The sequence below is a fragment of the Salvelinus fontinalis genome, chromosome 5 (assembly GCF_029448725.1).
Source record: "Salvelinus fontinalis isolate EN_2023a chromosome 5, ASM2944872v1, whole genome shotgun sequence".
In the NCBI taxonomy this organism is placed as follows: Eukaryota; Metazoa; Chordata; class Actinopteri; order Salmoniformes; family Salmonidae; genus Salvelinus; species Salvelinus fontinalis.
The window spans coordinates 46,104,965-46,218,067 of NC_074669.1; the positions used below are offsets into that span (position 1 = coordinate 46,104,965).

The window sequence follows — 113,103 nt, forward strand, 5'->3', positions numbered from 1 at the left end:
AAAAATCATCTGTCCTAGGTTGCAACACTCACTACCGAGTTACAAACTGCCTCTGGAAGCAACGTCTGCACAATAACTTATCTCACCACACCAGGGTCGGTTGAAGCCAATGATTTTTAACATAATTGGTTGAGGCTAGGAAAAATTCAACTATGTACTTTGACTATTTGCCAATGAAAGGACTTTGTTTTCCTATCTTTTCAGTATTCAGTCTCTGGTATCAGCAGAAATGGTATCAGTTTCATTGTTGGTCGATTTCCAACCGAGATGGTGTTGTAATAAGTCATGTGAGTAAGGGGCGGAAGTTGGATACAATTTCAACATGGCTGCGCCGCGATAAAGAAAGAAGAACCTAGCTGCGCCTCACAAAAACATAACGGTTTACCTTCGTCCGACCAGTTTTTCAGAGAGCATCAAGACATGTTGACGCTAGTGTTTAAGCTAATGGCATAAAGTCCAAGAGCAGATCTGACATCAACGCAGGACCCGAGACAGATAGAACCTCGCCAATCTCGACTCATCACTGAGTTGACCAGCTACCAGGTAACCACCGTTACCCAATAACAAAAAGTAGCTTTGAGACTCACAGCTATTATGGACATCTGTTTTCAAAGTATACGAGAGTTGGTAAGATTATACTGCTGGGCTGCTAGCTATGGGATACATTTGTTATAGAGTATTAGCAACGTACTGACATTGAATGACCAAATATGTTAGGTAGCTTTAACAAGGTGATTGGTAATTGTTTACGGTGTCACACTGGTTGCTAGCAACAAGTTAACCAACCAAGGTCCCATAATGATAGGGTAGGATTTGCTAATTAGCTACATAATTTGGTGTCCAGCAAACCGAGGTAAAGACAGTTTCAGGTTGGATATTCGCCTGTAGTTTTCCTTACATCCACCAACAGCAGTTAGGGACCGTCAACATAGTGACAAATAAAAATGTTCAAATGGTTCTAGCTAACCCGATGCCATAGACACACATTGTACACTTTTTTTTGTCGATTTACATCTCGTACTATTTTCAATTATTTATTTACATTTTTGAATTTCAATAGCTCTTTGGTCATGTGACCTACTGACTTCAAACAAAGTTCAGAATGTGCACTCAGTGGGCCTACACATTGCACACCCTTTAGTTAGTCCATTTTCATCTCATGCAATTATACATGAACTTTAAATGTTTTTTGATGTTTCTAATTTCAATAGCTCCTTGATCATGTGACCTACTGACCTCAAACAAGGTTCATAATGTCCACTGACTACACTTCTATATTGCACACCCCTTAGTTTGTCCATTTTCATCTCACACGTTTTTACATTACATTTTTTATTGTTTTAATTTCAATATTGTATTATTGACTGTATGTTTGTTTATTCCATGTGTAACTCTGTTGTGTCGCTTTGCTTTATCTTGGCTAGGTCGCAGTTGTAAATGAGAACTTGTTCTCGACTAGCCTACCTGGTGAAATAAAAATAAATAAAAAATTGCTCCTTGGTGATGTGACCTACTGACTTCAAACAAGGTTTGGAATGTACAGTCAGTGAGCCTACTGATTGCACACCCTTTAGTTTGTCCATTTTCATCTCACATGTTTTTACATTAATTTTTCAAACTTTCAATTATCAATAGCTCCTTGGTCATGTGACCTACTGACTTCAAACAATGGTCTGAATGTACACTCAGTGGGCCTACACATTGCACACCGTTTAGGTTAGTCCATTTTCAACTCACACGATTTTACATTAATTTGCCTGCTCTGCCCCACTGAAGGACAGTGTCACTCACACACCTATTCACTTCAGCCTTCTCTCTGGGGCCTCCTGACCTCCAGGCAGGCCCCCATTGACCTGGTTACTTCTGACTCCTGGCCTCTAGGTCTACACTCCCTGCCCGCCTTCTCCCTGGGCCTGAGAGTGTATAGCTTACTCCCTGGAACTACAGACCTCCAGGCCTCCACACCTACTCGATCAACACCCCTCTCCCTTGGCCTTAGAGTATCGCTTACTCTCTGGAATTACTAAAATGTCTATAGTCACGCTGTCAGGAACCACGTTCACCTGGTAACCCGTATAACAGGCTCTGTGCTCCTGGTGACCTGCCTGCTTTTTTTCTGCTCACAGACTAAGCTCCCACTCCAACCTCCATGGCCTGAATGCTGCCCCCAGCCCCCGAGCCCGACCACCCCTGCTTGGACTCGGAGTGTCCCCTGCCTTGATGGAGGCCTCCTTGTGCACCTAGTAACCTGAAACAAGCTCTGTGCACCTGGTGACCTGCCTGCTTTTATCAGCTAAGAGACTAAGTCCCCAACTTCCACAGACTGAGTGCTGCCCCCAGCCCCTGAGTAACGCCCGGTGGTATCATCAGAGGCTTTTCTGTCTTACAAACTGGACATCAGTTGCCGCTACTAACCTTCTATGGACTTTAACTGTTTTTTTTTTTACACCCAATCGACATCAAGTGCCAGTGCAATACTTATAGGCTTGAGAACCAGACACCCCTCGCAGTACCTAGCGGCACCATCAACTGGGTGTCGGAATAAGCAACCTTTGAATTTCATCCTTGACATTCAGTGATCTGTGCTTAGTGGGAACCCAGGCTTCTTCTGTCCGTTTTATGGTTCCGCAGGAAATCAATGGCTGTGGATGGTACTACCCACATCAGATGCAGTCCTCCCTCCCCAGACAAGCTTGAGATACCGCTCCCCACTTCATAGGGCATGAGCCAGATCCATGCAATGCCCTATCACTGCGGGGCCAATGGGTTTAGTCTCCACCTCAAGTCCAGTGAGCGTAGAGGAGACCTCCCCACCTACAATATGTGGGGCCGGCGAGCGCCGTAGCTGGGGAGATCCGCGAAAATGGCCTGGCGTGCGTCCAGAGTTGCCGCAGCCAACCACCGGATCTACCCCCCCCCCCCCCCCCACCCGCCTGACCGTTCTGACTACCAGCATGCCTATCGCCTGGTACTGTTTGGACTCTGACCTGTTTTATGAACTCTCGCCTGTCCCCGACCTGCCTTTACCTACTCCTTTTGTTATAATAAAAATCGGAGCTCAACCATCTGCCTCCTGTGTCTGCATTTGGGTCTCGCCTTGTGCCTTTATACCATGGACATTCTGAAATTTGTTTGAGGTCAGTAGGTCACATTACCAAGGAGCTATTGAAATTTGAAAGTTTGAAAAATGAATGTAAACTCATGTGAGATGAAAATGGACAAACTAAAGGGTGTGCAATATAGAAGCGTAGTCAGTAGACATTCTGAACCTTGTTTGAGTCAAGTAGGTCACATGACCAAGGAGCTTGGTTGAAATTTGAATGTAAAAAAAGTTTGTACTTTGATTACGCTCCCTAACTAATTAAACTAGGAATACAAAATGCTGCTCACATTTCCACATGTTTATTAGCTTTGGAAAGCGAAATAATCTCCAAATCGTGAAAATAAGACCTGCGCAATTTTTCCAACATCATGACACTTATTTGGAGTCTGTGGCTCAAGTGGTCTGAAAGCTATTGAGGTTTGAAAGCGCGAATATCCAACTGTCCAACTGTCTTTACCTCGGTGTCCAGCAATCACGTAACGGTAGCCAGCTAACGGGTAACTACATAATGTCTACTTCTGCAAGCTTACAAAGACGTCAATGGGACCCTGCTCAAGCTAGATAACTTGCTAAGTTCAAGTATCGATCAGAATCACATTGGTATTTTATGTAGCTATCTGTAAACAGATGAAGCATTTTAACCCTCTACTCTAGACAGTTTGGTGGTTAATTATGAACAGTTTAGCTTTTTTTTTGAAGAGGATGTTTGTGTATTCGCCTGCCTGTCAGCACAAATTGACCCTTGTCTGGTGACCACCTAGAGTTAGCCTTTGTGTGACGTTGAAAAACACTTCAGGAAATTGGAAACCATACTCAAGCCCCAACTTGTCGTTCTCTCTCTGGTATTTTTCATTACCTGAGTTTCCTCACATACTCTTTCTAACAGCCTCTGTTCTTGCTGATACAAATGCACACACACTGTCTTAACACTGCACACACGTATTCAGACATGTGCTGTCCATGCTCACATGACAGTAAGCTAGTTTCGTTAGCATACATCACAAGACTGCATTGCTATACTTCCCCTATACTGACCCCTTCTCCCACATATATCTTGACTGTATTGTTCCCCTGGCTCTAAATTACATTGCTTTCTCTTCAGCTGAATAACACAACCAAACCACTCAAATTTGCTTTGGTTTTACAATGACACACTTTTGAAATGCATTTGGACCTTCGTGTGTCTCTGCCATTCATTTAGGTATTTTGACTTTTGACTTTTTATTTTCCCTCCATTGTTTCTGCCTGAGAACTCTTTGCACGTGAGTTCAATTTAACTCAAGGTGCCTACTGTGTTGACCCAAAAATGGCCTTCTCATCATTCAGTTTTCTTTCCTTGCAGCTGTGATGTCTCTAGCTGACCCCACCTCTGACACCACGCCCTTCTTCTCTGATGACAGCGAGGCGGAAGGCTCAGAAGAGCCTGGTGCGGGGCCTAACCAGCGCCGGGAAGTGGAAGAGCCAGCCAGCGGCGTGTCCAGCATGAGATCGGTGTTCACTGTTATCGTCCTGTGTTTCATCAACCTGCTCAACTACATGGACAGGTTCACCGTGGCTGGTATGGACGATCTAACGTTACACCAACATTTACCAAACCCAATGCTCACCTAACATTTCTTTAAAGGCGAACTACATATCATAAGTGTTTAGATATTGATCCTCACCTTTTAAAGGTCCCGAATGTACCATGTAAAATAGCCTTATGCGTGACTTAAACATCACCCATTATATTTTTTCCCGATTTTAGATTTAAAAAAATAAATAATAATAATGTCAAACTACCAGGAAGTCTGAAAAGATTGATTGGGCGGGGAGCTCACCTTGACTGGCGGTTATTTTGAAAACACCTATGTCAAGCAGTCTTGCAGTGAGATTATCTCAAACAAATTTGCTGATACACAAAGCAACTCAGACAACATTGAAATTGCATACAACATCATACATCATGGATTCAAATTGGATGTAGTCTATCACAGTGCCATCCGTTTTGTCACCAAAGCCCCATATACTACCCACCACTGCATCCTGTATGCTCTCGTTGGCTGGCCCTCGCTACATATTTGTCGCCAAACCCACTGGCTCCAGGTCATCTATAAGTCTTTGCTCGGTAAAGCCCCGCCTTATCTCAGCTCACTGGTCACCATAGCAACACCCACGCGTAGCATGCGCTCCAGCAGGTATATTTCACTGGTCATCCCCAAAGCCAACACCTGCTTTGGCCGCCTTTCCTTCCAGTTCTCTGCTGCCAATGACTGGAACGAATTGCAAAAATCTCTGAAGCTGGAGACTTATATCTCCCTCACTAACTTTAAGCATCAGCTGTCAGAGCAGCTTACCGATCACTGCACCTGTACACAGCCCATCTGTAAATAGTTGACTGTGCTTTAAACAGCTTGGAAAATTCCAGAAAATGATTTCATGGCTTTAGAAGCTTCTGATAGACTAATTGACATCATTTGAGTCAATTGGAGGTGTACCTGTGGATTTATTTCAAGGCCTACCTTCAAACTCAGTGCCTCTTTGCTTGACATCATGGGAAAATCAAAAGAAATCAGCCAAGACCTCAGAAAATAAATTGTAGACCTCCACAAGTCTGGTTCATCTTGGGAGCAATTTCCAAATGCCTGAAGGTACCACGTTCATCTGTAGAAACAATAGTACGCAAGTATAAACACCATGGGACCATGCAGCCGTCATACCGCTCAGGAAGGAGATGTACGTTAATCTCTGGGAGACAGAATACTTTGGTGCATGCTCTTTTGTTCCATGCTGGCTGAAGACTTAGCTAGCCTCTAATTATATTTGCTGACACACTGAAGTCAAATTTTGGTGCTAGTTTACTTGTACCAATCTAAACCACGCACCTCTGCCAACACGCCTTCTGCGATGACAGTTACAAGGCTGTACGTATTTAAAATGGGTAAGATAATAAGATGTTACCATGGTGTATTGAAATGAGGCTTATGTGATTAACTTTCTGATCAAACTTTATCAATGTAAAAGCAACAGTAATTTTGCATAATTTGGTCATCCTACTTTGTTCTGGTTTCATCCAAATATCATCAAATTTGATGAAAAACATGATTTGGACTGTGCAGGACCTTTTTAAGAGTTATATATTATGATAATTTCACACAGAGAACAATCATCGATCTGTTTGCTACGGAAGAATAGGCAACTCCTAAAAAGCATGTTGGATTAGACTATCATAACCCCAATAAGTAATTTTCCATATAACAGGTCTGTCTGTCTCTGTCTTGTTTAGGTGTTCTGCCCGACATTGAGCAGTACTTTGGGATCAATGATGGGAAGTCGGGACTGCTCCAAACAGTCTTCATCTGCAGCTACATGTTCCTGGCTCCTGTCTTTGGTTACCTGGGTGACCGGTACAACAGGAAGATGATCATGAGTGTGGGCATCGGCTTCTGGTCCGTGGTGACGCTTGCCAGCTCCTACATGCCCAGAGAAGTGAGTGACACTTCCTTACTATCGTTTTCAGCAGGGGTTGGAACCGAAATTATTAGTTCTGAACAGAACCATTCTTTTTTGGGTTCCGATTCACTGTTCTGACCAGCAAAATAAAACCGTTTTGAATCCCCAAAAAGTTACGGTTTATATCGTTCCTTTCTGTTGCTTTAAAAAATTTTTTTTTTGCAGAGCAGCTCCAGAATTTAAATTAAAAACACTTCTCTTTTTTTGTAGTTAAAAAATCCAATGTGAAACGTGATAACTATAGTATCCTTAACTAGTGTTGAAAAGGTTACTCCATTCTTCTATAATTAAAAATCTCTCCCTAATTTCTGACGACTATTGTTTTAGGAACTATAAAGTTGGGAATATGCTCCACATCGAAACAACATGTTTTTTTTTGTTATTTGTTATAGGCAGTTTAAGTGGACTGTGGATAATTTGGCCAATATCGCTTGTTTATTGGTGCTGTCAGCGCCCAGCTGGTTTCTTTCTCTCGGATCTTAACGGGTCTCTTGGATCCGAACCAGCACAGGTCTGTTCGAGTCTGCTTACCACAGTACTTTTCAGAATTGGTCCCGCTGACCTTGGAACGGTCTCCGTTTTTTTGAAAATAATTGTGTGCTTGTCGGGTGGGAGAGCCACGGATCCATTTCGGAAAGGATCCAACTTTTTGGACATGTGAAGACCTCTAGGTCCATGCCCTGGTTCTCAGACAGTGTATATGAATTGACAACGGACTGTAAATATGTGTGTGACAACTCCTAAACTTTCTGTGTCTGCCTGCCTGCTTGTCTGTCTGTCTCCGTGTGTGAAGAGACTTGAGCTGCGGGTCTCCACTGAATTGGGTAAATTTTCCTTCAGTTTTAATGCCGCTCATTTTTTAAAATAACCTGCAGAACTCCCTGCATCTTGATTCCCTGGTGGCAGTTTAGGAGTCTGTGTTGAATTTGTTAAGTCAAAGAGTATTTTTTTGTTTTTTATTATTAACTGTAAAAAGGTGGGCCTCCAGAGTGGCGCAGCGGTCTAAGACACTGCATTGCAGTGGTTAAGGCGTCACTACAGACCCGGGTTCGATCCCAAGCTGTGTCACAACCGGCCGTGACCGTGAGTAATCTGGTAGTCAGTTGAATGGTGTTTCCTGTGACACATTGGTGCGGCTGGCTTCCGGGTTAAGCGGGTGGGTGTTAAGGAGCGCGGTTTGGCAGGTCATGTTTTGGAGGACGCAATACTCGACCTTCGCCTCTCCCGAGCCTGTTGGGGAGTTGCAGCAATGAGACAAGATCGTAATTGGATATCAAGAAATTGGGGAGAAAAGTGAAGAGAAAAGAGTTCAAATTGTATTTTTATTTTTTATTAACCTGCAGTTTTTCATTATTTAAACAAATATATATATATATATATATATATATATACTCAGCAAAAAAAGAAACGTCCTCTCACTGTTAACTGCGTGTGTAAATATTTGTATGAACATAACAAGATTCAACAACTGAGACATAAACTGAACAAGTTCCACAGACATGTGACTAACAGATGGATTAATGTGTCCGTGAACAAAGGGGGGTCAAAATAAGCTGCAGTAAGTACTGCAGTGCATCTCCTCCTCATGGACTGCACCAGATTTGCCAGTTCTTGCTGTGAGATGTTACCCCACTCTTCCACCAAGGCACATGCAAGTTCCCGGACATTTCTGGGGGGAATGACCCTAGCCCTCACCCTCCGATTCAACAGGTCCCAGACGTGCTCAAGAGGATTGAGATCCGGGCTCTTCGCTGGCAATGGCAGAACACTGACTTTTCTGTCTTGGAACTCACGCACAGAACGAGCAGTATGGCTGGTGGCATAGTCATGCTGGAGGGTCATGTCAGGATGAGCCTGCAGGAAGGGTACCACATGAGGGAGGAGGATGTCTTCCCTGTAATGCACAGTGTTGAGATTGACTGCAATGACAACAAGCTCAGTCCGATGATGCTGTGAATATATATATATTTTTTAAATGTTTGTGTTGAATTTGTTGTCCTCAGGGCACCATTGAAAATGAGAACCTGGTCTCAATGGGCTCCCCTGATTTTAAATGAAAGTTAAATCTTAACCTGAAGACATGTTTTTTTTTCTTCCCCCTCTCTCCACGCATCTCTCCACCATTCATCCTGTCAGTATTTCTGGCTCCTGTTGTTGACGCGTGGCCTCGTGGGGGTAGGGGAGGCCAGTTACTCCACTATCGCCCCAACCATCATCGCTGACCTGTACGTCAAGGAGAGGAGGACGCAGATGCTCTCTTTATTCTATTTTGCCATTCCAGTGGGCAGGTGGGGTCATAGAACATACACACCTAATAATGTATACATCTGTCCATCTTTGTTATCTGTCTTGGATTATGTGTTAAGAGTAGGAGCCAATTGACCCTGTGGTGAATGTTTGTTCCATTGTCCTTCCTTCCTCAGTGGTCTGGGCTACATCGTGGGGTCAAAGGTTGATGACTTGGCAGGGGACTGGCATTGGGCCCTGCGGGTGAGTTATCAAATCCCCTGAGCTGTTGGATATTATACATACTTCTCAACACGCATGTTTCTCAAAATACATGCACTCTCAACCATAAAGGGAATAATACAAAAATGCATTAAAGCATGTCACCCAGCCAGCTGGTCAACTGACTCTGACTTAAAAATTCAATGTGTCCATGTTTTAGTTCTATCTGTCCGTATCAGAAACCTCAATTATGCCATTAAAATTGTGTTTTTTCCCCTCAGGTGACTCCTGCGTTAGGACTGGTAGCGGTGGTGTTGCTGCTGTTCGTGGTGAAAGAGCCGAAGAGGGGTGCTATCGAGGCCCGACCGGAGCACACTCTCCAAAGGACCAGCTGGCTGGGTGACATGAAGGCCCTTTGCAGAAAGTATGTCCACCATCACAAGCCCAGTGTCAAAAAATATCCCTGTGTAGAACACTACTTTTGACCAGAGCTGAGTATCATATCACATCCTATTTTCTATATTGTGCACTACTTTGACTGGAGTTGAGTCTGAAATGACACCCATGTTTCCTATAATAGTCCACTATGTTTTGCTCATATCTCTATAGCTCTGTATTCATTGCACAATTATAATGTATCTTTGGTCCTTTAGAAGAGTTATCAAACCAATATCTTTGTTTGTGTCTGTGTGTGCAGCCCCAGCTTTGTGTTGTCTACGTTTGGCTTCACAGCAGTAGCCTTTGTGACTGGCTCCTTGGCACTCTGGGCCCCGGCCTTCCTCTTCAGAGCTGCTGTCTTCAACGGAGAAAGGCCCCCCTGCGTTAAGGGGCCCTGCGACACCTCCGACAGGTAACACACAGGCTCACACAGGTAACACACAGGCTCACACCTCAAACTCACAAGGACATCCAACAGGTGACACACAAACGTCCGACAAGTAACACACACACAAGAACTAGGTGCTGAACAAAGACACTTTATAATCAGTCAGAATGTTAAGGGATCATCAGACTCCTCTGTAATCACAGGATAAGATTGAATCATCACAACATTGTTGCCACTACTACACTCGACTCCTGATAACTGCAACGGCTTGGGATGATAGTACGAGTCAGTGAATAGAGAGCAGCAGTAGAGAATAGACATCAAACTTTCGCTATCAAAGGAATCCAGTTTATCAGGAAATAGTCAATTGTCAATCAAAAACCACACAGATGAGTTAGCAAGGGTAAACAAATGTTTCCTATTGAATTCAATGTTTTATAAACGCTTCTCACTCTCCCTCCCCAGCCTGTACTTTGGCATCATCACAGTTTTTTCGGGGATCCTGGGTGTGGCCAGTGGTGCAGAGGCCAGTAGGAGACTGAGGTTGAGGACCCCAAAGGCTGACCCCCTGGTGTGTGCTCTAGGACTCCTGCTCTCAGCGCCCTTCCTCTACCTCGCCATCGTCTTCGCTCAGGCCAGCCCCATTGCCACCTACGTAAGCCAACACCCATCTCTCGTTCTGTGTGGCCGTGTCCGAATACTTGCATTCTAAATAGTAGGCATTTTGGGTATGGACAATTCCACGGTAATGGAGCTGAACTGAGACTTACATTTTTCACTTAAAATGTATACCAAACAAAAACCATGGATTTCAAAGTTTAACAAACCATACAAATCTATGCACAAGGACTACTTTAAACAATTAACACTGACATTTTTACAAAAACACATTCACTGTAAGAATGGTGCAGAGGCAGAAATCTGCCTCAGTTTTTTTTTTATGAATTCATGTTTTCCAAAAACTGTTAAATATATGCTCCGAATTAAGATTCAACAATGTCTGCGGAAAGAATGGGTTGTCAGCTATGACATAAATCTATTTTGGTTATTGAACTACTGTAAGTGAAGTGGATTTACACCCAGGAAACGGAATTTCATCATGGTTCCCTGATCTGTACTACAGAAATTCTCTTCGTGGTGATTTATCCTAAATGGGTACACAAAGGTTAAAATATGCAATGTTCTCCCTTGCATATTTGGGTATTATTCTACACACTGGATATTATTTTAATGAGCTCTGCCCCCAAACAAGACCAAATTTGGTTGGTCCAGACCACACCAAATCTGAACCAATCATAGATGTCTATGTTTCACAAGTTTGGAGAGCACAGTCCAGTAGAGCACAGTAGAGTGCAGATAGTTCAGTACATTATAGTGTACTCAACTTGTGTGCTCTACTGTATACTATACTGAACTCTACAGTACTGAACTATACTCTACTTCTTACTCTCCTGTCCTGTCCAAACTTGTGAACCCAACTGTGGTTTGTGACTACTATGATTTCCCATTGTAGCCAACTCAATTGCAGAAATTCTGTTACCAATTTGGTATAAAAGAAAATAATGTAAAAACACTAAGTGCTAGGTCTACCTTTTTTACTTGTTTCTTCTGTGAATGCAGCTAGCTAAGCCTATTCAGAGAGGGATGCTATGTTAGCTGAAGTGTTGTGCACTGAAGTCCACAAGAGAAGGGAGAAGGTGAGAGGATAATAATAGAAATAAGGCCATGCTCATTAAAAAATAATCACCCTCATCTTAAATGGCGCTGACCACCACTGATACACACTGTCTGCCATCTGCCCGGGAACAGTTGAAACTGGGATTAATCTGTGAAGAGCACACTAGCAGGGTGCCAGTGGCCATTGAAGGTGAGCATTTACCCACTGAAGCTTGTTACGACGTTGAACTGCAGTCGGGTCAAGACCTTGGTCAGGACAACGAGCACGCAGATGAGCTTCCCTGTGGTGGTTTCTGATAGTTTGTGAAGAAATTCTTCATTTGTGCAAACCCACAGTTTCATCAGCTGTCCGAGTGGTTGGTCAGATGATCCCGCAGGTGAAGAAGCTGGATGCCGAGGTCCTGGGCTGGCATGTTTACACATGGTCTGTGGTTGTGAGGCCGGTTGGACTTACTGCCAAATTCTTTAAAATTATGTTGGAGGCGGCTTATGGTAGAGAAATGAACATTTGAATTCTCTGGCAACACCTCTGGTGGACATTCCTGCAGTCAGCATGTCAATTGCATGCTCCCTCAACTTGAGACATATGTGGCATTGTGTGACAACTGCACATTTTAGTTTCATTTTATTGTCCCCAGTACAAGGTGCACCTGTGTAATGATCATGCTGTTTATTCAGCATATTCATATGCCACACCTGTCAGGTGGATTGATTATCTTGGAAAAGGAGAAATGCTCATTTAACAGGTGTGTCAACACATTTGTGTACCAAATTTGAGCGAAATAAGCATTTTGTGTGTATGGAACATTTCTGGGATCTTTCATTTCAGCTTATGAAACATGGCACTTTACATGTTGCGTTTTATATTAATTTTCAGTGTATATATGCCTTACTTTCTCAGACTAGCTTTCATTTTAACACCCAATTTGATATGCTCCTAGTGACTTCACGTTGGTCCTTTTACATGGAAATGATCGTGTGTGAAAGTACGTTACATTTTGCACAATATTGAGGAAGAGAAATGCTTGTGTTTGACAACAGCTGATACTCAGATATAGTGACACGCTGTACCAAAATAAACAAATGGCAGAAGTCAACGCAATTGCACATTAGATGACTCATTCTCAGTATGGCTGAGTCTAGTATGTTATGTTTTTATTTTATTTAACTTGTCTAGTCGTTTAAGAACAAATTCTTATTTTACAATGACTGCCTACCCCACCAAACCCTCCCCTAACCCAGATGACGCTGGGCCAATTGTGCCCCGCCCTTTGGGACTCCCGATCACAGCTGGTTGTGATACAGCCCAGGATCGAACCAGGGTCTGTAGTGATGCCTCTAGAACTGAGATGCAGTACCTTAGACCACTGTGCCACTCGGGAGCATGTGTTGCTGTCTGCATTCGATTTTACTGAACAGTACGTAAATAGTGTGTAGTATGATTAGTATGCAGTTGTAGTAGGTAAGACCGATCAGCCTCTGTCTTTCACACATACACGCTTTCCTCTCTGTTGGCTTTGTATCCCCAGTGTATGGTAATGGTAGTCTAACCAGTTTTTTGTGTGTGTGATCAGGTGTTTATATTCCTGGGAGAGACCTTCCTGTCTATGAACTGGGCCATCGTAGCGGACATCCTGCTGGTGAGTTCAGATGCATAACCATCCCCTATCTCGCACTATCAAAAAGCAAGGCGGTTGTGCCCTATTTAATCAATGTCCATATACAGATGTTTCTGGTCAAATTTGCAAACTCACCAGGTGTGCTTGTCCGGGGCTACAACAAAAATGTGTACTAACTGGATAATATGGATTCGGTTTCTGTTGAGGAATTTAGATCATGCCAAGTCAGTGGCATATATGAATAGCCACATTTTAAGTAATGTAACTCTTTAGTGCACATGTTTGACCTTCCAACCTCAAGGTTACTTTTGTATTGTGCTGATTTATAAGATATGGAAAAATCATTTGCTAATTATTTCCTACCTCCCCTCCATCTCTCCCCCCCACTCTCCCTCTCTTTCCCAGTACGTGGTGGTCCCCACGCGTCGCGCCACGGCTGAGGCCTTCCAGATCGTTCTCTCTCACCTGCTAGGAGATGCTGGGAGTCCTTATCTCATAGGCGTGGTATGTCTCATGATTGTTATTATCGTATGTATGTGTATGTATGCATAACTACACATTTGATAAACACACCTGTCTAAAGAAAGAGTATGATCCTCATTTACTGTCTGACACCCCCCTCCCCATCAGGTGTCAGACTCTCTGAAGCAGACTGACTCGTACCTGTGGCAGTTCCGCTCCCTGCAGCTCTCCCTCCTCATGTGCGCTTTTGTGGCAGTGGGGGGCGGGGCTTTCTTCCTGGCCACCGCCCTCTTCATCGAGAAGGACCGTCAACATGCCGCAAACTACACACCCTCAGGTGAGAGGCTAAACTTGGAGCTACGTTTATGCGCCTGGGCCTCAGATTAGCAACAGGTGAAGCTATGACAGCCCAACTATGAATGAATGTGAAGTGGTGAAATTCAATGAGGAGCCTTTAAAATAAAAACTAAAATCTCATACTTTACCAGGTAAGTTGACTGAGAACACATTTTCATTTCCAGCAATGACCTGGGGAATAATTATAGGGGATGAATGAACCAATTGGAAGCTGGGGATGATTTGGTGGCAATGATTGTATGAGGGCCAGATTGGGAATTTAGCCAGTATACCAGGGTTTACACCCTTACTCTTACAGTAAGTACCATGGGATCTTACTGACCACAGAGAGTCAGGACACGTATTTAATGTCCCATCCGAAAGACTGCACCCTACACAGGGCAATGTCCCAAATCACTGCCCTGGGACATTGGGATATTTTTTTTTAGACCAGAGAAAATGTGCCTCCTACTGGCCCTCCAACACCACTTCCAGCATCATCAAGGGACTGACCAGGACCAACCCTGCTTAGCTTTAGAGGCAAGACTGCAGTGGGATGCAGGGTGCTATGCTGCTGGCCCAACACTTACTCCTGCTAACTACAGTTATGTGAAAGAGAGTGTTGAGAGCAACCACAGATGAGACCGGTAGAGATGAGTTTACAGACCACAGGTGGTGTTAGCAGAGAGAGGCTAGCAACAGTTAGAAGAAACTACCAGGTCACATATTCTGCTCATCTTGATAATCAATATACAATGCTTTAATTGTACTGTCCTGCATTTTCTTTCCTTAACAGATGATGAACCAATTGTTGTACCGAAGAGAGGCAGGTCCACGAGGGTGCCAGTATCCAGCGTTTTGATTTGAGATTAAAGGGACGTTGGCTCCTGTGGAATATGCTGCACCCTGATTGGTCCCTGTTTCAAACGCACAGCAGTTTATTTTTGTAATTTTTTTTTTTTACAATTAGGGTCTTTGATTGGACAATGCCCTATACAGAGACTTTTATTTATTATTTGTAACGTTTGAGGTGATATGGTTTTTAATACCTTTATCTGCTGAGGAACATTGCAGAGTCAGAGCTGCCAAACCGCTCCACTCATCATTTTCTGGTGTTTTTGTAGTGACCAGTCAGATATTCCACTTCTGATTGGCTTCACGTGTCGGCATGACAACATGAGACAAAGTGGCTTATGAGAAATGTATGCAGAGTAGTAAACAGGAAGTCAAAGAGCCACATCAGTGGAAGCCTAACCTCTGTGGCTGGAAGAGGTGACCGGATAGAAGAAAGCACAAGAGAGAATTTCAGAAGAGAGGCAGCTACTTTACCTGAGGGAGAGAAAGAAGCAGAAAGCCTTTTTGCGTTCCGATCTGTGCACCCCCGTTATCTCCTGTTACAGCCAATGTGTCACAGGGTCACAGATAGGGGTGTCACTCTTAGACAGACGCTCATCCGTTACCCCACAGGGAATATATGTCAACGGTAGAGAACTCCGTGGAAAACCGGCAGGATATTTTTCACCCCAGTGCTCTGATTGATTTGTAACCACTACATCCCAACTACTGCTGATGTACTTCTTGCTTAGGTCTGAAACGCAGAGATCTGATTGGCCACGGAATAACTACGACCGGACCATTTTCGAAGCCATTCCAAGCAGTGCTGTCGTCCTCCCGTCAACAAACTTAAGACTGTAAATATTATGCTTGTCCGTTCAGTGTAACCACATACTACTTACTACATACAGTATCCAACCGAGAAAAAGGGAGTTGGCAGGCACAGGCCCGTGGGAGCCGCATTGTACTCCAAACCCACCGATCGGTTGTGGGCTGTTGCATTTAACAGATTAAGCCTAATCATGCTTGTTGTTTTTTAGACCTGTTTTGGTATATTATAATAATAACACTAGATTTGTCCCTCAGCTACCTAGAACGTGGTGGAGGGACAGATGTCTGTTCCAGACTGGTACAGAAGATTAAATTTTTTTTTTTTATGCAATTACTGGTGTTCTTATGGAATGATCCTGGCGGTCAGGTGTACTTTATCTAAGGTCACAAAATCCAGAGTCACTGATGTCACAACGACCAGGAGATCAAATCAGGTCTATTACAGTTTAATTGTCTAAGGAAAATGTATATCCCTTTTTTAATGAAGGCGATTGTTACATTCTTTAAAAAAAAAAAAAAAAATGTATTGGTTATTTTGGAAAGTGAAGCCTTAAAATAATTAGTTATGTTTTTAACTTGAATTTGATTTGACGTAAACTTCCGTTGAAACATTAAAGGATGAGAATGGACCGTTGACGAGATGACTCATGGAATGATTTCTCTATGTATCTGCGCATATGTCACTTAGTGCTTTGCAGTTGCAGAGGTGAGAAATGTGTGTCTTTGAAGCTTGGATCCTGTAAGCCCATAGCCACACTTTAATGAAGGGTTGTATACTCTGCTGCACAAATACACCAAGTGCAGCTGTAGCCTCTCTCATTCAGCCTTTCTATATCTTTCCCTAACTCGTCTCCTCTCCTATGACATCTCCCTCTGCTCTGCCCCTCTCTCTATTCAGGAATTCCTCCTCTACCCTTTATTTTTCTTTCAGTTGTCTACACAGTCACTCTTTGATGGAGAGTGAGAGAGGAGCTCACTGCTTCCTTCCGTTGGTGTGGTTTCCTGTTTGTTGGGGGGGGAGGGTGAGCGAGGTAAAGCAGGTCGCTTGTGCAAAGTTCACACTATTCAATCTTACCGCTGCTTCGAGAAGGTGTGTGTGCGCCCACATGAGTGTGTACGTCCAGAGCAGTTTGACATTTTGTGTTCTTCTGAGAACTAGTGTCTTCTCAGAGGCTCTGGCAGTTAAACCAGGATGGTAACACTAAATGCAACAACGCTACCACATAGGCACCCGGCAGCCATTTTACATGTGTGGGTGCCATGCCAACCAGCATATTCTGATGGCGGTCTGCTAGAGGAGCATCTATAGTGGTGGAAACATTTCCCCTAAAATGATTGTCTGAAGAGAATAATAATGAGTACACTGATGATGGGAACACACAGCTATAGAAGGCAACATGTCGTGATTTGCCATTCCATGTCTGTCGTATACTTTCGCTACATTTCTGAATTGACTTTCAGATTCTACATTCTGACTCAAAAATAAAGCATTATTACTGACAGCTCAATTAGCAGTTGACAATAACTGATTATTGACTTGCATGGACCAAATGATGGCCAACATTCAGACCCTTGGCTAATTATTTTACTGCCCACTGTTCACTCTACAACATATACATTGGTTCAAACACAGACCCTTGGGGTACCCCGGCATAGGATTTTGATTTAGAACTATAAGATGGTACATCTTTTGAACCATGAACTGAACAATTGTCATTCCCTGTATTTTAATGTGTGTTTCAGGTCTCTCTGAGAGAGGTATTGAGAGAGGAGGCGATGAGATCAGAGGTGGGGAGAGGTGATCTGAAACAACATTGTGAGGATAGAAAAAAGGCACATTGGGGGAGGTTGAGATGACGGCGGGGTAGGAGAGTTGTTGAGAAGAGTGAGGGAGGGAGAAAGGGAAGTAGGAGGCGACTGAGCAGGTCATACAGAAAGGTGCATCGAGGAAGACACCTATGTCAAGCTGCAATAGTCAAGGTTCCTTACAGTTAACTGAAGTGTTAAATAGGGAGAGTTGCATGTGGTATGACAGGGATTTGAGCAACAGAGGTATGGTATACTGTAGATCAGATGCATCCAAAATGACGCATCTCAGTGTAGCTGACGACTGAGCTGGTCTGGGGATTGGATTGGGGTCAACTCGGCCTGAACTCGACCTCCGGTTTAGAACCAGTCTCATTGACCACCTGGCAGATCATCAGCGACCTACGACCTAACGCTCTGTTGGGAATCTACACAACACTTGCCGGTAAGAGAACTCCCTCCACTCCTACTTTATGCCTAATTTCTTAACCTCTAGGTTAGTAGAGAATAAGCTAGAACTGAAGAAGTAACTTGTTGACGTATTCACCTGAGTTGAGGTCAATCCTATTTCAATTCTGAAAGTAAACCAAATTCCAATTCCACATTTTCCCCAGTGAAAAGCATTGAAGAGTATTGTACAGTGTACTTCCTGAATTGACTAGAATTGACCCCATCCCTGGTACTTACAACAGTGTTGATTAACCCAAGATGAATTCAGTATGGAGACATGTTCACAATGTTAGAAATGACTTTGACTGTATCTGAATGTTCTTCAACATCATGGCCATCGGTACAGGGCCCAGGTTTTCTGAAGGCCTCAGGTACAGCAGCTCTACTATTACCACCTTACTTGGTCTAAGCTAACCCTTCACATCAGCCATCCCTCGCTTCCTCTCTCGCTACTAAATCTAGATCAGTCTGAGTTTGGCCGAAAAGTCACCCTCCTCATGGCTCTCCAGGAGGAGTGTTGTGACACAAAATAGCCACCAATTGTCACAATTATGGGCCCTTTCGAGTTCAACTCACTACCTATTAAAAGGTTTAGAGGGAGCAAGATTCTGCAAATGAGTAAATACCAGCCTTATGGTACCACACTGTAGTGTCATTGTAGTCGTGTCTGTTATTTTGTGTGTCGTCAGTTTTGCATGGAGTTTGTTTTATGTGCCACAGCACTAGATATTATGTGAAATACAGAAAGGTTGTATGTGTGTGTGTGTGTGATTACACATACAGTGTGTGACGAGTGTGCTGGTATTTTCTTTAATTTGAAAATACAGGAAATCCGTTTCCTGGAATTAGAAAGCTGAACTCAACCTCTGAAAGTGATAGTTAGCAAGAAAGTTAGAGACAGCATGTGTGAAATGGAGAATCAAAAACCACAAGGTAGGAAAATTACATGAGGATTTAACACCGACAACCACATTTCTATTCAGAGGTGATACAAAAAATATACTTAAGTACAAAAAAATCACTTTCAATTGAGGATCTCTGTTTAATTTGCTTCTTAGTCCAAGACTAGTCTTAATCTGGGTCAGAGAAGACAGCATAATGCTTTTAATAGTGTCATGTCAAAAGTGTAACCTGACTGGATGACTTTGTGTATTGTGTTATTCCTGCAGACAGCGATGGAGGTGTCTTTGCAGCTGTATGCGTTGCTGCTGAGTGGAGCGGTCCTCCTGTCACTCATCCTGTTGACTGGCCTGTGTCTTAGCTGCAGAAGACACAACCTGCCTAGTAATACCAAGGCTTCGTTACTGTAATCAATAAAGTTGTTTTGAATTAAATTGGGCTCTATGTAGATGTTGTCGCTGTAAATGAGAATGTTCTTCTCAGTCAGCTTAACTGGTAAAATAAGGGTTAAATGTAAATAATTAGAAATAATAAAACGCTTTTACAGAACATCATTTTCTTACTCCTCAGCGTCCATTCAGCAGCGTTACAGTGAGGATTACACTCAGCAGTAAGCACTTTTTCATAAAACAACTATTCAGTGCCTGTTAATTCAAATGAAACCAAATATTCAAAAGTTTGTGTGGCACTTGTAATATATGTCTGGTGCACTGTTTAAGTGTACCAGACGAGAACACGAAGTGGGCTTGAATGTTTGCACAAATCTCCAATTGATATCCGTGCATTTACAAACCTTTACCAACGCTCTGATTTCTTCCCCACTCAGCACCCCAGGATTCGGCTTGGCCCACCCACCATGTGAGTATGTGTGATGACGGAAGTTGTACCCAAATCTTTTCATGATACTTCTTAAGAAAAATGTGTTTATGATTATGATGAACCTTCCTCCTCAGACAACCCCTCTGCTGCCACAAGCTGGGGGGCTCCCCCTTCCAGCCTCCTTTCACCCATGTGAGTTACTACACACACACACACACACACACAGACAATGACTCATATTACCGTCAAGCGAAATGTACCCGTCTTTCTATCCCACAGTTCACCACAGATCGTTCTGAGACCGAACTCTGTCACCCCAACTGAGAATGGTGAGATGTCTCGCTCTTCCTCCACTTGTTTTCCTTCTTCCGCCACTATCTCTATAACGTCACAGTTCAGTTCCTTCTTAATAGTTAGCTTTTTCTTGCAGAGAGTAACGACGGCTATGAGAGTCCAGGAGAAGGTAACGCGAGCTTTATATCCTACCATGTTCAATAACACTGATCCCCTCAAACGTGTGTACAGTAACTGCTGAAGAAGTTTAGAAAATTTGCACATTGCTCCTTAGGTGAAAAAAAAAAGTTTTATTGTCACATACAGCAATTAGGTGCAGTGAAATGTATTATTTTACATGGTCAGCCATATGGCGCCCCTGAAGCCATGGTTAAGTGCCTTGCTCAAGGGCACAACAACACATTTTTCACCTCGTTGGCTTGGGTGTTTGAACCAGGAACACTCTAACCGCTAGGCTACTTCACATTAAACCATTCATGCAGTGCCTTTGGAAAGTATTCGGACCCCTTGACTTTTTCCACATTTTGTTAGTTTACAGCCTTATTCTAAAATTTATTTAAATAGTTTTTTTCCTCATCAGTCTACACACACTACCCCATAATGACAAAGTAAAAAAAACTTAAATTTTTTGTTGTTGAAATATCACATTTACATAAGTATTCAGACGCTTTACTCAGTACTTTGTTGAAGCACCTTTTGCAGCGATTACAGCCTCGAGTCTTCTTGGGTATGACACTACAAGCTTGGCACACCTGTATTTCGGGAGCTTCTCACATTCTTCTCTGCAGATCCTCTAAAGCTTTGTCAGGTTTGATGCACAGCTATTTCTAGGTCTCTCCAGAGATGTTCGATCGTGTTCAAGTCCGGGCCACTCAAGGACATTCAGAGACTTGTCCCAAAGCCACTCCTGCGTTGTCTTGGCTGTGTGCTTAGGGTCGTTGTCTTGTTGGAAGGTGAATTTTCGCCAGTCTGAGGTTCTGAGCGCTCTGGAGCAGGTTTTCATCAAGGATCTGTCTGTACTTTTCTCCGTTCATCTTTGCCTCGATCCTACTAGTCTCCCAGTCCCTGCCGCTGAAAAACATCCCCACGGCATGATGCTGCCACCCATGCTTCACCGTATGGAATGGTGCCAGGCATCCTCCAGAATTGACGCTTGACATTCAGGCCAAAGAGTTCAATATTGGTTTCATCAGATGGTTCATCTCATGGTCTGCAATTCTTAGGTGCCTTTTGGCAAACTCCAAGCGGACTGTCATGTGGTTACTGAGGAGTGGCTTCCGTCTGGTCAATCTACCATAAAGGCCTGATTGGTGGAGTGCTGCAGAGATGTTTGTCCTTCTGGAAAGTTCTCCCATCTCCACAGAGGAACTCTGGAGCTCTGCCAGAATGACCATCAGGTTCTTGGTCACCTCCCTGACCAAGGCCCTTCTTCCCCGATTGCTCAGTTTGGCCGGGTAGTCGTATCTAGGAAGAGTCTTGGTGGTTCCAAACTTCTTCCATTTAGGAATAATGGAGGCCACTGCGTTCTTGGGGACTTTCAATGTTACTGACATGTTTTGTTACCCTTCCCCAGATCTTTCCCTTTACACAATCCTGTCTCGAAGCTCTACGGACAATTCCTTCGACCTCATGGCTTGGTTTTTGCTCTGACATGCACTGTCAACTGTGGGACCTTATATAGACAGGTGTGTGTCTTTCCAAATCATGTCCAGGTAATTGAATTTACCACAGGTGGACTCCAAGACATAAAAACATCTCAAGGTTGATCAATGGAAACAGGATGCACTTGAGCTCAATTTCGAGTCTAATAGCAAAGGGACTGAATACTTATGTAAATCAGGTATTTCTGTTTTATATTTTTAATAAATGTGCAAAAATGTGTAAACCTGTCTTCGCTGTGTCTCTCTGGGGTATTGTGTGTAGATTGGTGAGGACTTTTTTTCTATTTTATAATAAGGCTGTAACGTAACAAAATGTGGAAAAAGTGAAGGGGTCTGAATACTTTCCAAGGCACTGTATTCTGACATGATTGATTGACAGCTGTGTGTGCGCGTGTCTCTGCGGATGTGCTCTCTCTGTTCTATAGAGTATGTCAACGAGGTGATGGATGACTATGAACCAGGATCAGGCTACCTGTGAGTTCATTTAATTTTAACAAAATACACAGAGTATACCAAACATTAGGAACACCTTCATAATATTGAGTTGCACCCCCCCTTTTTCCTTGAAGATTCTCAATATGTTGGGGCATGGACTGTACAAGGTGTTGAAAGTGTTCCAGAGGGATACTGGCCCATGTTGATTCCAATGCTTCCCACAGATTGTGTCAAGTTTGCTGGATGTCCTTTGGGTAGGGTACCGTTCTTGATACACACGGGAAACTGTTGAGCGTGAAAAACCCAGCAGCGTTGCAGTTCTTGACACAAACAGGTGTGCCTAGCCCCTACTACCATACCCCGTTCAAAGTCACTTAAATCTTTTGTTTTGCCCATTCACCCTTTGAATGGCACACCTACACAATCCATGTCACAATTGTCTCAAGGCTTATTAATCCTTCTTTAACTGGTCTCCTCTCCTTCATCTACACAGATTTGAATTGGATTTATCAATTGACATCAATAAGGGATCATAGCATTCACCTGGTCAGTCTGTGTCATGGAAAGAGCAGGTGCTCTTAATGTTTTGTATACTCAGTGTATACTGCATGTCAGTGCCTCACTGTGAATGTTACACTTTGCATTTCTAGGACTTCCTGGGGGAAAAAAGTGCCATTTTTGTTGCTGTATTGGCTAAATTAAAATAATGTTACTTCTGTGGCTATAGACTACTGGGGTCTCTCGGGTTTTGTGTAACCTCTCTCTCGCTCCTCCTTATAGAATAGTGTTACCATCAGACCTTCCTGGGACTGGGTCTCTGCGTCATTCCAACCAATGTCTCATCTCCAAAAGCACAGGTAGGTAACGTAAGGGTGGGAGAGGTGACTGAATATGACTCGTTACTTTAGCCCTTTTCGGATGGGATACATTTGAATGGGGAAGCTCAGGTAATGTAATTATGCGCACGAGCACAAATCACCACATCTGTAATTTTATTCCCGTCCGAATCTGCCATGTCAGTCATTTTTACTTGGCAGGAAGGTTATTATCCCAGCCCTAAAAACCTACTGTTTTTCGAGTTTAACAGGTACAAGTACTGCACTCAGTTTGGGTAAGAACACGGGAATAAATTGATGATTAAAACAAAGTGTTATGCACATAGCCTACAGATGAATGAACCGTTTTGTCACATATTTTAAAAGATGAAGTGAACGATATTGTGCCAATGAATTGATAAATTGCCAAATAAGTCTGGTAATTAAATGTCTGCATAGGTTCTTATTAACATGCATTAATATTTAGACTTTCTCCGAACTGAAGGCCATTAAGTCAATATTAGGCTATCCCTAGATGTGAAATCTTCATGTCTAGAAGAGCCTCGACTTTTGTCATAACGGTTCATTTTAAATAAGGGGAAAAAAAGATTTACAGCGGCAGTTTGGTATAGTTTGATTCGTCCACTGGGAAAACATGCTGGGGTAATAGTTATATAACCAGTGGTGTAAAGTACTTAAGTAAAATTACTTGAAAGTACTACTTAAATCGTTTTTGGGGGTATCTGTACTCTACTATTGATATTTTTGACAACTTTTACTTTACTACATTCCTAAAGAAAATTATGTACTTTTTACTTATTAAGAGAACATCCCTGGTCATCCCTACTGCCTCTGATCTGGCGGACTCACTAAATGCTCACATGCTTCGTTTGTAAATTGTCTTGAGTGTTGGAGTGTGACCCTGGTTATCCAAAAACTAAAATAAAACAAAAATGGTGCTGGTTTGCTTATTATAAGGAATTTGGAATCATTTATACTTTTACTTTTGTACTTAAACATGTTTAAAATCAATTACTTTTAGACTTACTCATGTAGTATTTTACTGGGTGACTTTCACTTTTACTTGAGTAATTTTCTATGAAGGTATATTTACTTTTAACAATTGGGTACTTTTCCCACCACTGTACATAACTGACGTTGTATAGTAATACTAGTCCCGTGCAAATAAATCAAATCACATTTTATTAGTCACATTCGCCGAATATAACAACCTTATGCTTGCTTACTAGCCTCTAACCAACAATGCAGTTAAAAAAAAATACAAATAAGAAATAAAAATAACAAAGAGCAGCAGTAAAATAACAATAGCGAGACTATACAGGGGGGTACCGGTACAGAGTCAATGTGCAGGGGCACCGGTTAGTTGAGGTAATATGTACATGTAGGTAGAAATATATTAAAGTGACTATGCATAGATTATAACAACAGAGAGTAGCAGTGGTGTAAAAGAGGGGGGGACAATGCAAATAGTCTGGGTAGCCATTTGATTAGATGTTCAGAAGTTTTATGTCTTGGGGGTAGAAGCTGCTTAGAAGCCTCTTGGACCTAGACTTGGCATACCAAGTCTAGGTCCCAGCCAAATGTCCCGTTGGTAGTTTAATCGTCCGCGTAGGTCATCGATTTTATTCTCCAAAGACTGCACGTTTGCTAGCAGAATGGAAGGAAGAGGGGGATTATTCGATTGCCTACGAATTCTCAAAAGGCAGCCCGCCCTCTGGCCCCTTTTTCTATGCATCCTCTTCACGCAAACTCACTGGGATCTGGGCCTGTTCCTGAGAAAGCAGTATATAATTCATGTCGGGCTCATCAGACTTGTTAAAGGAAAAAAAGGATTCTGCCAGTTCGTGGTAATTGCAGTCCTGATGTCCAGAAGTTATTTTCGGTCATAAGAGACAGTAGCAGCAACATTATGTACAAAATAAGTTACAAACAATGCAAATAAACAAACAAACAAAACAATCGGTTAGGGACACATAAAACGTCAACCTTCTTCTCCGGCGCCATTTGAATAGGGCTTTAAAGACACTTAAATACATGGATATTACACAATGCATACACAATAAAAACATTTAAGTTGAAATCACAAGTGCAATGCATGACAATATGTAGATTTAGGAGACTCAAGAGTTTTGTTGATTTAAGGGCTGTATCCAAACCGTATCACAGAAGTTCAGCTTTATAGCGTGATTGTAATGTGAAGGCTATGCCCCTGCTTTGGCAAAGACTGCATTCAAGGTAAACGCTTCAAGTTACCTTAACATTTCTAGTGCACAGTCTGTAAAGCTTCAGCGATACAGCTTGAAATAGTGTGCTAATTTGCATACATATGTTTCCAGCAGCAGATTTATTTCCTTATTCATGTTTTTGTGAAGCACATGTGCAGAACGTTATACGGAGGTTTAGAAAACGCGTCTCGATGGGCCATAAAATATTATTTGATAAAATACTATCTGGAGTATTCACATCATGTTCATATGATATGTCAATGTGGAAGCAGAGGAGGACAAAGAGCAGGGCGAGTGATGCAGTAGAAATCCGTCCTGTAGGTTTATCAGTATAAACATCACAATGGTTTTCGACCGGAGTGTAAAATACAGTATATACCTCAATCCTGTGTGTGTTTTTGTGTGTTCACAGAAAACAGTGGCGCGGTTGGCAATATGAAGATCAAAGTGAATGTCGACGTGGAAAAGAGTGATGACAGTGATGAAGGCAGCAACGACTATGTCAATACTAAAGGTATGGCCCACAGAATATAACTTTTTAGTAGGGGTGTTCCTGATTAATCAGGAATCTCTGCTTTTTTGACAGTTGTAATAACCCATGGAACTCTTTACTCTTTAGTAGCTCTTTAAAATGGTTTACTTTATTACTAACCTGGATTGTCATCCAAAACAAATTTTGTTCACATACACATGGTTAGCAGATGTTATTGTGAGTGTAGTGAAATGCTTGTGCTTTTAGTGCCGACAGTGCAGTAATATCTAACAAGTAATATCTAACAATTCCACAACAGATATCTAATACACACAAATCTAAGTAAAGGAATGGAATAAGAATATATAAATCTATGGATGAGCAATGACAGAGCGACATAGGCTAAGATGCAATAGATAGTATAGAATACAGTATTATACATATGAAATATGTAAACATTTTTAAAGTGACTAGTGTTCCATTTATTAAAGTGGCCAATGATTTCAAGTCTGTATGTAGGCAGCATCCTTTCTGTGCTAGTGATGGCTGTTTAACAGTCTGATGGCCTTGAGATAAAAGCTGTTTTTCCAGTATAATGCAGTTGATTTGCGATGATGACACAAACATTATATTAAGCAGGACAATCATAGGAGGCTTAAAATCCAATTCTAATCCAAAAGTATTGTGAATTGCACTCGTAAGCAACATGTAAATAGAGCATTTTTTTGCTGGGGCTCCAGAGTGGCGCAGCGGTCTAAAGCACTGCATCTTAGTGCTAAAGGCGTCACTACAGACCCTGGTTCGATTACAGCCACTCCATTGAATAGCAGGCTAAGTTACTGGTTGCTTTGCAGTTAGTCACTGATTCCTTCCAAATTACTCATTGTTGAATTTGCGATTTCCAACTTGTAATCTCCAACGTGCAATCTTTATGGCCGATGAGCACCGATGAGTTTTATCTATAATTTCTCTACATATAAAAAGGACTTGCCAGTAGATTGTCGACTTGATTCATGATGATGACTGCTAGCTAAGACTTTGAAAGTAAGATGTTGACATGATCAGTCCAATCAAAGCTGATGATGGCAATTTGCTTATACTCCAGAATGTTATGAAGAGTGATCAGATGAATTGCAATTAATTGCAAAGTCCCTCTTTGCCATGCAAATGAGTTGAATCCCCAAAAAACATTTCCACTGCATTTCAGCCCTGCCACAAAAGGACCAGCTGACATCATGTCAGTGATTCTCTCGTTAACACAGGTGTGAGTGTGGACAAGGCTGGAGATCACTCTGTCATGCTGATTGAGTTCGAATAACAGACTGGAAGCTTCAAAAGGAGGGTGGTGCTTGGAATCATTGTTCCTCTGTCAATCATGGTTACCTGCAAGGAAACACGTGCCGTCATCGCTTTTCATCATCGCATTGCTTTGCACAAAAAGGGCTTCACAGGCAAGGATATTGCTGCCAGTAAGATTGCACCTAAATCAACCATTAATCGGATCATCAAGGAAAGCAGTTCAATTGTTGTGAAGAAGGCTTCAGAGCGCCCAAGAAAGTCCAGCAAGCGCCAGGACCGTCTCCTAAAGTTGATTCAGCTGCAGGATCGGGGCACCGGGATCGGGGCACCACCAGTACAGAGTTTGCTCAGAAATGGCAGCAGGCAGGTGTGAGTGCATCTGCACGCACAGTGAGGTGAAGACTTTTGGAGGATGGCCAAGTGTCAAGAAGGGCAGCAAAGAAGCCACTTCTCTCCAGGAAAAACATCAGGGACAGATTGATATTCTGCAAAAGGTACAGGGATTGGACTGCTGAGGACTGGGGTAAAGTCATTTTCTCTGATGAATCCCCTTTCTGATTGTTGGGGCATCCGGAAAAAAGCTTGTCCAGAGAAGACAAGGTGAGCGCTACCATCACTCCTGTGTCATGCCAACAGTAAAGCATCCTGAGACCATTCATGTATGGGGGTGCTTCTCAGCCAAGGGAGTGGGCTCACTCACAATTTTGCCTAAGAACACAGAAATGAATAAACAATGGTCCCAACACATCCTCCGAGAGCAACTTCTCTCAACCACCCAGGAACAGTTTGGTGACGAACAATGCCTTTTCCAGCATGATGGAGCACCTTGCCATAAGGCAAAAGTGATAACTAAGTGGCTTGGGGAAGAAAACATCAATATTTTGGGTCCATGGCCAGGAAACTCCCCAGACCTTAATCACATTGAGAACTTCCTCAAGAAGCGGGTGGACAAACAAAAACCCACAAATTCTGACAAACTCCAAGCATTGATTATGCAAGAATGGGCTGCGATGAGTCAGGATGTGGCCCAGAAATCAATTGACAGCATGCCAGGTCGGATTGCAGAGGTCTTGAAAAAGAAGGGTCAACACTGCAAATATTGACTCTTTGCATCAACTTCATGTAATTGTCAATAAAAACCTTCGACACTTATGAAATGCTTGTAATTATACTTCAGTATTCCATAGTAACATCTGACAAAAATATCTAAAGACACTGAAGCAGCAAACTTTGTGGAAATTAATATTTGTGTCATTCTCCAAACTTTTGGCCCCGACTGTATACCTCAATCCTGTGTGTGTTTTGTGTTCACAGAAAACAATAGCGCGGAGGTCAATATCAATGTCGACGTGGGAAAGAGTGATGACAGTGATGAAGGCAGCAACGACTATGTCAATACTAAAGGTATGGCCCACGTTGGCACATTGAATAGAATATAACTTTTTAGGGATGTTCATGATTTTAATCAGGAATCTCTGCTTTTTTGACAGTTGTAATAACCCATGTAACTCTTTTATGCCTTGGAAGGAGTGAGGGAGTAGCTCTTTATAAACTGTTCACTTTATTACTATCCCAGATTGTCATCCCTGTGTTTTGAGGAGATATTAGTTTTAACAGATGCTGCACCTAGTTTGGGTAAGAACATAAATTGAATAATAAATTGCCAAATAAGTCTGGTAATTAAACGTCTGCGTAAGTTACAGTTCATGGTTCTTATTAATATGCATTAATATTTAGACTTTCTCCGAACTGATGGCCATTAGGTCATTGTTAGGCTATCCCTAGACATTTGAGATATCTTCACGCCTAGCAGAGCCTCCAGACTTCATAAAGGGATCGATTTTGAATGAGGGAAAAAAAATAATTACAGGGGCAGTCTGTTAAAACTAATCCTCTCCAAATCGTCAACAGGAAACACTGAATTTCTGGGGTAATAATTATATAACTGACGTTCTATAGTAATACCAGTCCCTTGCGAATAGGACTTTTGTGACATCTTGTGGTTAAAATATTTTGAGTTTTTTTATTGATATTCAAATAACACTTAAATACATGGATATTACAATATAAACAATAAAAAGATAGAAATGCATGACAATACAGTGCCTTCGGAAAGTATTCAGACCCCTTGACTTTTCCCCCATTTTGTTACGATTTTTCCTCAATCTAAACACACTACCCCATAATGACAAAGCAAAAACAGTTTATTTTTATTTTTTTAACTGTCGCTTTTTTAAAAAGTATTCAGAGGCTGTACTCAGTACTTTGTTGAAGCACCTTTGGCAGCTATTATAGCATCAAGTCTTCGTGGGTATGACGCTACAAGCTTGTGTAACGGATGTGAAATGGCTAGCTAGTTAGCGGGTGCGCGCTAGTAGCATTTCAATCAGTTACGTCACTTGCTCTGAGACATTAAGTAGGGTTGCCTCTTGCTCTGCAAGGGCCGCGGCCTTTGTGGAGAGATGGGTAGCGATGCTTCGTGGGTGACTGTTGTTGATGTGTGCAGAGGGTCCCTGGTTCGCGCCCGTGTCGGGGCGAGGGGACGACGTAAAGTTATACTGTTACATTGATGCTGTTGACCCGGATCACTGGTTGCTGCGGAAAAGGAGGAGGTTGAAAGGGGGGTGAGTGTAACGGATGTGAAATGGCTAGCTAGTTAGCGGGTGCGCGCTAGTAGCATTTCAATCAGTTACGTCACTTGCTCTGAGACATTAAGTAGGGTTGCCCCTTGCTCTGCAAGGGCCGCGGCCTTTGTGGAGCGATGGGTAACGATGCTTCGTGGTTGACTGTTGTTGTGTGCAGAAGGTCCCTGGTTCGCGCCCGTGTCGGGGCGAGGGGACGACGTAAAGTTATACTGTTACACTTGGCACACATGTATTTGGGGACTTTCTCCCATTGTTCTCTACAGATACTCTGCACAGCTATTTTCAGATATCTCCAGAGATGTTAGATCAGGTTGAAGTCCGGGCTCTGTTTGGGCCACTCAAGGACATTCAAAGACTTGTCCCGAAGCCCCTCCTGTGTTGTCTTGACTGTGTGCTGTGGGTCGTTGTCCTGTTGGAAGGTAAATCTTCGCCCCAGCCTGAGGTCTTGAGTGCTCTGGAGAAGGTTTTCATCAAGGGTCTCTGTACTTTGCTCCATTCATTTTTCCCTAGATCTTGACCAATCTCCCAGTCCCTGGCGCTGAAAAATATCCCCATAGCATGATGCTTCACCCTACAGATGTTGTCCGGTTTCCTCCAGATGTGATGCTTGGCATTCAAGCCAAAGAGTTTAATCTTGGTTTCATCAGACCAGAGAATCTTTCCTGATTAATCGGGAATCCCTGCTTTTTCAACAGTCGTGATAACCCTTGGAACTCTTTATGCCTTGGGAGAGGACTAAGGTAGTAGCTCATTATAAACTGATATCTCAATCTTTAGGTGCCTTTTGGCAAACTCCAAGCAGGCTGTCGTGCCTTTTACTGAGTAGTGGCTTCCGTCGGGCCACTATACCATAAAGGCCTGATTGGTGGAGTGCTGCAGAGATGGTTGTCCTTCTGGAAGGTTCTCCCATCTCCACAGAGGAACTCTGGAGCTCTGTCAGAATGACCATCAGGTTCTTGGTCTCCTCCCTGACCAAGGCCCTTCCCCGATTGCTCAGTTTGGCCGGGCAGCCAGCTCTAGGAAGAGTCTTGGTGGTTCCAAACTTCTTCCATTTTAGGAATGATGGAGGTCACTGTGTTCCTGGGGACCTTCAATGCAGCAGAATTTTTTTGGTACCCTTCCCCAGATCTGTGCCTCGACACAATCCTGTCTCGGAGCTCTACGGACAATTCCTTCGACCTCATAGCTTAGTTTTTGCTCTGACATGCACTGTCAACTGTGGGACATTATATAAACAGGTGTGCCTTTCCAAATCATGTCCAATCAATTGAATGTACCACAGGTGGACTCCAATCAAGTTGTAGAAACACCTCAAGGATGAAAACGGGATGCACCTGACCTCAATTTTGAGTCTCATAGCAAAGGGTTTGAATACTTATGTAAATAAGGTATTTTATTTTTATTTTTTTATATATACATTTGCAAACATTTCTACAAATCTGTTTTCGCTTTGTCATTATGGGGTATTGTTTAGATTGATGAGGAATTTCTATTTTATTTCATCCATTTTTAGAATAAGGCTGTAACGTAACAATGTGAAACAAGGGAAGGGTTCTGAATTCTTCTGAATGCACTGTATATACCTCAAGCCTGTGTTTGCGTGTTCACAGAAAACAGTGGCGCAGAGGGCAATATGAATGTCGATGTGGAAAAGAGTGATGACAGTGATGACGAAGGCAACGACTATGTCAATACTAAAGGTATGGCCCACATTGACACATTGAATAGAATATAACTTTTCAGGGATGTGATTTTTCCTGATTAATCAGGAATCCCTGCTTTTTCAACAGTCGTGATAACCCTTGGAACTCTTTATGCCTTGGGAGAGGACTAAGGTAGTAGCTCATTATAAACTGATTACTTCATTACTAACCGGGAGCATGGTGTAACAGGCAGGCAGTCGCAGCTGCACTCAACGTGTGTATTGGGGTGCATTCCAATACTCTAATAATGATACCAATAGGTACTCAAGTGCTACACAACCTGGTAATGTGTATGTGTAATGAAGTTAATACCCCATTCCTCCCCTCTTAAGATTTAAATATTACATATTCACAAATAAACCCTTTTTTAACGATATCGAACATAAGACATTCCCTAAGCTCTTATTGCTAACGGAATAAAGGTCAGCATCCCGGAGTCACCTCTTCACTGTTGACGTTGAAACTGGTGTTTTGCGGGTATTATTTAATGAAGCTGCCAGTTGGGCACTTGTGAGGCATCTGTTTCTCAAACTAGACACTCTAATGTACTTGTCCTCTTGCTCAGTTGTACACCGGGGCCTCCCACTCTTTCTATTCTGGTTAGAGCCAGTTTGCGCTGTTCTGTGAAGGGAGTAGTACACAGCGTTGTACGAGATCTTCAGTTTCTTGCCAATTTCTCGCGTGGAATAGCATTCATTTCTCAGAACAAGACTAGACTGACAAGTTTCAGAAGAAAGTTATTTGTTTCTGGCCATTTTGAGCCTGTAATCGAACCCACAAATGCTGAATCTCCAGATACTCAACTAGTCTAAAGAAGGCCAGTTTTATTGCTTCTTTATTCAGAACAACAGTTTTCAGCTGTGCTAACATAATTGCAAAAGGGTTTTCTAATGATCAATTAGCCTTTTAAAATTATAAACTTGGATTAGCTAACACAACGTGCTATTGGAACACAGTAGTGATGGTTGCTGATAATGGGCCTCGGTACGCCTATGTAGATATTCCATAAAAATCTGCCATTTCCAGCTACAATAGTCATTTACAACATTAGCAATGTTTACACTGCATTTCTGATTAATTTGTTATTTTAATGGACAAAAAATTTGCTTTCCAAAAACAAGGACATTTATAAGTGAGCACAAAATTTTGAACGGTAGTGTGTGTACTCTACTTATCTAAACAAGTCTGTCAGTGTAAACAATAAACATGACATTTCACATATTCACAATTTTTTTTCACATGCTTGGGTAACTAAGTATTTAACTCTTCAGTTTATTTCACTGAGTCTTAGTTGTCTTTTAAAAACAATTCATCACTCCCCCCCCCCCCCCCCCCCCCCCCCTATTCAGAGTTCAAAGTCCTTAAAGCAGCTTGGAAACTTTGTGTGCCTCTGTGCACAACGTACACTTGGGGTAGTGTTCATTCTCAACGGTGGAAAAGCCACCAGCTGTTTCTGAGCCGGGCTCAGAGTATTTGACTCAAACTGGATTCTCCTCTTGTTGAACTGTTTCCTCTGTTATGGTCTGTGGAATGTGCACCACAGAAACACTTGGATAGTTTGACGAACAGCCTGTTCTCTGCCATCACAACTGGTAACTCACTTGTAGTTCCATCCCGTCTGTCAAGAATCTGATCGACATGTCTGCGAACCAATTTACCACCTGAGTCTATGAATCCAGGAATCCCTTTTCCCATGACTGAAATTTCCGGTAAGGACAGGGTCCCACTCTCCAAAATGTCAGCCCTTGGCATGTTTGTCATGGTTCTTTTTCTGTATTCTGTTTGCGTTCAACTTTTCTTTTCAGGTCTGGACAGACTAAGTCCAGTGTGGAGCGTAGTCTACGACCTAATAACATTCCAGCAGGAGAAAGTCCTGTTGTGGATTGATGTTATTCTGTAGCTGAACAGAACACTTGACACTTTTGTTGCTATGCTCCCTTCTGCACTTTCCTTAATTTCTTCGAGTGTCTGTACTGCGCGTTCCACCAGTACATTTGAAGACTGATGATATGGAGCAGATGTCACAGGCACAATATTGTTGTTTCTGTACTGGAAACAGGTTGCATTGTCGCTCACCACCATCTCCGGTATCCCTTGGTTACTAATGCTCTGTTGTAGTCGTGAATGAAGCAGAACTAACCGGATACACATCCATCCATTTTTAATGTGCATCAATGATTATCAGGAATATTTTCCCCATGAATGGCCCTGTGTAATCTATGTGCAATCTTCTCCAATGTTTCTCTGGAAACTCCCAAGGGTGGAGTGGCGCTGGTGCCTTTCTGTGTTCCTGACATGTTACATGTCTTGACTAGATTGTCTATCACCTGATCTAGTTTTGGCCACCACAAGTAACTCCTAACCAACGCTTTCATACGTGTGACTCTGATGTAGCTGCTGTAGGATATCCTGGCTGTGGAAAAAGAACTTGTGCTCCCCACAAAACACAACCACCCTGTACACTCAACTCTGTTTACCTGACACTGTTTGCTGTGAATTCAGTCCCTTCTATTTGTTGTGGCCATCCCCTTACTACATATTCTCTAACTCTAGACAGTACTGTATCTTTACTTGTCCAGGATCTCATTTGCTCTGCAGTCACGAGTGCTGTGTCTACGAAAATCAGCACTGTCCTCTTGAGCTGTTATGGTGGGTGTGTAAGACTGCTCAAGGCATCTGCATTCCCATGGTACTTTCCTAATAAAGCTCAAAAGCAATCACTTTTGCATGTAAAAACACAGAATCCTACGTCAATTTGTTTTGAGACAACTTCGCCGTGGGACTTGAACGGGGGCGCCTGGCTCATGCCGGGAGGCAGCCCGGTTCCAAAACGAATGCAATCAACTGGTGAAAAACACGCCTACACAAGCGCACGGGAGAGATTAATCGAACACCCTCACTGTAGCTAAATCTAACCCTTTTCCTAACCTTAGTCTCCTAACCTGCCACGTTAATTATCCTAACCTGCTATGTAAACAAATCATCTGTGTCCAGAAACCATCAGTTTCATAACACCAGAACTGACCAATTGCCGTTTCCTGATATCAGGGAACACCCACATCAAGAGCCAACCCGAGTTGCGGTCTGCAATTACACCATATTCTTTCAAATGCCGCCTCTCCTGTGAAGTAGTAATGTCCCTCTAACACCCCTGTGTGGCGTCACATAGGCCTATAGGTTATCTCCCAATGACACCTTATTCCCTATATAGTGCACTACTTTTGACAAGAGCCCTATGGACCCTAGTCAAAAGTAGATAGGGTGCCATTTGGGACACAACCTTATTCTCTGCTCATATTTGATAGAAACTGACCTATCCTCCCCATAGCCATTACTGTATGTTGTCCTGATCACATCCCTAATTTCTCAGAGTTCCGTTTGTCAAATCGGAGAGCCTGTTGTCCGGACCTCTGGCAGTCTCTATGGGGGTGCCACAGGGTTAAATTCTCGGGCCGACTCTTTTCTCTGTATATATCAACGATGTTGCTCTTCCTGCGGGTGATTCTCTGATCCACTTCTACGCAGATGACACCATTCTGTATACTTCTGGCCCTTCTTTGGACACTGTGTTAACAAACCTCCAGACAAGCTTCAATGCCATACAACACTCCTTCCGTGGCCTCCAACTGCTCTTAAATGCAAGTAAAACTAAATGCATGCTCTTCAACCGATCGCTGCCTGCACCTGCCCGCCCGTCTAGCATCACTACTCTGGACGGTTCTGACAAAAAATATGTGGACAACTACAAATACCTAGGTGTCTGGTTAGACTGTAAACTCTCCTTGCAGACTCACATTAAGCATCTCCAATTCAAAATGTAAATCTAGAATTGGCTTCCTATTTCGTAACAAAGCATCCTTCACTCATGCTGCGAACATACCCTCGTAAAACTGACTATCCTACCGCTCCTCGACTTCGGCGATGTCACTTACAAAATAGCCTCCAACACTCTACCCAGCAAATTGGAAGTTGTCTATCACAGTGCCATTAGTTTTGTCACCAAAGCCCCATATACTACCCACCACTGCGTCCTGTATGCTCTCGTTGGCAGGCCCTCGCTTCATATTCTTCGCCAAACCCACTGGCTCCAGGTCATCTATAAGTCTTTGCTCGGTAAAGCCCAGACTTCTCAGCTCACTGGTCACCATAGCAGCACACACCCGTAGCATGCGCTCCAGCAGGTATATTTCACTGGTCATCCCCCAAAGCCAACACTTCCTTTGGCCGCCTTTCCTTACAGTTCTCTGCTGCCAATGACTGGAACGAATTGGAAAAATCACTGAAACTGGAGACTCATATCTCCCTCACTAACTTTAAGCATCAGCTATCAGAGCAGCTTACAGATCATTGCACCTGTACATAGCCCATCTGTAAATACCCCACCCAACTACCTCATCCCCCATATTGTTATTTATTCATTTTTGCTTTGCATCCCAGTATTTCTACTTGCACATCTATCACTCGTGTTTTTAATTGTTAAATTGTAATTATTTCACCACTACGGCCTATTTATTTCCTTACCTCCCACATCTTCATTTGCACACACTGTATAATGACTGTACGTTTGTTTATTCCATGTGTAACTCTGTGTTTGTGTCGCACTGCTTTGCTTTATCTTGGCCAGATCGTAGTTGTAAATGAGAACTTGTTCTCAACTGGCCTACCTGGTTAAATAAAGGTGAAATAAATAAAATACAGTAAGGCATTGTTGGCAGAATAGATGCATCCATCTATTCTTGTCTATCAACAATGACAAGCCACTGGGGTCTGACAACTTGGATGGAAAATTACTGAGGATAATAGGATGTTATTGCCACCCCTATTTGCTATATTTTCAATTTAAGCCTATTAGAAAGTGTGTGCCTGGAGGGAAGCAACAGTTATCCCCCTACCTAAGGATAGTAAAGCCCCCTTTACTGGCTCAAACAGCTGACCCAATCAGCCCGTTACCAACCCTTTGTAAACTTTTGGAAAAAATTGTTTTACCAGATACAATGCTATTTCACAGTAAACAAATTGACAACAGACTTTCAGCATGCTTATAGGAAGGACATTCAAAAAGCACAGCACTTACACAAATGACTGATTGGCTGAGAGAAATTGATGATAAAAAGATTGGGGGCTGTTTTGTTTGGCTTTTGACATTATTGATCATAATCTGCTGGAAAAACATGTTATGGCTTTACACACCCCCTGCTATATTGTGGATAAAGAGTTACCTGTCTAACAGAACACAGAGGGTGTTCTTTAATGGAAGCCTCACCAAAAAAATCCAGGTAAAATCAGGAATTCCCCAGGGCAGCTGGCTAGACCCCTTACTTTACTAACGGCATGAGTAAAGCCAGTGTGTCTATGTATGAGGAAGACTCAACCGTATACACGTCAGCTACCACAGCGACTTAAATGACTGCAACACTTAACAAAGAGCTGCAGTTAATTTCAGAATGGGTGGCAAGGAAAAAGGTTGTCCTAAATATTTCAAAAACTAAAAGCATTGTATTTTGTACAAATCATTCACTAAACCTCAACTAAATCTTGTAATGAATGTGGTAATTGAGCAAGTTGAGGAGAATAAACTGCTTGGAGTAACCCTAGATTGTAAACTGTCATGGTCAAAACATATTCATACAACAGTAGCTAGGATGGGGATAAGTCTGTCCATAATAAAGCGCTGCTCTGCATTCTTAACAGCACCATCAACAAGGCAGGTCCTACAGGCCCTAGTTTTGTCACATCTGGACTACTGTTCAGTCATGTAACGGATGTGAAATGGCTAGCTAGTTAGCGGTGGTGCGCGCTAATAGCGTTTCAATCGGTTACGTCACTCGCTTTGAGACCTTGAAGTAGTGTTTCCTCTTGCTCTGCAAGGGCCGCGGATTTTGTGGAGCGATGGGTAACGATGCTTCGTGGGTGTCAGTTGTTGATGTGTGCAGAGGGTCCCTGGTTTGCGCCCGGGTATGGGCGAGGGGACGGACGTAAAGTTAAACTGTTACAGTCAGGTGCCACAGAGGGCCTTAGCAAAATTGCAATTGGCTCAGAACAAGGCAGCACAGATGGCCCTTGGATGTATACAGAGCTAACAAAAATATGCATATCAATCTCTCCTGATTCAAGGTGGAGGAGAGATTGATGTCATCACTACTATTTGTGAGAGGTGTTGACATGTAGAATACACTAAGCTGTTTGAACTACTGGCACACAGCTCGGACACCCATGCATACCCCACAAGACATGCCACCAGGTCTTTTCAGTCCCCAAGTCCAGAACAGACTATGAGAGGCGCACAGTACTACATGGAACTCTATTCCACAGTAAAATGACATTTTAAAAAACGGATACAAATACACCTTTTGGAACAGCAGGGCCTGTGAAGCAACAAACATACACATAAATAATATTCACCAATACATTTCTTGGTAGTCCAAAATATATTGCTATCAGGTTGTAAATCACAGCTGGCCAGGTACATTGTTTGCTGCCTCCACCCATTCGGGATTCATCTTCAATTACTAAATATTTGGAAAAAAAACGGACAACTGTAACTAAGGCTTGGAATGTTAATACAATCAAGCTAGCAATGATCACAAGTCAGTCATAATGTGGTTAATAGGTTTGCGCACGTGTCAAACACATGGGCCCGCAGGCCGAATAGGACTCACAAGCAAGTATAAATGAGTCAACGATTGTCATTTACTTAATGAAATTACAGTTTGATGCACTTACAACAGTGAATTCAACTTCAATTGCGCTGCTTTCATGTGCCCTGTTTACAGCGCACAGTGGAGGGAGTGTACAGACACATGCCACAAGCCAGGCTACTAAAATGTTGCAGTCTGGCTTCGGTATTTAAAGCTTTATGGTTAACTAAAAAACAAAACCTGCAATAAATGATTATGTATCCACACGTCACTTATGTTGAGAAATACAATTATTTGTTTTCATGTAGCATTTGACTTATATACAGTATGTGTAATACGTATGTGACCAGTAGTATTCATGTTACTTTAAATGCTCATTTGTGACACACAGTATTCACATTTTTATTACATATGTTCTTTGTCACAATACATTTTATGGGAGCATTATTCAGTGATACTTGTCATGGTAATAAAAAAGAACGAACAAACACAAAACACTAAACTTAATCCTATTAATCGCTTATCAATTCAGCCATTTTACCGTTAATCCGTTTCAAGCGGGAAGTGCTTCATGATAGCAACATAAGATAAAGAGCACATGGGGGTTGGGGTCATTAAATTACATAAATTAACTTTGTATAAAGCTTTTCAGATTCAGTTTAAGAAATCCTTGACCAATAATGCCCAATTTGCAATGATACAAGCATTTCGCTACATCTGCATGCAACCACCAAAATTTGAATGGTGCTGCCCATGCGTACACATACCATAATGAGACGGACAACGCTGCGATCTCTATACGATAACGAGACAGAGAATGAGGATATTCTCTTTTTTTAAATGAATATCAAATTAACAAAACCATTTTTAAAATTGAGTGTACTACAATACATTGAGTGCACCATGCTGCATTCAACCGCACTGGTGATCCATGCAGTTTTTAAAGAATGGAATTTTTGACGTTAAATACTTTTTCATTAGGGTCGCAGCGTATTATGCTCATCTGCAAGCATAGCAAAGGCAGGACACATTTCCCTGTTTTTAATAGGATGCGTATAGCATTTTAACATGTGTACGTAAGTGGGCATTATAAACGGCCCATTCAGTTGTCAAAACGTGGGTTTGGCCAAGCAGCCTACTATTCCCCATCGTTTATCAGTACGATTTTGACGGCCAACTATCTGAAAAAATTTGAGGGTTTATCTGTTCTTTCGTTAGGATTTTGGCTAATCTCACTATGGCTAGCATTAGTTGTTAAAGTGCATAGGCAACTGAGGAAGAGAGCCTACCTTTTCATGGTTGTTTCAATAGGACTGTGAAGTTCCCAAATGTAAGAGGACTCCCGTAATATTTACATAAATCCATTCAGGGGGCTTTTGGCAAATGCGTTCTAATTATCTAAAGGCACACTGTTGCTAGGGCCTGTAGTCACACAGTCGTTTAAAGAGAATGATGGCAGGTCTGTGTGGCAAATTATTTGCATATAGGCCTACTGTAGCTCTGATTGGCTTTGGTGCACCGGTCTGCATAGACTCTGGTCCTGGACAGGACAGCTGTTTAATTAAATTGTCCAAACAAGGCCGCTTTCCCACTCTATTGCTTTACAATTTTCCCAAATGCCTTACTATCATTCAAACATTTTGTGAAAATGACCGCAAGTGCTCAGAATTTTCCCAACAAAAATCAAATTCCTGGGGGTGTATACAGATTTTAATAAGATTTCGTTTCGCTAAAACAGTGTTCCATCTAACTGCTAAACCATCGAATAACCTAGCAGGTGGGTGATATTCTGAAACTCAGCTCTACATCAAAGTTGGTACTAACTTGTATTTTCTTCTCTTAGATATGTGAAGCCTCCCCATGTAGCAGATTCTGACGGGGAGGGAATTGAGTCGATCGACTACTGGATTTATCATGTGTGCAACCAAGTTTCAAAGGGAAGACTACACAGCGTAACTAACATCTACATAGGGGTTCTGCAATATGGACAAGAGCACTGTGCAACTCACTGCTGTGGCTGATGAAACATTTCAAAAGACCTTAACTTCATCCACCAGCCGCCTCTGAACTATGCAGTAATAATTAAGGCCTAGGGAGGACATGTTCTAAGTTTTATTGTATGGTGAAGGGCAAATGCCTTCGAACACATCTCTTGGTGCCCCAGCTGCTTGTGAGCTACCAGCTATAACCATAAATATTTTTAAGCTCTTTCCTGACTATTGAAGAGAAAGGATGACAGTGGGGAAAGAGGTGGTGTCGAAGGGCAGTAGCCACGGCATTATTGTTTTCAATGTATGGATTTTCTGACGACTCCTGAGAATGTTCGTTCTAGTTTACTCATTTTCTCTTAGCTGTATTTCTTTTAACTGTGGATTCAAATCTGTTTTGAAAAAAAATCACAATATAGGAAATGCTTTGCCATAATCTATAGCCCTATTCGGACAGGATGCGTTTTACTGGGGGGGCTCAGTTAATGTAATGTGCACAAGCACAAATCACCACATCCGTAATTTGTCCCGTCCAAATCTGCCATTTAGTCATTTTTTAAAATGATCCCATCCAAGGTTTTTTGGCAAACTCTCAGGTCCTCTGATAACTTATCCCGTCATCCCTGTGTTGAGGGATAGAGTAACAGGTGCTGCACCCAGTTTGGGAAAGAACATGAACAAATCGATGCTTAAAAATATGCTTTGATGAATGAACTTGTGCCATAGTTCTTTTAAAATATGAAGTGGACAATATTGTGTCAATGAATTGATAAATTGCCAATATGTTTGTTAATTGCCTTTCTATAAACTGAAATCCATTAGGTCAATATTAGGCTATCCCGAGACGGGAAATATCTTCATGCCTAGAAGAGCCTCCAGGCTTCCATCATATTTGAATGAGGAAGAAAAAATAATTAGGGGCAGTTTGGAAAAACGGACAAGCTGGAGTAATAATTACATAGCCGATGTTCTATAGTAATACTAGTCCTGTGCGAATAGGGCTTATGAACCATTGTGTGATGTTTTCTGAATGAATTGAAGCCGATATGGGTGGCATATAGTTTACTATTAAAGATTAGTGGTTCAAAATCAGTATAATGATCATTCACAAATGCTTGTTTGTTATATAAATATATATACACACACACACACACACACATCTAAATTAACAAGATTCCTTCTCAATAATTTCACCCTTGCACAGAAAATAAGAGTTCTGGCGGTATTTGAGGTTGAGTAAACTTTATTTTTATGATTTTTTTCATTTTTTGTATTTTAAGTTTATTTATTAATGGTTACCTGTAAAAGGAGAAAGGGGAGTAGGTTGGGGTTAAAAGTTAGCAAGTTTCATTGTGATAAGTCCTGTGAGACGATGCTTTCGCCATGTCAATCCTCTCAACTTAAAAATGGAACCAGCTAGTGAGGACAACAGTCTTTCTAGGCTTTCATAAAAACAAAACCTATTTTTTCTCTGTCCTTAACCAAGAAGCAGAATGGGAGCCTTTGACAAGCCCTCTTCTCTCTCGCTCTCTTTGACTTAGAACTCTGGCTTAAAAAACAGGAGGGGAAAAAAGTTGCTTATTTTGTGGGCGAGAGGAGAGTGAAGTGTGGCGGCAGTGGTTCCAGAGGGGGGGCTTCAGTTCTCAGACTAGTTTAGCCAATCAGCGAACAACTTGATTGTGTTCCTCAATGGGATTGCGTCAGTCATAAGACTCAGGGAGGGACTGGGGGCATCAGCTCCCTGTCCTCAGCTCCCCTCTTCTATCCTCTGTCTCCTGCTTCTTCTGTGGTCCTCTAGGTGTAGGTAGGGGTGTCAGTTTCCAGGGGGGTGGAAGGAGAGCTGCTGGGTGGGGTGAGCCTGCACTTGTACAGCTAGAACACAGAACAACAGTCACTGAAGAAGATCTGGAAATGTAAAGCTAATTTCTATTGGAGATGTTTAGCTCTATGACTTGAAGTTACTTACCCTGTGGATGTTGGATGTAGTAGTGTTGGTGTGCCCCCTGCTGGGGGGGAGGGCCGTGCTGCTGGGCTGAGCCTGGGCCTTGCTGTGGGGGTGGGGCATAGTGCAGCATCATCTGGGGCGGGCCGTGGCCTCCTGGGTGGTGGGGGCCAGACATACCTTGGGCAACATGGGCCTGGAGCGAGAGGGGGCAAGATGGTGTCATCCCTTTCTAACAACCATATTTAAAATTCAAGACTAGTGGTCTACAGACTTACGGAGATGGAAAGATTCAGGGCGCAAAATGGGTGGCTCTTTGTAGAACGTAGTCCTACCTTCGTTACTATGGACTTTTTGGCGCAGCTCAATCGTACTACAAAGAGTTCATTGTGGGGGCAGTGTTAAGAGCTCTGCTAACTGAAACGCCTGACTAAGATCATGACATGTCAGAAGTGCTTCAACATCAAATATAAGAAAGAATTTCACAGAATATAATGTTCCTTGAGCTGTCAGTTTAGAGTGACCAAAAGAAGCCAAATCAGCGCTCATGTCTCATCATCAAGCAGAGCAGCACCAGCTGAACCGTAGTTATCGATACCCAGACAGAGCCACCATAAGCAGAACTAGCTGTGCGCAGGGAGCGAGTGACCGGAGCAGCTAATGGAGGAAGTTATTTCGGACAGGGCCGGGACTTTAAATTAGGCAAAAGCAATTGGGCCTGGGTAGGGTAGGGCCTGAACATCATAGGCATAGGTAAGGGCTCAGGCTTAAAGTTCATGCCAGTGCAGGGCTCTACAGTGTTGTGTAGGCAATGACGCTGTTGCTTGGTTCCTTGATAAAACATTTTATTTAACTAGGCAAGTCAGTTAAGAACAAAATCTTATTTACAATGACTGTTCCTTGATCTGATCTACATAGGCTATGCAAAGTCGTATTTTGTATTGATAACCAACTAATCTCAGCGACTGTTTAAACAAAACATTGTTGCCTTATTAGAATCCCCACAAAAGTGTATTTTGTTGAGAAGTAATTCCAGGCCATTTTGAAACCGTAAAAACAGCTAGTAGCCATGTGCCTTTTCTCCTGATATGGGAGAAAATACATTAAAGCAGCATATCAAATTGAGATGTAGGTTACTGGCAAGTATAACAATATTTACCAGGGCATACTATATTTAAATATGATTATTTCACAAGGAGATGTGGTAAGCTAAAAGGCTAGCTAGTTTGCTATGTTTTTAGCCAGGTTAAAGCCAGCTAGTTACGACTAGCAAGGGAAGATTAACGTAACTCTTTTCACCACAAATGAGAAGACTTGTGAATGGGAGTCTAGGAAACACGGACTGGCAAGGGCATAATGTTACCAGGTGGTGTCCACTGCTTAAAAAAAACACCGACACATGTAGATCAACAGCGTGAAGCTTGTATTGCCCTTCGCAATTGAAACAAAAATACTGACTTGTGCTACATCCTGATATTTTCACATTGTTTGACTTAGCATCACTGTTTGCTTAAATCTGTTACTCTCTCCTCTCTCTGGAGAGTTGGATGTATGTGGGCTGTGGGTCTTGAGTAGTCTGGTGTTTACCTGTGTGAGCTGTCCCAGGCCGGGGTAGTGTTGGGCCATGGGCTGGTGGGTGGGCAGGCTGTAGCCCTGCATGGGGTAAGAGGCCTGGGGAGAGCTGTGGCCAGGGGGCATGTTAGGGGGTGTGGGCGCTGGCAGGGGCCCAGAGTGGTACATGGACTGGGGCTGGGGGCCTCCCTGGCCCGGCTGAAAAGATGAAGGGAAGTATGTTAGGAAATTACACTCGTGATACACAACAATGAGGCAAACACCATATTCACACACACACACATTATCGTAAATTAATTAAAGGTCAAATCAGTGTTTCGTAATCCTGGTCCTGTGGACCCAAAGGGGTACACATTTTTGCCCTAGCACAAGACCGCTGATTCAAATTATCGACTAATCGTCATCTTTGAATCAATACTTTTAGCTGATTCCTTACTAAGGTCAATACATTTCTGAATATTATTGAATTCTGTTTTAATGCCTGGATTCTATGAGGGCCCTAATTATATTTGGACCAGAATGAGGCTCTCCACTACCTATTGCTGCAGCGATGATTCACCATCTTCATCTAATGTTTTCATAACGTATCTGCAGATAATGGCCGAAGATCCTAGGCCTACCAGTAGCCCATGCAAATTAAGGAGCCAAATGAACCGATGCAATAGTATACACTGACTGACGAGTCAGTCACTGTCGGGCAATCCTCGACATCCTACGAAATATTTTGTTTTACTTGTCCAGATGCGATACCATGTACATATAATGTTGCATGGTTTATGAATGGCAAAGGGATAAATATCGACTTTATACAGTCAGTTCGACAACTTTTAAAAACTAGTCAACACTTACTGGTCAGTTGTCAATCAAAGCACAGTAACGTTAGGCTAAATAGCCCATGCGACGCGACGCTGCGTGGCTGGCTATGTGAAACGCTAACGAAAATAAATTAAATGTCCAAGAAAACAATTAGTCTAAGTGGATTTCGACTCATCGTTACCACTTACATTACATGGGACGAGCAAATCCACATTCATCTGGCGCTCTCCCTCCTCCGTGTAAAGACATTTAAATGCAACCAACCCCAGGCGGGACAGACTGCAGACGGTTTACCCATCAGCGCTCGCTTTGATTGACAGGCGCCTATCCTATCAATAGAGGGCTCGGTGGACTAGCGAATTGAAACTTTCACATGACAAGTAGCCTAGTTAATTAATGAGGTGGAAAAAGTAGAGAGTTGAAAATGAGTCGGACCGACTGATTAGCCGGTGCTAATGGTAAAACACTGAATTAGGGGCCTCAAGCTGGTAAAACGGCTTCCAGTAATTTAAAATAATAAATATTCCAAGTATAAATACAGTAAAGTACACATATATATATATATATACACTGCTCAAAAAAATAAAGGGAACATTTAAAACAATGTAACTCCAAGTCAATCACAGAGTGGTTCTGCAGGTGGTGACCACAAACCACTTCTCAGTTCCTATGCTTTCTGGCTGATGTTTTGGTCACTTTTGAATGCTGGCGGTGCTTTCCCTCTAGTGGTAGCATGAGACGGAGTCTACAACCCACACAAGTGGCTCAGGTAGTGCAGCTCATCCAGGATGGCACATCAATGCGAGCTGTGGCAAGAAGGCTTGCTGTGTCTGTCAGCGTAGTGTCCAGAGCATGATGTGCCATCCTGGATGAACTGCACTACCCGAGCCACTTGTGTGGGTTGTAGACTCCGTCTCATGCTACCACTAGAGGGAAAGCACCGCCAGCATTCAAAAGTGACTAAAACATAAGCCAGAAAGCATAGGAACTGAGAAGTGGTCTGTGGTCACCACCTGCAGAACCACTCCTTTATTGGGGGTGTCTTGCTAATTGCCTATAATTTCCTCCTTTTGTCTATTCCATTTGCACAACAGCATGTGAAATTTATTGTCAATTAGTGTTGCTTCCTAAGTGGACAGTTTGATTTCACAGAAGTGTGATTGACTTGGAGTTACATTGTGTTCCCTTTATTTTTTTGAGCAGTATATATATATATATATATATATACATATATATACACATACATATACATATATATATACATATATATATACATATATATATACATATATATATACATATATATATACATATATATATACATATATATATACATATATATATATACATATATATATATACATATATATATACACATATATATATACATATATATATATACATATATATATATACATATATATATACATATATATATATACATATATATACATATACATACATATACATATATATATATATATATATATATATACACAGTATATTGAGCAAAATAGTGTTTTTTTAAATGGCAAACTTCAAGGAGTTGGTCTGATAGGAATTTGTGATGTCATAGGCCTCCCACCTTGCTTGTGGAGCAATAGAGAACAAAAGCGGAAAGCACACCCTGCCACTTGGGCCATGTCATGAGCTGGATCACCTATTGAGATGTGCCTTGTGTTAAGTAAATCAGATGTTAAGAGGTGAAAAGGAGACTGGAGTGTTTGTTACTTGAAAAGTAATAAATGACATATCCATTGCATTTAATACAAGTGACATGTTACTTTACAATTTTACTGTGTGGAAAGCCACATTACTTTTCATCGGGAAAAAATTATCAGCATTTGACTGAGGGAGCAAGGCGCTTCTACCAAAAATATAAGCAACTAATTAATTTCAATAATAACATTTTCTCAAAATAATTGTCACGTGTTTAATCTAAAAGTTACAATTCAAATAATGCAAGAGCACCAGCCTCTGCCATATGGACACAGACAGATACACTGTGATCCATTGGCGGCTAAAGAATTAAAGGAATTCAGGTTGGCCTGTAGACTATAACGTTCATCTGCAACTAAGTAAAATACATAGGCCTAAAGCCGACAAATAAAAACAAGATAGACCGCACGTACATGACCCATAAAGATTTATAAAGGGCACACGTTCCACTAGATGGGAAACCCCTCTTTGGGCTTTGCTATCACAGAAGCGATCAATAGCAAAGATCAGAGGTGCGCCCTCTACACATTTCTGTGGAAAGCAGCAGTCATGACATTTTTCTAAAACAGCCTTTCTCTGCTCGCTCAAGAACTAAATGAGGGAACAAGTCAAGATCGGATCATGGACACGTGCCCGATTCTGCAAGTAACACTTTTTATTATTTTTACAAATTAACTTCAATAATATTACCTCATTTGAAAAAGTAACGTAAACAGACTACTCATAAAAGCCATCTGATTATATAACAAGTTACTTTAACGCACAACTCCCAACAATGCTGGAGTGCAACTTTTATTACAGGCTCCTCACATAAAACATGCAAAATCACTGACAAGACAGAATCGATCCTACACCAGTACGTGAATCGCTCCCCCACACACACAGCCTGGCGGTTACAGCGTTGGGCCAGTAAGCGAAAGATTGCTGGTTTGAATACCGGAGCCGACGAAGTGAAAAATCTGTCCATGTGCCCCTGAGCAAAGAAGCCGTACTACTATGGCTGAACCAGTAAAAAAAGTTTTTTTTTTACTGCACCTGTCCAGTGTTTGTGACAAAACAAACATGCATGCACACACACACACAGTTGGGCTGGTTGGTTTACCTGTCCGTGCCCAGGGCTGGGGGCAGTGTGCTGGGGAGGGGGCTGGCTCCCAGTAGGGGTGCTGGACGGCTGGGGAGGGTGCATGGAGCTAGAATGGTGGGAGAACTGCTGGGAGGCTAAGAGACAGATGGAAGACTAACTTGAACCTCAAGTATGTGGATTCAAACATCATTTACAAACCAAAGAACCATGAACAATGGCAATCTTAGAAGAAATTAAATGTATTAATGCGACTGTCTAAGCAGGACCATGTCCTGCACACAACTAAAATGAAGTCTTGCCGAGTGTACTTTTAAACTGAAACGGTGCGTTATCTTACCATACATGGCCTGTTGTGGTCCCGGGGGACCCTCTGTCTGTCCAGGGTACTGAGGGCCCAGAGCCTGGGGGTGGCCCGCCTGAGTCAGCATCCTGGCCCCACCCTGCAGCATGGAGTACACCGGCTAGCACGGGGGGAAGAGAGCAAGCAAGAAAGAGAACGAGCGAATAAAGAATGAAAGGGGAGGAAGAACGAAAGAGAAGAGGAAGAAAAAGAGTGAGAAAAGGGAATATAAGAACATCTAATGACATGAACAAAATAAAATAAAAATTTCCTGTGCAAGTCAGGCTTCTATTGAAACAAAACCTCCATCCACAACACATATTGTGGACTGGTTAGCATTAGCAACATCAGCGTGGTAGTTAACTACCTGTCCGGGGTAGTGGGGCATGCCCTGGATGACCTGACTGTACTGCAGGTAGGCCTGGGGGTAGGGGGAGGCCACCAGGGGAGGGCCTGCTGCAGACGCTGCAGCCTGGAGCATCTGGGGCTGAGAAGAGCCGTGGTGGTCCGGACGAGGTCCTACCACCTGGCCTGGGGGGGGGGGGGTTATTAACGTACTGATCATAACTTTAGTCTATAGTTCTTTACTTGTTGATTACAAATGTTCCAGAGTTGCTAAATTAAAAAGAGCGTTACATTGAATAGAGAGAGAAAGGTTATGACAGTGTTGCGACCAACCCATTGATTAGGCAACAGAATGGTGCGAGTACCTTTAGATCTGGGATACTTCCCCTGCTGGACTGTAGACATGGTGTACTGATACATCTGAGGAGCCTGGGAAACAAATCACAGTTAGACCCCGAACCTCAAATGTATACACACCATTGGTTTTTCAACACCCCAGACACACGAACGCTTATTTTTCACAGAGTCACACGCACAGCCTCAGTCCTAGTCATACCTGCACAGAGTGTCCCTGTATCTGTACGGGGGAGAGGTAGGACAGGTAGGGGGTGCTGTAGATGGCCTGTTGTCCCGGGGGGGGCTGGAGCACCACGGAGGGGCTGGGAGGAGTGGGCCGCGGGGGGGTGGGGGCTGGGGACGGCTTCACCTGGGGAGGAGAGAACTCGCACAGTTTAGGTTGGTTTGTGAGATAATGTAAGTAAGCGTGTGTTTAGCTGAACAAATCACACAGTTACATTTGGTGTATGTGTCTGAACATATAGTTTGGACCACCACCCAGGACAATGGATCTAATCCCAGAAGCCGACCCAAAACAACGGCGCCGCAGAAGGGGCAGACGGAGCGGCCTCCTGGTCAGACTCCATAGACGTGCACATCGTCCACCGCTCCAGAGCATACTACTCGCCAATGTCCAGTCTCTTGATAACAAAGGTAGACGAAATTCGAGCAAGGGTTGCCTTCCAGAGAGACAAAGAATGTAACATTCTCTGTTTCACGGAAACATGGCTCTCTCGGGCGGGATATGTTGTCGGAATCGGTCCAGCCACTGGGCTTCTCCATGCATCGAGCCTACAGAGAAACACCCCACTGGGAAGAGCGGGGGTGTATGCTTCATGATTAATAACGTCATACAGGAACTCAAGTCCTTCTGCTCACCCGACCTAGAATTCCTCAATCAATCAAATGCTGGCCATATTACTATCCAAGAGCATTCTCATCAGTTATCGTCACAGCTGTTTCCCCTCAAGCAGACACCAATATGGCCCTCAAGGAACTTCACTGGACTCTATGTAAACTGGAAACCAGATATCCTGATGCTGCATTTATTGTAGCTGGGGATTTTAACAAAGCAAATTTGAGAACAAGGCTACCTAAAATTCTATCAGCATATTGATTGCACTACACGCGGGGGTAATACACTAGACCACCGCTACTTTAACTTCCGCGATGCATACTCCCTCTCACGTCAAATCTGACAACGATGCCATCTTGCTCCTACCGTCTTACAGGCAGAAACTCAAACAGGACGTACCAGTGACAAGAACCATTCAACGCTGGTCTGACCAATCGGAATCCACGCTTCAAGATTGTTTTGATCACATGGACTGGGATATGTTCCGGTCAGCCTCAGAACAACATCGATCTATACGCTGACTCGGTGAGTGAGTTTATAAAGAAGTGCATTGGAGATGTACCCACTGACTATTTAAACAAACCCTAACCAGAAACTTTGGATGGATGGCGGCATTTGTGCAAAACTGAAAGCAATAACCACCGCATTTAACCATGGAAAGAGGTCTGGGAATATGGCTGAATATAAACAGTGTAGTTATTCCCTCCGCAAGGCAATCAAACAAGCAAAATGCCAGAACAGGGACAAAGTGGAGTCGCAATTCAACAGCTGAGACACGAGACGAATGTGGCAGGGTCTACAGGAAATCACAGAACACAAAAAGAAAACCAGCCACATCACGGACACCGACGTCACGCTTCCAGACAAACTAAACACCTTCTCTGCCCGCTTTGAGGATAAAACAGTGCCACCGTTGCGGCCCGCTAACAAGAACTGCGCCCCCCCACCCCCCTCTCCGTGGCTGACGTGAGTCAAACATTTAAAACGTGTTAACCCTCACAAGACTGGTGGCCCAGACGGCATCCCTAGCCACGTCCTCAGAACATGCGCAGACCAGATGGCTGGTGTGTTTACGGACATATTCAATCGCTCCCTATACCGGTCTGATGGCCACCCTTGTTCCTGTACCCAAGAAGGCAAAGACAACTGAAATAAATGACTACCACCCCGTAGCACTTACTTCTGTCATCATGAAGTGCTTTGAGAGACTATTCAAGGATCATATCACCTCCACCTTACCGGCCACCCTAGACCCACTTCAGTATGCATACTGCCCAAACAGGTCCACAGACGATGCAATCGCCATCACACTGCCCTATCCCATCTGGGCAAGAGGAATACCTATGTAAGAATGCTGTTCATTGACTACAGCTCAGCATTCAACACCATAGTACCCTCCAAGCTCATCATCAAGCTGGAGGCCCTGAGCCTCAACCCCGCCCTGTGCAGTTGGGTCCTGGACTTTGACGGCCCCATGTGGTGAAGGTAGGAAACAACATCTCCACTTTGCTGACCCTCAACACTGGGGCCCCACAAGGGTGCGTGCTCAGCCCTCTCCTGTACTCCTTGCTCAGCCACGCACTCCAACTCAATCATCAAATTTGCAGACGACAACAGTAGTGGGCTTGATTACCAACAACGACGAGAGCCTACAGGGAGGTGGTGAGGGCACTCTGAGTGTGGAGTCAGGAAAACAACCTCTCACTCAATGTCAACAAAACAAAGGAGATTATCGTGGACTTCAGGAAACAGCAGAGGGAGCCCCCCCCTATCCACATCGAAGGGACAGCAGTGGAGAAGGTGGAAAGTTAAGTTCCTCGGTGTACACATCACTGACAAACTGAAATGGTCCACCCACACAGACAGTGTGGTAAAGAAGGGACAACAGCACCTCTTCAATCTCGAGGACGAAGAAAATGTTGCTTGTCACCCAAAACCCTGACTAACTTTTACAGATCCACAATCGAGAGCATCCTATCGGGCTGTATCACAGCCTGGTACGGCAACTGCTCCGCCCACAACCACGAGGTTGGTGCGGTCTGCACAACGCATCACCGGGGGCAAACTACCTGCCCTCCATGACACCTATAGCACCCGATGTCAAAAGAAGGACAAAAAGATCAAGGACAACAACCACTGCCTGTTCACACCACTACCATCCATAAGACGAGGTCAGTACAGGTGCATCAAAACTGTGACCAAGAGACTGAAGAACTGCTTCAATCTCAAGGCCATCAGACTGCTAAACAGCAATCACTAACTCAGAGGCTGCTGCCTACACTGAGACCCAATCACTGGCCACTAACAAATGGATCACTAGTCACTTTAAAAATAATGTTTACATTACTCATATCATATTTATATACTGTATTTTATACCATCTATTTCACCATTCCTGTGTCACTCGGCCATCGCTCATCCATATATTTATATGTACATATTCTCATTCACCCCTTTAGATATGTGTATTAAGTAATAGTTAGATATTACTGCACTGTCGGAACCAGAAGCACAAGCAATTGACTACACTCGCATTAACATCTGCTAACCATGTGTATGTGACCAATAAAATTTCATTTGAACTCCTGGCCAAACAGGTTGTTGTGAGAGAGAACTTGTTCTCAACTACTTTCCTGTGTGTGTGTGTGTGTGTGTGTGTGTGTGTGTGTGTGTGTGTGTGTGTGTGTGTGTGTGACAGACCAGGGTCATGGGTGCCTTGAAGACGAACTCTTTGGCGTTGGGGTTCAGCGTAGACTTCTTCACCTGACTAAAAAAAAAAAAACACAGAAGGAGAACGAGATGAGATGAAATCTTCTTTCAAATCCCTTTTCCATACATCCATCCTCAACATGGCAACTACCTTGCCCACCTGAGCATGGGGCTCACTTAACTTATCACTGCATCAACATATTGTTATATACGGTATTGTAAAAATCCATACCGGTATTCATGATCTATCACCCAGACCTAGCATAATACCTACAGATGTGCCAACACATCTTATTCATACTAGGGTTGTAACGGTACACTACCTCCGTTTGATCTGCACTGTGAACCTGTATGGATACACTGGGTTGTAGCCTATGCCTCGAGTAAATCTGACCTGAAAAAACATTGTAGGCTATTCTGTTAAAACTAGCGCCAATGTGCACGTTGTAATCAAAATTTGTATCTAAAATTGACCCATTTCAAACTTTCCTTTTGTTAAACAGCCTAGTATTGGCATATATATATTACTCTTACAGAATTTCCACATGGGAGAGGATATTTGAAATTTAATCCAAGCCTACTGGATGATAACTTGTTAACTAGGACAGAAGAATTTCTAACTGACTTTTTCCTGACAGAACATGGGTACAGCAGATCCCCTTATTGTATGGGACACTTTTAACCTGATGAGGATAGAGGGCGCTATTTACACTATGGGGGAAAAACGTGCCCAATATAAACGACCTCGTACTCTATTCTTGCTCGTACAATATGCATATTATTATTGGATAGAAAACACTCTCTAGTTTCTAAAACCGTTTGAATTTTGTCTGAGTAAAACAGAACTCATTTGGCAGCACACATTCTGACCAGGAAGTGGAAAGTCTGAAAATAATGCTCTGTTCAAGGGCCTGCCTATAAATGGGCATGACACGTATGAGTATACATGCACGTCATACACCTTCCCCAGGGTGTCAAGATGCAGTGAGAGAAGAAATGGAGTGATTATCTTGGTCTGAGATGGAATACATCCTCTTGGAATGACGTGTCCCCCATTTTATGTTTTCAGGAAGACGCGAAGTTGGTTCTGGATTTGCCATCGGAATAGCTGTCGTTATAGCCGATTACTATCTCCGGCTTTGATTTGATACATGTGACCATATCATCGTAAAGTATGTTTTTTCAATATAGTTTTATTCGATTTTTGAAATTTATTCGGGACGTTAGGCGTGTTGCGTTGTGTGCCTTTGTTCAGAAAGGAGAGCTTCGAGCCACTTGGCCAGTGTGCTGGCTAATTGAAGAGGGAAAAACTATGTTCTGAATCCAAACAACGACTGTTCTGGACAAAGGACCCCTTGTCCAACATTCTGATGGAAGATCAGCAAAAGTAAGAAACATTTTATGATGCTATTTCATATATCTGTCGAACTGTATACTAGTAGTTTTGCGCCCCGGTTTTGGCCACTCTCTTGCTATAACATAAGCCTTATGTCGTAATGAAGATATTTTTAGAATTCTAACACTGCGATTGCATTAAGAACTAGTGTTACTATCATTTCCTATACAACATGTATTTTTTTGTAATGTTTATGAATTGCTATTTGGTCAGAATAGGTGAGAGTAATAGAAATATCCGCACATTCTGGGAAAAAGATGATACATTAGCATAATGGATAACCACCGATTTCAGCTCTAAAAATGCACATTTTCGAACAAAACATAAGTACATGTATAACCTGATGTTATAGGACTGTCATCTGAGGAAGGTTTATGAAGGTTAGTGAAAATTGATATCTTTTGCTGGTTTATTCGCTAACGCTAACGTGCCTATTGCTATCGCTAACGTGCCTTGATGAATGAATGCGGTAGTGTGGTAGTCTATTGTAGTAAGCTAATATAATGCTATATTGTGTTTTTGCTGTAAAACACTTAAAATCTGAAATATAGGCTGGATTCACAAGATGCTTGTCTTTCATTTCTGTACACGATGCATTTTTCAGAAATGTTTTATGATGAGTATTTAGGTATTCCACGTTGGTCTCTATATTTACTCTGGCTGCGTCGGTGCTATTTTTGACGGTAGCTGCAATGTAAAACTGATTTATACCTCAAATATGCAAATTTTTCAAACAAAACATAGATTTATTGTGTAACATGTTATAAGACTTTCATCTGATGAAGTTGTTTCTTGGTTAGTTTGGTTGGTTCTTGGTTAGATGGTTTGGCTTTGTGCATGCTACCTGTGCTGGGAAAAATGTCTGTCCTTCTTTGTATTTGGTGGTGAGCTAACATAAATATACGTGCTGTTTTCGCTGTAAAACATTATATATATTTTTTTTTAAATCGGACATGTTGACTGGATTCACAAGATGTGTATCTTTCATTTGCTGTATTGGACTTGTTAATGTGTGAAAGTTAGATATTTCGAAAAAATATTTTTTTGAATTTCGTGCTCTGCCTTTTCAGTGGAATGTGGGAGGAGTTCCGCTAGCGGAACGCCTGGGCTAGACAGGTTAATAGTGCCTTTAGAGGCCATGCAATTCAGTACTCACCTATAAAACGAAAGCAATTTAGGTCAAAAGAGTCCATATTAAACAAAGGAAATTGCCTGAGGTAGAGTACCATATGACAAGCTGTAGACCACACTATCTACCAAGAGAGTTCTCATCTATATTATTCGTAGCCATCTATTTACCACCACAGAACGAAGCTGGCACTAAGACAGCTCTCAACCAACTCTATAAGTAAAGAAGAAAAATGCTCACCCAGAAGCGGCGATCCTAGTGGCCGGGGACTTTAATGCTGACAAACTTAAATCAGTTTTACCAAATTTGTCACGTGCAACCAGAGAGAAAAAAAAAAAAGGAAATTAGAACTCTAGACCACCCTTACTCCACACACAGAGATGCATACAAAGCTCTCCCCTGACCACCTCCTGGAAAATCTGACCATAATTCCATCCTCCTGACTGCTGCTTACAAGTAAAAACTAAAGCAGGAAGTACCAGTGACTCGCTCAATACGGAAGCGGTCAGATGACGCAGATGCTACAACACAGGACTGTTTTGCTAGCACAGACTGGAATATGTTCCAGGATTCATCCAATGGCGCTGAGGAGTATACCACCTCAATCAATCTGCTTCATCAATAAGTGCATCGACGACGACGTCGTCCCGGCAGTGACTGTACGTACAGAGCCCAACCAGAAACCACGGATTACATGCAAAGTCCGCATTGAGCTAAAGGCTAGAGCTGCCGCTTTCAAGGAGCGGGAGACTAATTCGGACGGTTATAAGAAATCCCACTATGCCCTCAGAGGAACCATCAAACACGCGTCAATACAGGATTAATATTGAATCCTACTACACCGGATATGATGCTCGTCGGGAGGGCTTGAAAACTATTACGGACTACAAAGGGAAACCCAGATGCGAGCTGCCCAGTGCCGTGAGCTGCCCAGTGACAAGAGCCTACCGGATGACCTAAATACCTTATGCTTGCGTCGAGGCAAGCAACACAGAAGCATGCACGAGAGCACCACCAGTTATAGATGACTGTGCGATAATGCTCTTGGTAGCCGATGTGAACAAAACCTTTAAAACAGGTCAACATTCACAAAGCCGCGGGGCCAGACGGATTACCAGGACGTGTACTCAAAGCATGCTCTGACCAACTGTCAAGTGTCTTCACTGATATTTTCAACCTCTCCCTGACCAAGTCTGTAATACCTACATGTTTCAAGCAGGCCAACATCCTGTGCACAAGGAAGCGAAGGTAACATGCCTAAATGATTACCGCCCCATGGCACTCATGTCAGTAGCCATGAAGTGCTTTGAAAGGCTGATCATGGCTCACGTCAACAGCATCCTCCCGGACACCCTAGACCCACTCCAATTCACATACGCCCCAACAGATCCACAGATGATGCAATCGCTATTGAACTCCACACTGCCCTTTCCCACCTGGACAAAAGTAACACCTATGTGAGAATGCTGTTCAATGACTACAGCTCAGAGTTCAACACCATAGTGCCCACGAAGCTCATCACTAAGCTAAGGACCCTGGGACTAGACGGGCTGCCCCCAGGTGGTAAGGGTAGGCAACAACACGTCTGCCACACTGATCCTCAACACTGGGGCCCCTCGGGGGTGTGTACTTAGTCCCTTCCAGTATTCCCTGTTCACCCACGACCGCGTGGCCAAACACCACTCCAACATTAAGTTTGCTGACGACACAATAGTGTCCGACAATCACCGACAACGATGAGATGGCCTATAGGGAGTAGGTCAAAACTGTCAGGGTGGTGCCAGGACAACAACCTCTCCCTCAATGTGAGCAAGACAAAGGAGCTGATCGCAGACTACAGGAAAAAGGCAGGCCGAACAGGCCCCCATTAAGAACGATGGGGCTGTAGTGGAGCGGGTCGAGAGTTAAGTTCCTTGGTGTCCACATCACCAACGAACTGTCATTGTCCAAACATACCAAGACAATCATGAAGAGGGCACCCCCCCCCCCCCAGGAGACTGAAAAGATTTTGCAAGCTTCCTGCCATCCAGGACCTATATAATAGGCGGTGTCAGAGGAAAGCCCCAAAAATTGTCAGAGACTCCAGTCACCCAAGTCATAGACTGTTTTCCCTGTTTCCACACAGCACAAGTCTAGGACCAAAAGGCTCCTCAACAGCTTCTACCCCCAAGCCATAAGACTGCTGAACAACTAATAAAATTGTTTCCAGACAATTTACCTTGACTGACCCTCCTCCCTTTTGTGCACTGCTGCTACTCGCTGTTTATTATCTATTGCATAGTCACTTCACCCCCACCTACATGTACAAATTACATGTACCCCCACATGCGATCAGCTCCTTTGTCTTGCTCAGTACCGGTGCCCCCTGTATATAGCCTCGTTATTGTTATGTTACTTTTTATTTTAGCCTACTTGGAAAATATTTTCTTAACTCTTCTTGAACTGCACTGTTGGTTAAGGGCTTGTAAGTAACCATTTCACGGTAAAGTCTATACTTGTATTTGGCGCATGTGACGAATAGTTTGATTTGATATTTTTAAAGAGGAAGCAAAGTACTTTATGAATGTTTTAGTTTGTCTCCATCTCCACTGACCGAAGCTAATTGTATGGATTTCTTTCCTATTAATAAGGTATCATTTTAATATGTACATAAAGACTCATGTGAAGGCCAAATTACAGAGGAACTTCTTGATGCAATTAAAGCCTTTGAGTCCAGGAAAACTCCAGGGCTGGATGACATACCAGTGGAAGTATACCAAACTTTTTTAATATACTCAGAGGACCATTATTAGCATGTTTTAACCACTCCTATATAAACGGTTGATTATCGGACACACAAGGTCTGATTCCATTATTACTGAAACAGGATCCAAGTGGTATATATAAAGATCCAGGCCATGTAAAAAAGAAAAGAAAAAAAAAAGTGAGGCCTCTTACACTTCAGTGTTGTGACGCAAAATGCTTGGCGCATAGAATTAATAAGGTTCTGTCAGATATTATTCATCCTAATCAGACAGTTAATTTTTTACATGGACGATACATTGGAGATATAAGTACTATATATCTATATGTCTATATATAAATGGAATATTTCCATTTGAGAATCTCTTATAAATACGGGTTAAAGATATGTATAGTAACACTAGGTGTAAAATAGTAAATAATGGCTTTTTCCCTTTATTCAGATAACTGCTCACTTTCAGTTATTTGAAAATTAAATCTCCAAAATATCGCAATTTTTTAAACAAGTCTTAGAAAGTGGGATGCAATTTCAGTTTAATCCACCTGAAAGAACAAAACAAATACTACAACAAATATTGTGGTTAAACTCAAATATACTAATTGATTAACCTTAATTTAAAAACAAATTGATTCTTCAAAAATGATATCATAAATAGGACTGGTTGAGTTGTCACACACATGCAGCTAACGCAGACATATGGAAATGTCTGTTCTACCAAAAATTACACAATTGCAGCATTACCACAAAAATGGAAGAGGTGTTTCCCCAGAAGTCTGTAGAAAAGCCTCTTTTAGTGTTCTACGTTTTCATAACTGTGACCTTAAGACACTAACAGCTTAGACGGTAGACAATTAACGACCGTTCCACAGGTGCATGTTCATTAAACAAGCATGGGAAACAGTGTTTAAACCCTTTACAATAAAGATCAGTGAAGTTATTTGGATTTTTACAAATTATCTTTGAAAGACAGAGTCCTAAAAAGGTTAGTTGGGTAGAGATTTGATGTACCGATTCCAGGGAACACGAATTGACACGCAAAACGACGCCGGATTAAAAACTTCTCATTTTTCATTTTAAATTATACAAAATTCTTGAAACCAATAGAATGTTATATACAGTTGAAGTCAGAAGTTCACACACTTAGGTTGGAGTCATTAAAACTCGTTTTTCAACTACTCCAAATTTCTTGTTAGCAAACTATAGTTGTAGCAAGTTGGTTAGGACATCTACTCTGTCCATAACAAGTAATTTTCCCAACAATTGTTTACAGACAGATTATTTCACTTATAATTCACTGTGTCACAATTCCAGTGGGTCAGAAGTTTACATACACTAAGTTGACTGTACCATTAAACAGCTTGGAAAATTTCAGAAAATGATGTCATGGCTTTAGAAGCTTCTGATAGGCTAATTGACATCATTTGAGTCAATTGGAGGTGTACCTGTGGATGCATTTCAAGGTCTACCTTCAAACTCAGTGCCTCTGCTTGACATCATGGGAATATCAAAAGAAATCAGCCAAGACCTCAGAAAATAAATTGTGTACCTCCACAAGTCTTGTTCATCCTTGGGAGCAATTTTCAAACGCCTGGAGGTACCACGTTCATCTGTACAAACAATAGTACGCAAGTATAAACACCATAGGACGACGCAGAAGTCATACCGCTCAGGAAGGAGGACGCGTTCTGTCTCCTAGAGATTAACGTACTTTGGTGTGAAAAGTGCAAATCAATCCCAGAACAACAGTAAAACGAGTCCTATAGACATAACCTGAAAGGCCGCTCAGCAAGGAAGAAGCCACTGCTCCAAAACCGCCATAAAAAAGCCAGACTACGGTTCGCAACTGCACATGGGGACAAAGATCATATGTTTTGGAGAAATGTCCTCTGGTCTGATGAAACAAAAATAGAACTGTTTAGCCATAATGACCATCGTTATGTTTGGAGGAAAAAGGGGGATGCTTGCAAGCCGAAGAATACCATCCCAACCGTGAAGCACGGGGGTGGCAGCGTCATGTTGTGCTTAGCTGCAGGAGGAACTTGTGCACTTCACAAAATAGATGGCTTCATGAGGAATGAAAATTATGTGGATATGTTGAAGCAACATCTCAAGACATCAGTCAGGAAGTTAAAGCTTGGTCGCAAATGGGTCTTCCAAATGGACAATGACCCCAAGCATACTTCCAAAGTTCTGGCAAAATGGCTTATGGACAACAAAGTCAAGGTATTGGAGTGGCCATCACAAAGCCCTGACCTCAAGCCTATAGATCATTTGTGGGCAGAACTGAAAAAGCATGTGTGAGCAAGGAGGCCTACCAACCTGACTCAGTTACACCAGCTCTGTCAGGAGGAATGGGCCAAAATTCACCCAACTTATTGTGGGAAGCTTGTGGAAGGCTTCCTGAAACGTTTGACCCAAGTTAAACAATTTAAAGGCAATGCTACCAAATACTAATTGAGTGTATGTAAACTTCGGACCCACTGGGAATGTGACGAAATAAATAAAAGCTGAAATAATTCTCTCTACTATTATTCTGACATTTCACATTCTTAAAATAAAGTGGTGATCCTAACTGACCTAAGACAGGGAATTTTTACTAGGATTAAATGTCAGAAATTGTGAAAAACTGAGTTTAAATGTATTTGGCTAAGGTGACAGACACCTTAGCCAAATACATTTACACTCAGTTTTAATATATATATACTGTATATTTCAGTGTGTGTGTGTATATATTTCAGTGTGTGTATATATATATATATATATATATATATATATATATATATATATATATATATATATATATATATATATATATATATATATATATATATATACACACACACACACTGAAATATACAGTCTGGAACTAGTTCTGTATGATGGCAAGTTGTGGGGTCTATAAACCAGAATTGGAGAATCCTCAATTATCATTTAAAATCTCAAATTTCACAACATTTTGGCTTCACAGTAGACTACAACGGCAATGGACAGAGAGATGTGGATAAAACGCTAACAGTATGTCGCCACTGCTCAATGAGAATACCCTAATAAATATATTGACACATTTACAACATCACAGAATACCGGAACAAGAAAGAAAAACAGCAACACATCGTCTCCCCTATGCATTCAAACACCTGAATATGACCAGGCCAAAGAGATTACAAGAGCAATAGGTAGGCTATGTTAATATTTTTTACAGTCTGAGTTATAGCTGCAGATATGCGCCCATTCTCAGTGGTTGAGAGAAGGGGGTTTCAGTAGTGGTTTAAGCACCCCGTAAAAGTGCTCGAGCCACGTTACCACTTCCCTCTTGCACCCATTTCAGCAAACAGGTTACTTGCCCTATATACGCAAACCAAAGCAGAAGTTTACAGTGATTTGCCCTATGCACCATGTGTTGCGCTTACTTAACAGTGAGCCTATCACATTACCCAGGAGTTGGAGATGTACCTTGGTACAGACGCTTATCTGGCACTGAGGGAGGCAGTGTCATAGCGCGTTTGTAACCAAGAGGGAAGTGGGCATTTACCATATTCGACTAGGAAAAACTCACTTGAACGGCCCTCAAGCTGGTAATTACTAGTGGGAAACATGTCTATCATCCTGAGCACCCACTTCTCACACGTTGCCCTCTGACATCACCTATTAAGGAAATGGCCTCAAACTGCATTTCCGGCAGTTAAATGCAACAGAACATTATTTATAAAAAGCACTATAATTTCTTTACAAGCACGAAAGCTGTACTTTCGGTCGACACAGCTTGTTGGCCATTAGTCAACTGGCATTTTGCAACGAGTTCAAATCACATGAATGCATCCAACTAATATTTATGACTTCACAAATGGTAAATTCCCACCTCCCACATGGTTACAAACACAGCATTGGAGTGGAAACTTGAGGCCCAACCTAACAATCCGGTCACAACAGACAATGCAAGGAACATTGTGAATGACATTACATCTTTCCTGTGACCCCACAACCGTAGTACGTACCGAACCGTAGGTTTGGTGAACGGTTACACCCTCTAATCAACACTACTACATTTAACAGATTAACTGTAGGAATTAGGTTGATTTAGGAGTAGACTATTGCACTACACTGTGGAATAATGTACCTTATTGCACTGTTCTAGGGTCACACTTACTCAGCCACACCCTCTGCTCGCTCGCTGCCCTCCTCCTCGCTGCCAGGGGACCTGGCTGGCTGGGGTGTCCCTGTAGCCTGTCTGTCTGGACCTGATGACTGAGAGGAGGTGTTGGGGGATAGAGAGGGAGTAGGGGTGGTGGGGGTCAGGGTGAAGGAGGACCCCTCTCCAGTCTGGGGGTCCTGGGAGGGGGTGTGGCCAGGGGCGGGTACGGACTCGGCTGTGGTGGCGGAGTCTGATGGGGAGGGCTGGGCGGATTCTGAAGAGGTGGGGCCAGCAGAAGGGGAGGGGCTGGGCTGGAGCTTTGGAAGAGAGCGAGACTGTCAGAATCAGATAAGATACATGGGTCACACACAGGCATGCATGGGCACGAGACACACTTACCCTGAACTCTTTGCCAAATTTCCGTAGCTCCTCCAACTGTGTTCTCTGCAGGACTGAGGGAACTGAGAGGGAGAGACAAAATATTTTTTTCAAAAGACCTAAGATAACAGAAAGGACAGGGACCAGTCAAATGGAGAGAGGAAGGGAGAGCGCTAACCTTTGCCGCTCTTGCTGTCTTGAGGGCTGGCTGGGCCTTCTGTCCTCTCCTTAGCCGCTGAGCTTAGGATCTCATTCACTGAAAGAGAGAGAAAAAGAAAGCAAGAGACAAGATGGAGAGATTAAGAGGTAGAGAAAGGAACAGAAATCATAAATTAACTTCTTATGGCTGCATGGGGCAGTATTGAGTAGCTTGGATGAAAGGTGCCCAGAGTAAACTGCCTGCTCCTCAGTCCCAGTTGCTAATATATGCATATTATTATTCGTATTGGATAGAAGACACTCTGAAGTTTCTAAAACTGTTTGAGTTATGTCTGTGAGTATAACAGAAATCATATGGCAGGCAAAAACCTGAGAAAAAATCCAAACGGGAAGTGGGAATTCTGAGGCTGGTCGATTTTCAACCAAGATCCTATTGAAATCGCAGCGAGATATTTCGCACTTCCTACGGCTTCCACTAGATGTCAACAGTCTGTAGAACCTTGTCTGATGCCTCTATTGTGAAGGGGGGCAAATGAGAGGGGAATTAGTCAGGTCTGCCATGACCTGACCATGCGCGTTCACATGAGGGAGCTCTGTTCCATCGCTCATCTGAAGTCAATGTAATTCTAAAGATTGATTCAATACATCGTTTGACATGTTTCTACTGACTGTTACGGAACTTCTGGACATTGTCAGCTTTTAGTGAACGCGCTTCTGACGTTGGATTTGTTTACCAAACACGCTAACGAAAATAGCTATTTGGACATTACCGAACCAAACGAACATTTCTTGTGGAAGTGGGAGGCCTGGGAGTGCATTCCGACGAAGATCAGCAAAGTGAAGATTTATAATGCTTTTTATGAGTTTTGTTAACTGCACAATTTGGCGGGTAACCGTATGGCTTGCTTTTGTGGCTGAACGCTGTTTTCAGATTATTGAATACAGTGATCCCTCGCCACTTCGCGGTTCACTTATCGCGGATTCGCTATTTCGCGGATTTTCATAATGCATTTTTTTTTTTTTTTGGTGCATTGTGCTCTGCATTCTGATTCGCTAAAAAGCTGAGGAATGGGACCCTTTGATGAGCCGTTCATTACAGTTCTCCAACGTAATCGATGGTGGCATGTCGGTGTACAAGGATCTTTTTGCAAAGAAGAAAAAAGAGCGACAACAGCTGCCTATCACTATGTTCTTCTCCCGAACAAACACACCTGCACCGCGGGCTTCAGAAGAAGAGAACACTGCAGAGCGCAGTCAGGATGCAGCGGCCCAGTCTGAAGAGCAGTGAAACGGCCTACACGTGAGTCACTGTATTTGTATACATGTAATAGTTGCTAATTGTAAAAAAAAAAAAAAAATTCTATTTCGCGGATTTCACTTATCGCGGGTCATTTTCGGAACGTAACCCCCGCGATAAACGAGGGATTACTGTATTGTGTTTTGCCATAAATCTTTTTGAAATCTCACAGCGGTTGCATTATGAACAAGTGTATCTTTAATTCTATTTAAAACATACATCTTTCATCAAAGTTTATGATGAGTATTTCTGTTTTTTGACGTGGCGCTCTGCAATTTCTCCAGATATTTTTGAGGCATTTCTGAACATGGCGCCAATTTAAACTGAGGTTTATGGATATAAATATGAACTTAATCGAACAAGGTTAGTGATTAATTTCATCTCTATTTGTGCTTTTTGTGACTCCTCTCTTTGGCTGGAAAAATGGCTGAATTTCTGTGAGTTGGTGGTGACCTAACATAATCGTTTGTGGTGCTTTCGCTGAAAAGCCTATTTGAAATCGGACACTTTGGTGGGACTAACAACAAGATTACCTTTAAAATGGTATAAAATAGATGTATGTTTGAGGAGTTTTGATTATGAGATTTGTTGTTTGAATTTGGCGCCCTCCACCTTCACTGGCTGTTGTCATATCATCCCGTTAACGGGATTGCAGCCCCAAGAAGTTATTAAACAAAAAGAACTTCAATAAATGACAATTCTGTAAAAAGAAAACTGTGTAGTAATCATCCTCCTCACCATCCACAGTGAACAGAGGGGTGGGGCCAGAGGACTTAGGTGTTGCCGAGGCGATCGAGGAGGAGGAAGTGTCCAGGTAGGAAGGGCCAGCCAGAGCGGGGTCGTCTGGTTTTGGAGAGCGAGAGACTGTGAGGAGAGACAAAGAGAAAGGGAGAAAGAAGAAGAGAGAAGGGAAAAGGAAAGGTGAGGGATGTGAATAGTGTAGAATTTGAGTGGCGGAAATGTGCGGTTGTGTGCACTTACAGATGAGGTGTGTGTGTCTGTGTGTGTGTGTACCTGCAGGTGAGGACTGGGAGCTTGGGTTGCGCAGAGTTCGATTGGTCTGTACGGATCTCTGGGCTTTGGGAGAGGTTCTGGACGACACTGAGCCATAGAAAGAGCCCAATTAACACTCAATATACCCCAAAACTCCCACACACTTCCTCCTTCAATATACCAAAACAGACAGAGCCCTTACCTCCGTTGACAGAAGAGCGCGAGGCATCGGCCAGAGCTTGTGGGTGAGAGATGGAGTGAGGGATCGGGTGAGAGGTAGAAGAGGGGGTAGGGCTACTGGGCTGGCCCGGGGGGCTGGCTTGGGACTGGTGGGGAGAGTAAGCACCCCTGATGGACAGCGGGCTGCACCTATCAGAACCCTGGGATGGTCTAGAGGAGCCGGGGACTCCTGTTCGATTGGGTATTGGACCAGAGCCTCCGCCCCTCAGGCTGCTGGGGGGAACACCCATCTCCCTGGCCCTTTGGGGAAGAGGAATGTATTTACCCTCCCTAGAGAGAGATAAACTGAACATAAGTATAAACGCAACATGCAACAATTTCTAAGATTTTACCGAATAACAGTTCATGTAAGGAAATCAGTCAATTTAAATCAATTCATTGGGCCCAAATCTATGGATTTTACATGACTGGGAATAGAGACATGCATCTGTTGGCCACAGATACCATAAATAAAAAGGTAGGGGAGTGCAGCGCTACATATCCTTCGCAGAGTTGATCAGGCTGCTGATTGTGGCCTGTGGAATGTTATCCCACTCCTCTTCAATGGCTGTGCGAAGTTGCTGGATATAGGCGGGAACCCGCTGTCGTACACGTCGATCCAGAGCATCACAAACATGCTCAACGGGTGACATGTCTGGTGAGTATGCAGGCCGAGAAAGAACTGGGACATTTTCAACTTCCAGGAATTGTGTTCAGATCCTTGCCGCATGGGGCCTTGCATTATCATGTAGAAACACGAGGTGATGGCACGACAATGGGCCTCAGGATCTCATTACGGTCTCTCTGTGCATTCAAATTGCCATCAATAAAATGCAATTGTGTTCATTGTCCATAGCTTATACCTGCCAATACCATAACCCCACCACTGGGCAGTGTTGAAATCAGCACACCCACACAAAGCCATACATGCAGTCTGCCATCTGCCCAGTTTTGCAGAAGCCGGGAATCATCGGTGAAGAACACACTTCTCCAGCGTTCCAGTGGCCAACAGCTCTGGTGGACATTCCTGCAAGCCCTCAACTTGAGACATCTGTGGCATTGTGTTGTGTGACAAAACTGCACATTTTAGAGTGGCCTTTTATTGTCCCCAGCACATTGTGCATCTGTATAATTATCATGCTACTTAACCAGCTTCTGGTGACATGGGTAAAAAAGCTCATGAAACATGGGACCAACACTTTACATGCTGCAATTATATTTTTGTTCAGTGCATGTTAGAGTGTTATGTCTGTCTATACAGCTGATTGAGTCGCCTACATCCTTGCACAGATTTAGTTGTGTCCACTGTGTTTATGCCTCCATGTATCGAGTTTAGAACTAAGCGTGTGTATGTCTGCGATTCCCCTACGGATTCACCTGCTCCCGGCACTGCTCTGGAATCCAGGGCTGCCCCTCTCCCTCCCCTCGTCTCTCTCTCGGACCACTGCGCTGTACTTGTCCTCCTCACTCTTATCGTCGTTCTCCAGGTTGGTGCGGTGACGGTACTGGGGGCTGCCCTCAATCTCATTCGCTAGGCGGGCCGCACGTGCCTCCCGCTGTCGGAAGCCATCCGAGCTGCCCCTTTCCAGGGGAACACTGAAGGGAGAGAAAGAGAGATAAGACTTCCAAGGTCATTCAGTAACATGTGTGAGAAAGGGAGATGTGAGTGAATAAGGCTGTGTTCACACAGGCAGCCCAATTCTGATGTTTTTTTCTTCTCACTAATTGGTCTTTTGACCGATCAGACCTGAAAAAGATCTGTGATAGGTCAAAATACCAATTAGTGGGAAAAAAGTAACAGAATGATACAGAGCTAAACTCTGTACGTCCCTTTTTCAGGACCCTGTCTTTCAAAGATAACTCATAAAAATCCAAATAACTTCACCAATCTTCATTGTAAAAGGGTTTAAACACTGTTTCCCATGCTTGTTCAATGAACCATAAACCATTAATGAACATGCACCTGTGGAACGGTCATTAAGACACTAACAGCTTACAGACGGTAGGCAATTAAGGTCACAGTTATGAAAACATAGGACACTAAAGAGGCCTTTCTACTGACTCTGGAGAAACACCAAAAGAAAGATGCCCAGGGTCCCTGCTCATCTGCGTGAACGTGCCTTAGACATGAGGACTGCAGACGTGGCCAGGGCAATAAATTGCAATGTCCGTACTGTGAGACGCCTAAGACAGTGCTACAGATAGAAAGGACGGACAGCTGATCATCCTTGCAGTGGCAGACCACGTGTAACATTTTTACATTTACATTTTAGTCATTTAGCAGACGCTCTTATCCAGAGCGACTTACAGTAGAGTGCATACATTTTATTACATTTTTTATTTTATTTATTTTTTTAAACATTTTTACATACTGAGACAAGGATATCCCTACCGGCCAAACCCTCCCTAACCCGGACGACGCTATGCCAATTGTGCGTCACCCCACAGAACTCCCGGTTGCGGCCGGCTGCGACAGAGCCTGGGCGCGAACCCAGCCCAGCCATTGCAAACTTACAGCACCTGCACAGGATCGGTACATCCGAACATCACACTTGCGGGACAGGTACAGGATGGCAACAACTGCCCGAGTTACACCAGGAACGCACAATCCCTCTATCAGTGCTCAGACTGTCCGCAATAGGCTGAGAGAGACTAGACTGAGGGCTTGTAGGCCTGTTGTAAGGCAGGTCCTCACCAGACATCACCGGCAACAACGTCGCCTATGGGCACAAACCCACCGTCGCTGGACCAGACACTAATGGCAAAAAGTGCTCTTCACTGACGAGTTGCGGTTTTGTCTCAGCAGGGGTGATGGTCAGATCCGCGTTTATCGTTGAAGGAATGAGCGTTACACCGAGGCCTGTACTCTGGAGCGGGTTTGATTTGGAGGTGGAGGGTCCGTCATGGTCTGGGGTGGTGTGTCACAGCATCATCGGAATGAGCTTGTTGTCATTGCAGGCAATCTCAACGCTATGCGTTACAAGGAAAACATCCTCCCTCATGTGGCACCCTTCCTGCAGGCTCATCCTGACATGGCCCTTCAGCATGACAATGCCACCAGCCATACTGCTTGGTCTGTGCGTGATTTCCTGCAAGACAGGAATGTCAGTGTTCTGCCATGGCCAGCGAAGACCCCGGATCTCTGTCCCATTGAGCACGTCTGGAACCTGTTGGATCGGAGGGCGAGGGCCGTTCCCCCCAGAAATGTCCGGGAACTTGCAGGTACCTTGGTGGAAGAGTGGGGTAACATCTCACAGCAAGAACTGGCAAATCTGGTGCAGTCCATGAGGAGGAGATGCCCTGCAGTACTTCATGCAGCTGGTGGCCACACCAGATACTGTTATTTTGACCCCGTTTGTTCAGGGACACATACCATTTCTGTTAGTCACATGTCTGTAGAACTTGTTCAGGTCATGTCTCAGTTGTTGAATCTTATTATGTCCATACAAATATTTACACATGTTAAGTTTGCTGAAAATAAACGCAGTTGACAGTGAGAGGACGCTTCTTTTTTTGCGTAGTTTATATAGACAGATCGACCTGAGCATATTCCAATCAGAATAAGGAGCTGGTGGGAGAATACTCACGTGTACATGGAGAGGCTGGAATCGTAGGTGGACGTGACGCCATACGTCTCCTCGTTAAACTTGAACATTTCGCTAGCATCCCAGCCATTAGACTAACAGAGACAGAAGAACCGTATAGTAAGTGTGTGCTTGTGTCTCACCAAGTGTGTGCGTGTCAGTAACCAGGTTTCCATCCAACCATTTCATGCAGATGAATTACTTGACACATCAAAAAACTCAACAGGCCCGATAGAAACAGCAAATTTGTAGTCAAAATATCCTATTGTCAGCAACACCATTTTTTCGGTCTGTGAAATAGATTATACATAATTGCGGAGGAAACGCTGTTATGTGCAACTAGTGATATAATAACCATGTCGAAATATACTTGGAGTCACGCACTGATATGTTACATTGTTGTAACCTACTACCATCACAACGTGTGAAAGCATAAAAAGTTATGAACGTCACATTGTGGTTAAGTGCACGCTGAATTTCATGCAAATTTCCAATGAATATTGAGGGTGTTTTTTGAATGCTGGTGACATGATGATTGGTGCTTGGCTGCAATTATCAAATAAAAATGATCTTGCTCTTATCCATGTCAACTTGATCAGCCAACTTGTCTAGACAGCATGCACCAAAAACAGATTGGGCAAGCTTGCTATTTATCACAAAAGTTTGTGACAAAACCAACAGTAGAGTAAAAAATGTGATTGAAACACACTGAACTTCTGTTTTTTATTTGGTACTTTGTAATTGAAACGCAAATATTTTTTATGTGCACTAGGTTATCACGCAGTTTTTTTTTTTACATCAGTAACAAGTCAGTTTCATAGAAACCCACCTGCGGCAGGAACATTCAAAAAATGTTTATGCAGATTCTAGAAACTGCAAATTGGATGGAAACCTAGCTACTGTGTCTATTCATCTCACTGTGTGAGCGCCTCACCGTGTCCGTCTCCAGGTCGAAGCCTTCTCCGTTGCTGTCCCCTCCGTCCCACCTCTGCAGCACCTTCTCCCGGTGTTCCCCGTTCACCCGCGATGAGCCGATTGCTGTATCTGTGAAAGCATCTACACACACAAAGTCTAAATTTGAAGGTATCTACTTGGGGTATCTACTACATCTACTTGGGGTACATAATGATGCACACACACACTTGGTTCACCCTCCCACCTGTCTCATTCAGTTCGACTGCTTACTTAAACACACATCCTTTTCTTGAATCAGTTTCAGTCACACTGACAACGCACTCTCACACTTACCTCTGATGGCGTAGTTGAGGTCCACATCTCGGCAAGTCATTGTGACCAGGTCGCCGGGGCTGAAAATCATGGTGTCTGTGATCTCCTCTATCCTGGGCAGGGAGGGGGGCAAGCCTCCCCCTCCGCCTCCATCCGCCTCTCCTCCTTCGCTCCGCTTGTGGACAGCATCAACCACCAGCTCACACTGGAGTAAAAACACATTAGGACCACGGATAAACCACAGAGGTTAACTGAAGAGCGACTGCAGGCAGTGGTCAATGTGACCTGGGGGGTGTATTCATTACGCTGATTCCATTGCAAAACATTTTGCAACGGAAACCATTTACTCCAAACGTAGAACGTTTTGCAACAAAAACAAGTTTCTATTGGACAATTTTAGGTAGGTCCCTCCTGGTGTTGCATGGTATACCGAAACTTCGGTAGTTTTTCGATACTAGAAGAAGAAAAACTGTTCGGAACTAGATTTTTTGTTACTTTCGGTACTTCTGTCAAATGTGTTCAACAGATCAAGCACATCTATCAGCACAGCCGACCTCTATTATAGTGCGCACTGTGCCTGCTCCAATTACTCACTGCTAGCCTGCACTGGGAGTCTGGGATGCATCATGTTAGCTCCCCACTCATGCTGCGCACAATTTAATAATGCGACGCGACGGAATGTAGAAATGTTGAAACTAGGCTAGAACACTTTACAATGCAAGATGACACCGGTAGCTTCCAGCTATTGTAGGTCAACTTTCCTTGCTAGTTGACAGCTAACATCAATTCACCACCCTAGTACTTTGTGAACTATAACGCAAACCATAATGCAAAATATGCTGATTTCAATGTTGATAGCCACAAAAAACGTTATTCATTCTTATTTCGGTCTCTCTCACAAAGATGATCTATTGCTTCAGCAAACTGACTGTGCTCCTACGGGCCGCCCCCCCTCTTGCCTCGTGAATGATGTCATTCCTGGTAGACAGCGCACATTTTTATAAAATAAGCTACTTCAATGCAAATGTTGAGTACAATAAAATAAGTCACAAAATGTAAGAGAGAAGGGAAACAGATTTTCATGGGGCTACAGATGACATCAGCCAAAAGAAGCTCAATAACTCAATGCATGCACACACACCTACTGCTCCTGGGGCGCCAATGACGTGAACGTTGATTAAGGCAATCCCCCGCACCTCTCTGATTCAGAGAGATTGGGTTAAATGCAGAAGACACATTTCAGTTGAATGCATTCAGATGTGCAAAGGACTAGGTTTTGTAACAGAATCCGACTAATGAATACACCCCAGATTAAGTTGAACATCTGACCACAACCATGTTTCGATGAGGGGTCTATAATGTGTCGGTATGCAGAACACCCATGTATGGTCTAATACAAGGTAGTATAAAATTACCCTTGAGCTGAGGGTTTTGAAGATGCCCTCATACACATTTCCACTCTTCACTCGGACGTCACAGGTGGAGCCCTTGAAGGATAATAATAATATGGTTATTGGTCATTTCATTAAGATATACATTAGTAGACAGTTGTCAATAACTAAAAATAGTGGAAATAGTGCATCTGTTGCATCAAAGGCACCATGGTGGACATAGGCCTAATTGACCAAATGAACACTCACCACTACAGCTGTGAGATAGTGAAGCATCCTGGTGTTGTTGTAAACACCTTCAAATACCTGTGAGTTGTAAACAAACATGTCTGACTTCAGTATGGCAGGGACCTCTATTTTAAAGTCCCAAAAAATGTGACCTTACTCTACTCACAATGTCCTTTCAACATTTTAGAGTTTACACATTGTACAATAGTGCACTAGTATGGAAGCAAACAAAGCTTAAGACAACCTACATTATGTCATTAAAAGGGTACTAGGCTATGCACTAGGCTACGAGTAAAACGTCTGTAGTACATGCTGGATAGCCTACATTTCATGATATGTGACTTACGGGAGAGGACTGAGATGGCGGCTTCATTGTATTTCTTGTCCTGAATGTGAGGAGAGAACATTAGCAACAGACAAGACAAATGGGTGTAGGTGGCTCAGGGGAAAAAATCTGCAACGCAAGAAATAGGCCGGCAGCTGCATCACTTTCAATGTAGCTAACTAATATGCAAACTTGCAAAGAATTATGGGCATGGGACATAGCGTTTTTCAAATGCGGACTCTTGAGCCCGGTGGTCCTCGACCTGTCATATGAATGCATGATGCTAGCTAGGTGATCTAGAAGATATGTCTATGCAGCCGTAGGGCAAAAGACTGATCACGGTCACCGATGCGTGCCGGACGCCGGTGGTCTACGTTAGCTAGCTAAGACATAGGTGGGGGGAGGTGAAAACAAGCTAGCCCCGTAGCGGATATGTTCTGTTCTCTAGTGTCGTTTGACATTGTTTGCGAGGCTTAACGAAAACAATTGTGTTGACACAAGTTGGCTAACTAGGGTTAGCCAAAACAGAAGGTAACGTTATAGCGATGTGGTTAACAATTTAGCTAACGTTCCCTAGGGGTAGCCTGCTAACGTGCACCTATTTTAGCCAAATTACTCTGGTAACAATTTGGACTAACTAGGCGAAATTGTGAAATTATAAAAAATCTAAACAATAGCTAGCTATGTGTTGTCAAGCTAACGTTAGTTAGCAAGCTAAACAAGACAGCTAGTAGAATTTCTAGATATCGAGAGACACGTTGAATACAATAAATAATAAAATAGTATTAATACTTTTTAGTCATGTGCATCCCTGTTACTCCGCAGTCTTGCTGATTCTGTTTAAAGTCGCACGATGACAGGCCAAACAAAATCTAAAACAAACGTTTAATAAAAAGGGAAAAAAGAAAACACGGATAATCCCATCCCCACAGAAAGTGAATGGGTATATGGCGTCAATCAAATGTATCGTCTATCCCATTGGTTCGGACACCAGTCAATCATACCAATGTCGATTTAGCGGACCCTCTTTGCCGATTGGCCGTAACCTACATCTATTATATTTACTTTGTTCCAATTGGCTTAAAATAGCGAGTTAAAGCCTCAATTTGACATGGGCACGCCCACTGTAATCCTCGTATTGACCGGTAAACCTCTATGGATATGTGGCAGATCCCCGGACTTGCTTGACGACTGTGGCCGAGCATGTGCTTACCTTCCAGGCACAGCTCTGTTGGTATTGTTCCCGCTGATATGAGAGGGCAAAGCGGCAGGCCCTGCCGTTCCATTGGAGGTTTTTCGTCCGCCTGAACCGGGTTGTTGCTGGTGTGACACGTGCCAATAATTACACATCAAGTAACAGTTATACGGATTCAATTTGCCTTTAGTCTACTAAATAGTATTTGACTTTACCAGACTGGTTACCACGTTAGTCAATGAGGACACCATCGATAAAGTTCACGTTAGCAGCTAGCTATAAGTTGACTAGCTAACAAATATCGCACAAGCTAGCTAGAATTCATACACACAGAAAACAATACATGTAGCAGCAAGCTACTCTTAGCAACTTGATACAACTACAACTCACGTTCTGTCGACGAAAAGACATTGCCTCTTCGAAAGTTAATCGATAGTTAAGCTGGCTACTGTAGTACAGCCTTGCACGTTATAGCTAGCTCGATGGCTAGCTAGACGAGCAAGCAGTAATGTCCCTTCTGTAGCTAAAATTTTTAGCACGTCGTCTTTCGTTTCCTTTCCGTAGATTTACTCGTGCGTGTGGCTTACTACGATTGCATGTCATTTGTAACTTGAACAAATTGTAAAACTCGGGGGAAACAAATTCGCCGGTTTGGCACCACAAAAATGTTGTCGTCTGCGCGTGGCTGACTGACTGGGTTGGTGGGGGCGTGTATGTGCGCATTCACAATTTAACGTGCACGCGCTAAACAGTTTAGACCACAAAACCGCGGTCGTCACTAATTTCAAGCCAAACTCCGCCTATTTCTAAAATGTATCTTCTTAAAATCTGATTTTAACCTTAACCACAATGCTAACCTTATGCCTAACCTTAAATTATGACCAAAACGCGATTTTTTGTTTTGATGAATTTTTATGACATAGCCATTTGACTTTGTGGCAACTAACGACAACCCAAAGCTGCAAGAATTACTGTAACATTCCTTTACATCCTTCCCCTTTATTCAGTAAGAAACAATAACAGTGAACCAAAGCAACAACACACTAGGCCATAATGTTTCAGTATAATTATATTATATCATATCATCAAATTCAATGCAGTACCTGAAACTAACCACACAGGTTGGACAAAACCCTGCCCACCGTCAACACAAGGTCCCAGCAAAAGAGAGCGCGAGAGACAGACAGAGACAGAAAGGCACAAATAGAGTTCAAAATTTGAAAAGGATGAACAGGGGCATGGGGTAAGATGTGTAAATGATGATTACAAGGATCTGAGTAGAGGACAAACAAGAAGAAGGTATAAACAAAGAGAGGAAGGAGGGAGATACAAAGATAATGAAAGATAGAGGCACTGAACTGAATGGCAAACAGACGGACATGGCTACACAACCAAGGCACAGGTTGAAGGAGTATGACAGAGGTGATAACACAAAAAGGCACGAGTAGAAAAATGCCCCCCCCCCCCTTATGTTTTTCTTATATTCTATTTCTGCACATTAAAATGAAATTAGGATGAGGTCCAGGAGGAGAGGACTGTATGAGCATGAGGGAAAGACTGAGTATGAGGCTTAGCAATATAAAAAAAGGCACAAACAAATTTCAACTGAAATAATCGGATGGGGGCAGGAACAAGTGTTACGCATTACATGGAGTTAACAACGTGCAATAAAAGGCATTTTAAAAACAAAATAAAATTAATACTATTAATTCCGACCATCATTATTTCCATTATCATTAATCGTATCATTATTATTATCAATAATAAAGTATTTTATCTGAATATATATTCGCTCTCTCTCTACCTCTGGCCACTTCTCTACCATTAAAGAAAACCAGAAAATGAGGAGAGAAAAAGAGAGTGAGGTTGAAAAAGTGACTGAGGTATATGTATCCTGCTTGCCAGTTCTAGCCTAGTCTCTCTGCCACCTAGTAAGTATATGGTTGTCCTCCATCTCCACCTCTGTGAAAGTGTACTGTTGGCCAGTAGAAAGTCTGCAGGATATTGAGGTATGGTACTACTGGGTTCAGAGGATATCTCTCTCTCACTACCTACATCCATGAATTGATTCAAAAGTCTACAAAAAGCGTACCAAGAGTTGTACCGGCAAAAAAGCTTATCTCGCTAAACATTAGTGTACCTATATTTAGTGTTGTAAGGTGCTCCCATCCCTCTCTCTTCTCTTTCACCCATTTTCTCTTTCTCTCCATCTTGCCGAATCTTGCCGAATCTCCCAGAATGCTTGTGTTTTAATAGTGTTAGTACGTCCTTCTAACCCCCTCCCCTCCCCGCCGGCGGCCGGCCAGGGGGCAGGGGTGGTGGAGGAGGAGGCTGGGGAGAGCTACGGGGTTTGCTGGTCAAGTCTGTTGGGAGGAAAGAACAGCCAAGAGAGAAAAGCAGAGAAAGAAAGAGTGGAAAAAGGTGTAAATAAAGGAGGGGTGGGCAGGGTGGGGGACAAGATGAAGGTGAAATTTCCAGAGAGTGAGCGGTGAGAAGAGGAGGAAGAGGGGGAGAGAGAGTGAGAGTCATGGCCGCAACGTCTGTGTGACAGGTCCATGTGAGTCATGGAATCAGTCGAGACAAACACACTGTGCATGCACATAAACACACACCTTGTTCACATCTATTAAATACATATCATATAAAGCACAAAACAACGCATCGTCTGAAAATGTTCTATGAAGATTCTACGTGACCCTAAACTTTTTAGCAGATACAACATTCTATAGCAGAGGTGGTCTCTCAAGTCACTGCTCCAGGAGTGAGCTGTGTTCTCAAAAATACTCTATGGTGGGTCCAGTTCAAGATAAGGTTGGTGCAGACTAGGTCTCTCGCTCTATGTCTCTCTCTCTGGCTCTAGGTCTCTCTCTTTCCCGCTCCACTACGTCTCCCTCTCTCTCTCCACTTCGTTTCCCTATCGCGCTCCACTACGGCTCCCTCTCTCTACTACGTCTCCCTCTCACGCTCTAATACGTCTCCCTCTCTCTCGTGCTCTACTACGTCTCACTCGCGCTCCACTACGTCTACCTCTCTCTCTCCACTACGTCTACCTCTCTCTCTCTCCACTACGTCTCTCTCTCTCTCTCTCTACGTCTCTCTCTCTCTCTCTCTACTACGTCTCCCTCTCTCTCTACTACGTCTCCCTCTCTCTCTACTACGTCTCCCTCTCTCTCTACTACGTCTCCCTCTCTCTCTACTACGTCTCCCTCTCTCTCTACTACGTCTCCCTCTCTCTCTACTACGTCTCCCTCTCTCTCTACTACGTCTCCCTCTCTCTCTACTACGTCTCCCTCTCTCTCTACCACGTCTCCCTCTCTCTCTACCACGTCTCCCTCTCTCTCTACCACGTCTCCCTCTCTCTCTACCACGTCTCCCTCTCTCTCTCTCCACTACGTCTACCTCTCTCTCTCTCTCCACTACGTCTACCTCTCTCTACTACGTCTCCCTCTCTCTCTACTATGTCTCCCTCTCTCTCTCGCGCTCCACCACGTCTCTCTCTCACTCACGCTCTACTACGTCTCCCTCTCCCGCTGTAATACGTCTCCCTCTCCCGCTGTAATACGTCTCCCTCTCTCTCGCTCCACTACGTCTCCCTAACTCTCGCTCCACTACGTCTCCCTAACTCTCGCTCCACTACGTCTCCCTAACGCTCGCTCCACTACGTCTCCCTAACGCTCGCTCCACTACGTCTCCCTCTCTCTCTCTCTCATCTCACACTCTGTCTGTCTCTCATCTTACACTCTTTCTCTCTCTCATCTCACACTATTTCTCATCTCACACTCTGTCTCTCTCTCATCTCACACTCTGTCTCTCTCTCATCTCACACTCTGTCTCTCTCTCATCTCACACTCATCTCACACTCTGTCTCTCTCTCATCTCACACTCTGTCTCTCTCTCATCTCACACTCTGTCTCTCTCTCATCTCACACTCTGTCTCTCTCTCATCTCACACTCTGTCTCTCTCTCATCTCACACTCTGTCTCTCTCTCATCTCACACTCTGTCTCTCTCTCATCTCACACTCTGTCTCTCTCTCATCTCACACACTGTCTCTCTCTCATCTCACACACTGTCTCTCTCTCATCTCACACTCTGTCTCTCTCTCTCATCTCACGGTCTCTGTCTCTCTCACACACTCGGTCTCTGTCTCTCTCACACACTCGGTCTCTGTCTCTCTCACACACTCGGTCTCTGTCTCTCTCACACACTCGGTCTCTCACACACACTCGGTCTCTCACACACACACTCGGTCTCTCACACACACACTCGGTCTCTCACACACACACTCGGTCTCTCTCACACACACACTCGGTCTCTCTCACACACACACTCGGTCTCTCTCACACACACACTCGGTCTCTCTCACACACACACTCGGTCTCTCTCACACACACACTCGGTCTCTCTCACACACACACTCGGTCTCTCTCACACACACACTCGGTCTCTCTCACACACACACTCGGTCTCTCTCACACACACACTCGGTCTCTCTCACACACACACTCGGTCTCTCTCACACACACACTCGGTCTCTCTCACACACACACTCGGTCTCTCTCACACACACACTCGGTCTCTCTCACACACACACTCGGTCTCTCTCACACACACACACTCGGTCTCTCTCACACACACACACTCGGTCTCTCTCACACACACACACTCGGTCTCTCTCACACACACACACTCGGTCTCTCTCACACACACACTCGGTCTCTCTCACACACACTCGGTCTCTCTCACACACACTCGGTCTCTCTCTCACTCACACTCGGTCTCTCTCTCACTCACACTCGGTCTCTCTCTCACTCACACTCGGTCTCTCTCTCACTCACACTCGGTCCCTCTCTCACTCACACTCGGTCCCTCTCTCACTCACACTCGGTCCCTCTCTCACTCACACTCGGTCCCTCTCTCACTCACACTCGGTCCCTCTCTCACTCACACTCGGTCCCTCTCTCACTCACACTCGGTCCCTCTCTCACTCACACTCGGTCCCTCTCTCACTCACACTCGGTCCCTCTCTCACTCACACTCGGTCCCTCTCTCACTCACACTCGGTCCCTCTCTCACTCACACTCGGTCCCTCTCTCACTCACACTCGGTCCCTCTCTCACTCACACTCGGTCCCTCTCTCACTCACACTCGGTCCCTCTCTCACTCACACTCGGTCCCTCTCTCACTCACACTCGGTCCCTCTCTCACTCACACTCGGTCCCTCTCTCACTCACACTCGGTCCCTCTCTCACTCACACTCGGTCCCTCTCTCACTCACACTCGGTCCCTCTCTCACTCACACTCGGTCCCTCTCTCACTCACACTCGGTCCCTCTCTCACTCACACTCGGTCCCTCTCTCACTCACACTCGGTCCCTCTCTCACTCACACTCGGTCCCTCTCTCACTCACACTCGGTCCCTCTCTCACTCACACTCGGTCCCTCTCTCACTCACACTCGGTCCCTCTCTCACTCACACTCGGTCCCTCTCTCACTCACACTCGGTCCCTCTCTCACTCACACTCGGTCCCTCTCTCACTCACACTCGGTCCCTCTCTCACTCACACTCGGTCCCTCTCTCACTCACACTCGGTCCCTCTCTCACTCACACTCGGTCCCTCTCTCACACACACTCGGTCTCTCTCTCACACACACTCGGTCTCTCTCTCACACACACTCGGTCTCTCTCTCACACACACTCGGTCTCTCTCTCACACACACTCGGTCTCTCTCTCACACACACTCGGTCTCTCTCTCACACACACTCGGTCTCTCTCTCACACACACTCGGTCTCTCTCTCACACACACTCGGTCTCTCTCTCACACACACTCGGTCTCTCTCTCACACACACTCGGTCTCTCTCTCACACACACTCGGTCTCTCTCTCACACACACTCGGTCTCTCTCTCACACACACTCGGTCTCTCTCTCACACACACTCGGTCTCTCTCTCACACACACTCGGTCTCTCTCTCACACACACTCGGTCTCTCTCTCACACACACTCGGTCTCTCTCTCACTGTCTCCCTCTCTCACTGTCTCCCTCTCTCACTGTCTCCCTCTCTCACTGTCTCCCTCTCTCACTGTCTCCCTCTCTCACTGTCTCCCTCTCTCACTGTCTCCCTCTCTCACTGTCTCCCTCTCTCACTGTCTCCCTCTCTCACTGTCTCCCTCTCTCACTGTCTCCCTCTCTCACTGTCTCCCTCTCTCACTGTCTCCCTCTCTCACTGTCTCCCTCTCTCACTGTCTCCCTCTCTCACTGTCTCCCTCTCTCACTGTCTCCCTCTCTCACTGTCTCCCTCTCTCACTGTCTCCCTCTCTCACTGTCTCCCTCTCTCACTGTCTCCCTCTCTCACTGTCTCCCTCTCTCACTGTCTCCCTCTCTCACTGTCTCCCTCTCTCACTGTCTCCCTCTCTCACTGTCTCCCTCTCTCACTGTCTCCCTCTCTCACTGTCTCTCAAATTCAAATTCAAGCTGCTTTATTGGCATGACAAACATTGTGTCAATATTGCCAAAGCAACAATGTATACAATATACATTGTAATAAAATTATAAACAATGACAAATAATAATATAGAATGGCAGTAAATAATAATACAAAATTAAATATGTCTCTCTCACTCACACTCTGTCTCTCTCACTCACTCACACTCTCTCACACTCTTGGTCTCTCTCACACTCTCGGTCTCGCTCTCTCACTGTCTCTCGCTCCCTAACTCACTCTCTCACGGTCTCTCACTGTCTCGGTCTCTCTCGCACACTCTCGGTCTCTCTCGCACACTCTCGGTCTCTCTCGCACACACTCGGTCTCTCTCGCACACACTCGGTCTCTCTCGCACACACTCGGTCTCTGTCTCTCACACTCGGTCTCTCTCTCTCACACTCTGTCTCTCTCTCTCACACTCTGTCTCTCTCTCTCACACTGTCTCTCTCTCTCACACTGTCTCTCTCTCTCACACTCTGTCTCTCTCTCTCACACTCGGTCTCTCTCTCTCACACTCGGTCTCTCTCTCTCACACTCGGTCTCTCTCTCTCACACTCGGTCTCTCTCTCACACACTCGCTCTCTCTCTCACACACTCGCTCTCTCTCTCACACACTCGCTCTCTCTCTCACACACTCGCTCTCTCTCTCACACACTCGCTCTCTCTCTCACACACTCGCGCTCTCTCTCTCACACACTCGCGCTCTCTCTCTCACACACTCGCGCTCTCTCTCTCTCACACACTTGCGCTCTCTCTCTCACAAACTCGCGCTCTCTCTCTCTCTCACACACTCGCGCTCTCTCTCTCACACACTTGCGCTCTCTCTCTCTCTCTCACACACTCGCGCTCTCTCTCTCTCTCACACTCTCTCTCTCTCTCACACTCGGTCACTTTCTGTGGAGTCTGGCCTCACTTACACACAGTCAGAGATGGGGGTTGATGGAGAGTCAAGGTGGCGCGTGGGGATGACATCACAGACTGTGGGCCGGCTGCTTGCCCTGTCCCGGCCTGCGAAGAATGACCCAACGAAAACACAATAACAGAGACAGCCAATCAGAGCTCTGGAAGACACAGGATAGGGGGGGGACAGAAAGAATGGTGTAGAAGGAGAGGAGGTAGAGTGCTAGGGGCAAGGGGAGGGTAATAGGAGCAAGGGGTTGATTTGGAATTGTGTGTGAAGGAAAAGGGGGGGGCGGCAGTTGTGTTGTAATGAGCAGGGGTGTATGGGTGGGCGCATCAGTGCAAATTGATGGGACCAAGCCATGCGGAGCCACTCCAGTGTGTGTGTGTGTGTGTGCGCGCGCATGTAAGCACGCATGCTGTATTGCAGGTACGTCGCTAGGCAACCGTTTCATCGCATCTTAAACTTCTTACCGGGCGGGCACTAGGACCTGGGGGAGGCTGCTGCTGGCGCTAGTGACTGTTAGGCCTACTTGTAGCTAACATTTTGGTTAACGTTAGCTACTTCTGCGGCTTGAGACTGCTAGCTAACAGTAAACAGACAAGAAAAAGCTCTGACAGGACGGATTCATGCAGATAGGCTACGATGTGAATTTGTGGTAAGTTAGAGAGAGAGTATTCACTACTATAGACTTTGGTCATAACCAAAGCTTTGATAACCAATACGTTTTTATGTGAGGCTGCCTGTAAGTTACAGTGTAACAGACGTTACGAGTTAGCTAACGGTAAAATTAACGGTGTCTTTTAAAATCGACATAAGTTATGTGGCGATGATATCTAATTAACGTTGTATTTAATATCGTTTCGCTATCTGTGCCAGGCTATAAATGAGACAGATGACGTAACATCATGCACATATATTTTCATACTCAATTGCTTTCATTCAGTAGGCCATTGCAAAACAATTATCAGTGGGTCATGCGTAGAAAAGGTGACATAGTGTTGATCACAATGTCATTGTATTATCCTCAATTTCTCAACTGTAGGCTAGCTAACAACTAACGTTAGATGGATATACGGAAATTATTCAAGAGAGGCAGTGCCAGCAGCTCCGCCGAAGGCCAATCCGGTGAGAAATGAAGATTTTACCAGTTCAAACAAAAATAGGAGGTACACTTTGATGCGTCCATCCACAAAATATAGCACCAAAAGAGAAGCAGTTCTGTAATATAGGTTGTAATATTTGTTTGGGATCTTACTTTTTTTTTTTTTTATCAGATTTTATTCCAAATGATTTTCCAGTTATTCTTTATTTTGTTTAGCTCATAGTTGAATTTAGTTTTGTTCCATTGTGGACGATACTGTTTAAGATGTTCCGTGTGTCTGAATTATTGGGTTAATTTTGAGCAACAATTAACAAAAGGGTGACATTTAAATAAATATTTTTTTCTAATGGTATAATATGACCTGCATGTCTTCTCAGTTCTCTCTCTCTCAAAATAAAATCCAAAACGTATTGTGGCTACATAGTACAGACATTTTTGCGCCTTTTGTTGGTGTTGGATGGATGGGGACAGAGTGGTTAGAATTTAAGTTAGTCATATTAGATCAGTGTCTAACACAAACTTAGCCAACCTTGACCAAAAATAACCTTCTTTTGATATTATTTTGCATCCATTATTACTCTAAAAAGACATGATGAAAATACGTTTTGGGGGCTTTAAAAAAAATCCTGGGGGGGGGTATGCACAGACCCCCTACAAACGGCTTAGCCCCCCTATACATGAATCTCTAGTGACGTCCCTGCTGTAGTGGACACAGGATGAGGATGCAAAGCAGCTAGTCTTATGTTATAATGACATTGGCAGAAACATCATGCAGTGGCCATGTTTTAGCACACACAACATTACTTATGGCCTGTACACACACACACACACACACACACACACACACCTGATCTTCAATGGGATGACACACACGCACACTGTATTGATTCACTGGCGTAATAGCATAGTGTAAGCCAATCATAATGCATAAAACACATACACCAGACATACAAGGTGCATACAACACCCAAGACTTGCCTTTAGAGGCCAGTGTAAACCCAGTGCAGTTGCATCCTAGTGGAACATCCTGTGACCTTCCACCCCTGACCTGTTACCTGGCTGCCGGACGGCGGTGGCTCCCACAAAGCTGATGAGGGTGACGTCCGAGGCACCCCCAGACTCCAGGGGGATTGGGTGAACCCGGAAGTGCTCCAGCATGTCGAATATGGACTGGAACCACAGGTGCTGCACCCGGCACTGGCCGTCCTCGTTCAGAGATAGACGCAGGTGCTGCAGCGGACAGAGAGAAGGGAGTGAGAGGGAGGGAAGAGAAGTATGGAGAGAGAGAGAGAAAGTGGAAAAGGGAGGTATGGGGGGAGAGAGAGAATGAGAAGGGGGATAGATGGAAGGAGAAGGGGGAGAGACGAAAGAAGGGAGAAGAGAGGGGGATATGGGTAAGCCTTGGATGCTACTTAGCAGGTGTGATCTCGCGCTCTGTGGCCGATGTGAGCAAAACGTTTCAACAGGTTAACAATCACAAGGCCGATGGGCCAGATGGAATACCACTGCACGTTCTCAAAGACTGCGCAGACCTCGTCCCAGTCTGTAATCCCAACATATTTCAAGCTGACCACCATTTTCACAGTTCCAAAGAGCTCCAAAGTAACCTGCCTAAATGACTATCACCCTGTAGCACACGCATCTGTAACTATTAAGTGCTTTGAAAGGCTGGTCGTGACACACATCAACATTATCATCCCAGACACCCTAAACCCACTCCAATACACAGATGATGAAATCTCAATTGCACTTCACACTGCCCCCTCCTACCGGGACAAGAGGGGAAATGACTTTGTGAGAATGGGCTACAGCTCAACGTTCAACACCATAGTCACCTCCAAGCTCATCACCAAGCTTAAGACCTTGGGACTGAACCCCTCCCTCTGCAACTGGATCCTGGACTTACTGACGGACCGGCCCCAGATGGTGAGGTTAGGCAACAACACCTCTACCACGCTGACCCTCAACATGGGGGCCCCTCAGGGGTGTGTACTTAGTCCCCTTCTGTACTCCCTGTTCAACCACGACTGGTAGTGCCCGAGGAAGGCCGGAAAAATGCCCGAGGAAGGCCGGGAAAATTGCTAAAGACTCCAGCCACCAAAGTCATAGACTGTTCTCTCTGCTAACCGTCCAGCAAACAGTATCAGAGCATTGGCTCTCGGATGAACAGGCTCAGAGACTGCTAAATTGCCAGACTGCAAAAAATAGTCAATTAATGGTACACAAACTAACTGCAAAGCCTGTGACCCTACGTACACTCACTATAAATATATTTCAAGTCCAAAGTTTACATACTCCTTAGCCAAATACATCTAAACTCAGTTTTTCACAATTCCTGACATGTAATCCTAGTCAAAATGCCCTGTCTTAGGTCAGTTAGCAACACCACTTCATTTTAAGAATGTGAAATGTCAGAATAATAGTAGAGAATGATTTATTTCAGCTTTTATTTCTTTCATCACATTTCCAATTGGTCAGAAGTTTACATACACTCAATTAGTATATGGACGCATTGCCTTTAAATTGTTTAACTTGGGTCAAACATTTCGGGTAGCCTTCCACAAGCTTCCCACAATAAGTTGGGTGAATTTTGGCCCAGACAGAGCTGGTGTAACTGAGTCAGGTTGGTAGGCCTCCTTGCTCGCACACGCTTTCTCAGTTCTGCCCACAAATTTTCTATAGGATTGAGGTCAGGGATTTGTGATGCCCACTCCAATACCTTGACATTGTTGTCTTTAAGCCATTTTGCCACAACTTTGGAAGTATGCTTGGGGTCATTGTCCATTTGGAAGACCAATATTTAACTTCCTGACTGATGTCTTGAGATGTTGCTTCAATATATCCACATAATTGTCCATCCTCATGATGCCATCTATTTTGTGAAGTGCACCAGTCCCTCCTGCAGCAAAGCACCCCCACAACATGATGCTGCCACCCCCGTGCTCCATGGTTGGGACAGTGGTCTTTGGCTTGCAAGCATCCCCCTTTTCCCTCCAAACACAACGATGGTCATTATGGCCAAACAGTTCTATCTTTGTTTCATCAGACCAGAGGACATTTACCCAAAACATACGATCTTTGTCCCCATGTGCAGTTGCAAACCGTAGTCTGGCTTTTGTATTGCGGTTTTGGAGCAGTGGCTTCTTCCTTGCTGAGCGGCCTTTCAGGTTATGTCGATATAGGACTCGTTTTACTGTGGATATAGATACCTTGTACCTGTTTCCTCCAGCATCTTCACAGGGTCCTTTGCTGTTGTTCTGGGATTGATTTGCACTTTTCACACCAAAGTACGTTCATCTCTAGAAGACAGAAAGCGTCTCCTTCCTGAGCAGTATGATGGCTGCGTGGTCCCATGGTGTTTATACTTGCGTACTATTGTTTGTACAGATGAACGTGGTACCTTCAGGCATTTGGAAATTGCTACCAAGGATGAACTAGACTTGTGGAGGTCTACAATTTTCTTTCTGAGGTCTTGGCTGATTTCTTTTGATTTTCCCATGACGTCAAGCAGAGGCACTGATTTTGAAGGTCTTAAAATATATCCACAGGTTCACCTCCAATTGACTCAAACTATGTCAATTAGCCTATCAGAAGCTTCTAAAGCCATGACATCGTTTTCTGGAATTTTCCAAGCTGTTTAAAGGCACAGTCAACTTAGTGTATGTAAACTTCTGACCCAATGGAATTGTGATACAGTGAATTAATCTGTCTGTAAACAATTGTTGGAAAAATGACCTGTGTCATGCACAAATTAGATGTCCTAATCAACTTGCCTGAACTATAGTATGTTGACAAGAAATGTGTGGAATGGTTGAAAAACTAGTTTTAATGACTCCAACCGAAGTGTATGTAAACTTCCGACTTAAACTGTATATATTAACTAAGCAAAAAAAGAAACGTCCTCTCACTGTCAACTTAACATGTGTAAATATTTGTATGGACATAAGATTCAACAACTGAGACCTAAACTGAACAAGTTCCACAGAGATGTGACTAACAGAAATTGAATAATGTGTCCCTGAACAAAGGGTGATCAAAAATCAAAAGTAACAGTCAGTATCTGGTGTGGCCACCAGCTGCATTAAGTATTGCAGTGCATCTCCTCCTCATGGACTGCACCATATTTGCCAGTTCTTGCTGTGAGATGTTACCCCACTCTTCCACCAAGGCACCTGGAAGTTTCAAGACATTTCTGGGGGGAATGGCCCTAAACCTCACCCTCCGATCCAACAGGTTCCAGACGTGCTCAATGGGATTGAGACCCGGGCTCTTCGCTGACCATGGCAGAACACTGACATTCCTGTCTTGCAGGAAATTACGCACAGAACAAGCAGTATGGCTGGTGGCATTGTCATGCTGGAGTGTCATGTCTGGATGAGCCTGCAGAAAGGGTACCACATGAGGGAGGAGGATGTCTTCCCTGTAACGCACAGCGTTGAGATTGACTGCAATGACAATAAGCTCAGTCCGATAATGCTGTAACACACCGCCCCAGACCATGACGGACCCTCCACCTCCAAATCGATCCCACTCCAGAGTACAGGCCTTGGTGTAACGCTCATTCCTTCGACGATAAGCGCGAATCCGACCATCACCCCTGGTGAAACAAAACCGCTACTCGTCAGTGAAGAGCACTTTTTGCCAGTCCTGTCTGGTCCAGCGACGGTGGGTTTGTGCCTATAGGCGACGTTGTTGCCGGTGATGTCTGGTGAGGACCTGTCTTACAACAGGCCTACAAGCCCTCAGTCCAGCCTCTCTCAGCCTATTGCGGACAGTCTGAGCACTGATGGAGGTATTGTACGTTCCTGGTGTAACTCGAGCAGTTGTTGCTGCCATCCTGTACCAGTACCGCAGGTGTGATGTTCGGATGTACCGATCCTGTGCAGGTGTTGTTCCACATGGTCTGCCACTGCGAGGATGATCAGCTGTCCGTCCTGTATATATACACACACACACACACACACACACACACACACTACATACGCACACACACAGAACACCTACACGCAGACCGACAACACAAACGCACACACGTAACTTGCTGCAGCTGCTCTGTTCTTTATTTTACTCTAATTATTACTCTTATTATCTATCCTGATGCCTAGTCACTTTACCCTGCCTTCATGTACATGTCTACCTCAAATACCTTATTATTATCTATCCTGATGCCTAGTCACTTTACCCTGCCTTCATGTACATGTCTACCTCAAATACCTTATTATTATCTATCCTGATGCCTAGTCACTTTACCCTGCCTTCATGTACATGTCTACCTCAAACACCTCGTACCTCTGCACTTTGATCTGGTACTGGTACTCCCTGTATTTAGCTCCATTCTTGAGTATTTTATTGTATTCCTCTTTTTACCATTTCCTTTTTTATTTTAAAAACGCTGTATTGTTGGGAAGGGCTCGTAAGCAAGCATTTCACGGTAAAGTCCACACCAGCTGTATTTGGCGCATGTGACAAATAAAATCCGATTTGATTTGACACACACTCTCCCTCTCCTGTCTCTTGTACCTTGGCCTTGCCCTGGAAGTTGAAGGTGAGGACGTACTCCCCGCGGCGTGTCTCGCTCTGGCGCACAAGGAAGACGCCGTGGCTGGCCGTACCCCCCGCCAGCACCAGCTGGGCCGCCTTGAGGCGCGACAACGTCCCGTGGAACCACTGGCACTCGCTCAGAGGGTGCTCCACCGCCTCCACCACGTCTGAGAACAGGAAGGAGCCTGGGAGGTGAGGAGGGATGAGGGGAGGAGGAATTTGGGGAGTGATGAAAAGATTAGACAAAAAAAAGGTGTCACCAGACTTGCACTGTAAATTCACACAGGTATGTGTGTTTGTGCCAGCGTTTGCGTGTGTGTGCTAACTGCGTAAGTAGCAGCCTTCACCTGTGGCATCTGGCGTCTCCGCAAATGGTGTGCCCAGGCCGGCTCCGCCCCCGCGTCCGTCTGATTCGTCCAGAGGGGCGCGGGGCGGTAACTCTGGGGGGCGTGGGTCCATCAGCGGCGAGGAGCCGCCCACACCTCCATAACACACTGCAACAACAGGGCAGGAGCAAAAACATCAGTCTTATTATTTAAGCAGACATAAACCTTATTCTTGTACTTTCAAATAGCAACGAAACGTTGGACACATAGTTAAAACAACATTTTTGGTCTCGCTTTCTGTATCAGGTGTTAAGTGCTCTAACTGTATATTTGTAAAGCTGCAAAAAAATTGTGAAACACAGGGAAATCGTCACACAACAATCCCAAATGGGCTCCTAGATCCTATTCCCGTGCAGTCATATTTGAAAAGATTGGATAGGTAAGGAATATGGTAATAGCTCCTCCTTACCTTATGCTACATGTCTGCTGTTTGTAGATTCTTACAGATTAAGTGTCTAAGGCAGTGGTCACCAACCTTTTCTGAGCCAAGTTCACTTTCAAAATGCAAGCCGAGATCTACAGCTCAGAACTGTTTCTAAAAATATATATATATATTTTTTAAATGTAAGCCTATGCAACATTTACTAAATAAAAACAGTTCTCTATGAATGATGTTTATTGCAGTCAGCCTGTAACGGAGGCCACCCTAGCGGTGGAAGTTTCAGTAAGGAGGCGATACGGGGCAAACTCAGAATGAGGTTGTTTATTTACAGCGGTGAGGTGAAGCCACCGGAAAACTGTACACTATGTACAAACAAAAATAACAAAGTGGACAGGACCATAAACTGTCAAATGTATCATATAATAAGTTGAGCTCCAAAGAAACGAAGCTTCAATCAATAGTTGAAAATATAGCGTTCAACCAGCATGGCAACCTTACCCTTGTCCTGACTGGCCAACAATGAAATGGCAGGGTTTCAAGTACAATTCCCATCAGGTTTCACCTTGGACTGTACCATTTTAGACCATTCACAAATCAATGGTAACAGTTATCTTACATAAAGGCCTGAACAGCACAATAAACATATACTGAACAAAAAAATAAACGCAACATGTAAAGTGTTGGTCCCATTTCTTGAGTTGAAAAAAAGATCCCATGTTCAAGAAAAAGCTTATTTCTCTAAAATGTTTTGCACAATTAGTACCCTGTCAGTGAGAATTTCTCCTTTGCCAAGAGAATCAATCCACCTGACAGGTGTGGCATATCAAAAAGCTGATTAAACAGCATGCTCATTACACAGGTGAACCTTGTGCTGGGGACAATAAATTGCCACTCTAAAATTTGCAGTTTTGTCACAACACAATGCCACAGATGTCTCAAGCTGAGGGAGCATGCAATTGGCTTGCTGACTGCAGGAATGTCCACCAGAGCTGTTGACAGAGAAATGTATGTTAATTTCTCTACCATAAGCCGGCTCCAACACCTCTACACCCGGCATCTTCATCTGCGGGATCATCTGAAACCAACCACGCGGACAACTGATGAAACTGTGGGTTAGCACAACCAAAGAATTTCTGCACAAACTGTCAGAACCCGTCTAAGGGAAGCTCATCTGCATGCTCGTTGTCCTCACCAGGGTCTTGATCCGACTGCAATGGGCAAATGCTCACCTTCGATGGCCACTGGAGAAGTGTGCTCTTCACGGATGAAACCCAGTTTTAACTGTACCGGGCAGATGGCAAACAGCGTGTATGGCGTCGTATGGGCGAGCGGTTTGCTGAACGTTGTGAACAGAGTGCTCCATGGTGGCGGTGGGGTTATGATATGGGCAAGGTAAGCTACAAACAATGAAGACAATTGCATTTTATTGATGGCAATTTGAATGCACAGATATACTGTGACGAGATCCTTAGACGAGATCCTGAGGCCCATGTCGTGCCATTCATCCGCCGCCATCACCTCATGTTTCAGCATGATAATGCAAGGCCCCATGTCGCAAGGATCTGTACACAATTCCAGAAAGATGAAAATATCCCCTTTCTTCCCTGGCCTGCATACTCACCAGACATGTCACCCACTGAACATATTTGGGATGCTCTGGATTGATGTGTACAACAGTGTGTTCCAGTTCCCTCCAATATCCAGCAACTTCGCACAGCCATTGAAGAGGAGTGGGACAATATTCCACAGGCCACAATCAACAGTCTGATCAACTCTGCAAAGGAGATGTGTCTGCATATCTGTATTCCCAGTCATGTGAAATCCATAAATGATGGCCTAATGAATTCATTTCAATTGACTGATTGCCTTATATGTAACTTAGTCAAATCTTTGAAATTGTTGCATTCATATTTTTGTTCAGTCTATTTAGGCAATGAATCAAACATTCCTAAATACAAATACATTTCAATAAATTGTGTAGGACCCTCCATAAAGCATACATTTCCCCCCCCCCCCCCCCCCCCCCCCCCTGGAATTCAACCACATACTGGAACCCTGGATAATTAGAGCTCCTGAACAGTTCTGTTTGACAATCTAATACTGTAACACCAATCAATGAAGTGGAAGAGGACAGAATATCCCGAAAATGTGATCGTGATAGCAGCAGGGGCTGCTTGATGGTGATGAGATGAGACACGCGGGTAAGATGGCAGACAAAAAAAGAAAGAAAAAGTGGACTATCTCCTGAGTGAATATGGAATGGAGGATCTCACAGAATGTTTGGAAGAGCTTGAAGAGGAAATTGAACGTGACAAGCGTGAGGATGAATTAACTGTGGTGGCAGGTGCAGTGATGACTGCTGAGAAGAAGTTGAGTATAGAGGGAAGCAGTGTGGTGAGGAAGGTCGGCGTCAAGTCCATCAGAGATGGAACCTGGCGAGAGTGAGGACGAAATACCTGCAGTGAGGACCTCTGAATTCGGACCTTGTCCCGAGGATGATAAGGATGATTCTGGCCCAGTGGGAGTGAGATTTGTAGAGCGAATGGATCCCTGTATTTTGTCTGATCCATATGTGGTGTCAGGTTGGGGACTGTTTAGTTGTTGAAGGTAACTCGGAGTGGTCTCGTGATGATTTATTGTGTTTCCTCCGCCCAGAGGGAATGGGCGCTCCGGATTAGCATTAAGTGTTGAGGAGGAGCAGTTGAAATTGAAGATTCCCGGTGTCTAATGCCTGCCGTTTGGTGAGTTGTAGATCCAGTGGAGAGTGTGGGGAAACGGAGAAGACATTGTCTGTCATGCTGAGTTTTGATGCAGAGTCTTTGCCAGATAAGGTCATGGAAGGAAGTGTCAATTACCCCATGAGAGCTTTTGTTCCGAAAATAAAACAGTGTTTAAGGTGTCAAGTTTATGGGCATGTTGCAGCAGTGTGTCGGAGGGAGATGCCTAGATGTGAGAAGTGTACAGGAGGACATGAGACGAAGGAATGTGTGGTATCGGTGGAGAAAGTAATGTGTGTTAGTTGTGGGGGTGCCATGGGGCTGGAGATCGGAGGTGTCCGGTGAGAGAAAGGGAGATTGAGGTTGCCAGGGTTAGAGTAGTACAGAAAGTGTCATATGTCAAAGCAGTAACATAAGAAAAGGCAGATAAGAAACATTAAATGCGTTGCAACAAACAAATGATTGCTGCCAAAACCAAATGAATTGCCGGCGGAACTCACAACCTGCGTTTCTCTCTACAGGCTACATCGGCAGCACCAAAAGGACAAGGCATCATACACATATTACATTCAATAAAGGAATGTGCATTTCATAAACCCACAAACCGTTTCCATGTCTGGTTGTACCTGCATCTGATGGTCAGTCTCAGCGGATGGAGGGAGAGAGTGAGCAGCAGAGGGTCCGCCTCTCACGGTCCCCGATCTCTCATTTTTCTCCAGTGAGACTGACCAGAGAGAGGGGACACAGTCTGATGACCAACCCCGAGTCACACAGCATTATTTCTGCCTCATGCACATATTCATGTTGTTCCTATGACCAGAGAAAGTGAAATATTAGTCTACATTAAAATAGACACGACGAGCCGTTAATAATAAAAACGCAGGCCTATCGATACACTTGGCTACTCATTCACTGCAGCTGCAGTGCTGGTTGTAGCGCGAGTGTAAGTAGGAAGAAGTGCGTTTTATGTTTTGTAAAAGTGTTGAATCATAAAAACAGCAGCTATTTGCTGTATTCTTTGACAGTCTCTCTGGTCAGGATTTTAAAAGTTATTAAATCTCATTTAGGGTAGTATCAAACTTTGCTGTGGGGTAGTGGAAGCTGCTGGCACGGTGATTTGAGCTATCCGATTGGCCAGCACAGTAGGCACACTTGATTTAGCTCTACAGGTCTGCCGGGTAGGCAGAGTTTGTTCCTTCAGACAAACTAAATGGTTCAAAATGGGAACACTTTGCCTACCCAGCGCACAGGGCAGCTGAATCAAGTGCATTTACCACCAACAGCCAAAGGCAAAAAAAGAAAAGAGGAGCGCAAAGAAATGTTCGGTGATCGACTAGGAATGCCTAGTCGACTACGACCGTGATTGACTGGTTGGTATATACTGGTCTAAGAGTAGTGGCTTGGGGAGGTGTCTAGGGGTCGATTTGGGATGCCCCACTCACCTTGAGAGAGGCGGTCACTGAATTCTGGCGTTCCACTGATGTCCATGGGTCCCCCACACACAGCTTCTATGTCCTCCTGTTCACTGTAGAGTCAAGATACACAAAACTTGTTCTAGGTGGGACGTCACTTCTACTTCTGTTGACCTCATCAATAGTTGACAGTGAATACAAACATATACATGGTCCCTCTTAACTCTCACTCACTGCCCCCCCCCCTCCCTAATCACTGACTTGAAAGAAAACTAATGTGTTACATGTATTACTTAACACACAATTTGCTTACCTGATACATATACCGTTCCTGATGTCACTCAACCAGGCTCTCATCTGCACAGCGTCTCGCGTCTCAATCACATACTGCACCTGTCCCTCCAACTGACAGAGAGAAAGATAGGGTTAGCGAGAGAGTGAGAATGGGGGCAACAGAGAGAGGGAGGGGGGTTGAGAAAAAGAGAGGGTGAGAGAGGGCGAGAGAAAGAGAGGGGGGGTGAGAGAGCGAGAGAGGGGGTGAGAGAGAGGTGAAGTGAGAGAGAGAGGGGGTGAGAGAAAGCGAGCAAGCCAAATACAAGTCAGTCTACAGATGCAAGCTGAACAGGAGCTGACTACCTGAATTAAATGAACTGAGAGAACAAGAGGAATTGAAAAAAATAAGGAAATGAAAGGATGGACAAATCAGAGTATACCTGCAGGAGGAAGGTGTTCTCCTTGTCAGGCACCTCCAGGGCTGTGGTGCTCCTCACATCCACAATAGAGCAACATGGGATAGTCAGCCTGGGCTTGGAGGACTGAGAGACAGGGGGACAGAGAAGAACATTGAATAAATAAGACACCATCTGTGCGCTCAGAGAAATTGTGCAATTTTCACATTATGCCCGCCAATGACATATCATTAATTTCCAAGCATTACAAAGGAGCATGTTGACAGGTTGTCATGCCTTTCAGTGTTATATCAAGGACACACAATCTACCCTGATGCCTCCAACCCCCCACCCACTGGTGAGCCAGGCCCAGCCAATCAGAATGAGTTTTTCCCAAAAAAATGGGCTTTATTATAGACAGATATACTCCTCAGCATCACAACAGCAGGAGGTGGTCTGCGGTTGTGAGGCTGGTTGGACGTACTGCCAAATTCTTTAAAACGACGTTGAAGGCGACTTATGGTAGTGAAATTAACATTAAATTCTCTGGCAACAGCTCTGGTGGACATTCCTGCAGTCAGCATGCCAATTGCACACACCCCTCAAAACTTGAGCCATCTGTGGCATTGTGTTGTGTGACAAAACTGCACATTTTAAATTGGCCTTTTTATCCCCAGCACAAGGTTCACCTGTGTAATGATCATGCTGTTTAATCAGCTTCTTGATATGCCACACCTGTCAAGTTGATGGATTATCTTGAAAAAGGAGAAATGCTCACTAACAGGGATACAAACAAATGTGTACACAAAATTTGAGAGAAATAATTGTTTTGTGCTTATGGAACATTTCTGGTATCTTTTATGTACATGTTGAGTTTATATTTTTGTTATGTTTTGCCACAATATATTGAAAAACTGTTTTAATGACTCAATTACTAATCTACTCCCTTCGCTGAAAATCCCACCCCCAGTAATTCCTTAACAGGTCTGAAACCCCTACAAATCCTGTGACTCTCTCAAATATCCAGCTCCTCCCCTGACAATCCCACCCACAGTGATTGATTGACAGGCTAAACTGTTAAGAATGTGGCCAGGATTTCAAATGACAATGAGGAAATTAAATTGAAAAAATGGGAGGAATAATATAGTTTTACCCAATAAGGATTTGAAATAAAATGTTGTACTTTGTATGTTAAGAATAAGCATTGTTAAATTCCACATTAGGTTTTCATATTTTTGTCACAAATAATGCGTTCACAATAATGTAGTACAATTACAAAGGTGAACTTTATCCTCCAGTGTTATCTGGTAGGGCACATGTGTCAAACTCATTCCACAGAGGGCCGAGTGTCTGCAGGTTTTCGCTCCTCCCTTGTACTTGATTGATGAATTATGGTAACTAATTAGTGAGGAAATCCCCTCACCTGGTTGTCTAGATCTTAATTGAAAGGAAAAACTAAAAAATCTGCAGACACTAGGCCCGCCATGGAATGAGTTTGACACCCCTGTGGTAGGGCATTAAACAAAAACTGTCAACTTAAAAACACCAAACTGGAGTTTTGCATTTAAATTTCATCACTGATTATGTTCACGTAAAAATAATATAGCAAGCGTATTATTAATGTATCATTATCAAATATGATTTTTTGGGGGCGGGCAGCTATATACACCGAGTATATCAAACATTAAGAACACCTTCCTAATATTGAGTTGCACAGGGCAGGTCTCACACTCACTTTAGGCGGGATGAAGAACTCCAGATAGTACTCCTCGCCCCGCTCGCCCTCCTTGTCCCTCTCCCTCAGGACCAGTCGGCACTTGTGCCAACGACCGCCCCTCCAGCCGACAGTGCCCCCGGGGACGAGAGGCTGCACTGCGGCTGTTTGAGCAGCATTAGCGGTGGACGAGGTGTTGTTTAAGCCGGTGCCAGCGTTGTTGTGTTCTTGTGTGCCGTGGTGCAGCAGGCCAAAGGAAAAGCCAGGGAAACCACCGTGGCTCCCGGCAAACTCATCTGGCATGGAGGAGCTGACGCTGACTCCTCCCTCCCTCACCAGCCGGCCCGTCTTCCTCACGGTGGCACTGCTGCTGCTGCTGGGGGGCAGGCCGGAGGAAGGCGACACCACGGTCGAAGTGGGCGCTGAGGAGAGAACGGGGGGCGGGGAGCGAGACAGACGCAACTTCTCCAGCCGGTGGCTCCACTTCTCCTTCTCTCCCCCCTCGCCATTGCTCCGCCGGCGGTCCCGCGCTTCCGACAGCGAGAGGGAGGTGGCACTGCTGGAAGAAGACGGGGGCAGGGAGGAGGAGGAGTGGGGAAGGGAGAGGGGCAGGGAGAGGGAAACTGGCATGGAGGAGGTGGGTGTAGGGGGCTGAGTGCCAGAGTTCCTCTTGGAGGAAGAGCCGGTGGCAGCGTCCTGGACCCCCATTGTGTAGCTGTAGCTGGAGGGCAGCTGGGAGGAGCTCTGGGGGGAGTCGCTGGACGAGCTGCGCCAGTGCAGGATGCCCCGGACACTACCCCGCACGCTGCGCCCAACACTCCGCAGAGAGAAGCGCTTCTTCAGTTTGGTTTTGGACTGGCTTCCTGTCGAGGCCGGCGTGCCGTTACCCTTGGAGCGGGGAGGGGGTGTGTCGGAGCAAGGGGAGGCAGGCGTTTGGGGCATGTGGGAGGGGTCTTCATTGTCTAAGCAAACTTCCAGATCCGCTTCCCCCTCATCTGGCTCTACCTCCTCCTCCATGACTGTTACGCCCGCCCAGCTATCCTCCTCTTCCTCGGCCGTTGTTTCTCCGTTGCCCGGGCCGACGCCAGGGAAGTGTTTAACAGTAACTGGGGCACCCCTATCTTCCCGCCCGCCGTTGTTTCCTCCTCCCACCGAGGAGGAGCAGGAGGAGGAGGAGGATGGGGGGAGGACCGTTGTGACAGCATAGGAATCTTGAAATTGGTCCCCACTTCGGGTTTCCAACACCAGCCGTGTGGAGGCAGGCTTGGGCAGGGCTCGCACCGGGTTGGCTGGGGCACAGGCGTGGTAGCAGGCTCCCTCAGTGACGGGAGGGAGAGAGACCGCCTCCTCTTCCAGGGAGGTGGTGTCTGATTGGGGAGCCCAGCTCCCCGCCTCCATCCCGGGGGCTGTACCCGGCGCCCCTGCTACCCCCTCCAGTTCGCTCTGGAAATGTCGGACAAAGCGGTCAGTGAAGCGGCGACAGAAGGCGGCAGCAGAGTCGGGGGAGTAGTGTGGGTTCTCCAAGAGGAACGCCCGGAAGTGGCGGGCAAAGTCCCCGGCCGCCATGCGGGCATGCAGCTCACAGAACTCCGTCCAGCTCAGGCAGGGGGAGGGCGTGGGGGTGTCCGACAGCGAGGAGGGGTGAGGCTGGGCCAAGGGAGGTGGCCGAGGGAACAGTGGCAACAGGGAGGGGGATGGAGGGGACGGGGAGGGGGACGGGGGCAGGGTAGAGGAGTTGGCTGCCCGCAGGCTAGGTGGGGTTAAAAGAGAGCCGTTCATTCTACCAGGAGGGAGTGGAGGGGGGGGCTGATTGGCCAATTAGCTGGCTGCTGATTGGTTGATCACTTAAAGTTGATTAATGAAATCTGCACAGCTCATCGGGGCTAATTTACAAATGGGTGGGAATTCAAGTACCGTACTACACCAGGCACAGAGTAGATTCACCCCCATTTAAAACCTTCAGCTAAAAGACTACCGTAACACACTGATGAGCACAGACGGAGAAGAGGTAGAAATATAGGGTGTCTGTCTCTGTGCAACATGCTTTCATACATTTAAAAAGGTCTATGATAAAAGACGAGAAAAAGGGAGAAGTCAGGGAGGAGGTATAGGACAATGGGTCAAGGTAAATAGGTGAGGTTCACAAGTGGCCGCCCTGCTTACGGTCCACCACACATCCACAAGAACACAACTGCAGCCTGTGAAAACAATACAAGCATAATCAAATGGTGACATCACATTACCTGTTACATATATTCTCCAGATCCATAACAAACTCTAATATGATCTAAAATATCTAATCAACTGTGTAACTAATACAAATACCCCTAGCACCGGTTGCCACCTGTAGTTGTTGTCTGTTAGACTAGTGGTCATAAAAGTTGTGTCAAGTGTCACTGATTTAAATTGAGTCTGCTTTACAACCACAAAAACAACAAATTAATAAGCAACCCGTTTGACTGACAACCCATTCAATTGGCTAGCTAGAGATCTTCACATAACGGTACTTAGGTAGCTAGATATGGTGAAGATCCACCAACTGATTTGTCAGTGTTCAGATTAGTAGCCGCGTAATCACTTTGACATACTGTAGCAAATCCAAAAATAGTGTGGCATAACTAACTAACTACCTTGATGGCGGGAAAAAAAACACCTTGCTGGCTAGATTATTGTAGTTAGCTAGCTAACTAACAACACTACCCGGCTAGTTTGCAAACTGGCGCTGGATGTAAACAATCCACAGAGCCTGGTTAGTACTAACGTTACTGGCTAACACAGTTAGCTGGAAATCACAAACCATTGTCGGCCTCGTCAGAAACTCGAGGGCAGTGCTTGATTGCTAAAATAACACAAATGAGACAGTTCACTAACTAGACAGCTAATATTACAGAGTAATGATAGTGCGTGGGCATGGCAAAACTACAGACAGTGTGGTCATGTTAGCTTAGCTAACGTTAACTAGCAACAAGAGCCAGCACATCGCGTGATAAACAATCTAGTAAGCGTTACTGCGCTAGCTAGCTAACGTTCGCTAACTAGCGAGGCACCACAGCTAGCTAGTAACGCCGTCCATCTTCTGAACAGAACCATGTTAGCTAACTAAATAAAAATCACCAGCTTGAAGCAGTTAGCTAACTAGCCACAATTCAACAATGAAGCTAAAATGTAAGCCTAGCTAGCTGTTTTAATTCAATAACAGCGGTTTAGCCAGCTAATAGTAGCTAGCTAGGCTATGGCTATTACCATTGAATAAGGGGTGCTAGCTAATTGAAGTAATGTTATGTTTACCCACTTGTACACGCGTGTCTTCAAAATTGTGACTTTACAGTTAGCTAGTTAATAGTAACTTGTACCTCCCAGATGTGCTACTACAGCCGACAGGCGAATCGCTAGCTACCGTTAATATATTGCTAGCTATTATTATTAGCTAGCCAGCTATAAATAAATAACTAATTTAGCAATCTTGCGTTGGCTTACATTACAATTCGTTCATATATCCGCGATATAATTATAATTTTATAACAGTTGTTGCTAACATATGAATATTTCTGCGCTCCCTATCTCTCGCGATATAGTGGGAGAGAGAGGATGGGCAGGGGGAGGTGAAAGTAGACTAGCCAGGAGGAGTTGCATAGTCTGTTTGCATTCAGAGTACTTGGATGGTGGGAAAATGGAGGGGTACTAAAAACATTTTGAAATTCATTAAATTAGTATTTGTCTCATACTGAACTACTACGCTATCAATTTTTTTTTATTCATAATTTGCATGAATGTTTACAAAATGTTTACAACAAGCCTATATAATTGCATATAATTTTAAATGTTTTTGTACTACTTGCATCGTACTACTTGCATTGCCCCCACCCCTTTAGGCTGCTGCTACTCTCTGTTATTATCTATTTATCTATGCATAAATTTAATAACTCTACCCACATGTACATATTACCTCGACTAACCAATGCCCCCGCACATTGACGCTGTACCGGTACCCCCTGTATATAACCTCGCTATTGTTATTTTACTGCTGCTCTTTAATTAATTGTTACTTTTATTTCTTCATTTTTTCTTAAAAACACATTGTTGGTTAAGGGCTTGTAAGTAAGCATTTCACTGTAAGGTATACTGCACCTGTTGTATTCGGTGCATGTGACAAATACAATTTGATTTGAATTAAAATATATTCTTATAGAGATTGGTAAATGATTTATTTCAAACTAGCTGAGTAGATCCATCATTACTGTAAAGTATAGTAGGCCTACATGCAGCATTTCAGTGTCAGTGGCCACATGGGCACATAGGCCTACTGCTGTGTTTGGTGTTGGTGTTGTCTTTATAGCTTGCTTTCAGTATTGTGTTGTTTATACACAGTGTGTACTTACTGTCAATTCACGTTCCACCTTCCTCTTCATCCGCTATGGTATTTCTCATTCACTTCACCAGCATGTGTTTAAAGGTCCAATGCAGATGTCTTTTTTTTAAATCTCAATATTAAATCCTTTCTGCGTAACAATTAAGTTCCTTACTGTGATTGTTTCCTAATAAAGTTTTCTAAAATAGAGGAATGCACTACAATAGAATAGCATTAAATAGACTAAAATAGAATAGAGAAGGATTAGCAGGTGTGTTCATAATTTGTCTTTCATTAAAAAAAATGTATACTGGAAATCTTAAATACTCTGGCTTTGATTGATTGTGATGATTGATTTGATGATTGTAGACTACAGGAAAAGGAGGACCGAGCACGCCCCCATTCTCAATCGACGGGGTTGTAGTGGAGCAGGTTGAGAGCTTCAAGTTCCTTGGTGTCCACATCACTAACAAACTATCATGGTCCAAACACACCAAGACAGTCGTGAAGAGGGCACGACAACGCCTTTTCCCCCTCAGGAGACTGAAAAGATATGCCATGGGTCCTCAGATCCTCAAAAAGTTATACAGCTGCACCATCAAGAGCATCCTGACTGGTTGTATCACTGCCTGGTATGACAACTGATCGGCCTCCGACCACAAGGCACTACAGAGGGTAGTGCGTACGGCCCAGTACATCACTGGGGCCAAGACTCCTGCCATCCAGGACCTCTATACCAGGCAGTGTCAGAGGAAGGCCCTAAAAATTGTCAAAGACTCCAGCCACAAATGGCTACCCAGACTATTTGCATTGTCCTCCCACCCCCTCGTTATGCTCCTGCTACTCTCTGTTTATTATCTATGCATAGTCACTTAACTCTATGTAACAGGGTTGGTTATGTTTCCACTTGCCTCTAAAGAAATGTGTATTTAATGTTCAAGCATTATTATTGATTGGTTCAATTCCGATGACAATAAGGCATGTTGTTATTGGCCCCGCTTGCAGATAGGGGGAGATCGCTAATGTCAGGTCTCCCCGGTATGAACATGTGATGCAAGGGGTAGGTCACGTTCTGAAAACTGTATTCTATTTTTATATTTTACAATGTGTACAAGTTTGCTGTACATTGCTGATTTATACATGTATATAGTACCTGTTAGGGATTGAAGGGCTTTCTGGGGTGTGCTTTGGTATTTGATTGCTGTATATAAGTGCGTTAGCTAGCGTGCACCGATGTAATGGTCACATAAGCCCACTGCTAACACAGTTGATTTAATGCTACAGATTTTACAATTGACAACCATCAACATCATTAAGCCCTACACAACTAACGTGCTGCTTCCTATTTAACTGCAGATAATAATTAACGTTCAACTGGGACCACTGGCTGGAGTGATTTCTTTGAACAAAACACAATGCAAGGAGAGTATGATTAACATCTGTTACACTGGTGCCGTGACCCGGATCCTTGTCTTTGCTGGAAGTCACGTGGAGAAGGTGGTTGCTGATGAACACCAGAGGCCTAACATATGGAACACCGTTTGGGTCATAAACCAATCTTTTTAATCCTACGTGTGTAAAGTAAGCAGGTGCTAAATTAACACGTTCACGTATTAAGTTAATGTCTTCATGCACTAAGTTAATGCCTACATGCATCAAATAAGCCTGCTTGCAGGCAGTCCAACGTGCTAAATAAGTGGTCCTGCACACATCAAATTAATGCCGACAGCTGCTAACTACACCTACACACGCTAACTTAACGCATTCTTTAACATGCACATTTTCCAGCCAATTTCCCTAGCTCCTCCTTTCAATCAGATTTCATTAATCGGTGTACAGTAAGTGTGATGCAACAACACATGTCACGTTTGCTGTCTTCAAACTCCCTATCATAAATGAGCCAAGGCGCAGCGTGCATGTAATTCCACATCTTTAATCGACGTGAAACCTTTCACAAAAAAAAACAGGTAAACAGAATCAGAACGTGACGCAACCGTGACGCACACAAACACTCACCGAAAATAAATAATTACCCACAAACACAGGTGGGAAAAGGCTGCCTAAGTATGATTCCCAATCAGAGACAATGATAGACAGCTGCCTCTGATTGGGAACCATACCCGGCCAACAAAGAAATAGAAAACTAGAATGCCCACCCAAATCACACCCTGACCTAACCAAAGAGAGAAATAAAAAGACTCTCTAAGGTCAAGGCATGACAACACCACAATTGAAGATGACGAGAAGAACCTTACTTATCCGCTGCAAACAGACTCTAAATGACTGCACTCGGCTTCTGCTCTCCGAAAATCCTGGATTTGATGCCCTTCAGTCCACGTTAACAAGGTTGATTAGTTTTAAATACTATTATTACTTAATCATAAAGTTGATCAGCTAGCTAACACAGAGGACAGATATGTGTATGGCTACACAGCTATGTTGGAGGCTCAGACACTGCGACAGCAGTGCAAGTAACTTAGGCCTATGTGTTGCTAATATTGTAAGTCTGATTAGGCCAAGGGAGTATTTTATATGTAGCTAATTTATGTAGTATATATATATATTTTGTTTTAATGAATACTGGTATTTAAATGGCTAACTTAGTTACTAGTTAGCTTGCTAACGTTCCTTAGCCGCACACTCTGGCCATAGCCGCAGTGAACGGCACCGTCTTGTAATATTTTTACAGCCCTGCTACCTACATAAAAGTGACTTATTGTCAAGGAGTACGGACGTCAAACATGATTTTATATTTTTAGGAAAAACAACAACTGAAGGTCTAAAACTTCAGGCAGGCTGGCTGGCTAGCTATAATTTCAATGCTACATACCCTTAGCTGTGCTAGCTCGCAATCAGCATGAAAACATATACAAAGCACATTTGACCTAGGACAACACAGTAAAAACTTTGCTAATATCTACAACATATCAGCTTTCCTACAGCACAGATAATACTTTTGAATACCCTTTAAAGTATTAATACTTCATCTAAGCATAATTAACAACTTCAGACATAAACCAGGAACGTTAACGTTAGTACTATGGCACTGTTTGAACAGGAATCGCAGTCCCATCCATGGTCTCTATTTTCACAAAACTGTCGTCTTGCAGAATGGAAACCATGCAGAAGAGCTTTGAGTGGGCAAGGGGGAGGCTGATAAATGTTGCTTCAGCAGATGACCTAGTTGATCAAGTGTCTCAGTTCATTTAGGAGATTCGTACCTCTGGCTGGCATGCACAACAAGCATTGTAGTGGGTGTGGTTGGGCTTACTGTTTTTTTTCACTCTTTAGTCTCCTGCTGCCCATTCTATTCGTTCTTGGTCAACATTTCTATTTATGTCTTGGCTTTAAAATCTAATATTATAAAAATGGTACTTGGCCACAATTTGTGACAGTTACTTTAATTTAAAAGTGTTTTTGGAATGAGGAGGGTGGACTGTTTCACAATACATTAAGTAGCCTAAACACAGTGTTGTATTATTGTTACAGCCAGTTCTGGTTACCGGGCTCCTCGGACTTGGAGAGGAGCTAGAGGTGCACCTTGTTATGCCATCACTCAAGAGTAACTGAGGTTTCTGATGTTCTGTGCTTTCAGTGTGTCTTAGATGGCAGACGTTCTACATGTGTCCCGATCGACAGTCAAATGTCGTCTAAGGTCAGTTGTGCTTGGGAGTAATGCTATAAACTACAAAGACCTTAGATGCATGGTTTCCAGTTTCTTACCATTCAAACCATTTAGAATGACTACAATCAAGACAGGACTTTAAAATGACTATGATGATATACATTACCTCATCCCTGGCCATTGTTACTCTTTTTTCCCCCAGACACTTCAATCTGTCACATGCACCGTTATATTCTGACATGTCAGACTTGGCTCTGAAAGAAAATATTTAGGATTTGGTGGCTGGGAACGACAAACTTGGACCGGAGGCTGTTCGAGCACAATTAAGGGCTCCGTAATACAATGATTCCAGACACTGCCATATTCCTCCCCCCAATGGGAAAAGAAGGGAGTGACTAGAGTACAGAAATAGTGGAGCCCTTCTCCCTTTCTGATATTCTGCATATTATGAAAGTAAATAAAACATCTTATTTATCTATGTTACCTAACTAATTCTGATTCAGCTACGACAGGGTGCAGAGACGCAGAGAGGGACAGCATGCTTCGTGTTAACCCGAGGGCGTCTGCCCTCAGAACCATGTCGCAGAGGCTGCATAGAAGGTCATACCGTGTTGCTGGACCAATCTCGTTATGGCACCTTGATGGAAACCACAAACTGATAAGGTAGATGTATCTTTGTGATAGACACAATTATCTATATCACTGGTGAGAAGTTGTAACATCGCAAATTGTTCATCAACAACTTGTTCATCAACAACTAACAGTTCAGTTTAGCAAGCAATGGCCCTTGATACCATATGTCACTCATGTGAATAATAATAGTTTTATTGTGTTTCTGCTACTTCTGTGATTGATTAGACTATCTGCATCATGAAATTAACAAACATGCTTATATTGAGGACATACGGAGGCAAAAACAGTTGGCGCAAAGTATTTGTGCCTAAGTGTGAACAACAGGAGAGTCTGTCCTCTTGACTCTTCAAGATAAACGTGGTTATTTTTCCAATTGAAGTAGATATTGTAATCACACGTCTTCTGCTGCAGGAAACAGTCTCGAACAAACCCTTGTTGTAGCCTTGAGAGGGCTAACGGAAGTACTTATAGTTGTGATCCGCGTTACATTGTTCATTAACTTTGTTCCAGATTTTGGATGTTAATTTAGTATTTGGTCTGCTGCTTTTGTTATATACTGTAGGAACCTGATGCAGCGTCTAAGTGGTAAAGGAGGATGGTGATGTTTGTATGTTTAATGTGTCTTCATCTTTTGTATCAACCAGTGCTGTATTTTCTGATTTTGGTGGAGGATAGTCATACATGGTGGCATTGATGGGTACAGTTGCCTCGTTGTGTTTCTCCGTGCGTCCAGAAACAATCGCAGCAGTTCTGTAATGGATTGCTTCATGAATGCTGTCTCCAGATATGGCGTTCCCTCCCGAGTCAGGACGGACCATGAAGGAGAAAAAACGTTCTGCTTGTTGAATGTAATACATATTGAAAATATTAGCGCTACATGCATCCTTAAAATGTCTTCTTGACCTACACATTGATTACATTCTATAGTGAGTGATGCATGCGGCTACATTTTTTCAGTAAATCATTTTCAGAACGCAATCACCTCATGTTTGACAGCTTTATTGCTTTCTCCATGTTTTTGAAACGTATAAGCCTTTAAATGACCTTTTACAGACTACTTCTATGACAGACTACTTCTACGAGGCTACACTTGTGGCAGCACCTATTCCTGTGCACCCCCAACTTCTGCATCACTTCCTGTGGCCTCCCCTCCACCATTCCCTGAGGCTTATCATCCACCTTCACCACACTTGTCTGTTGATGTTGGTGATGATGACAATGAGTAAGTCATCCCTGTAAATAATTCAATGTCTTGTTATTACAGATGAATTGTGGGAAGTATCTGAGCTTTGTTATTCTGAATGTCTCTTTTTTAGTGTTGACCTGCAAACACTGCTGAAGTTAATGAGCAGCAAGGTTGACTCTGCTTTTGCCCCTGATGCCAACCAAATTAACGTGATCAGGGACAACGTTTATGATTGTGCAATGAGAGGATTTAAGAGAACCCGCTTTAATCCGGAGGCAAAAATAGACATGGTTTTTATGGATGCTGACGGAAAAGGGGCAGCTGATGAGAGTGGTCCCTCGAGAATTTCTCCGGGTGCTAATGTGTGCCATCCATTCCTCTGCAATATTTGAGGGACCTGATTGGCAAAAATGCCTTTCTTGCAACTCTCAAGGTGAGTTACACTTTTACACCAACAAAGACACGTTTGTTTATGGCAATATGTGTGACATTTGATTTTTGTATGTTATGTAATGTCCTTTATTTACTGTTTGCCTTCTGTGTGACAGCATTCTATAATGGCGTATACAAGCAGGTGAGCCGCATGATTGCTGTCTGTCTGGTACATGGGGGTGTAGAGCCACAATTTTTTTCAGAGAGGCTATACAGGCAAGTGTGTGGCCTACAACAACCGGAATATGACTTCAGAGAGAAGTTGGAGAAGTTAAGTCATTTTATACTGTGATGGATGTTATGTTTGTCAGCGTGTGCGCAACTGGTCGAAAGAAGTCAGGTGCAGGAGAGCAGAGATGAGTGAACAGGCACACTTTAATCAGGCATAGGAAAACAGCCGGACGAAACTGTGTCACAACACTCCGGCCCAAAGGAAAGAAAGTAATGCTCACAAATACACAAACTGGTACAAAATACAAAACCCCGGGTTACAATAATACCCGCCGTGTAACGGTCCTGACCTGTTTTATGTTGTTTTTGTATGTGTTTAGGTCAGGGCATGTGTTTTGGGTGGGCAGTCTATGTTATCTGTTTCTATGTTGGTTTTGGTTGCCTGGTATGGCTCTTAATTAGAGGCAGGTGTTTTGCGTTCTCCTCTAATTAAGAGTCATATTTAGGTAGGGTGTTCTCACTGTTTGTTTGTGGGTGATTGTCTCCTGTGTCTGTGTCGATGTTACACCATACGGGATTGTTTCGGTTTGTTCGTGCGTTTTTGTAGTAAGTACTTGTTCGTTCGTTGTGCGTGTGTTATGTCAGTTCGTCGTACTAGTCTGTCTATTTTCGTTTTTGTTATTTTGTTAGTTTATTCAAGTATAGTTTGTTTCGTTTTGTCTTTAAATAAAACTCATCATGTTTTCACAACCCGCTGCGCCTTGGCTCGATCACTACTCCTCCTCTTCTTATGAAGAGAGAGAGGAACGCCGTTACACGCCGCAAAACCAGCCTTAAGCGTCACACACGTAACGACCGAACAATACCACACTCAGACATGGGGGGAACAGAGGATAATATACACGTAGAGTAATGAGGGGATATAAACCCGGTGTGCGGGAAAACATGACAAAACAAATGGAAAATGAAAGGTGGAGGGGTGATGGCTAGAAGACCGGTGACATCGACCGCCGAACGCAGCCCGAACAAGGAGAGGGACAGACTTAGACGGGAGTCGTGACAATGTTACTGTTAAATTGCACTAAGTTTGAAAATATACTAGTGTTGTAGTTGCTTATGAATACTTTTCCACATGGATTTGGTTTCCTTTTGTTGGCAGTCAATCTTTTTTAAGAGTAGTGATAATCAGTATATTGTTTTGCTAATTTGTCCCAAAACACTGTTATTGAACTATCTAAGATCCAGTTAGCACAAACTGTTGATGAGGCACAGGAAGAGGTCATGGAGGCCTCCGAACAACTGGTCATGTTGGGTCAGTGCGATACGTTCGTACATTGGAGGAGAGGGATGCCCTGGTGGAGTCAGCCACAAAGTTCTACTTAGAAAGCAGGCTACGGGATGCTCTTGAGCAGTGAGTTTCCATATATCTAAGGAATCTCATGAGTTTAGTTAAAATCTTTAGGGCAAATTCATTGTGACTTTTTTTTAACTTTATAGATTCAAATAGGGTATGGAGTGTCTAGGTCTCCTGCCTTACATGAAACCTCTTCAGAGAGTTTTTCATCTACGCTGAGAAGCCTCTTTTGGCCAAAGATATAGCTTCTCTCTTCAAAGCAGAGCGTTCCCCACCTGGTACCAATCAAAGAGCAATAGAGAGCAGAGTCATATGTTTCTGGAGCGACTGGCCGCTGGAGGTGGAAGGTTAGATGTAAAACCATGATTATTGAAGTAACAGGGTCCACATCAGTAAAATATGTCAGCTAATCACTCTCACAACTGTGGGACAGCATTTCATAGCCTTATTCTTTCATGGGCCCCCTAAGAATGTATTAGATAAATTAAATCCCAAACTATTTTCACTTAAGAGTATCGTGTTCTCCAATAAGTGTTACTTACGGACTTTAATGTCCCCCCCTTCCCTTTTTTCAGGGGGAAACACATACCCTTTAACCCTGGAGAAGGTTTTCATTTTCACTTCGGGGGCTTCAGCATTCCTAGGCTGGGATTGCCAGTGGAGCCACAGCTACAGTTCTCTCTGCTACAGCACGGCAAGCGGTACCGGAGCGCCAAGTCTAGGTCCAAGAGGCTTCTAAACAGATTTTAACCCAAGCCATAAGACTACTGAACATCTAATCAAATGGCTACCCAGACTTATTTGATGCTACTCTGTTATTATCGGTGCATAGTCACTTTAATATCTCTACCTACATGTATATATTACCTCGACTAACCGGTGCCCCTGCACATTGACTCTATACCAGTACCCCCTGTATATAGCCTCGCTATTGTTATTTTACTGCTGTTCTTTAATTATTTGTTACTTTAGTTTTTTTTTTAAACTGCATTGTTGGTTAAGGGCTTGTAAATAAGCATTTCACTGTAAGGTATACTGCACCTGTTGTATTCGGTGCATGTGACAAATACAATTTGATTTAAAGGGAATTCATTAAAGGGGAATTATCCTAAATGTTTATTGCATGACTACCAAGTAAGTTTGGAATACTGCAGCCAATGTTAATTGGTGATGTGTCCCTAAAGGATTGGTATTATGAAAGTTTCCGACAGGATTGTCCATCAGCAACAACAAAAAAGGTGTGCCGTGAAAGTTTAAGAAAACATTACAACCAACCAGAGTCAATTTGACACAGTAATACATAATGCAGCTTTAATATTTCAATAAATGTATGATTTCTTAGTGGGTAAACTGAGCATTATGAACAGCAGTTAAGTCATGTATGTCAAGGGACTATGTTACAATATGTGCAATGTTACCATAAATATTACAGTAAATATGGCCATTCCATTTACATGTGTTATGGCAATAAAAACAGACTCTGTAGTTGGTACATAGGTCGTGGTGCAGCAAGTTGACGAGGAAAGTGGAGAAGCACTGGTGGGACTTTGAGTGAAGTGACTGAGGGCAGAAAAGGATGTCAGGGTGCCCAGGAACTTGAAGCTGCTGATCAACTCCATGTCAATGTACAGTAGATGGGAGAATGGTCATTAAGTCTCACCATCTACTTTGTTTTGATTACGCTGAGGCTGTTGTCCTATCACCATCGTGTCAGGTCCCACAGCTCCTTCATGATCACTGGGGATCAGGTGTATCATGGTAGTGTTGTCAGCATGTTTAGGTGTTGGGTCCATTCTGGGGATACACATTCTTGTGATAATGTAAAAAATCTAATTTGTTATTACAGGGTTTACACCCAGAGGCCTGAGTCTGCAAACCAGTTTGTGAGTCAAGATGATGTTGAAAGCAGAGTTATAAATGAAAACACACTCTGACTTATGTAAAATGTATAATTGACATTTGTTGGGAGAATAGGCAAACTGGAGTTGGTCCAGTGAATTTTTGCTACCATGTGCTACATGATATCTATTTGTTCCAGATTTTAAATCGATATCGACTGGGCTGCAGTGGAGATGGTAAGAAGCTTCGATATCATTGGGACCTAACTTCTAACGTCCTTTCCTGGTACACCCACACAGACGCTGCAGTCTAAAACCAGCTGCTCTCCATCCTACGGTGGCTGAAGACGTTTTTCCTGACGTCAAACATTAACAAGAGTGTCGGATTGAAAAATGTAAACAGAAACATGAGCAGATTACTTTTGTCATCTTTACTGGCACAGTGGTTTTAAAATAATGTATAATTGTAGTCACTTTCAATTGAGTCATTGACTCCAAGAACCATAGATTGTTTGTAGTTCATAACATTAACACACAACTGACATTAAATGTTGCTTAACTGTAGATTGGGATACACGTTTGAATAACATTGGATATTTGATTAGGCTTAATGCTGCATACCTTGCCGTGTTGTGCATGCCAACCAAGTGCGAATCACCAGAATTAGCTATGATACTTGATGAATCAGGTCTTCTCTGCTGCGTTATCAGCCTCTCCCTTGCCCACTCCAAGCTCCTCTTCATGGTTCCCTTCTGCAAGACACAATTGTGTGAAAATAAAGCGAAAGGAATGGGGACCCTATTCCTTTGAAGCAGTAATATATAGTACTGGGTATATGCCTGAAGTTATTTTACCCTAATAGGCTTTGATGGAATGTAAATATTCCAAAAACGAAGTGAACGTGCACATTAAAGTCTACTCTGTTCGAAAGCTATGTTGTAGATGTTAGCAAAGGTTTTACAAGGTTGTCACTAGCCAAACTTGCTTTATGTGAGCTTTCAGTGTCTTCATGCTAATCGCGAGCTAGCGTGGCTCACGCTAGCATTGAAATGACAGCCAGTCAGGCTGAAGAAGCTGCCTACCTTCAGCTGTTATGCTTAAATATAAGGCTTTTGGCTAAAAACCTAACTCGAAAACATGTCCTGCGTCAGTACTAGCCAATAAGTCACATTTAGGTAGCTTGTCTTCCTTTAGTCACTGACAAAAAGAAAAGTAAAGACAATAGCCCAAAAATCGGAGAACTACCAGGATTTTGAGCAGGATGTTTTTGGCAGTATTTCCATTGTCTAATCTATGTATTCCTGGCCCTGCATTCACTCAACAATCTTGCTTGGGCACAAGGCAAGACCCAGATGCAGACACAGGAGGCAGATGGTTGGAGTGTTTATTAATCCAAAAAGGGGTAGGTGTAACGGATGTGAAATGGCTAGCTAGTTAGCGGGTGCGCGCTAGTAGCATTTCAATCAGTTACGTCACTTGCTCTGAGACTTAAGTAGTTTACATTGGTGCCGTGACCCGGATCACTGGTTGCTGCGGAAAAAGGAGGAGGTTGAAAGGGGGGTGAGTGTAACGGATGTGAAATGGCTAGCTAGTTAGCGGGTGCGCGCTAGTAGCATTTCAATCAGTTACGTCACTTGCTCTGAGACTTAAGTAGTGTTGCCCCTTGCTTTGCAAGGGCCGTGGCTTTTGTGGAGCGATGGGTAACGCTGCTTCGTGGGTGACTGTTGTCGATGTGTGCAGAGGGTCCCTGGTTCGCGCCCGGGTCGGGGCGAGGGGACGGTTTAAAGTTATACTGTTACATAGGCAAGAGAATGGTCGTGTACAGGCAAAAGGTCAAAACCAGTAGGTACCAAAGGGCAGGCAGGCGGGAATGGAATCCATTAAACAGGCAAGGGTCAGAACCCGGGAGGACTAGTGAAGAGAAGCGAAGCGAAAAAGGAGTACTGGAAAAAAACACGTTGGTTGACTTGACAAACATACAAGACAAACTGGCACAGAGAGACAGGAAACACAGGGATAATTACACTGGGGAAAATAAGCGACACCTGGAGGGGGTGGAGACAATCACAAGGACAGGTGAAACAGATCAGGGTGTGACACTTGCTAGTATGTAATTGATAAGAGAATTTTGTTCTTAAGGTACATAACCCAATTTAATTATATTCCTCAGTCTGCAAACCAGAATTTGTAAGATCTTGGTCGAAAGAAACAGACAGAGGCCCAGCTAAAATAGTCAAAAAGGTTTATTCACAGGAACGTTCTTAAGTCAAGAATACAAAACAATACATTTTATACTGACTTCTCACGCCCACACATACATGTCCTGCTACCCAGCCGACAGAGATTAGTGACCTTGTCCTTGAGACGCACTTCTCGTTCTCTCCCAAATCTCTAGTCAGGTCGGCACCAAGCTCAGACAGTCTGTGTTTAAAATACCATAAAGACATATTGTCTTTACCCTAATTCTGACTAGGACTACACATTTATTGATTATGATTTTATACATTCTAATCAATTCCATACAATTATATGTTACCTTGATAGTATTAACATGGTCGTATGTGTTTCCGTGGCTGTTAAAGTCAATCAATCAAATGTATTTACAAATTTACATCAGCCGATGTCACAAAGTGCTATACAGAAACCCAGCCCAAAACCCTAAACAAACAGCAAGCAATGCAGATGTAGAAGCACATGTTGACAGGTTTTTTCAGCATGGTTTTTTAATAAAACACAAGACACCGCCGTTCACTAGCAGTATGTCCGGGCAGAGTTTGATGCTAACTATATGATATAATATGGCCGGGGTTCGAGGCTACCGACGTTGGCTAAATTAGCTAGCCAGTATCTGACTTAGCTTATGCTAAACACTGCTGATCCTGGTGATAGATTAATGTTAGCTGAATTTTATAGCCAGTGATGAGAAACAGATCCAAACTAGCTGATAAACTTTATGATTCAGTAACAACAATTTTCAAAGACAAAATCGTTACCTTGTAAAGGTTCATACTCTGCCTGCAGTGGAAAAGGAAGTTCCTTCAAACTGAAATCTCTTTGAAAGGAAATTGGCTAGTAAAATTAACGTATTAAGGAACGCGTGTGTTAGCGTGTGCAGGTGTATATTTAGCAGCTGTAGGTGTTAATTTGACTGTGCAGGACCGCTTGCAGCTGTTTATTTAGCAAGTTGGACTGCTTGCAAGCACATTTGCACGTGCTTATTTGACTTGTATAGGCGTTAACTTAATGCGCGAAGACGTTAACTTAACGTGTGAACACGTTAATTTGGCGCCTGCACCTGCTTACTTTACACGACCACGTGTTTCATGACCCAATCTGTGTTCCATACTATGGTGTGCATATGAACTGTGGCATTCTGCATGAGCGGAATTCTCAGGAAGCTATGGAAGGCCAAAAGGTTCCAATCGTGTTACCTGTAACACGTCTTAAAACTTGTAATTATCATTTTTCACTTGCTTTTTTCAAGTGTCAAATGTCATTTTTTGTACACGTGATTTTTTTGCCTGTCTAGTGTGTGTTTACAGATGATTTGAGCACTTGTTATGATCATTTTTCACTTGCTTTTTTGAAGTGTCCAATGTCATTTTTTGGAAACGCTTGTTATGGTCATTTTTACATGCGTTCATCACACCTGTCCAGTGTGCATTTACAGGTGATGTAAATGCTCTAACTCAGAGACTCTGTCTAGAGTCTCACTCCAGAGACTGGGTGGACCGACCCCCGGGCACCCAGCTATATGGGGGGGAGGGCCGGAGAGGGCTCAGGCTGACCCAGGGAGGGGGGCCCTCCCCCACGGCCACCAGGGGACGACAATACATCCACCCAACTCCCTTCCCCAGAGATATGGGGGGAAAGGGCCAGAGATCTGAGGCAGACCCAGGGAGGGGGGCCGACCCCCGCCCAGGGCCACCAGGGGCCCCAATACATCCACCTAGCTCCCTACAGAGGGCCTAAGAGGGATGGGGTCAACCTAGGGAGAGGGGGACCAACACCCGGAGAGGGGTGCTGACCCCCACCAATGGCCAAAAGGGGGTGCCATTACATCCAGCCAGCTTCATGCACCAGGGAGATGGGGAAGGGCCAGAGAGGGCTGGGGCCGTCCCTGGGAGAGGTGGGCCGACCCCCTGCCCGTGGCCACCAGGGGGTGCTACTAAATTCACCCAGAGAGGGATGGAGCCGACCTAGGGACTCAGAGCCGACCCCAGGACAAGGGGTCTGACCCCCGCCCGTAGCCACTTCATCTAGCCAGCTCCCTGCCCCAAGGAGAAGTGGGGAGAGGGCCCAGTGAGGTCCACCAGGGGGCGCCACTACATTCAGTCAGCTCCCTGTTCCAGCTATAGAGAGAAATAGTAATGGCGTATTTTTGTAGGCAATAACACCGCCATAGTACGTTCGACGGCCTATTGGGTAATAAATGGCGTTTTTGTATTTTTTTATTGTTATCGCCGAAAATTACTTATTTGGTAAGTACAGGCTTACGAAATGTTATACGTTTTGTGATTTTTTAAAAAGGGTTTATGCACATAAAGGCTTCATAATTGATTAAGGTCATGTTAAATGACTAATACTATCTCATAGAAGAAAACGTATACGATCTCCTAAGCCCGTCTTAACCTGACCTTATTTTTGGTCATGTTGTCATATTTCTACCATTATTACGTTTACATTTGAGCAATTTAGCACACGCTCTGGTAATAATTTTACTAAATACATATACTGGGACGTCTTTTAGCATTTTCCTCACAGTAACACACACTTTCAGTCTTTAGTCTTATTACACCAATTATTTACAGGATCGGTGGGTCCCCGGCAGGTCGGTTGAGCTAACGTAGGCTATTGTGATTAGCATGAGGTTGTAAGTAACAAGAACATTTCCCAGGACATAGACATATCTGATATGGCCAGAAAGCTTAAATTCTTGTTAATCTAACTGCACTGTCCAATTTACAGTAGCTATTACAGTAAGAGAATGGCATGCTATTGTTTGAGGAGAGTGCAGTTATGAACTAGAAAATGTATTAATAAACCAATTAGGCACATTTGGGCAGTCTGATACAACATTTTGAACAAGAATACAATGGTTCATTGAATCAGTCTAAAACGTTGCACATACACTGCTACCATCTAGTGGCCAAAACCTATATTGCACCTAAACTCTTAAGCGATATAATGGCCTTAGTCTTGCATTTCAAAGATGATGGGGGGGGGGGGGGGATCTTTGTATTCTCTTTTACCAGATATAATGTATTATATTCTCCTACATTAATTTCACATTTACACAAACTTACACACCCAAATCTATCTTGTAAATAGGCTGTTGTGACAGATTTCATATTAAATCTTATGATGACTATGAAACTTTCCAATGGGTCTCCTCGTTCTGTGTGAAGTTTGGTGTAGTTATCATTTATGGTACTATGTGATAATAAAGCACATCCCAATGCTGCCCATTCTGTCTCATTAATATACCCCAAAATACATACAGGTATGACCTTTGACCCCCCCCCCCCCAAGGTGGCCCCATGGAGATGTCATTAACATACCAAAACATAACCCACAGACATGAACCTTAATGAAAAATGTCATTGGACTTTGTCACACCAAAGTGGGGAAATTTGGGAAATTTGGCAGTCCGGGCCATTTGGGATGCATTCTGTGTCTTCAATCATTGTGTAATCCATATTTGGATCTTATTGTGTTTTTTTATGCTTTTTAAAGTTAATTCAGAATGTATATATATTTGCTTTTACTGTGAGCAATAAAACCAAATTATGTTGTCATTGATATCAGAAAAGGGTCAAACTGACAGACTGCACTACACAGACTCACTGTGATGACAAACAAATGTCATTCTGGAGCTCAATTTCACAAATACAGTTGATATTTTTTAATTTCTATACATCAACAAGTTTGCCTCTGAAGTAACAAGCTATAAGTCCATGTGAAAATAAATCCCTTCCATCATTTATTCATTATTTTATAGTAACAATATGATCCTCCAGCCTTCCGTCTTGAATAGTGATTTCCTACTCATTTTAATGACACTATACATCCACCAGATGGGGGTGTTTTGACTAAAGTACCCACTTTTCCAAAACCACATCTGTTTGATTATTAGATTAATATATTAATAGTCACTACCCTATCCAAGCCACAAAGCCTGGAGGAAAGGACCTGGCTGCAGTGGAGGAAGGACCTGGGTCATTCATTCCAAAGGCCATTTATTCTGGAACAGAATAATAAATCAAATCAAGCTTTTTTTATATTGCACA

General features: G+C 43.7%; 3 protein-coding genes and 1 long non-coding RNA gene across 16 annotated transcripts; 2 read left to right on the top strand and 2 right to left on the bottom strand.

The window, feature by feature from the left end:
• Positions 1–270: 270 nt before the first annotated feature.
• LOC129855683 (protein spinster homolog 1-like) lies at positions 271–40,891 on the top strand. 2 transcript variants are annotated; one of them, XM_055923602.1, is made up of 22 exons: positions 271–543; positions 4,446–4,661; positions 6,369–6,571; positions 8,732–8,883; positions 9,019–9,085; positions 9,325–9,467; positions 9,741–9,893; positions 10,335–10,524; positions 13,121–13,186; positions 13,571–13,669; positions 13,796–13,964; positions 19,355–19,394; positions 19,611–19,642; positions 19,738–19,795; positions 19,883–19,932; positions 20,034–20,066; positions 21,984–22,032; positions 22,774–22,850; positions 25,467–25,568; positions 28,140–28,229; positions 31,081–31,170; positions 39,655–40,891. In XM_055923602.1, exons 2-22 carry the CDS (start codon positions 4,451–4,453, stop codon positions 39,660–39,662), a joined length of 2,082 nt encoding a protein of 693 aa, XP_055779577.1. In that variant the 5' UTR covers positions 271–543; positions 4,446–4,450; the 3' UTR covers positions 39,663–40,891. The 2 variants fall into 2 exon arrangements, with proteins under 2 accessions (XP_055779577.1, XP_055779576.1); XM_055923601.1 differs by lacking the exons at positions 19,355–19,394; positions 19,611–19,642; positions 19,738–19,795; ... (6 more) ...; positions 31,081–31,170; positions 39,655–40,891 and adding an exon at positions 14,760–16,262 and having other exon boundaries at positions 282–543.
• A 133-nt stretch (positions 40,892–41,024) lies between these two features.
• LOC129855679 (ataxin-2-like protein) lies at positions 41,025–72,645 on the bottom strand. Of its 3 annotated transcripts, none has more exons than XM_055923593.1 (24): positions 72,305–72,645; positions 71,933–72,039; positions 70,741–70,780; positions 70,416–70,472; positions 70,191–70,262; positions 68,797–68,980; positions 68,483–68,604; positions 67,552–67,643; positions 65,342–65,560; positions 63,948–64,255; positions 63,767–63,853; positions 63,491–63,616; positions 61,475–61,552; positions 61,318–61,370; positions 60,934–61,235; positions 51,510–51,576; positions 48,174–48,323; positions 47,983–48,046; positions 47,640–47,803; positions 47,270–47,393; positions 46,951–47,066; positions 43,329–43,511; positions 41,766–41,937; positions 41,025–41,671 (listed from the first exon to the last, which is right to left on the bottom strand). In XM_055923593.1, the coding sequence occupies exons 1-24, from the start codon at positions 72,323–72,325 to the stop codon at positions 41,613–41,615; spliced, it is 2,967 nt and encodes a 988-aa protein (XP_055779568.1). In that variant the 5' UTR covers positions 72,326–72,645; the 3' UTR covers positions 41,025–41,612. The 3 variants fall into 3 exon arrangements, with proteins under 3 accessions (XP_055779568.1, XP_055779567.1, XP_055779569.1); XM_055923592.1 differs by having other exon boundaries at positions 61,318–61,379; XM_055923594.1 differs by lacking the exons at positions 71,933–72,039; positions 72,305–72,645 and adding an exon at positions 71,512–71,670 and having other exon boundaries at positions 61,318–61,379.
• A 1,562-nt stretch (positions 72,646–74,207) lies between these two features.
• Positions 74,208–96,870, bottom strand: LOC129855680 (SH2B adapter protein 1-like). Of its 2 annotated transcripts, XM_055923595.1 has the most exons (10): positions 96,519–96,870; positions 93,248–95,424; positions 91,558–91,659; positions 91,158–91,249; positions 90,875–90,957; positions 86,295–86,441; positions 85,927–86,132; positions 81,462–81,636; positions 79,318–79,408; positions 74,208–74,277 (listed from the first exon to the last, which is right to left on the bottom strand). In XM_055923595.1, the coding sequence occupies exons 2-10, from the start codon at positions 95,003–95,005 to the stop codon at positions 74,256–74,258; spliced, it is 2,676 nt and encodes an 891-aa protein (XP_055779570.1). In that variant the 5' UTR covers positions 95,006–95,424; positions 96,519–96,870; the 3' UTR covers positions 74,208–74,255. The 2 variants fall into 2 exon arrangements, with proteins under 2 accessions (XP_055779570.1, XP_055779571.1); XM_055923596.1 differs by lacking the exon at positions 96,519–96,870 and having other exon boundaries at positions 93,248–96,512.
• A 1,721-nt stretch (positions 96,871–98,591) lies between these two features.
• On the top strand, positions 98,592–108,709 carry LOC129855692 (uncharacterized). 9 transcript variants are annotated; one of them, XR_008759541.1, is made up of 10 exons: positions 99,558–99,920; positions 101,170–101,229; positions 101,402–102,680; positions 102,886–103,054; positions 103,149–103,451; positions 103,567–103,592; positions 104,861–105,032; positions 105,119–105,322; positions 105,551–108,219; positions 108,617–108,709. It is a non-coding gene; the product is annotated as an uncharacterized LOC129855692 (long non-coding RNA). The 9 variants fall into 9 exon arrangements; XR_008759540.1 differs by lacking the exons at positions 104,861–105,032; positions 105,119–105,322 and adding an exon at positions 98,592–98,634 and having other exon boundaries at positions 98,931–99,920; XR_008759544.1 differs by lacking the exon at positions 104,861–105,032 and having other exon boundaries at positions 99,559–99,920.
• Positions 108,710–113,103: the final 4,394 nt, after the last annotated feature.

Bases quoted from the DNA above. Each gene is read 5' to 3' on its own strand.
- LOC129855679 (XM_055923592.1), bottom strand. From the start codon at position 72,325: ATGTCTTTTCGTCGACAGAAC. The intron at 70,263-70,415 runs GTGAGTGTTCAT...TTATCCTTCAAG, and splicing joins ACTATCTCACAGCTGTAGTG to GGCTCCACCTGTGACGTCCG. The intron at 63,854-63,947 runs GTAAGGGCTCTG...TCTATGGCTCAG, and splicing joins GCGCTCTTCTGTCAACGGAG to TGTCGTCCAGAACCTCTCCC.
- LOC129855683 (XM_055923602.1), top strand. From the start codon at position 4,451: ATGTCTCTAGCTGACCCCACCTCTGACACCACGCCCTTCTTCTCTGAT. The intron at 9,894-10,334 runs GTAACACACAGG...CTCCCTCCCCAG, and splicing joins CCCTGCGACACCTCCGACAG to CCTGTACTTTGGCATCATCA. The intron at 28,230-31,080 runs GTATGGCCCACG...GCGTGTTCACAG, and splicing joins CGACTATGTCAATACTAAAG to AAAACAGTGGCGCAGAGGGC.
- LOC129855680 (XM_055923595.1), bottom strand. From the start codon at position 95,005: ATGAACGGCTCTCTTTTAACCCCACCTAGCCTGCGGGCAGCCAACTCC. The intron at 91,660-93,247 runs GTGAGTGTGAGA...CCTGTCTCTCAG, and splicing joins AGTTCTTCATCCCGCCTAAA to TCCTCCAAGCCCAGGCTGAC. The intron at 79,409-81,461 runs GTAACAGGTCAG...CATTCTTCGCAG, and splicing joins CACCGCCGTCCGGCAGCCAG to GCCGGGACAGGGCAAGCAGC.